Genomic DNA, 144,179 nt, shown 5'->3' on the forward strand with positions numbered 1-144,179 from the left:
ACTGAAAACCCTCGATGTCACAAGTGGTCCTAGACCACGTCTCCTGTAAACACAGGATTCCATGAGCTTCCACAAAGACCAGCCATGCCTCATCTTCCAGTCTACTCGCTAATCCGGAAATGTTCCAGGATAATAAGGATAATAATAATGATGGTGATGCTGGCCCTTGTATTCCATGGATGCTTCCCAAAGCATCTCTTGTGGCGGGGGTGCCTTGTTCAAGCAATAATGATGACCTGTTCCTCTCATGGCCCATGGAGATGGAGATGTTTCCCACAGGCGTGACAGGAGTCCCTGACTGAGGAGGTCCAGTATTCGCATTGTCACATTCAAGAGTCACCAACACTGAATCATCATTGATGCGTGTCCCTAAGTCTTCGTCCTTTCCCCCATTCAAGATACTTGGTGCAATGCCTTCAGCCCCGGATGGTAGTCAATCTACCCCATCCATACCCATTAAAGGGTCAAAGCGATTCCTCAGTGGGATATTATTGTTATTATTTGGGAACCAACCAGGGTAATCAGCGCCCTGAAACCTTGGTCTTCGTGGGTTATAAGGGACTTGTGTGAAGGGGCCCATACTTGGTGGCCCCATAAAGCGAGCTGTCTCATGCCAAGGGGTATAATAATTTTGCGGGCCTTGATTCATATTCATGTTGTGTGCCCAGCCCATGTGATGTTTGCCATTTGTACTATAACCACCATGATTTCGGTTTGGGGTAGTCTGGTAGAGGTTGGGATAAAAATATTCAAGACCCACACACTGAATATCCCCCACCCTACCAAACCTCGCCTTACTGCAAATTATATCCTTGACCCAGTTGTCTCTGAAATTAATCAGGATGCAATCACCCTCCAGGTCTTTTTTACTTGGCCCAACCCAGGGAACCCTCCGTACACTTAAGATTTTCGTAGCAGTGTCCTCGGTTAAAGGCCTATTGGTATTTAACCAGAATTTTGTTTTGTTTAAGAGGTCCTCGCTTTTCTCATATTTATTCTCTGGGATTAATGGAACACCTGTCAGGATTGCCATATATGGGGCAGACTCCGGGGGTATGTTTACATAAATCTGTTTACCTTGTAAGGGGGTTTTACTAGGGACCAGAGATTTACTAGCTGGGGTTTCTTTCCCTTCAGTGTTAGGCAAGGTCGGGGCAGCTGTGTTAACCGGTGTAGTCACCGCCAAAGAGTTGCTAAACTTAGGGCCTGCTGTAGTCACCTGCTTAATTTTAATTAAAGGAGCTGGTCCTATACAAGGGGTAATACCATTAGGATCTGTAGATTTTGCCGGTTTAGGTTGCTGTGAATGTATCTGGTTGTTTTGGGGGCCCTTTTTCCCTAAACTGCTGTTATTACTATTAGTATTAGTGTGGCCACCAGTAATAACGGATTGTTTGTTATTACCTTCCAAACTCTCCAGTAAGGCGGTGTTCTTGGATGTTAAAAACTCCAATTGATCTAATTTTAGATTTATGATTTGGGTTTTATTCCATCAGGGGGTTCAGCAGACTTTTTGTAAGCTTCTCAAGACTTGCCATGAGATCCTTATCTTCCTTATGGGATGGTTTTTTTCCCCAAATTTGAGAGGCTTTTTTCCATGTTCGAAAGCTGGGATCCTATCTGAGATAATCTATCTTCAAAGGGATTTAAAAGTTTTTTAAGTGTTTCCCATACCACGGTCAGAAATTCAACATCTTTCCCATTTATAACGCAGAGTGGTACCCCACTAGTTTCATTCTCTATGACGAGGTTATTATTATCGTGAGTTATCGTCAGCGAGTCTACATCAACTTCTGGTGGTAAATCAGAAGGCTGCGTATTAATCATTGGGGGCGGAGATGGTGGCTTAGTAGATAACTGAGCCTTCGCAATCTTGGCTTTTTTCCTAGCGTATGCTGTTTGGTTGTTACGCTTCCTTTTCGTATGTGGCCCTTGCTGTTTAGTGTCAGAGATTCCTTCAATCTGCTCTATAGATGTCGATTTTAGCGACATTTCCGGGGAGCCTCCGTTACACTCCTTCATTTCCCCTATTGACCCAACCATGGTCGTTTTTAAAAAGTTAGAGGATACTGATGGTGAATCCTCCTTCGGTATGGATATAGTGGGTGCTGATGGCTGGTGAATATCTGCCATTGTTTCAATCAGGGTAAGTGGTGGGCCAATTAAACGGTCAGGGGTTTTAGCAAGAGCTATGGACCCTAGTGATGATTTTTTAGCCGCTGCTAACTCCTGTGAGAGTCTCCTTGCAGCATCCAGTTCAATGGAAACTCAACGTTGCATTTTAGCAATCTCTGTATCTATGGCTGAGTGAGTCCTAGTAATAAAATCATCTAAGGTGCCATTTTTCAGTTTGGATTTAGCAACCCTTTCTTTGTACTCACGTGATGACATCGAGAATAGTCACGAGAGAGTCCGAGGGTTAGGGTCAAGAGGGATGGCCCAGTCCAGTCCTCTCAGTCCTCGAACGGCCTCAAACGGCCCGCTCTTTGCCCGGTCTTCGCCCCGAGCTGCGTCCCGCACTGCGGGAGTTAGAGGTTTTTATATAGGGGCGTGATGTGCAGGGGGCGGGCCAGCAGGGAGAGCGGACCGGATGCTGGTATCCCTGGTCTCGCAGGGACTCCTGGTTGCTGGAGTCCCCGCACGCTCGCAGCCCCGCCGAGCCTGTCGCCCTGTCCGCCTTGCTGGTTCTCCTCCTTCAGGTGAGATGCACACACTCCTGTCCGAAGCGGCACCCGCGGAGCGGGTGCGGCGAGAAGTTGATTACTTTGCCGGAACTCCTGTGAGTACTGCCGGTCTGCTGTGCCTCCGTGGGTCTAGAAAATCAGTGTCCCAGCGAGTGGTGGTGGAGGGAGCTTTTACAAGCCTCAGCTGTGCAGGGGGCGGGCCAGCAGGTAGAGCGGACCGGATGCTGGTATCCCTGGTCTCGCAGGACTCCTGGTTGCTGGAGTCCCCGCACGCTCGCAGCCCCGCCGAGCCTGTCGCCCTGTCCACCTTGCTGGTTCTCCTCCTTCAGGTGAGATGCACACACTCCTGGCCGAAGCGGCAACCGCGGAGCGGGTGCGGCGAGAAGTTGATTACTTTGCAGGAACGCCTGTGAGTACTGCCGGTCTGCTGTGCCTCCGTGGGTCTAGAAAATCAGTGTCCCTTTAGAGAGTTCTTGGTTTCTAACCCGCACCTTTTCCTTGAGTAAGCCTCGGACAGCTCGACTTGAGTAAGCCTCGGACAGCTCGACTTCACTACTCTGAGAGTCAAGGGGTGAGGGGTTCACTTGGTGCTCAGTCTGGACCCCACAGTAAGGTGAAGCCCCAGGACACCAGTGGTAACAGGTTCTCCTTGTTATAGTTTGAGTCCAGTTACCCCAGATTGACACAGAGCTTCTGGAAGAAGTTCGACAATAGCAAGTATTGGATATTGATCTGTTTAGTATGTTTTTGTAAATGTTTTGCTGGTAATCTTAATTTATAACCAGTAAAAAAAATGTTAATCTGATATTGTTAATATTCGTACTGAAGTAAACCAAAACTACAACCCCAGAATTCATAATGATCTTAAATGAATGTCTAGGGCTGGGAGGACCATTTCTCAGTGACGTCAGCTGCAGTCATTGGTAACAGCAAGAAGGTTTATATAAATGCTACAGTACAGTGCAATCATTAGAAAGTAGGAGAAACCCCTGCCAGGAGTCTAACCTGTGACCTCTAGATCATGGGTCCGCAGATGTGCCTCGACCTACTGAGCTACCTTATAAAAGGACGTCATGACACTAACGCTGAAAGAGAACATACTCAGCCCACGTCTTACTCAAGTGACAAGAATTACATCCAATCTCCATGAAGCAAAGACGAGGATATTAAGAAGCAGAAACCCCTAAAAGGATGAAGAGGTGACGGGTATTACACATCATTCCTGCCGCCCAGGAAGCATTTAAAACTCATGGCACAATCATTTTGCTTTGCTTGACCTGGTGTCAAAATCTCACTCTAAGTGACCCCTCCAACCTCTGACATTTTGTATCAACAGCACTTTGCATTTTGGGACTTGTAGTTTGATGTTTTCTATTAAGATCCTCGTTATCTCAGTCCCAGCATGCACTGGCGTCAGCTTGAAAGGCAGATTTGCTTCTCAGTGTCACACATCAAACTGATATTCTTTAAGTTTCATGACAAAAATAGATTCTACTTTTAATACAGGATGGCCTGTAAATACACAATAACATCTGGAAAAACCCTTGCAAAGAAATATCAGCTTAATTCACAGGTGATGGAACACAAAAGTATTAACATTTGAGGTAAAAAGGAGAGACAAATAGATACCCATTTAGTAGGTAATTTGTCCGAAGGGAAACTAGAACACCTGGATTAATTGCGGCTTCACTGCGTAACCAAAATTTGTGATCCTAGAAAAATATTTGATTTCACCGATGGTCCATTATCTACCTTATCTTCTATCTATACTACTATTATAAAGAGAGAACTGTGTCCTTTGAGCCAGGTAAACTCGAAAAGTACACCACCTATCCAAACACCCAAGACATCTTTGAAAACCTCAGGGCAAGCAGAAGGACATAGGCTATATAAAAATAAAAAATATACGTTATTTAAAAAATTAGGAATAAAAATAAAGCAGTCCCTTGCAAGTAGCGCCGGCCGCGACGTCTGCGTGATGACATCGGGAAAGAACCTGGGCGTTTTAGTATTGTTTCAGCAAAGGGGACTACTTTTTCTTCGTTTTATATCTGCCCCGTTTTTATAAGGTAATGGCTGATGCCTGCAAGGAAACTATCGCTCTTACTAGCGAGAGTCTGTTTATTCGTATTTTATAGCTCACTGCCCTTGGAGCTGGCAACACTGACCATCGGTGAAAAAACGGCCCGCGGGACTACAAAATTACATCACAGCGGCCATTTTTGTAGTTCCGCCGGCTCGCGATGTCAGTCCTTTCCTTGTGCATAGATCTTTCATAGCCCTTTCAGTCCAATTGGTGCTGCGCGCCTGATTGGAGGTGAGGGTGGGGATGCAGCTAAAACTACTGAGGGGGCAGCGGGGGCTGCCCAGCCCCTTAGCCTCCTCTTCCTCTAGCATGAGAGGCTGGAAATCGTCCCTCAATTTGGTGATTTCCAGGATACGGGGAGGGGGAGGGGGAAGGCAGAAGAGGTGCGAACAGGGTGGCGAGAAATATGGGGTAAAGGTTAAGGGGCTGCAGGGTGCGGGGAAGATGAAAGAAAGGGAGAAAGTGATTTGGGAAAGGAGGAGGGGAAGAGTAGAAGAAGGAAGAAAAGATTGAAATGAAGTTAAGAGACGCAAAAAGGAAGGAGGGGCAAAAGGTGTTCGAAATAAGTGAAAGCAAAAATCAGGAGAGATAAAGAGGAACGGAAGAGTGCAAGGGGTAAAACGGCAGAGAGGTACAAAGGCTTGTGAGTGTTGAAAGAAGAATCAGATGAAGGGGGTGAGGGTGAAGGAGAAGAGATAAGGAGGAAAGGAGAACTTTGTAAGAGAAATAGTCGAGAGTTGGCGGTAAAGTAAACAGCGAAGAGAAAAAACAAAGATGAGGAGTGAAAGCACAATAGCAGCTGTGATGAGGGGTGTAAAAAAATGCACAAGAGGTGGGGTAAAGATTTCGAAAATGGTATCTACTAGAATATTTCAGTGCTTGCCTCCTCTAGAACGTTTTTTTTTTTTTAAAGAGTCGGTCGGGCTAATCCCTGCTACAGCCCATATAGTATGTAGTACTTGAAAACAGAAGAACCGCATCACGGCGGACATGCTTACATTTAAAGAATGATTTATTGGAACAGCAAGGATATGCTTTGTTTTAGCAACACAGCACCCTCGTCGTACCTGCTGAGCTTCACGAAAAGACCTGAGAAATGGCCCGAGGCATTTCCTACATAGCCCGAGCCTGGTGCTTAATTAAAGCGTCTGTTTCAAGACTCACAAGCAATATGCTGCTTAGGCCGCTTGTGGAGAGCAGGGCACGAGCACCCTCCCATACGGAAGAAGCACTCTACCATGAAAACTAACCCCAGAACTCCCAGCGCGTTTAGGTGACCTCAAGATGCCATAATGCACTGCAAGAAACAACCCGTGGGTGGAAAATAAAATGTCATCTTTTAAACAAACAAGCATTTGCAATGCAATAGGTCTCGCATTAGGAAAGTTTGAGCTATTGGTCTTGTAAATGACAATTTCTTTATGTATGTGTTGGTTTTGAAAATAGCGAAATTAATAGCTTTGTCATTTCCAATGCCAATACTTTTATCTTTTGCAAATGTGACACCTATAGCATTTGTAATGCAACATGTTTTGTATTTACGTGACTTAGATGTATTGATATTACAAATAACAATGGCTTTTAATTTTTTTAAATAATTAATCTATGCTACTATTATAAAGAGAGAACTTGCACCTTTTGGCCAGGTAAACTCAGGAACCACAGCGCCAATCTACACACCCGATACATCTATAAAAATGTCAGGGTGTGTAGATGGACATAGGCGACATTAAATTTAAAAAAATTGTAAATTAAAAAAATGAAATTTGTAAACAAAGTAGTCCCCTAAAACAAGCGCCGGCCGCGACGTAGCGCTGATCGCAACCGACACATAACGTAATGACGATATGCGGGGAGGAGCGGTGACTTGCGGCGAGGAGTGGACTTGCGGCGAGGAGTGGACTTGCGGCGAAGAGTGGACTTGCGGCGAGGAGTGGCGGTAAGGCAAATGCAGGCGGGAGGCGGGAGGCGGGAGGCGGGTGGTGGGAGGCGGGCGGGAGGCTCAAGGCGCAAGGCGCAAGGCGGTATGGCCAATGTCGGGGCGGGCGGCGGGCGGGGGGCTCAAGACTGAAGGCTCAAGGCGGGAGGCGGCATGGCCAATGTCGGGGCGGGAGGGATGCGGTCTGGGCAAAGTTCGGGGGGGGGAGTGGGGGGTTGCACAGAGGCTTCAAATGCTGCCCCCAGCCCCCTTCTGCCCAAGGCAAAGCCGGGGCGGGCTGCTAGTCCCATATAAAAGCACCCCCAAAACTGTGGGTTTAGAATAGCAGCACTACAAAAACCTATTGCGTTTGAATTAATGGATCTAAAAGATTCTGGGCAGAACCGGCTTTAGAGTTAGAGGCGCCAGGTGTGACAATATTTCTTTGTGCCCCTCCGCCCATGACACCATTATTAAATATTTCTACCCTCCCACCTTCCAACAGTGGCACGCATCTCTGTACAGTCCCTCTCTCATACGCATGTGTTCTGTTTTATAGCGCTACTCATGCCAACTCTTGGGTTTCAGAGCACTTTACACCAAACACACATTAACGGAGGCAATGAATCTCATATGTGTAAATCAGTCTATAGGAAATGTTACACAAACAAATGAGGATTACCGTTCTGTGATCTGCATGAACACGTTCTTTGCAGCCGGCATATTAACCCTCTGCGCTACTTAAGGATGAGTTGAAACTGTGACAAGACAAAACTTCGATCACTCTCCAGCAGAAACATTAATCACCTGTGTTATCTTGACATTTTTATTGTTGCCTGAAACCTGCTGGTCACACAAGGAAGCAGCAGGTGCTTTTAAAACCCAAAGTTATTTCTGCACACATCACCGCTCCCAGGTTAGCACAGGTGCAGCTGCACCGGTCGCACTGTCCTAAAGCCGCCCTGAATCTGGATCACGTGACAACTGTCTTGCGTCTGAGGTCATTAATAATATCCCTGTTGTTGGGCGGGGCAGGAATGGTTTCTAGGGTCATGTTTTAAAACAATCACTTTCAATAAGTACTTCTCAGCGCAGCGCTATAATGTGCATATTAATGTCAAAGCTCCACGTGTGAAAGAAATACACATTTCTGAATTTTACAGAGACTTTATCATATGTTACATGATGTCTGGTGCATGATTCACACAGCAAACATTTCCTGCCCTGGTCTTAAAAAATACAAGGAAAAGAGATATGAAGCAGTCAGTTTCACATGAGGCTTCTGGGTCTCTTGGCAACATGTGGGAGGGTCGTTGTGAAGAAGATTCTTTGGAATGTTGGGGTTTGAACTGTAGATGACAGTTGAGGGGGGGGGGGGGGGGGGGTCACTCTCACACCAGCCTCAGCTCCGCTCCTCCCCAGAGCCAGAAGTACGGGAAGAGCCTCTGTGTGAAGGGGGCCTGCGGGAAGGAGAAGAGAAGCTCCATGGAGTCAGCATTGTACAGGGACAGCTGCCCCCCCTCGTAGTCCAGATACACCCCCAGCTTCAGGGGCTTCTCACGAGGGGACAGAGGGGTCCGAGGGTGGGTGAGAGCATTGTACTGACCCTTCCACCCTGACACAGCCCAGACTCCCCCCTCAGGGGACCATGTGATCCGTCCCTTCCTGTTCACAGACTCTGCTGCGACCCCCACATGCCACCCTCCCCTCTCCTGGAGCAGCTGCACCTCCCAGTAATGTCTGCCGGAGGTGAACCCCCGGCTCCCTAGCACACAGTAGTAGGAGGTGAATCTCTTGGGGATGTCCGGCAGGGGCTGTGCTGTGCCTGTGTTTCTCACACGTCTCCCCCCCTCGGACAGGAGGAGCTGTGTCTGAGCCGTGTCAGGATCCAGAGTCACCATCACTGCAGAGAAGAGATTCAGAATTAGAGATTTAAAGACACAAAGAAAGGCTGGAATTACTGCTTCTGTTTTACATATGATTAATTTACACCACATCTGGAAGGAGCACGCTGTGCTAGAGAGTGCGGCACTAGACTGCTCACTACTCTAAAGAGAGCGGCACTAGACTGCTCACTACACTAAAGCGGGTGGCACTAGACTGCTCACTACACTAAAGCGCGCGGCACTAGACTGCTCACTACACTAAAGCGCGCGGCACTAGACTGCTCACTACACTAAAGTGTAGGGGGGGGGGATGCTGCTCCTGCTCGAAGAGCCAGGTCTTGAGGAGTCTTCTGAAGGCGAGTAGGTCTTGGGTCTGCCGTATGTGGGTAGGGAGGGTGTTCCAGGTCTTGGCGGCGAGGTGGGAGAAGAATCTGCCGCCGGTCATTCGTTGGATGCGGGGGATAGCGGCGAGGGCGAGGCTGGCGGAACGGAGCTGGCGGGTGGGGGTGTATTAGTGGAGTCTGCTGTTAAGGTAGGCTGGTCCGGCGTTGTGGAGTGCTTTGTGTGCGTGAAAGCAAATGGCAGTGATGAAATACTCAAGCTTTAAGTCCCTTACATGTGACAAAGAAGCTCCCATTAGGAGAATATACCATGCGCTATCGAGAAACGGAAAAGGGCCTTGTGTGACATCGTGTCACTGCCGTTATATTATTTATATGAAATACTGATAGAGATATCAAATAAAAAAGATTGCTGTTTGGGCCTTTAAATTCACGATGGGTAAACCCGCATTACAAGCCGTGCTGTCACTGAATTAGTAAATGTCTTTAGGGATCCATCCCAAACTGAATTTGTTTTTGCATCGACCACAAAGGGGTTAATTTTTGCACAAATATTATGAGCATTAATGATCTAATAAAAACAAAGCTGCTCTTGTTATGTAGCTGTATATTCATTCATTCATCTTACAGGGAAAATCAAATACAAGCATTGGAAATGCAATAGGTCTCACATTTGTTTGGGTTAAAGCTATTGGCATTGTAAATAGCAATGTGCTTTACCAGTGTAAAACACATTTTATGTGTGTGTATGCATGTGTTGTGTAGTGGAATAATGTGGGTTGGATTGTAATTTTTAGTTGCGGAATTGTGTCGAGTGGATTTGTGTAGTGGAATTATGTTGCACGGCGTGCAGTGGAATTATGCGGATAGTAATTATGTGGTATTGAGTCTACTGGAACTATGTGGAGTGAGATTGTGTATTATGAGTGTAATTATGTGGAATGGTATTTTGTGTTGAATGATGGGATATTTACTTTTATTTTAATATCTTTTCTTTCAAACACAAATACAGTGATGAACAGTAACAACTGTACCTCAACAGAAAATGTTCCCTTCAGTGTTGTTAAACATGGGGCAGTAGTGTGAAAACACGATCTGTAGCAAGTCTTAGGCTGACTAGAAAATGCCCTGTTTAATCCCTTATTCAAGATCAGTGTTTAAGGCAGCATGGAAAACAATCAAAACAATGTATTGCTGCTGTTAACAATAAAGCCTGAGCAAAGAAGTCTGTTTTGCACTCGTCAATAAAAGTCACTCATGACCAAAGTCTTGACTGATTAAAGAGAATGCTTGATGTCTTTGAAACTCCACCAATACACATAATCAGACATTAAAATGAGCGAGAAGGTTGCACTACCACAACATGTAGATGTCCCTGCAATGGTCACTCAATTAAACAGCAATATTCCCACTGTCAGCAAACATGATTTTAGTGAAATCATCAAAAATGTTGATAGTGATGTAATATCACCATTAAGATCATCTGTGACCATGTGCGAGGCCTTGAGCAGTGCTCTGGGCCCAGGGTCACCGCTCAGTAGATCTCTCTTTCAAGTGACCGACTCCACGCGTTTTCTTGTGCAAGAGATCCGGGTAACAAGTCTCCTGATGGGTGCTGTACATGATTCGGAAGGCGTCTCACTGATGTGTGTTAGGGATACACTCAAAACGACGACCCGCCCCATGAATCGGCCAAGACAACGACTAGTAGCAGCTGATCAAACCATGCAGAGAACGATTACCAGCTTTTCCTGTGTGAATCTCTGTCGTTTATCATGGCTAGCCTAACTAGTACCACATGTATGTGTGAGTAGATCTTAATTAAATGATGGGAGGAGCACACCCACGTTGGGAGGAGTCCTGTATTTATTTAGACCCTACAGTTATCAGCAGGGTTTACTAGTAGTCAGAACTGATATCCGTCCTTTTCCTACCTGTTTCCTCTACTGCTCTCCTATCTCTCATTCTCCCTCCCTCCAGAAACCAATGGAACGCCGAGTGTATGCATCTTGTGTGAAATCACCTATACTTCCATGGAGCAGGAAGGCTGGAGTACACCTCCGTTTGACTAAGCCACTTCCTGAAGAATGAAGAATTGTGGACATTGGCATGATCAGAGTTGCACACCCACACAAAGAGATGGGCTGCATGTCAATTTCCTGCATTATGTACGGCATGAACAAAGGAACCAAGTTCCTTGAAAGAGTACTCTGTGTTTTTTTGTCCTTTCACCATTTTCGTGTTCTCAATTATCACAGCTGGAGAGTGCCACATCACTGTTTCCCTTGACATGATGCTGAATTAGCATGGAGGACCATGTGTCGTGTCACTATTCACCATGCCTTGGAGTCAGTAGTAGTCATATGCGTCCCCATACGTGATGTCATTAAGGTCAAAGGATGTGTGATGTCACTTCCGGTAAACCTGCCATTTTGGTGTATTGATGTATATGATTCTGCCCATAGCCGAATCTGTGAACAGCAACAGGTCAGTAAGAGCTTGCATAACTTGCAAAAGGTGCCAATGCCTGGTAGTCAAATTGTTGCAATCAAAGCTATTGATCAACAGAATGGACTGCAGGGATTCAAACCTTTACCCCTTCTGAACCAGTCTTTCATTATGATCCCTAAACCAACATTCGCAGGCACTCAGGGGTGACGTGTGTGGTCAAATGAATCAGTCTATCTTGACAACTAATAAAGCTGTGGAAATTGCTGCAAAGTGACGTCTGCACTTAAGGGAGTACCACGTCATCTGTCCATTCAGAACAACCATCTTGTCAAGAAGCTCCCAACTTTGATGCTCAAGTGTCCCAGAAACGGAGACAAAAAACAAGCAGCTGTGCATCACCTAGAGTGACTCTTTTTCTGGTACATAGATGTAATACTGGTTTAATTCCTTGCGTCGTGACACAAGCAAAAAGAAAATCACATATATAAATATTGCCTGATGTCCACAGCACTACCGCTGCATATGCCAATCAGTCACAATTAGAGAATCCTAATCAAGTTAATGGACATCTCGTATCTTGGTCGGTGCGTCTGCGGGGTATGAGGAACGTGTTTATTGTATTCAACTTGAAAATGTCTCCCTGACCAAGCCCACACAGGGGCAGCAATAATGGAGCCAGCAACGGGAGGGGCTGCTTAGCAGATCCGCTAGGGCCACAGGAGAGGGCAAGGTACGCTAATGGCAGAAGGGATGAACAACATAAGAGGAGCTACGGGCAGTCTCATGGCGGAGCAAAAAGCGGGGCGGTAATTAGATGAAGGGACACGTAGCACAAGAGGAGGGAGGAAAGGTGCAGAGCGGCATGCACAAAAAGTGGGCGGGCGCACAGTAGTGGTTGTGAAAAGTGACTTTACGATAAACAGTTGCGCTTGTGAAAAGTGCTCGTAAATAAATTCCAAAATAGTCCCGAAGTCGGCCAAAGTAGTACAACGCCATTGTATACTTGGTCATGGTGCTGAGGGACAGCACCGCTACTCTTCGGATGCTCACACACAACAAAAACAAGGGTGCAAATGTTTCACCTGGGAGCGCAGGCGGTGTACTCGGTTGCCCAGCAACACGCTGTCAGAGGCTGGAGGTGATCCGGTATGCCGCCTCATGTTTCCACGCCGCTCTCCGCTTGCTCACGCTGCCTTGTGGCAAATCTATATACACACTTCTCTCTGCTTATAGAGAGAACAACTAACAGAACAAGCCCGGGAGTGGTGCGTGCATGCGTGCTCGCGAGGTCTTCACTTTTCAAGCACTGCACTTGTGCTTGTGGCATGCCGCTGCTCGATCCCGCAAGGTGGATGATGCCACAAGCACGAGTGCAGCGCTTGAAAAGTGAAGACGGATGGCTAAAGGCCCTCCTAGAGCAGCGCATGCGCGCTGCATAGGCGAGACCTAAAAAATAACTGCTAACAGAACAGAATCGGTTAACACGCTGGGAGAGGAGCTGGACCGAATTCAGACGGCAGATACTCACAGTGATCAAAACGGACTGCAGTCGAATAAATAGTGACATGATAAGCAAACCCTTATTACAATTAGATCCAACCTTACTACTGGCAGTTTCCCCACTACTGGAAAATAAGAGTCTTAAAGCAGCAAAGTTAGAGCAGAAGCAAGAACTAGGAGGAAAGAAAAGGCGGTGAAGCTGCTTCTCAAAAATAAACCAGGCTTCGACAGCTGTCCTTCAGGTAGAAAAGGATGAGAAATCTTGGGGCAAATGTTCTGCAACTGGGGTGCATCTCAGAGGTGCTAGAAGGTGATCTGTACTAGTCAGTACACTCTATTAGAAGTCACAGTGTGACAAAGCTACTTCAAATACTTCAAAGGTATACAGTAGTAATCAGGAACAACAGAGAAAGGGCTCCCTCTTGACCTATAATTACTTATACCATAGGAGTTACCTCTCAAACATAGGGCATACACCAACAATATCTAAATGTAATTTTTTCTCATTTTATTTCATTTATACAGTTAAAAAGTATTTTTTTCTTTTTTATATCATATTTTTCAGATTCATCAATTATAAAAATATATACATTTTGCACAGAGGCTACAAGAAAAACATTTTGCAATACATTAAAGTTGTGATTATATGTCCTTAATTCGTCAAATTCATGTAGAACACAAAATCAATTAAATGTGCACACCAGGTAAAGAGCCACACATACAACACATACATACTCCTAAACATCGATCCCATCACAGAAATAACAAAAGAAAAGGATTTCCTATAGCGTTGAAACTGTAGTCCAATTAATGACCAAAGTCATTTAGATTTTAGAGGAAGAAGAAGGGTCGACGCGTTTCGGTGGAAATGTCGCGTTGGGGACCACCTTCATCAGGACCGAACAGAGACAATACGGTATAGGATCTCTGAACCTGGGGTGTGGATCTGAAGATTTGTAGAGGTCCACGAGGCCAGATTTATATTTCTTTTTTAATGTTGGATAAGGCAGCTGTATGCTGAAGGGAATACAAGAGAGCAGAACGCAGCAGAAGGCGACTTATTGATATCTCTAAGTTTGGCTTATTCTTCAATATCGGTGTGGAGGGGACGCCACATTTTAAAATGTTTTTTATGGTTGCCTTCTAGATTTCACCTAGTCCTCTTAAAGCGGTGTATCTTAGTAATGTAGATGCGTTTTACATGGTACAAAGGTCCTAGTCCCCAACACAAGCCACCTCCGCCGTCGTCCGCAGTTCGCTCCGTGAAAAACAGTAGTAATTAGTACACCGCAATGGATGCTGCAGGGAAGGAAAGCTACTAGAGGTATACAGTACTAGTCAGTACACTGTGTTAGATGGTACAGAGTAAGAGAGTTATTAGAAGGTATACAGTACTAGTCACTACACTGCGTTACATGGTACAGCGCGAGAGAGTTATTAGAAAGTATACAGTACTAGTCAGTACACTGCATTAGATGGTACAGAGCTACTCCAAGCTATAATTTAATAGCCAGTACAGTGCATTAGATTGTACAGAAAACAGAATTGATCCAAGACATACTGTACTAGTTAGTAATCTATATTAGATAATACAGAGCAAGAGAGCTACTCGAAGGAATACAGTACTGGTCAGTATACTGCATTTGATGGTACAGAATGACAGATCTACTCCAAGGTATACAGTTCCAGTCATACACTACACTGCATTGTAGATGGATGCACTACATCAGAGTAGATATATGCGCTAGGTTAGTGTAGGTGCATGCGCTAGGCCAGCGTGGGTGCATGTGCTAGGTCAGTTTAGGTTCATACACTACGTCACTATAGGTGCATACGTTAGATTAGAAGTATGCGCTAGGTCAGTGTAGGTGCATGGGGTAGCTCAGGGTAAGTGCACGAACTACGACAGTTTAGGTATATGCGCTAGGTCCGTGTAGGTGCATGTGCTAGGTCAGTGTAGGTGCATGTCCTGGGTCAGTGTAGGTGCATGTGCTAGGTCAGTGTAGGTGAATGCCCTAGGTCAGTATGTGCTGGGTCATTGCAGAAGCATGTGTTAGGTCCCTGTTGGAGCTAGAACTCTGGAACACAGAATGTGTTATGCATTACATGCCAAATTCTGAGGTGCAATTCCATGCCATCCCATATTTTACTATGATCCCACCCCATATCACATCACACCATCCCATCATAACGTTCCATACCATACCGCCATAACATACCATTTCATAAAACTCCAATCCACACCATCCAATCGCATCTAATCCCTTCCTACCCCATACCATACCACCATAACATTCCATGCCGTACCGTTCCATAGCACACCACACCAATCCACACCACACCATCCCACCATACCATATTACACCATGATACCAACCCATAGCACACCACACCACCCCATCCAATCATAATTTTCCAAACCATACAATATCATACCATACACAATCTCATCCCTTCCTATCCCATACCATACGAACATAACATTCCATACCATACCACATCATTTTCATGAACCATAACATACAGAGCTAATCGTCACAATGATATTTACCTTTATAACTCCTCACCACCATCTCTGGGCACTGAATCTTCACATTATTACACCTGTAATAAATAACACACACATCATCTTTGTATTAAAGAGCAATGACAGCTACAGGAACAAAGGATGAACATCACATAAGACCTGTATTTGAAATAAGATTCAGTATTAAGAGCAGCGCCTGCGGACTAGAGCTCAGGGTGAGTTACTGTTCATACACAACAGTCAAAGCTCTAACGATATCCAAAAGTACCTTTAACATCTTATGCCAGGATGTGGGTGTTCTATGGCTGATAGCTCAGTGAGACCAGTGTGCTTCATGCGAGTCCAGGGAGTGCTTCAGATTGGGTTGTCTATGAGCGGTGGTCAGCTCAGTGAGAGGGGGGCTGACTAACAGGTTACATCTGCTTCTGGTGGAGTCTTGTGTATATAAAGTACACACAGCCGGAGATTGGCCCCATTAATGCACATGGCTGGAGGGGTTACGTGTGCTCCTAAAACACTACAAATTCAGATGCCGCATTAGTTAGGAATATATAGCCAATCAGGTGATGAACAAGTGGTCCGTGACTGCTTTAGAGAAGAGTAATTTATGATTTATCATGTGTGTGTTGCTTAATTAAGTCAAACACTGGTAAGACATACCAACAATGAACACAACAACATACCCTGCTATCCAAGATAGCATTTTTCAAAACGTACAGTCAATGTAAAACACGAAAGCGTCAAAGAATTGTTTAAGTCCAGTATATTTAGGATTAGGTCAGGACTATACCGTCACTCAGTTCTCTCCCGGATTGGGTAATAGGCGCCAATTAACCGACAGTTGATCTTTCACCCCTAGGTTGCCCCCAGCCCCTCTTTCGTCCTGAAGAAGACTCACAGCGGAGGTATAAGTCACCCTCTATGCACAAGCCGAGTCGAAACGTCGACGCACTCGACCCATCAACAGCCTGTATCTCATCCCACCCCCTTCGCTTGATGTTGCATTTGTGCATTTGCAAAAAACCTGTAAAAATTCGTATAAATAATCTGTTTGGGACAGGCCTTTCTGTACTGGTCTCTTTACCAGTCCATTGCCTAAGCATTAAAAATGTATAAACTCTGAATATTAGTGACTATTCAATTTTCCCGACCCTTCACTAGCACACCCATTCTTCTCCCGTCCCTTGAGCAATCTTTGTACCTTCCTTTTGTCTAATTTACCTTTTGATCTGTTTCAAGTATATGAAATTAAATATACTAGACTTAAACAATTCTTTGACGCTTTCGTGTTTTACATTGACTGTACGTTTTGAAAAATGCTATCCTAGATAGCAGGGCATGTTGTTGTGTTCATTGTTGGTATGTCTTACCAGTGTTTGACTTAATTAAGCAACACACACATGATGAATTATAAATTACTCTTCTCTAAAGCAGTCAAGGCCCACTTGTTCATTACCTCATTGTACCCAGATCTTCTAGCAATTATTGGGTTACCCCATTATTTTGCAATGGGCATATAGCCAATCAGAACACAGCAATCAGGAGCTCCCCATGCCAGACATCTGGACACGTTACCCACCGGCCGCATTGTGTCCATGCAAGGTCGAGGCCCACCTGGATTATCCATTTAAAATAATTTATGACTTCAGAGGCAGCAATTTATAATCCTCACCATACAAGGATCGCCAGAATAATTTTCCTGCCAATAATGAACTTTATATGAGACTGCTACAGAGTGATTGAAATGTGACCGTGTCCCTGTAACTCTTATACTGGCTGCTACGTTTAATCGAACTAACTGTTCCTGTTTTGCCAAACGCCTCTTGTCTCTTGTTTTTCAAAGATCTTTCACGTTCAAACAACACCGTGATATAGATGCTCTCCTTCAAAGGTGGGAAAACCTGCCCCTCGGTATCTGTGGGAGGGTGAACATCATTAAGATGCTGGTTCTTCCTAAGGTGATGGACTTGTTTAACACTAAACCACTTCCTTTCTCCAAAACGCTTTTGCAGAAATCGCAAGGGAGGGTCGGAAGCTGTATCCAGGGGAGCCGGGATCTCATGAAAAAAGCTCTGGATGAGACTGTTATGCTTTCCAGTTCAAAAATTCCAGGCTCTTGCCTGGAGAGCTAGATAATTCTTACATGAGTCAATTGGCGGAGCTGAATAGATTTACTGGCAAAACTTTGTGATCCTTACCTGCCGTGACGGGGGTGTTCTGCTTCATTGTTCACCTTCTTTGTTGGTCCCGCTGCCTGTGTTGCTGTGCCCGCCCACCTCCCGCCGCTGCACAACTATTACACCTGAGTGCAGCCGCCGTGTGGAGGGGGGCCGTGGCACATTGAACAACATCTCCCAGCAGCCTATGCTCCCGGAAGCCGCCCACGGGGGAAGCGCTCCAGGAGGCGCATAAATAACAGCGTCATCCCCGGTGGAGCGGGGAGCTGAATAGATTTACTGGCAAACCTTCGTGATCCTTACCTGCCGTGACGGGGGTATTCTGCTTCATTGTTCACCTTCTTTGTTGGTCCCGCTGCCTGTGTTGCTGTGTCCGCCCACCTCCCGCCGCCGCACAACTATTACACCTGAGTGCGGCCGCCGTGTGGAGGGGGGACCGTGGCGCATTGAACTACATCTCCCAGCAGCCTATGCGGCCGGAAGCCACCCACGGGGGAAGCGCGCCAGGAGGCGCATAAATAACAGCGTCATCCCCCGTGTCGCGGGAGCGTCCCGGGAGAAGCCCGGGACAAGGGCGGGACCGTCTGGGGCCGTCCGGGGCCGGAGGAGGCAGGGCTGGGCCACCCCCCCCCTTGGTTGAGCATTAGGTCTGTTGCATTATCATAGTCATTGATTATAAAAGACTTGTAAAGTCTATCCTTTGTGCTTATAGGTGATAATATAAATATGGGTAAAAGTACTCCAATGCACACTCGTTCTACCTCGAGACAGAAAACACATACTACTACACCACTCCCAAGTCTGACAGCAATAGACAGGATGTTGCAAAAGACCATAGGGGTAGTTGTGACTGCAATTGAGAGCACCGAGAGACGTCTCTCACTACCCCAAGATATGTGTCTATCCACCCAACATATTAATACATCTACAACAACAGCATATTCCCATGACTCCATCCTAATGGACTCATATGCAGATTTTCCAGGGATAGAAAGAGACTGTAGTACCGAGCAACAACATAATCCCCCCATTTAATCCTTACTTCCGGCTAGTAGACTCTCATTACCGCCGACGTGGCGGCCTTCACAGATAAGCGAGGAACCCCCTCTTTTAATTAATGATTTGAATGATGTGGAGGGGTGGATCCCTATCCTATTATTGACCCTGACTCAACAGACATGGGAAACAAGGAGAGTCCCCCACAAAGAACTAGAGGGCAAAAAACAAAGCAAGCATCTAGTAGGAAAGAACAGCCCATAATTAAAACTAGGGGGAAAGGTAAAAAAAATCGTAAAAAAAAATACCCATCCCACCTAGACAAAAAGGGGACAAGAGTGAAGATCAGCTTATCGCTGTTGAGGTACAACATAATGAAGAGAGGTGTAGAGCTCAACCAGAAACAATACTATCAAATCCTGTAGGTTTTATGAATCATCTGGAGCAGCTAATGAAATCTCTAACTTTACCCCTGTTGGAAAGAATAACGCTCCTAACAGATAAAATAGGGACTTTGGGAAAGCTGGTTACAGCTAACTCAGATTTATTGAAACATCTTGAAATTTATAGTAGAAGTGCTGTTATACCCAGCCCAAGTCCTGCCCTAAGTACAGCTAGTGGTGCTTTAAAGCCATCTGACAAACCAGCCACACTAGCGGTAAAGGGCGATAACTGCCCGGTTCTGCATACTCTCTAGGAAAAAGAGCACAGGCGCATAAAAGCAGTGAAAGAAAGGGGACCGAGAGGGAGACTGGGAAGGAACTAACAGTAAGGGAGCGGTCCAGGGGCCCCATTGATAGAGATACAGAAAAGAACAGTAGTGTTAGGGAGAAGATCATTTATCCACGCATTGACCTCCCACCAGTCCATGCCGTACACTGTGGTGTTTACGGGAGTGCCAGAGTTGAAAAAGGAAAGAGGGGAATCCTATTTAGAACTTAAGAACAAGGTAGTTTTTTGGCTCAATACCAACAGACCACCCCCAGGGCGCGTACAAGCAGAAATTATACATGTTCGCAGAGTAAGCTGGATTGGACACAGTCAAAAAGATCTTCCTGGGGATTGTATAATTGTAAATTTTAGAGATAGACGTGCAATAAGATTAATTTGTGGTTGGAATAATCATCGAAGGAATGGCAGGATCCAGACTATGGATCTGACCTACTTCTATCCATCAATGAACTCTACAACGACTACGTTTAACTTATGGCAGCAATGGGAACCTAGGGCTAGAAACAGAGTTGATTATAATATAACAACATCTAGCCAATACCATATATTGCAGGGATTAGAGGATATCGATTGACTTGCTACGGATACATGGGTTACTAATTTATCAGTGTTCACGAAACCTTGCAGATAAATGTGAGTCCGTGATAAACATGGCATGGTTATGACCAATGCCAAGGATGATACTGGCACAGTGGGTTATGAAATTAAAGAACGGGTTCTAATAAATGAAAGTACCCCACATGATAAGCCACTTCTAGGGGCTATCGTGGAGCCTAGCCGCAACACGGATGTGCTGGTTAGATAAACAAATAAGGAAACATGGTCTTTTGTGAGCTGGAATATCGCAGGGCTAAGGACAAAATTGGATAACGAGAACTGGGTACACCTTGTGAATAAATATGATGTTGTCAGTTTCCAAGAAACTTGGACTACGGTCCCTGATCATCTTAATGGTTTTAGAACTTATTTCTCCCCAGCCACCAGCTCAGCTCATGGTAGGGCCAAAGGAGGCTTATGTACCTATGTCTCCAACATGTTATTATGTACTAAAGTAGAAATGGTTTTTAATAACATGTATTATCATGTTATCAGGATTACAATTGGAAACGTGTTTCTTTAGTTCTGGTGAACTTTTATAATAATGTCCCGGGTGAGGACATAGACAATATTTTTAAATCTTTAAGAGATAATATTAAATCTATGACGGAAGGAAGATTAAGAGAGGTCTGTGTCATATGGGCAGGGGACTTTAATTGTTATTTATGTGCGAGAGGTGAGAGAGGAATATGTGGAGTAATGCTGGATAAAAGATACCAGTTTTAGCCACTTTGAGCATACTAAATGTGGGGATTATTTAAACGAAGTTATTTTTGGGTGCGATATGGGCTTTGCGAATAGATTGATTAGCCCAGAGATCCCACTTTTAATGGTAGGGGGGCAAATACGATTGATTACATGATTATGACTGCTAGACATGGGGGTACGATACAGGAATTTACCACACTTGATAATTCATTTAGCGACCACTTTCCCCTCAGTTTAGTATTACAAGGCAGACTGAAGGCACTACGTGGAAAAGATATGGCTAGAATACAAGTAGATAATATCTCCATGGTTAGGAAAAATGGTTACTCTTTAAAGTGGACAAAAATTGTCCCGGAAGACTTTTTTACAAAAACTAGTACAAAGTACTGTTCCCCAATTCTATGCCTGCACAGAGATGAATACTGCTGACCTTGATATCATCAATAATTTCTTAATGATTATTGCACAAATTAAGAAATTGCTATGGGTCGAACCAAAAGGTGGTAAGAGGGTTCGAAAGGGGTGGTTTGATACGGCCTGCACTAAGGCCTATTCAAAACTGAAACGTGCCCTAAATGCCCCAGTTAAGGATAGTTCCCTAATTAAAGATTGCAGAAATGCCTATAAGCAGACCTTAAAAAGGAGAAAAGAGATCTTAAAAAAGGAAGCTTGGGAAACTCTGTGTGAAGCATCTTTAAGCAGAGACCCTGCAGCTTTCTGGAAGGTTGTTAATGCCCCCTTTCTGAATTATAACACCACCGCTACAATCGAAGTAGCAATACCTGAGAAAGAGTGGGTGAGACACTTTTCAGAACTGTACTCTGCTGAGATCTATGAGGAGGATTGCTCAATAGAGAAAGATCAAGCTGGAAATTATTCACACTTAATGAGTAAACTAGTTCCTGATATCTCTGTAACAGAAGTAAATGCTAGCATTAATGCAAGTTTGAGGGGTAAGGCACCGGGCCCGGATGGGGTTCCGGTGGACCTATATAAAAACAAGCACTGGCGTTGCCAATAGGTCTCGCAGTAGGAAAGTTGGAGCTATTGGTTTTGTAAATGACAAAGCCCTTAATGTTTTTAAAATGGAAAAAAAAATAAAAGGCATTGTTATTTGCAATTGTAATAGCTCAAACTCTCGTGAATGCGAGACCTATTGCATTGCAAATGCTTGTTTGTTTTTTGTTTTAATGCCTGCCGAGATGTCACATTGTGCAATTTTTCTATGTTGTTAATTATCCCCGAGCTGTCAGCTGGGCGCTTGTACAATGGATGAAAAGTATCTACTTTGACTTTCCATGCATTTTGCAAATTCTGCTGCCATTACAGGTAGAAACACTTTGGGCTTTAGAATAGTCCTAATTTTCATTTATCTCTCGCACTGTGAAATCCTATCACACTGAGAGACACTCCGATGCCAAATTAATTATTTTCCTGGTATGTGCAGTTGACTGTTGTACCAAACATATTTGAAATATGCTTTATTTTGTAAACTGGTGGCAGATCTCTCGCTGATGAAGGAACTTCACAGCGCGATTAATGCATTCTTAAATAATAAACTGAAGGGAGAGATTTGCGTACCTGTGAAAGTCTGTATGTAGTTGAATTTGCACAAACTCTCACAGCTTCCATAGGCGAAAAGAGCCTACTCTTCTGATGTGCTCTTTCTTGGCAAGCGTCATCCCTCATTAAAGTGAACATATTGTATTTGCAACAAAGCCCCCATTGATATTATTTTACCAGGGAACTAATTTGTGCATCAGAATATTCTGTTCCTTGATAAGCCACACATTTTCGAACATTAGATAACTATTTCCATAGTGGTAGCAATGCATTTCTACCGGGTTCTGGCGCACATGAAGCCTTGCATTCTACGTCCATCCTCCGCAGAGTGTGCTGGGGGAGGGGGCCCAAACAGAGACCATTGTTTCACAAGTGTTTCTCATTTCATAATGTTAATATTAACACGTGGTTTTTCCACAGGCTCTGGGTTGTTTATTGCGCATGTGCGGTGGTGCTATGCCACATGACCAGCAGGGAACTCTGACTATCAAGATTTTTAAAGTCCTCACACATATGCACTCGTGATAAACGGGTGATATTTAAAATAAATATCGTAACTATTCAGCTGAGCACAGCGGGTGACAGATTACCACAATTCTGTGGTTTTAGGACAAAGGAGAGTCGCGCCATTTTTTGTAAATAATCCCCCATGAGTTTTAGGCTAAAAAATCCTGAATTTAAACAAAATTCATGAGTACTACATCACCTGGCTTTCCCAAATAGAGGCGTGGGCATGGTTATGTTAAGTAAACAATCACTCAAACATGGTGTCAAAAAAGCAAATGCCGGTAGGATTGAAAACGGCCGAGTATCCAATACTCTGAATTGGGATAAAGGTTGCACACATAGGTGTGCATTCTAGTCTGAAGGTGGGTAGTTCTCATTGCTTATCCAGTGCGTCTAATCTAGAGCCTGACAGGGCATGCCACTGGCAGAGCGGTGGGATGAGAAACATCATCAGACTGTATCAGAAGGCAGGCATGAAGCAGTCTGCTGACAGTGGAGTAAGTTCACCATCGTAAGACTGCTTCCTCGAGTATTCTTTCGCAGCACTGGGCCTTTACACGGAAGAGATTTTCCATTTAAGCAAAAGCCTCTCTGGGTGGTCACAAAGAGCCGAAATGGAAATATTTCTCTTAATGCCATAGGTCGGAGGCTCTCCAGGCTGATGTGACTGGCAGCTGTATCTTGTTATGAATAGTTTCTCAGAAATTACTCATGCTACAAGTGGAATGTTTGACTCATCACGCAAACTGGAATGTGAGGATTCTCACATCTGTCTCGAAGTGTTTTCAAGAAATGTAATTTAAGCTCAAGAAACTGAAAGCCTTTGGGGTGTGGGTACGGGGTGAGGGCTGGTGTGGGAGAGCCTTTGAAAACCAGCGCCAAACACGACAGGCAGCACACGCTCGCCCCTTCCTACAGTCCATCGATTTTTCCGGGATCCATTCTCGCCTCCGTTCCTAAACACATCCTCTTGTCAGCGGGGTGCAGTAAAACTCTTATTTTTTGAAGGGGGAAAACATGGAGTGTCCAGAAGCCCCCAAAGTGAGGCATATCGCCATGCAATGCCGATATTTAAAAAATAATCTTCCAATCGCATGCAATTGTGCAAAATATCAAGAGGAATATTGATGCTCCCCCTCAACTTTACAGAAAGGTTAATGCTCGTAAAATGCATGAAACGAACCCACCACCAAGCAGAAAAAGAACCGAGGGCGCCTTTTCCCATTAAAACAGATATGCTTGCAAGGAGAAACCCCGGTTATTATGCATAAAAACTGCAAGGACGCGGGTTGGCGAGATTGTCTCAAGAACGGGGAAAAAATATACATTACTGCAAAGCACACGCTAATTAGGCAGGAATTCGTGTATCTGCCGTGCGCCTCTTACCTCCGACCCTGTACATGTTGGCAGCCATGTCTGCTGTGCTGGGACATTTGTGGCACTGCCCCCCGGGCCTCCTTCCTCCTGCTCCAGGCTCCCTGTTTCTCTACTGCCCTCTCTGTTTCCCCTTTTCGTAGTTTTTTTCGCCTCCAGGTTACACAAAACAAGGTGGTGGGGGAGGGGGGTGAGCACTCCGGGTCTTTTGCTTTTGGGTCGGTCGATAGCGAGGAGGAGGAGAAATGCATTTAAAGGGGCCGTTCCGAATGCAGGGTGCTTGTTTTTGGAGGAAGATGAAGACGAGCAGGAAGAAACAGCAGGGAAAATGTGGACAGAGGTGGGAGACTAGAGGTGAAAACAAGAGTGGAAGGGTTGAGGAGAGCGAAAGTGAGCAAAGCAGAAGCCATGTGACGGAGCTGGGTTGTGTTGTTGGGACAGGCTCGGCAGTGCGGCAAGGCTGGTGTGGGAGGGGGGAGGTGCTGGTGTGGGAGGGGGAGGCTGTGATTGCGTGGAGAGAGAGGGGAGGTGCTGGTGTGGGAGGGGGGAGTTGCTGGTGTGGGAGGAGTGCTGCTAGGGGAGGAGAAGTCTGATGCCGGATGGGGGCGGGAGAGGCTGGGCTTGCATGCGATGCGCGTGCATGTACACAGGAACTGCATGAAAACCGCGGGGCTGAAAGCCCTTTGGTTTCAGGATGTTTTCGCCACTTGAATTCTCGCTCCGCTCGATGCGCTTGCGCACATCGATAGGTCGCGAGACCTAATAATATAGACCTTTGGGCCCCGATTCTTACACCACTCTTCCATGCTACACTTCATACTGGTCTTCTTCCTTCCTGGTGCGAATCATTGGTAGTCCCCAGATTTAAAAAGGGAGACAGAGCTAGCTGTCAATGTTATCGCCCAATATTACTCTTTGATTCTAGTATTAAGGTCTTTGGACGGGTGATTTTAAACAGAACGCAAATTTGGGCGGACGAGAACAAGATAATCAGCGATTTACAGTATGGTTTTAGAAAAGGGCTTGGAACAATTGATCAATGTTTGAATTTGCACATTTTAATAGCAAAATACACAAAAGCCAAGGAGGGTCGAATGTTTTTAACTTTTGTAGATTTAACCTCTGCATTCGACTGTGTGTCGCATAGTAAACTTTGGCTGGTGATGGATAAACTGGGGGTAGACTGTTTAATCATTAATTTCCTCCGGGAACTCTATTTAGGTGCATCTGCCAGAGTTAGATATGGGAAAAATGGTGAATGTACAGAATCCTTTGGAATCGCTAGGGGAGTACGACAAGGCTGCGTCTTGGTCCCATTCCTTTTTTCACTCTATATCAATGATGTGGAGAACACCTTATTGAAGGAGTGTAGGGACATGCCGATGGTGGGGGAAAGACCAGTCCTAGCATTGTTGTATGCCGATGACGCTGTCCTGATGGCCAGAACCCCGCTGGCCATGCAAAGTCTTGTAACCTCCTTTGCAGTTTTTATGTCAGGGTTGGACCCGAGGATAAACTGTTCAAAGACCTTCACCATGAGCTGTGGCTTGGGTGCACACAAAAAGAGGAAGGCGGTTTTTATTGGTTCTTCCCCAGTTGATTTTACTTTAACATTCTCTTATTTAGGAGTTTTATTTCATCATATGGGCCTATGGAACACCACAATTAACACTAGAAAATTATTGTATTGCAAATCCATCATGGCCTTAAAACATTTTAGCCAAAAAATTGGCAAAAAACCAATTGGGGAAATGTTGACTGTATATAAAGCTACTTGTGTAGCAATCGTGACATATGGCGCAGGCCTATGGGGCTATGCAAATGTAACATCTTTACAGGTGGTAGAAAATCTCTTTATGAAGGATCTTCTAGCTGTACCTAAAAGTGTCTCCACATACGTCTGCCATGCAGAATTTGGGGAACCTTATCTGGAGGATATCATAAAGACAGCCCCAGTATTACTATGGCATAGAGTCTGGACGACCGATGAATGTGGGTTAAATCGTTTGATCATGAACAACGTGGTCGGATTAGAAAAGAGTAGTAAAATAAAATGGTTGTGTTACGTGAGGAAATTCCTCACGGATTTGGGCATGGGGAATTATTTTTCCAAACCATCTTCTTTATGTAATATCTCAAGGAAGTCCTTGAAGGAAAAATGCATGGCCCACTTACATGACCACAGAACAATAATAGAAATGAAGAAAATGACGGTAGTCGCCCATGAACAGATTGTGATTTCAAGAAAAATGCAGCCATATGTTAAACTACAAATGAGTAACCTATGAGAGGTTTTTATTAACCTGTTTTAGATTTAATTTGCTGTTTCGGTTGCTTAGTTTCCCCGCTATGAATGATTGGTCGAAAACTTTGATTAAGTGCCCATGTGATGATTTGTGTGAACAATCGGATATACATATTCTTTTCTTTTGTAAATTTTATACTATACCGCGACGAAGGTAACATTTTAACTATTGTATTTATTTCCTCGTTTTTAAAATATGTTGAAAAATCACGTAAATCGATTGTATCCTGAACTATGAAGAATTGACCTTGGTACATTGGATGAATTTTGTATACTTATTAATTTTGTTTTTATCTGTACTTTTATGGGTATTGTACTTTAATAACCGAATAAAGAATTTTTGATTTGATTTGAGTCAATTGTATGAAGTTATGTTGAAGCATTTAGGCCTGAATACGTTATTTGTTTAAGTTTGGGGACCCAAAGTTTTTAAACAAGTTAAGTTGAAGGTACTCTTAACAGCCCTGAGGGTGTGGGTCTTCTTTAGGAAAATACTCGGGATAGACTACAAAGCAGAACCAGCACCAATTTGGGGCTCTCCTGGAACCCCCGAGTAGCTTAAAGATAAACTTAGTTATCCTCTCCAGCATGGCAACCTTTCCAACTGGGGAGACTTCAGGGAGGGTGGTGCCCTCATCACATAAAAAGAGATATCCGACCTCTTGAAGGGGGGGCTTTCTAAACTTAATTACCTGCAGCTATGTTTTTGTCGGTCATCCAACAAAGTTGTCAGAGGTGAGCTGTTCAGTGCAGGATATTGTCGAGCGGGTGAGAGCTAAGCAACAACCTAAGAAAGAGGTTTCCCTGTGGTTTTAGATATTTATTTCTACAGCAGATGAGAAAATGGGAGTTCCATCCCTGCCCTGGGAAAAGGATCTTCCAGAGCTGGCTACAGAGCAATTATGGCGAGTATCTTTAAATCGGTTATACACTCTGGTCAAACCAGCACCATTTAAAAAGATTCATTTGTTGACTCTCCATAGAGCTTATTGGTCATCATCGAAGTTAGTTAGGAAAGACCATGTTGGAACCATCAAAATCTAAGAAGTACAGTGACACAGAAGCGGACAGTATATGAATGGCATGTTTGTGGATTGCCGTTATTGGCCTTCTTCCGGGGGAATGTACCTCAGATGTTTCAAGAACTTATTGGCTGAAAAACATAGGTACGCCCCTGCCTTATCCTATTTGAAATGGACCTGTAGCCTTACTGGGATGAGTTAAACTTGGATATTTATATATATACACATGTATATTTTGTCTGATATTTTTAGCAGGAAAGGAAATCTGTAAGAAATGGATTACTCCCGACCAGCCAAAGGTATCAGAAAGGCTAAGATCTGCAAGTTGGCCTCAGAAGAGAAAAGATGGCGCCCCTTTGTGATATGGAAAAGTAAATCGTAACATCCTATGATTACACCTCTATCTTGCTGAGAAATTGGCAGTTCTCCTTCCTACAAAAGGGCAAAACTATAAGAAATATTCAGCTTGCACGATCGCTGGACGCTCTGGGTGGAGGCGTCTTGGCTAACAGCTCACTTAGCTGGATGGTGATTTAAGTACAAGAATATGTAAGCCATTCCTCTACTACCTTGGAAGGATTATCACACAACCTCTGTTACTGCAAACTCCATCATCACTGATCTAGAACTTTAGAGGACAAACCCCTCTAAAAATATATCCTCAAGTTTACAAGAGGGCTCAGTGAGGTAAGTGCTCACTGCCAACATCTGTCTGACCTGTAAGACATATCTGTGAAATCCAGCAAGGCAAACTCACCCTTTCATCCTTCTCAGGTTGTTACGCTGCACACAGTGGGTAATGGACATTTTGTTATCAGCAATGATGAATGCTTAAAAGCTCCAGTACTTTGGGAGATCTCTGTCCAGAGATCTCTGCCGACAGTTCTCTGCCCACATACCCTCACTACAGAGGGAGAGAGGCACATAATCCCTGCAAGTGTAATCACCATCATCTCTGCTCTAGAACCTTGGGGGGGGGGGGGGTAGCAGGCAATACCTACATCTTTAAACCTCTTCATCGTTGCTCTAGAACCTTGGATCAATAAACACACAATCCCTGCAACTGTAAACCCCGTCTTCCCTGTTCAGGAACTTTTAATGGGATTAGCGCAGCATACTACCTCTGGAGAGAGGAGAGTTCACGTCACTATACGCTGTGACCTCGAGGCACTGTTACTTCATCTCCTTGTGTTTGCTTTGTTTGCCCTAAGTTGGAAAGGTATGCCCAGACGTGGGTCCCTAGCTCACTTACCATGGATTCAAGCTAGCCTGGCTGATGAAAGTGTTATCCAGAAACCGGTCCCAGGATGCTTGTTTCCGGTTCAGGGAAAACCTGGCTTGGCAATTCGGGCTGGACTGTTCCCATGAGGCACAGGGTGAAGACAGCTTTGCATATAGCTGGGTCTGAACCGAGGTGGCGAAGTGAGCTAAAGAATGATGATGGATTCAGCCCAGATCTGGGACTGGGGGTGAGTGTCTGAAATGTTTCAGCGATCCGTCCATCATCTCCTTGTGTTTGCTCCATTTAGCAATGCCATATATATAGCCCAAATGGGGGAGCGGTCAGATATCCCCCTAACCAAATGGTGCATCTCTCGGAATCACGAGACGTGGTGGGCCAAAGTGAGTAGGATGGAAATACAGGAGAGACGCCCATGAGCCCCCGAGGGAAATGTACAATTCTGAGTGATGGGATTGTATGTTTTCCATACATCTACCAACCCCATTGCTGTAAAGAAGTCCATCAAATGTGTGTGGGAAGTGCTCACGTGGCGTGGGGGTCGACAGTCAAGTGAATCACGCATGGTCATATTAAAGTCACCCCCTAATAGGAGTTCACCCAGGTCCAAAAGAGTGCTGCTGTGTGAGGCCAGATGGTTATACACTGATAGGATATTTATTGGTTCCCCCTCCCATATCCCAGAGAGGGCTGTGCATCTATGTAGGGGGTTGTAGGGGATTGATTCATTGTCAACTGCAATTATTTTTTAATAGAATGCCTACTGCTCTAGAGCTTGTTGTCAAACCTGCATGTATCTCCAACTTGTGACCCCTGCCGCTTAGGGCTTTGCAAGTGTTTCCCATCAGATGCATCTCCTGTAGGAGGACCACCATCAGGTGAATGCCGTTTAACATATTGTTTTACAAAAGGGGGTGGTGATGAACAGAGTGTCTGAATTGAGCAGACCACTCTTACCCAGTCCAAAGATCAGGGCTTGATCCATCACCGTTATTTATCTCACTGCCCCATCCCAGCTCAGAACCTGGCTATATGCAAATCAGTCTGTCCCTGGCCCAGTGCATCATGGGAACAGGGCAGACTAAACTACCAAGCCAATTCTTTACCAGAAAGGAGACAAGCTACCGGGGACCGGTTTCTGGCATTTCAGCCTCTTCGGCCCGGCTTGCTTGAATCCTGATGGAGCAGTGAGAAAGGGACTCATGTCTGAGTATACCCTGCCACACCTATAGTGGCCAAAATCGATTTACAAAAGGGGGTGGTGATGAACAGAGTGTCTGAATTGAGCAGACCACTCTTACCCAGTCCAAAGATCAGGGCTTGATCCATCACCGTTATTTATCTCACTGCCCCATCCCAGCTCAGAACCTGGCTATATGCAAATCAGTCTGTCCCTGGCCCAGTGCATCATGGGAACAGGGCAGACTAAACTACCAAGCCAATTCTTTACCAGAAAGGAGACAAGCTACCGGGGACCGGTTTCTGGCATTTCAGCCTCTTCGGCCCGGCTTGCTTGAATCCTGATGGAGCAGTGAGAAAGGGACTCATGTCTGAGTATACCCTGCCACACCTATAGTGGCCAAAATCGATTTACAAAAGGGGGTGGTGATGAACAGAGTGTCTGAATTGAGCAGACCACTCTTACCCAGTCCAAAGATCAGGGCTTGATCCATCACCGTTATTTATCTCACTGCCCCATCCCAGCTCAGAACCTGGCTATATGCAAATCAGTCTGTCCCTGGCCCAGTGCATCATGGGAACAGGGCAGACTAAACTACCAAGCCAATTCTTTACCAGAAAGGAGACAAGCTACCGGGGACCGGTTTCTGGCCTTTCAGCCTCTTCGGCCCGGCTTGCTTGAATCCTGATGGAGCAGTGAGAAAGGGACTCATGTCTGAGTATACCCTGCCACACCTATAGTGGCCAAAATCGATTTACAAAAGGGGGTGGTGATGAACAGAGTGTCTGAATTGAGCAGACCACTCTTACCCAGTCCAAAGATCAGGGCTTGATCCATCACCGTTATTTATCTCACTGCCCCATCCCAGCTCAGAACCTGGCTATATGCAAATCAGTCTGTCCCTGGCCCAGTGCATCATGGGAACAGGGCAGACTAAACTACCAAGCCAATTCTTTACCAGAAAGGAGACAAGCTACCGGGGACCGGTTTCTGGCATTTCAGCCTCTTCGGCCCGGCTTGCTTGAATCCTGATGGAGCAGTGAGAAAGGGACTCATGTCTGAGTATACCCTGCCACACCTATAGTGGCCAAAATCGATTTACAAAAGGGGGTGGTGATGAACAGAGTGTCTGAATTGAGCAGACCACTCTTACCCAGTCCAAAGATCAGGGCTTGATCCATCACCGTTATTTATCTCACTGCCCCATCCCAGCTCAGAACCTGGCTATATGCAAATCAGTCTGTCCCTGGCCCAGTGCATCATGGGAACAGGGCAGACTAAACTACCAAGCCAATTCTTTACCAGAAAGGAGACAAGCTACCGGGGACCGGTTTCTGGCATTTCAGCCTCTTCGGCCCGGCTTGCTTGAATCCTGATGGAGCAGTGAGAAAGGGACTCATGTCTGAGTATACCCTGCCACACCTATAGTGGCCAAAATCGATTTACAAAAGGGGGTGGTGATGAACAGAGTGTCTGAATTGAGCAGACCACTCTTACCCAGTCCAAAGATCAGGGCTTGATCCATCACCGTTATTTATCTCACTGCCCCATCCCAGCTCAGAACCTGGCTATATGCAAATCAGTCTGTCCCTGGCCCAGTGCATCATGGGAACAGGGCAGACTAAACTACCAAGCCAATTCTTTACCAGAAAGGAGACAAGCTACCGGGGACCGGTTTCTGGCATTTCAGCCTCTTCGGCCCGGCTTGCTTGAATCCTGATGGAGCAGTGAGAAAGGGACTCATGTCTGAGTATACCCTGCCACACCTATAGTGGCCAAAATCGATTTACAAAAGGGGGTGGTGATGAACAGAGTGTCTGAATTGAGCAGACCACTCTTACCCAGTCCAAAGATCAGGGCTTGATCCATCACCGTTATTTATCTCACTGCCCCATCCCAGCTCAGAACCTGGCTATATGCAAATCAGTCTGTCCCTGGCCCAGTGCATCATGGGAACAGGGCAGACTAAACTACCAAGCCAATTCTTTACCAGAAAGGAGACAAGCTACCGGGGACCGGTTTCTGGCATTTCAGCCTCTTCGGCCCGGCTTGCTTGAATCCTGATGGAGCAGTGAGAAAGGGACTCATGTCTGAGTATACCCTGCCACACCTATAGTGGCCAAAATCGATTTACAAAAGGGGGTGGTGATGAACAGAGTGTCTGAATTGAGCAGACCACTCTTACCCAGTCCAAAGATCAGGGCTTGATCCATCACCGTTATTTATCTCACTGCCCCATCCCAGCTCAGAACCTGGCTATATGCAAATCAGTCTGTCCCTGGCCCAGTGCATCATGGGAACAGGGCAGACTAAACTACCAAGCCAATTCTTTACCAGAAAGGAGACAAGCTACCGGGGACCGGTTTCTGGCATTTCAGCCTCTTCGGCCCGGCTTGCTTGAATCCTGATGGAGCAGTGAGAAAGGGACTCATGTCTGAGTATACCCTGCCACACCTATAGTGGCCAAAATCGATTTACAAAAGGGGGTGGTGATGAACAGAGTGTCTGAATTGAGCAGACCACTCTTACCCAGTCCAAAGATCAGGGCTTGATCCATCACCGTTATTTATCTCACTGCCCCATCCCAGCTCAGAACCTGGCTATATGCAAATCAGTCTGTCCCTGGCCCAGTGCATCATGGGAACAGGGCAGACTAAACTACCAAGCCAATTCTTTACCAGAAAGGAGACAAGCTACCGGGGACCGGTTTCTGGCATTTCAGCCTCTTCGGCCCGGCTTGCTTGAATCCTGATGGAGCAGTGAGACCCTTGCTCATTGCACCATCAGGATTCAAGCAAACCGGGCCGAAGACGGCTGTAATGCCAGAAACCGGTCCCCGGGAGCTTGTTTCCTTCCCAGTGTAAGAATTGGCTTTTGTAGTTTGGTTTGCCCTGTTCCCATCATGCACTGGGACAGGAACAGACTAATTTGCATACAGCCAGGTTCTGAAACTGGGATGGTGCAGTGAGCTAAAAAACGGTGTTGGATCTAGCCCTGATCTCTTGACTGGGTGAGAGCTTTCTGCTTAATTCAGAGACTCTGTCCCTCACCACCCCTTGTTGTAAATGTTTAACATATTGTAGCACTACCCCGCTTGATACTGTCTCCCAATCCTTTCACATTCCAGGATAGGATGCAGATATCAGAGACTGCTCGCATCGTCATTCCAGGGGCCTAGTGTTGTCGGTAGCCATGCGGGCCGGGCCTGTCTGTATATAGATAAAGTGTAGTCTCTATGTTACAATATGTGTGGAGCACATCGTCAAGAGAAAGAACATTAAATTCAACACAACCCATTCCCTTCCCTACCTTCAGCCCCAAATGTTGAAACCCTCCATCCCGGCTCCCTGCACAGCAAACTCAAAACTGCCTGCCACCAAACTCTGCAGAGTGCCCATCACCCCACCACAACATGAAACAAGTACAGGAACCGTGGACTACCCAACGAACTGCACCCCCGGCCTCTCCTATAACTGTTACCAAAGAGCACAACTAAACCCCACAGTAGTGCAACACTTTTAAATAGAATTTTCGTCTATCATCCCATTGCATCTATATATTTCAGCCAACTACATAGGTTCGCTGCCACCCATATCTCAGTAGTCTGTGCTTCAATCCTGGCCTGTGCCATACACAGTTCCATGTCGCCGTGTGAGATGTCTCTTAGTGCGAAAATAGCCCAAAACAGCTCTTTGCGTTCTGTTCATGGATCGTGTTCAGGAGGCTCCCTTGTTTCCGCCTGATGTGTTTACCCGGGTCTGTTGTCCTGATGAATCTCCTGAACGGCATCATCGTCATCCAAGCCGCTTCGTAGCCCCCTGCTTGCTGACAGTTCTCCAACCATCCAACCACTCCCAGGCCTCTTCAGGGGATGTGAAAAACCATGGTTTTCCCTCTGCTTCCACTCGTAATTTAGCAGGGAAGAGCAGTGCACACTTAATTGCCTTGTCCCTCACCGCTTTTTGGACTTCGAGAAAGTTGCGGTGTTGTCTCTGAACTTTGAGTGTAGAGTCCTGAAAACATTTTATCTGTACATTATCACAAGTCTCTGGGGGTGCTCTGCGGGTAGTTTGTAATATCATGTTCCGGTCTCTGAAGTAAAAAATTCAGGCTATGATAGGTCATGGGGCTGCCCCCCCCCCCCCCCGGAATGGGTGGGACCATTGCACCAAAAAGTATTTAGACAGGCCTCGAGACTGTAGCTCCTTGGTCACCAGATCCTAAACAAAGAGGTCTACTGCAGGCCCCCCTGCGTGCGCCGGAACCCCCAGTATGAGTATGTTGTTGTGTAGCAATCTACGTTCAAAGTCCTTCAGTCAGGCCTCCATTGGGGCATTAGCCTTTCATAGATCGTGAACTTGGCTTTTAAGGGTCTTAGTGTCTAGGTCGAGAGAGGTGGAGGGGTCTTCTATTTCCTTCACTCGTGAGATCATGTTCCGCAGATCCGCCCTCATTACGGATATCTCATTCGTGACCAAGTCCATAAGTGTTTCCAGTGAGGACTTTATCCCCTGGATCACCACCCTGATACCTTGCAGCATCATGCAGTCCTCCCATTACGGAGGTGGCCCCACAAGCGGCGTTTGGTCTTTGGCCTCTTGGCAAAATGGTTTCGAGCTGCCCTCTGAGGCACTGGGCCTAGCCTGTACCCACTGGTCGGTCGTAGATATGAGGTTTTTTCGTCCGCTGTTCCCCCAGCAGACAGCAGAAAGCCCATTAGACCACTCGGGATTATATTTGGAGGGGGGAGCGCTCCCCTCTGGCAATGGGTAATGCACCCCCCTACCCATAGGCCCAAAAGTCTTTCTACTCCCGTGGGGGCATATTGGTGGTTTTTACCCACTATACACCCAGTGGGGCTGGCACGGAGCAGGGTAGTATCTACCTTCTTTCCACCACGTCTCTTCTAGTCGTCCCTCCTCGTAATGACGTCCCTCCTCGGCCAGAAGTCAGGAAGCAACCAGGCTCCCCTGAGCCAATCACAATGCTGCAGTGAAGAGTTGTGATTGGTCTGGCTGCCGTGGTTCGGCGCTCAGCCAGGGACTGGGTGCGTGGGCATGTTCTTGACCTAGGCTGTAATGCAGCCTGCGTGGAGAACATGCAAAGTGCGCTTGATGGTTTGGCATGACTGAGTCGGCCGATCAAACTCTCATGCGCACTGATAACAGGTCATACCACTCGCTGCGGGTGCCTGTTATCCCCCTGGCCCCACCTCCCAGCCGCCCGGACACAAAATAAAATAATAATAAACCACGGTTTATTCTCATTTTTTTCTTCTTTCATTTACCTGCTGGAAGGGGGGGTCACCGGTGTAGATACCAGGGATGATTGTTTGGGGGAGAAATGGGTGGGATCTGCCGACCTTGGCATTGGGCCTAACCCAACCTCGCAAATGAACTGTAATAGTCTTTCTGTCCAACCCAGGGAGCAGATGAGAAGTCTTTAACCCAATCAGCTCTAGTGGGAGGGGCAGAAAGCCCACTAGACACCTGGGAGCTTTTGTATTGCTACAATGTGTGGGAGTGGCCTGCCCAACCCCCCACACATCATGCCTAGCCTCCCCTTGAAAAGTGACCCCAACATTCTTTCTGCCCCTTGGGGACTAAAGCATCCCCATCTATTTGGCAACAAGGGACATTTTGATTGTGGATGCTTTTTAAAAAAAATGACATGCAGGCACCCGTCATACTCAATCTCCACCATCACAGGTATTATTAAATGCCCTTCAGGAGGCGTGCAAGTTATCACAGGGTATGAACCCTAACTAACTGCCTTGTGGAGAAGCGTGGCTCAATGGTTAGAGCGGCAGACCCTGATGCAGAGGTCTGGCCCGGGACCAGGGTTCAATTCCCGCCTCGGCGGCTCTTGGACTCAATCTCCCCGGACCTGATAATTCTCGCCTCGGTGCCTATTCTAATCATGGGTCCCGGTCTGTGACTCTGGGCAATAGCTTGCTTAATCTCCACAACAGCCCCAGCAGCGCTTGGATGCCTGGCTTCACCATGGGGGTGCCCAGGAGTGGACATCTCACAGGACAGCCAGGAAGGGTTCCACAGCGGTATGAATACAGCGCTACAAGACCTCTGGGTAGAAGGCGCTATATAAATACAAACACATTTACATCACTGCAGCACAGGTCATCACACCTGGCTGCGGCAGACGTGTCCTCTCTGCAGTATCGCCACCTTAGGCACCAGCCTCGAGGTGTGACTCTGACTACCCGCCTGCTCCACTCTGCGTGCACACATCCAGACCACCCAAGATGCCTTCCATCTGTCCATTCATGATCTCTTGGGCATTCTCTTCACAGCACCTAAATGGAAGGTGTGGCTGGACAGAATAGAAATGTATTTCACAGGCACCAGTGTTTTGGAGGAGAGGAAGAAAGAGACAACACTAAAACCAATGGAGATATAAATGTATTCCAAATGACATCCAAACCCACTACCCTTAACAGGAGTCTTCAAAGTGGAACTCACTCATGAGATCAAGCAGTCAGGACAAAGGTGCTCATTACCAAAGAGTGCAGGAATGCTCCTAAGCTGCCAGGCAGCCACAAGTCTTCAGCTGATCCACTTTGCCTCCACTGCTGAGCTGGACAATCTTCTCCTGGAAAGCAACAGCCTGTTTCATGGCCTTGGGTGTTTGAAAGGAAAGACTGTACATCTGCAGATCGATCAATCTATTGACATCACTGAGGGGCGATTCGTCTTCAGGCAAAAGTGGAAGAGGAGGTATGAAGGCTGGAAGAGGCTGACATCATCGAGTGAGATTATGGGTCCACTCCCTGGGTTTCCACAACTGTTGTCACCCGGACGCCCAAACAGCCAGGAGACGTGTGGCTGTGTGTGGCCATGCACCTCCTAAATCAGGCATGCCAAAGACAACAACATATCACGCCAACAAAGGATGGACTAATAAATGAGATCAAAGGAGCTAGCTTGTTCTCCAAAACAGATCTTAAGTCAGGGTATCACCTGCTGATGCTCGACCCCACTTTTTTGATATATCACGACTTTCCAAAGTCTCCGAGCTATAATGTGTCACTTTACCGGTCCCTTCAATTCTTACCTCCCAGCGCTTGGACGCCCCCGGGCAGCAATCGCGCTCTATAAATCTATTTCCATTCCATTCCATTCCATTCCACACACCTGGGTCTGAGACTATACACAAGATTAAACTTCGAAATCTCCAGTGTCGCTGATGTTTTTGAGAACACCATCCAAGAAGTTCTATACGGATTGACTAGAATAATTAACCTCTGTGATGACAACTTGGTGTAGGCACACAATGTGACAGTCATTATTGCCCCCGAAAAGTCCTATAGTGCCTTCAACGGCCTCAGGCTAAACCCTGCAAGTGTGACTTTCTAAAGAAACACATCAGTTTCCTGGAACAGAGATTTTCAGCGGAAATGGTGACTCCGAATCCCAGCAAAGTCAAAGACAAGAAATCTGCACTCACACCAACTTTCATGACAGGAGTAAGACGTTTCCTAGGCATGATGACATACCGTGGTAAGTTCACAAAGAACTTGACAGCCTTTATGGATCTAACTCGGGCACTTACAAAGACTGATGTCAAGCAATGGTCATAGAGGGTAGATAGTGTTTCAACAGACCAAGGATGGGGCACTGCAGTCTCTGCCGCTCCCTCACCCGCTTCTCCAGGCCCCGGGCTCCTGCCTCACGACTCTCCCAGCTCCATTCGGGAACCAGAGCCAGCGCCGCCATAACCCTCAGGGAACTAAAGTTCCCAGCAGCCTCCGGGAGTTGGGCCTGGCACATTTTCACACCTCCAGCAGCATATTAATTCCTTCTGCGGCTCCCGCCTCGCGGGAGTTGTGAAGGTGGTGCCCAGGCAAAACCCAGGCAAAGGGTGAGCCCGTCCATGCCCATCAGAAACAGAAGGAGGCTGGGCCACCCCTTTTACGCCCACAGTTTCAGTTACAGTGCTCCGTGGCCTTGTCCCCCATGACACCGTGCCCGACACTCTCCCCTCAGCCCAACCTGCACTGGACTCCCAGTATTTACTGCCCAGCTGCACCCCTCTTGACCCTGGTAGCCTGGACCAGCTGTACTTGACCTTGCAGTTTAGCTTCTTCGTCTTCCCTCTGTCCCTGCCTGCCCCCACCAATCCCTTGCCCGGCTCTGCTGGGACTTCCCTTCCGCTGCCTGGAGGCCTACCGCTCCCTACGCCTTGCCTCCCGCCTCGCTCCCCGTTGTGCCTGCGGTCTCCCCTTATGGGCACCATTGGCACCCTCTTTCCAGTAACCCAGTCCTCTGGCATGCAGACCACAGCACACCAATGCAGAAGAAGCGCAAAGTGGGTATGCCGTGCATGGACCTCACTCTGCACTAGGTCTCCACCCACCATGGACAGCTTGAGCTTCACAGCAGACGAACTTTGGGGCAGATGTATGAAGCATTTTTGCATTCACTAAGGGACAGATTCTGCGGATCTGCCCGTTTGCGAACACAAAAACTGCTTTTCAGATGCAGCAAACCAAATTTTGCGATTCGGTAACCTGTTACTGAATCGCAAAATGGGTTTGCGATTCGGTATGAGGAAGGGGTGTGTTTAGGTTGTCCCTTCCTAAAACTGAATCGCATAGGTATGTATGAATGTTATGTGACCGCATTTGCGGTGGCAAAACATTCGCATGTTACCACCTACTTCAAGCAGGTGGTAACCCATTCGCAAATGGGAAGGGGTCCCCAAGGGATCCCTTCCCCTTTGTGAATGTTTGTAAAACCATTTTTAAGAACCTACTCTTTAAAAAGCAAAAGAAATCTTATCATTTTTCCTTTTGTAAAGCATCTTGTTTTCCTTTAAGGAAAACGCGATGCTTTACAAAAAAAAAGATTGCTTTATTTAAAAGCAAACATGGACATGGTGGTCTGCTGATCTCAGCAGGCTAACATCCCCATGATTTTTGCGATTCCTAGGGGGTCGCAAATTGCGACCTACCTCATTAATATTCATGAGGTAGGCCATTTGCGACCCCCTAGGAATCGCAAAAGGTGTACTATACACCTTCATACATTGCATTTTCTGGTTCCCTAATTGCGAATCCTTGTGATACACAATTAGGGAATCGCAAATAACTATATTGATACATCTGGCCCTCAGAGCCCTGGACCCCGGATGCCAAAACAACTGCTGCGCCCAGGCCTCCCCCGGACCATCAACATCCCTTTCTCCTACCGGAATTGGCGATTTATCTGCATCACAAGAGAAACAACAGACACCACGTTCATCAGCCACAACAAGTCACTCACACTCAACATGCAGCACTGGTACAGGTTGTGATCTCCTTGGTGCTATCCCGCCTCGACTTCTCGAACTCTTTGTACCATGGACTTCCACAATCACTGCTTCGTCGTCTTCAAATTGTACAAAATCAGGCTGCTAGACTCATTCTTAAAACCCCAAAGTGGCAATCTGCTAAACCTCTGCTGCGTAAACTACATTGGATGCAGATTGAACAGGGCAGCCTTCAAGATCGGCTGTCTGGCGTTCAAAGCTCTCTATTGCCCCAGCCCTGCTTTCCTTAAAAACCTGATTGTGGAGCACCGCCCAGTGCGCAATCTCCGGTCAGCTCACCTTCACCTACTGGTCCCCCCGACCATAAAACTCAAAAAGTGTGGTGGCCGACGGTTCGCCCATCTGGTCCCCAAACTGTGGAACCCCCTTCCCTTGTCATTCAAAACCAGCTGCTCCCTTCTGAATTTTAGGAAACTCCTAAAAACTAGACTCTTCACTCTGACCAGCTAGCCTACCTCTTTACAATCTCTACACCCTTCAGCGCCAGGAAACTTATGGTGTCAGCGCGCTCTACAAATTTCATTTCACCTAACATAACATAACAGCAGGGCCGTGGCCAACCCATTCAGAGAGATCAACTGCCTGCTGAACAACGGCCGCTCTCTTGGAAAAGACGCCATAGAAATATGGAAAATCATCACCACCCCAGACACAGTCTTCATCACAGAGACCTGGCTGAACTCCGCATCAGCACCCAGTATTGCCACAGCCATACCAGACGGATGCAAGATCACGCACACAGACCGGACCAATAGAAACGGCAGCGGCACAGCCATAATGCACAAAGAGACTCTGAAATGTGCAACCACCACAGACAACTCCACCCCCTTCATGGAGCACCTCAACTTCCAACTCCAAACGAACAGCAAAACCACATTCGGAGACACCCTCTCCTACAGACCTCCGGGACACCGCCCTCCCTTCTGCAACCCAATCTCCGACTTCATCGCTCATATCACCATTGAGGTGAAACCATCTTCCTAAGGGACCTCAACTTTCACCTTGAAAACACTGATGATACCAGCACGGCTGACATCCTAGAAAGTATGGCCAACCTCAAACTCGAGCAATTAGTCACCGACATCACTCACATCGCAGGAGACACGCTTGACCCTATCTTTACAGCCAGCAACGGAGTGAACTACGCCCACACTGAAGAGCTCACCTGGACTAACCACCACTGCGCCCACTTCCTCGTCTCAGAGCCCCTCAACACCTTCACCTCCACGACCAACAAAACATTTCGCAGCTAGTCCAAAGCATCAGAACAACGCTGGATCAACCTCCTCAACTTCCACCTACCCACCTCCACCTGGACGCAGAATAAGCAGTGGACAACTTCACAAACTGGATCACAGCAAGCGCTGATGGAAGTCGCCCTGACGAATCCTACCAACCCCAAGAAACAAACACAACACCCCCCAGGAGCTGAACTAGTACACGTTATGGAGCTGCCCCCGAATAGGAGTGTACTGGAACACAATAACCAGGATATTACACACATTTACAGGTGGAGCACAACCTTTTGAATGGTCCGTATACCTCCTGTATCAATTCAGGAGAAGGCCTAACACCAAAGTAGTGTCTTGGTTCCTAGACTTGGGGATAATAGTAGCTAAAAGGCTCCTAACTAGACGGTGGAAAGCGGCGGACCCACCACATCTTCAGGCATGACGTCACTCATTGTTCGCATGGGCCAAGGCAGAAAGCATCTCCATCAAGCATGAAGAAACTTTAGGACTGCGTCGAAAACCCATAGCACATGTTGGGAAAACCTCTTAAATGAGCTGCAACAGATAGAGGGCGGTGACCCGGAGGATTCGCCTGGTCGAGACATGGGCGAATAGATGTAGCGAACCATACATACCGCTAAGGGGCATGATATTCCATGGGTGTATGCAGACTACTTAAGAATGTGAATAAGCGTGGACACTACGCAAAGGGGACATTGAGTAACACAGCAGCAAGGAAACATTACGCAAACATGCCCGAAGATGGAGAGATAAGCTACTACGGGCAGGTCAATGTTTTGGTTGTTCTTGTTTATTCTGGATTCATCTGTTCATAAGCCCAATGTGTCAGAACTGGAAGGACTCTTACAGAGCACTGCATTTGTTTAATTTATAACTCACTATACGTTATTGTAGCTCTAAATAACAGTCCAACTCATGAGGAAACTCCAGACGATCCAGAACACAGCGGCCAGGCTCATCCTCAACCTCCCCAGACGGACGCACATAACCCCTCACCTCAGGAAACTCCACTGGCCCCCAGTCATGAAGAGATCCCAGTACAATACAAGTCATACAAGGCATCACACAATGAAGGGCCTGAGTTCCTCAACCAACGCATGACCTTTCACCAGCCCATCAGGACACTCAGATCTGGATCCCTCGCTGCCGCCTGTCGCATCCGTCAGACTAACAGGGGCGGCCGCTCGTTCTCCCACTTGGCAGCCAAGACCTGAAACGACCTCCCCCTGCACCTACGAGCCAGTTTATTTGTCACACGCCGCTTGAACTTCCTTACCTTGCACCTTTTTGGGCCAAAACAGACAAACTGCCAAGGCCGCACATCCCTCGTGAAACTGACCAGAACCTCAGTATTGGAAACATGAGCAAATATTTTATGTGGTCCACCACCATCTTTATTTATTTAGTTAAGTGATCCAGAAGGCGTGTATAAGTACAGGCTTTGAGGAGACTGCATTGTTAGCTACACAACAGAATACATCATTGAGAAGTACAATGTCTTGTTAAGCTCTGTGAATGATGAATTAACAAGACCAGCCAGTAAACAAGCAGCACACGTGAGTGTCACCTCTTGGTGAAGGCTTGGAAACTAATTTACAGGTTTAAGGATTGACATGAGGCCCGTGGAAGGATCCCTCAGGAATGGAGACACTCCACAGGAAATTAAGATGTGGGAGCAGTCTCTGCAGGTGAGGGAAGGTGGCTGAGAGGGCTGGAGTCAGCCCCTTCCCCCATTGCCCACAGGAGCAGAGACGTGTGCTGACTGACACCCTCGCCAATAGTGTGACCGCAGTGCAATAGTTGTAAACAAATGTCTCTTTATCTTTTTTTCAGAAATGAAAAATTACAATGATCTGATGCCCCCGAACCACACCCCATGTTTTCAATGATATACGACAGGACGCTGAGCCGCTGATGTTTATTGTTTAAATCTGTTTTGCTACAAAAAATGATAAATAAAGATCTTAAAAGAAAAGGATGATTGAAATGAGGCTTCAGAAGACACACAAGGAAGTCTCTGAGGACTTGGAGAAGGATGTGGTGCCTGGAATGAGTGGTCAGTGACCTGGCCAGAGGTTTGAGGGTTGAAATGAGGCTTCTGAAGAGTCAAGAGGATGCTACGGACTAGAGGGAGGTCACTGCAGACTGGAGAGAGGTTTCTTAGGACGAGGAGGAGATCCGAGGCTTCCAGTGAAGTTTATGAGAAATGGACGAGACCTCTTCTAATTGGAGGGAATTTACTAAAGAATGAGGCCTGAACATGGCTTTAACTACATTTCAATGACGTTTGGAAACACAGAAGGGAATGCTTTGAAGATTGGCATCATAGTTAGGAAACTTTTATTTATTTATTTTTATTATTATATTTATTGAGAGTTTTCTGGTACAAAAAATATATATATAACTACAATTCATTGTAAACAATCACACCATCATTATTGATCAACTTCACAGATGTTCATGGATTATAAAAGTCTAAATGCCATTGTTAAAGGATAACACAGGTGTTACATCATTTCTTTAGTTTAAATCTGATTAATACATTGTAAATATCAATAGAATACCCACAAACATTAATTAAAAGGGAATAAAAAACCATATTGAATAGACAACAATATCACTTTCCTACGATTTTTGGATTCTTAAATCTCTCCACCTTTTAATTGGTGCCCAAATATTCCTCCCCAATTCTTGTTTTTTTTGCCCTTATATTCATACAAGCATGCTTCTATATTATGTATTCCCAACAATCGGGCCAGCCACATTTGAAAAGATGGAGCTGCAGTATCCTTCCATCCAGCCGAGATAAGAATCCTAAGTACCGCAACTGAAATAAAAACCAGAGCTTCTACATCTTTTGCCAGTCCCAACTTGTTATCCGTACCTAATACCATCAGGGTTAGGGTTAAATTGATTTTTACGGCTAATACTCCCTCCTAAAATTTCATGATTTCCCTACGTATTGGGACTAACTTATCACACAGATGGAACAAATGCGCCAAATCCGCCGGGCCCTGATTGCATCTGGGGCACTTATCGTCCCCCCTTGCCCCCCAAGCAAACAGCTTTGCTGGGCTATAATATAGACTAAACAAAGTCTTGTAATGCTGTTTTTCCATATCATCCTGTATCCCAGATACCAGAAAGCTATATACGTTTTTAATCCCTTTCCCCCCTTTGACAGGTACTCAATCAGTGTATTACTCTTTCACAAAGAAATCCGAGGTCTTACTGTCGCCAACGTTCTAACTATCTGGGCATACAAAAACCATTGGTTAGAGGGGATACCGTACTTCTGCTGAATACTTTCAAACCCCAAAAGAGATTCCCCTGTCATAATGTCGCCTAAGGTTATTACTCCCTTCTCCCTCCAAATCAGGCTATTCCTATCTAAGTGCAGTTGAGGAAGAAGACTAGAGTTCCACAGATGGAGGTAAGAATTTATCTTAAGAATATTCAACATCTATTGAGCCGCATTCCAGACCTGCCAGGCCCCTTCGACCACCTTATACTGTGTTCTTTTATAATAACGGCAATCTACTTCAGACATTAATAAGCCTAAAGCTTTTCTCCCCAATAACAGCTCAAAAATAGAGGGTGGAAACATATTGTCTTCATCAATATTATCAGAGATCGCCTCCGGTTGAAAAAGAAGGGTCTTTTGGGTCAACAGGCATGTCCAATGGTAAAGCCTAAGATTCGGCATAGCTAATCCTCCTTTTTCTGGGGGCAATGACATATATTTAGTGGAGCGCCTGATCTTTCCATACTGCCATATAAACCTAATAAATATTTATTCCAATTTTTTCATCAGTTTCTCTTCTACAAAGAGAGGAATAGCTCTGGAGAGGTATAATACCTTTGGAAACATGGACATTTTTAAAACATTTACCCTACCTATCAGGGTTAAATGCAATACATCAATTATTTTCAGGTCGGCCTCTATATTCCTCATAAGGGGCACATAGTTGTCTCCAATAATCTTATCAACAGAGGCATTCACTTTCACCCCCAGGTATACCGCTGAATCAACAAATCTGGCATCTGTCTTGCTCATATCTTTGGTACAAATTATTTGCGTCTTTCCTTCGTTCAATAAGTACCCAGACAGAGTGCCAAATTCCTTTGCTAATTGCACCAATACCGGTAGCGCTTGATCGGGATCAGGGGTAATGACTGTCAAATCATCGGCATACGCCAATAATTTATTTTCATAGCCGTTAAGCATTACTGGGCTGATCTGCGCGCAACCAAGAATCTTCTGAATCAGGGGATCAATACATAATGAAAAAAGAATCGGGGAGCAGGGACACCCTTGGCGAGTCCCCCTCCTAATTATGATTTCATCCGAGCACTCCCCCATTACTTGTACTCGAGCTGTTGGGTCTTGATACATTATACATTGCCTTAAGGGCTCTCAAAGCCTGTGAGCCAAAACCTCTGCCAGCCAATATGCCCCATAGATGTTTCCATACCATGCGTTCAAAGGCTTCTTCAGCATCGAGGAGGATCATGGCCATAGCTCCCCCCCACCCCCCGAGACAGCATGGGTGTCAAACAGCGCTATAGCTCACCTGGTGTGATCGGTGGTACCTCGCCCAGGAACAAGCCCATGCTGCCACGGAGAGACGAGACCCCCAATAATCCTCCCCAATCTCCTGGCCCAAACCTTTGAATATAACTTTGTATCGGCATTTATGAGCGAGATTGGGCGGTATGACCCCGGGTCTTCCTTTGGTTTCCCCTTCTTGTGAAACACGATTATATTTGTTCCTTCCATGAATCTGGTGAATTGCCTGAATATAAAATCCCATTAAAAAGATCCATTAACATAGGGGCAATCTACATTTCGATACTCTTATAGACCTCCAAAGGAATACCATCGGGGCCAGCAGCTTTTCCTACCGCTAGGTCCTGAAGCGCCGCTCTTATCTCGCTCATCGACAGTTCTTTATCCAATTCTATTCTCTCCTGTTCAGCTAGAGCGGGGCCCCTATCCCGGGGCCCCTCACAGCTACTGCTAATTTCCCTTTCTTCGTTATACAGTAATTGATAAACGTTTTTGAACACTCCTAGAATATCCTTCGGATCCGTATAGCCCGTCCCCCCTCCTTTATACTAGAGATCACATTCTTAGTCTTCTCCTGTATAACTTTTAGTGCCAGTGCTCTCCCCGCTTGTTCCCCAGTTTCATAAAGTTTTGCCCTAGAGGTTTGGTAATCGCTAATTGCTTTTTGTGTTACTAATTTCTGAAGCTCTGCTTTTATAATTGCCAAATTCTGTTGGCTCTCAACACAATCCCCTCCACCTACATTATCTCGCACATGCTGTTCTTCTGCTTCTGTTAGTAAACTCATGAGTCTATCACCCTCCCTCCTAAATCTTGCAGAGCAGCTTATGGTCTCCGCTCTTAGGGCGGTTGTAAATGCATCCCACACTCCGTTCCTTGATGTGCTGTAGCGGTTAGCATTAAAGAACTCCACAGTTCACTTCTTAAGATGATCTACAAATCTAACATCCGTCCAACTAGATTTAACCCTTTCTATAGTTCCCACCTCAAAGAACAATATCAACGGATTATGATCCGATATTACTTTCGGTAGTTTCTTAATCTTAACCTTCCCTAATTCTGAAGCAGAAATAAAGAAATAGTCCAATTTTGTATATTTTTTAAAGGGATTTGAAAAATATGTAAAACCAGGATTGGCTGGCTCCTTGTACCCCCAAACATCTTTCAAGCCATGTGAGCATATAAGAGCAGTGAGTGCCCGAAATACTCTGGGTTTACGTCCTGTGTATGACGCCTGATTAATCCAGTCAGCAGAAATATTAAAATCCCCACAGACTATAATTGGGGTAGGCCAGCCTGCTAAGTCCACTTCTAAAGCATCAAAAATGTCAGGGTCATCCTGATTGGAGCCGTATATCACACATAGTGTGTATCCCGTGCTTAATTCAACTATTGCCCATCTTCCTTGGCAGTCAGCTTTACACCGTTTAGCCCCTCCCCAAGAATGATCTAGCCAGAATTGCAACTCCCCTTACTGAAGAGGTTTGTGATGAGCAAGCTACTATATCAAAGCCTCTTATTTCCATCAAATTCCTTTTTGCCCAAGGCAGATGTGTCTCCTGGAGACATAATGCATCAATTCCATTTAGTTTAACAAAATGAGCAAGCTTTTGACGTTTCCTCCAGTCGTTCAACCCCCCGATGTTAATCGTGCAGATTCTAATATTCATCATTTTGGCGCTTACATTTTCCACCTAGGTCCCTTGTTGCTTTTGTAACATTTGTATCTGAGTCTCCACTACACCTTTAACAAACCCAAACATATAGCAAATCAAAACTGTATAGTAACAGAATCTCTATTATTTAGAATTTTCTCCCTTGCACCCCCTCACCCTCTGCCCTGCCCCCCATCCCTCCCGGACGCCCCCTCCTCCCCCCTAAACCCCCCACCCCCCATCGTGAAGCGCTAAGAACACGTCTGAGCATGTGATGAATTTGCAGTGAAAACAGCAAGGGCTAACTTATAAGACAGAAAAAAATATACATATAGCAGCAGCCGTGACACCTATTAAGCCTATTGCACCAAGCCTTCCCTCTGCAACCCGTCTATAACCCGTTGTACCTTACTTCTCTAGCCTGATTCTCAGAACACAGAGTAAATAGAGAAAACTCAATCATTGCGTGCCCAGCGAGTCCAGATACTCTTGTGCCTTTATTTCCGAGGAGAAATATTGTGTCCGGCCTTCGTTGATTATTTTCAACTGCGCTGGGTTTATCAAATATGCTTGCAACTTTTTCTCTTGAAAGAGCCTTATCAATTGTCTTAGTCTCCAGCGCCTTTCGACCGTCGAATGGCAAAAGTCTGGGCGTACGAAAAACGAAGTCCCTTCGCTTGCCCTCTTCGCATCAGGTCTCGCTTTATCAGCTATGGCTTGCCTCAGAATAAAATTGCCCAAAAAAATCAAAATCGCCTTTGGTTTATACCCCTCCTTTGCAGTGCGTCTTATTTTCAAGGGTGTGCGATGCGCCCTCTGTATCTCCCCAGACCAATTCCAACTTGACAGTTCGGAAAATGCAGACTGAAATAATTTGATGACATAGCCTCTTACGTCAGCCCCTTCCACACCCTCAGGAATTCCCAGGATCCTGAGATTGTTCAGTCGGAGCCGGTTCTCCATATCCTCTAATTTCCACTGTATATCAATAACTTGAGCGCCTTGGGACTCGACTTTACTGGTGGCTGTGGCTACTTCCGTTTCGGTCGAGACTACCCTCTCCTCAAGGTTAGAGACTCTATCCCCCACGTTAGCACAGGCTTTAGGGAGTTCTCTCACCACAGTCTGCCTTTTTGTCATTGCCGCTTGGGCTTTACGGCTATCCTGGCGAGCTTCCTCTCTGTGTGCTAAAATTGCCTGGTGAATCACCTCCAGGATTGGGGGATGAGAAGCTTCCAAAATAGGGCTACCCTGTAACAGCATTGCGGAGGAATGATCCCAACTCAGATCACGGTGTGGCAGCTCCTGAACTTTTAGCCCTACATTAGATTCAACTGCGGTTGCTACAAGCTCTTGTTCCGGGTCACTTTCTGACTCTAAATTGCTGTCCTCCAGGTAAGAGCTATGCTCCTCATCCTCTACAGACCACTCCGCACCTTCAGATACGGAGAAGAAGCACTCACTGGGGTCCTTCTCTTTCTCAGAGTCCTGGATACTCTTAACACTTCCTGTGTCTGGAAGGTCTAAATTATCCATTATTAACAAGTCACTAGCTTCATTGCCATTGTTTGTGTCTATCAAAGGCCCCCCGGGGAACCGTTGGACCTGTGGGACCTTTATTGTTACCTGGGTGGTCTGGATACTGGTATGCGCTGTCTCACCCACACCAGCCAGATTCCCTTGTGTAGCCTGATCTAATTGTTTCCGATTTTTCTTGGGAACCTCCAATGTTGGGTGAGATTCATGGCCCCCTTTGATAGCCTTCCTTGCGGGGGGTTTGTGGGGCGCCTGCACCAGCAATCTCTACCTGCTTTATGCCTGCAGTCCCACGCGCAGTGTCTGGGCCCCACACATCCGGCTCCAGCGCAGTTTTCGTGCCCTTCTCCTTACCGCTTTTTGCGAATAATTCTGCAATGGAGGCAGTGTTCTGGCGGGTCTTGGCCGTACTCGGTTTGCTCTTTTTCGCGAGCTCCTCCATGGACATCTGTGACCCCCGGGACATCTCCTCCTCGTCGGGTGTCACCTCCTCCATCTCGGGTTTCTTCCGCGCTGCCACTGCAGCTTTTGCTCCCGCTTTTGGAGGCATCTCTCCTGTCTTGTTTCACGAACTCCACGAATTCCGCGAGCTCCGCAGACTCTGCCGGCTTCTCTTCGGTAGTCTCTCTTCCAGGCCACTCACTGTGCTCCTCCTCCTCAAATGGATCCTCCAGCAAGAGGTGAATGGCGTTCCAACCACTATCGCCGATCTCGATATCTTCACCCAGAGCACACGCCAGGTACAGGCATTAATCATTTGGCATTTGGCTTTCCCGGTCACTGGTTTATAAAATTACTAATATTTACAGGTATTCCAGTTTTACACGGTTTTACTCATGCCCTCGCCCTCTCACTGCAAACGGCCACCACTACGCGGCCGCCATCTTGCTTCTTACAAGCTGCTTCTGTCGTAGTTAGGAAACTTTGAATGAGTTTTTGCACAACTCAGAATTGAGGAAAACCGGAGGGAAAGTTTCCTGAATGTGCCTTCGTTTTCTGTCTGTTCAGGGAACTCTTCTGAGGACTTTAGTTAAGTTTTATAGATACAAATATGTTTTGTGAGGACAGCAGCTCATTCTGTAGCAATTATTTCAAGACTGAAAGGAGTTTTCTGATGACTCACAGGGATTTAGGAACATTTAAGAGCATGTCCTAATGATACAAGGGAGTTTTCAGAGGAATCAAAGGTATTTACCTCAAAGATTCCTAGCACTTTGTGTGAGCTTAGTAGTGGCATTTACACACTGCAGTAGCGAGACTTGCTCCTTACACACTGAGAGGAGGATAAACCAACCTTACCTGCTTAGGGTGCTTCTGACATCCTGCAAAACAGAGAAACAATCAAAGTGAAATCAGTTTCCAGAGAAGATGTTAAAGTTATGGCAGTATTTTTAGAAGTGAAACACTTTGATCTATCTACAATTAGAAAACAGTGGCTGGGGTCACATGACACGGCACATTCTGTGACATCGCATGCCAAAGCAGAGAATGTGACATTCTGAATGAAGTCAAATGACACAGCAGAAACTGATATTCTGAATGGTAATGACACAGCACAGTGTCATTCTGAATGGAGTCACAAAACACAGCACATTCTGATATTCTGAATGGAGTCACTTGACACATTGTATCATGTTCTCAACAGGGTCACATGCATGGGCATCATTTAGGGCTTGCCAGGGTTTGCAGCTGCGACTCCTGGATTGCCCCTTGTGACCCCTGGCACTGCTTCTGCAACCCCTAGCTTCAGAATGAGTAAAATCAGTGCCAAGGAGACAGAGGCAGCTCACCCTCTATGAGAGTTGTGCTCCACTTTCGTTTTCTGCCACTTTTTTATCACATTAACAGTGAACAACCTGCCAGAAGTCCTTGTTGTAGATCCTGGTGCAGGAGGAAGTACGAACAGCAGGGATACTAGAAGAGTGTTCTTCAGAAGAGTAAGGAACGAACAGAAGCATTACTAAAAGAGTGCCATGAAGGAGAAGTTAAGAGCAGAAGGGGTAGAAGAGTGCCCCGCAGGAGGAGGTACAGCCAGAAGGGGGGGGCTAGAAGAGTGCCCTGAAGGAGGAGGTACAAGGAAGGGGTACTAGAAGAGTGCCCTGCAGGAGGAGGCACAAGAAGAAGGGGTACTAGAAGAATGCCCCGCAGGAGGAGGAGGTACGGGCAGAAGGGGTACTAGAGGAGTGCATGTAGGTGAAGTCATCTAGGAAATGAGATCACAGCTGCCCAGGAAGAACAAAGACCTGTCACACCCCTCTTGTGCTGTTATGGACTTTTGAAGGATCTGCTTGTGTGAAGCTCCCACCAGTTACTGGATTCATTCATCCCAGAATGGGGTGAGCTGGTGGATTGAAGGGGCTGAGATGGGAGACCCTCTATTAACGTTTAAAGAAGAACCAGGTATGAGCAAAGGATTTGGAATATTGGACTTTTTATGACAAGTTGTCTATGACCCACATGCGACGTGGCTAAATTCATGTCAGTATAAGGACTCAAACGCACTGTTTAGAGGGTGACGCCAGGTTCACAGCTGGCGAATGGAAAGTGTCCTCATCAGAAATACAAAATAACTCTGAGAGAGAATATAAACTATTAAAGAAATAACTGTGAAGCACTTTCAGATCAATATTCAACAACTGTGAAACCTGTGTGCTCTCTGTCACCCTCAGAGGGATGACAGAGAGCATTAGTGGTTTATTGATTCACAGCAATTGACTACACCTTGATGACCACTCTCAGAGGACCAGCATTTGTGATGAAATACTCTGTGACATCAGAGCTTTTAGGGAGAGCTGAACATAGGACTACTATAGTAATTCATGACCATCAATAATGTAAATGGTGTTTTACGTTCAATAGGATTCAGAATGTGTCAAGGAAAAACATCTTTCTAGTAAACATTGAATTTTTGATATATAAAAAGAATATATTGTTTCTATTTACATGTTTCTCTGAAATTCTACCATCTTTGAAGGCACTGCTCCCCACATCTGTGTATTGTCTATTGCTGGGGTCTTCAACCTTTTCTGTAATAAGACCCACTTTTGATCAAAGAAAAGCTCCCGAGATACTATTATTTGTGTTGTAAAAGGGACCACGTCAGACAAGATCACAGTAGTGGTCGTCCCGTGCACGATTACCAGCAATTTGGAATGCCTCTGAATGAGTAATACATGACGGCCACAGGTGCAATGCCCCCGACCCAGTGTAATAATATCAATAATACGTCTCTCCAAAGCTGCATGAGTAATACATGACGGCCACAGGTGCAATACCCCCGGCAATCATATTAATACATCTCTCCGAAGCATCATGATTTATCACTCAAATAACTGCTTTAAATATATTTTGGAAATCAATTTTTCCTCAAAAGATCAGTTCTGAGTTCTGTAACTAAATACATATTCATCTCAAATACAGGCTTCAGAATTCTAGTGCACATATATTATTTCAACCAAGCAAAAACGTCTAATTTTGAAGCCTGGTCTACACACAAGAGCTACTTGCAGGAAGCTGGAGAGATACCAGTATCTCACAAGCTCCTCATTGGAGAAGCCTGGTCTATTCCAATCAGAAGTCAGTAGAGTTACTGCCTTAGTGGGTGGTAGCAAGCAGAGGGCCACTATTATCAGATAAACCAAACGCATAGGACCCTTTGAAGGTCATCAACAGATCGTCCTTGATGACAAAAAAGGTTCATCAACATGTCAGGAGTCACTTTCCTGTAATTACAAGAAAGGTTAAATCAAAAGGCCATGGGAGAGCATCCTATAATGAGTCGGGAGGTCATATCAACGGGTCAGGGTCCACCCTCCTAGCAGGAGGTAAGAGGGGTCCTCTCTTGTAAGAAGGATGAGCCTCCCCTGGACTGTGGGTCTAACTGGTCCCATTTCATATCTCTCCACTGACGCAAAACTATGGGCCAAACTTTATCTACATTGGTGGTGGTGGGCTTGATTCCCAAATTGGTCACCAAGGGAAGCATAGGTTTATTATCTATCATTTTCCTAGAAGCAGAAATGGCATTTGAGCATGTGTTTAGACTAACTGGTGAATTACATGTGTGTACGAACCAGAGAGGGATGCTCTCTTTCACTCTAGGAGGGATCCTCTCTCTCACCCTCCGAGGGATGCTTTCTGTCCCCCTCCGAGGGATGCTCTCTGTCCCCCTCCGAGGGATGCTCTCTGTCCCCCTCCGAGGGATGCTCTCTGTCGCCCTCCGAGGGATGCTCTCTGTCGCCCTCCGAGGGATGCTCTCTGTCGCCCTCTGAGGGATGCTCTCTGTCACCCTGGGAGGGATGCTCTCTGTCACCCTCCGAGGGATGCTCTCTGTCCCCCTCCGAGGGATGCTCTCTGTCCCCCTTCGAGGTATGCTCTCTGTCACCCTCCGAGGGATGCTCTCTGTCGCCCTCCGAGGGATGCTCTCTGTCGCCCTCCGAGGGATGCTCTCTGTCAACCTTGGATGGATGTCCTGGATAATCTCTGTCACCATCATCTAGTGCCCTTTACATGTAGCTACCACTCGGGAAGCTTCTTGGCTGTAAACTAATCAAACTATTTGAGCAGAGCATCACTGTTAAAGTGACAGCGTATGACCACAATAAGGAGATTTATACCTCTAATCCCACCCTAAGCCATATTGTTGAGGAATTTGGTTGCTATTCAGGGTGTCAAGATAATACAGTCATAAATCAAATTTATTTTGCTGGCGGGCAGCAAGTTGCGGACATTAATTTTGCACACTCTGTAATATAACCAAGGGTTACCCGTCATATTAAATTGTCCCTATTCTTCAAACTAAAGAGTTTTCTGTGGCAATCTCTATCTTTATCTGGGGTGACAAAAAACAAAGTGAGCTGCCATTACCTATTCCAGATTCCTAGTTATATAGCTGTTCACCCTACCAATCGGTTTGGTGACCACCTACATCAGGAGAAAAGTAACCGCATTAGAACAGAAATGTTTTCAAATTTCTTAGAAAAGGAGACATTTGGTTTCTTTCCAATTCTCTCTGGTGTTGTCTCTCATTAAACTTTCCATTTCTATGTAACTTTTAACACATTTTGCTCCTTGGTCTTCATATATTATTTACTGTGACTGGAATTGCTTGGTGTGTTGCATTCTCCCAATAGATAAAATACATAAATAATTTGTAAATAGATGGGTTATTAACTTGTATATCACACTGTAAACGGTCACTGTACATTTCACAGTTTGTATATGGAGTTGGGCTCACAGCATCAAGTGGGACAATGTAAATTATCCATGTCTGTACATTGTGTGCGGCTCAGAGTGTGTGGGGTCACTGTGCATTGACCCCGCCAGGAGATCATGTGTGTTCCACTCATACATTTAATAATGCACAGTCGCATGAACGGTCGCTCCCCTGACTCTCCTGCCAGAATCATTATTATTGCCATCACCTGCACCGCAGCTGAAGCCCTGACTGCGCCTGGTATCGTTACCATTACAAGCGCTATCGCGCTCAGAAGCTTTCACTCACGCAGCGCTTTAAAATTCTTTTTTGCCATTTATAGAACTGTGCCTGTTGCTATTGTATTTTCCGCATCCCGCTCTGTGACACACAGCCTTTAAAGCTTACCGCGTGTATCAGCGCTCTGTAACTGATTGGCGCTTCAGAACCCTCATTGTAAAATCACATTTGGCGCTCTGTGTTAATTACGTGCACCTCATTGCTGCGCTGTGTTTAAACTTTAAGTAATCTCTAAGTGGCGCTTTGGCAGAGGTATTGTGGTGAAATTGTGTGCCTTTAGCTGCCTGTTGACGATCTTTGTGCTGTGCCCTCGCTGCAGCTTTTGCTTTCACTTTTGCCCTCCATTTTGTGTTTTCTTCTCCCCTGACCCGCCTCTCTGATCCCGCCTCCCAGCTGACCCTCCCATGCTCCGCCCCCTCCACTCTCCATTTATGGCCAATGCCCCCACGCGCAGCGTCCACGCGCTACGGCCTCGCCAAAGGTGCGCCAAAGGTAAGCCCGTCTACGCCCGTCCGTGCCTGGACCGCGCCCAGCGCCAGACCCCTTGCCCCTCGCGCTGCCCAGCCCCCCCGCACTACCTACGATGCCGCCACCCTCCTAGCCCTTAACCCCAGTCGCGCCCCCAACTGCGTCCAAGCCGCTCCTGGACGCACCCATGGACCGTTCTCCTGCCTTTCCTGCACATTCATCGGCACCGACAACATCTCCGCCACGACCACAACACAGATTCCCGACCCCAACCACCTAGAATGCATCCTTCTCAACACCCGCTCGGTCCACAGGCACGCCATTGAGCTTTGGAACCTACTAGACACCATCTCTCCTGACGTCGCCTTCCTAACGGAAACATGGATGAACGCTTCCTCCGCCCCTGACATCGCCATTGCCATCCCCGATGACTATAAGATCACACGCAAGGACCGCACTGACCATACAGGAGGTGGAATCGCTATCGTCCATAAGAAATCAATCCGCATCTCAACCAGCTCTGACGCCAACCACGCTAACTCCGAACACCTTCACTTCCAGATCCACATCGACCCCAAGACCACACTCAGAGGCACCCTCCTCTACAGACCACCAGGACCCCGCGCAAAATTCAGTGAAGACATCACGGACTTCATCACCCCACACGCGCTCCCCTCCAAAGACTACATCCTTCTGGGAGACCTCAACTTCCACCTTGAAAAGATCAACGACCGCAACACCGCCACCCTCTTGGACAACCTAGCCAACCTCGGACTTAAACAACTGGTCACTTCCCCCACCCACATCGCAGGTCACACACTCGACCCCATCTTCACCTCCAGCAACCATGTCTCCTTCAGCCACACTACGGATCTCCTCTGGACTGACCACAGCTGCGTTCACTTCACCTACAACAAACCGAAACCCATCATCCACCTCCAACCAACTCTACAAAGAAACTGGAACAAAATCACCACGGAGCAGATCTCCACATCGCTCCTTCAAACCTCCCCAGCCCTCTCCTCTAACGCCAACGAAGCCGCCTCTAACCTCACCCTTTGGCTATCCAACACCGCCGACACCTTAGCACCACTGAAAAAACGTCAACACAAACTTGGCATCAAGAAGGCCTCATGGTTCAACGATGACCTCAAGAAGTCCAAGAAACTGTGCCGCTCCCTTGAAAAGGCCTGGAAAAAAGACCCATCCACCAGCAACAAGGACGCCTTCAAAAGCGCCATCCGTACTCACCACCAACTGATCCGAAAAGCCAAGAAAACAGCATTCAAGGATCGACTTGACAACAACGCCCACAACAGCAAGGAACTTTTCAACATCGTCAAGGAATTTTCCAACCCCTCAGCCAACTCCAACGACATCACCCCCTCTCAAACCCTCTGCGATTCCCTAGCCTCTTTTTTCCACAACAAGATTGCTGACATCCACAACAGCTTTGACAACCAACCCGGAAGCCAACCCACCCTACCATCAGCTGACCATCTTCCCCCCGTTAACACCCTTAACGCCTGGAACCCAATCTCCACTGAGGACACCATCCGCCTGATGAATTCCATCCACTCTGGATCCCCCACAGACCCATGCCCTCACCACATCTTCAACAAAGCAGACTCATCATAGCTCCGCACCTCCGAGACGTCATCAACTGCTCCTTCAACTCCGCTACCTTCCCAGAAGATTGGAAACACGCTGAACTCACCGCCCTTCTGAAAAAACCAACAGCAGACCCCACCGAACTCAAAAACTACCGCCCCATCTCGCTTCTTCCATTCCCGGCCAAAGTCATCGAGAAAGCTGTCAACAACCAGCTCGCCGCCTTCCTCGAAGCCAACAATTCACTCGACCCCTCACAATCTGGCTTCCGAGCCAAACACAGCACTGAGACCGCTCTCATCGCAGCAACAGACGACATTCGAACTCTACTGGACAATGGAGACACAGTCGCCCTCATCCTCCTCGACCTCTCTGCAGCCTTCGACACAGTCTGCCACAGCACCCTTTTACAACGCCTCAGACACATCGGAATCCAAGGAAAGGCACTGGAATGGATCACCTCGTTCCTCACCGGAAGAACCCAGAGAGTCCGCCTCCCACCATTCAAGTCCGAGGCCTCTGAAATCATCTGCGGCGTACCACAAGGATCCTCACTCAGTCCCACCCTCTTCAACGTATACATGAGCCCCCTCGCGGCCATCGCCCGCCAACACAACCTCAACATCATCTCTTACGCGGATGACACTCAACTGATCCTATCTCTCACCAAGGACCCCAGCACCGCCAAAACTAACCTTCACGAAGGAATGAAAGAAGTCGCCGAATGGATGAAACAAAGCCGACTGAAACTGAACTCAGACAAAACAGAAGTCCTCATCTTAGGTAAATCCCCCTCTGCATGGGACAACTCCTGGTGGCCGGAAGCCCTCGGAAATGCACCCATCCCGACAGACCACGCACGGAACCTTGGCGTCATCCTGGATTCTTCACTCTCTATGAACAGACAAGTCAGCGCGGTATCCTCTTCCTGCTTTAACATTCTTCGCATATTCAGAAAAACATTTCGCTGGATCCCCACCGAAACAAGGAAAACAGTCACCCATGCTCTGGTCACGAGCCGACTGGACTACGGAAACACCCTCTACGCAGGTACCACCGCTAAACTCCAGAAGAAACTACAACGAATCCAAAACGCCTCAGCCAGGCTCATATTAGACATCCCACGCAACGAACACATCTCTGGTCACCTTAAAGATCTCCACTGGCTACCCGTCAATAAGAGGATTACTTTCCGACTGCTCACCCACGCACACAAATCACTCTACGACATCGGACCAGATTGCCTCAACTCCCGACTGTCCTTCTACACCCCCTCCCGCCAACTTCGCTCTTCCAGCCAAGCCTTCGCCACTGTACCTCGCATCAACAAGCCCACCATGGGAGGCAGATCCTTCTCTTACCTGGCTGCCAAAACATGGAACTCACTCCCCGCTTACCTTCGCCTCACCCAGAATCACCTAGCGTTCAGAAAGCAGCTTAAAACGTGGATATTTGACAAATAATCCTTCTCCCCTTCCTAAGCGCCTTGAAACCCTCTGGGTATGTAGTGCGCTATATAAATTTTATGACTTGACTTGACTTGACTTGACTTGACTTGAAAATATGAATATTTCACTTCCTTCTTCTGTTTTATTTCCCAAACAGTATCTCACCTTCAGGAGTTCCCACGCCGGTGCCTCACACTTCTTTTCTATCTCTGTTATCAGGGCCTTGAGAGAGGCGATTTGATTGGACAGTTTGGTGATATTTGCATTTTCTACCATGGTGATTTTCTTCTCCATCTCCTCCAGACTTCTGTGCAGTGCTTGCTCATTTTCTTTCAGAAGCTGCCGCAGCTTTTCAAACTCAGATTCAATTTTATTCTTCTCAGTTCTTAGCTTGTTCTGTCAGAAGCAAAGAAAAGTTGTTTAGATATTAAAAAGCTTTCTACAAGCCATCATTAGAGTCTAAATTCAGGAGGAGGATGGTAGGGCTGAGAGTTCCTTCAAAAATCAGACCACTAATGTACTTTTCCTAATTTCGGAACTGCAATCTCTTACTACCTTCCCTTCTATCGTCTTCCATCCTTCTTACATTCCTGCCCTCCCCCGTCCCTCAGACATCTCATGAATTATAGAGAGGTCAGAATATGTGAAGCTGCAGAGAAGCCTGATTCATAGAGAGAGTGCAAGGAAGAAAACCCACTGCAGGCAGAGACACTCGATCCATGGAGCAAGTGCAAGGATGAGAACCCACTGCAGGCAGAGACGCTCGATCCATGGAGCGAGTGCAAGGAAGAGAACCCACTGCAGGCTGGGATGCTTGATCCATGGAGCGAGCGCAAGGAAGAGAACCCACTGCAGGCAGAGACGCTCGATCCATGGAGCGAGTGCAAGGAAGAGACCCACAGCAGGCAGAGATGCTCGATCCATGGAGCGAGTGCAAGGAAGAGAACCCACTGCAGGCTGGGATGCTCGATTCAAGGAGCAAGTGCAAGTAAGAGAACCCACTGCAGGCAGAGACGCTCGATCCATGGAGCGAGTGCAAGGAAGAGAACCCACTGCAGGTAGAGACGCTCGATCCATGGAGTGAGTGCAAGAAAGAGAACCCACTGCAGGCAGAGACGCTCGATCCATGGAGAGAGTGCAAGGAAGAGAATCTACTGGAGGCAGGGACGCTTGATCCATGGAACGAGTGCAAGGAAGAGAATCCACTGCAGGCAGAGACGCTCGATCCATGGAGAGAGTGCAAGGAAGAGAACCCACTGCAGGCAGAGACGCTCGATCCATGGAGCGAGTGCAAGAAAGAGAACCCACTGCAGGCAGAGACGCTCGATCCATGGAGCGAGTGCAAGGAAGAGAACCCACTGCAGGCAGAGACGCTCGACCCATGGAGCGAGTGCAAGGAAGAGAACCCACTGCAGGCTGGGATGCTCGGTCCTTGGAGCGAGTGCAAGGAAGAGAACCCACTGCAGGCAGAGACGCTCGATCCATGGAGCGAGTGCAAGGAAGAGAACCCACTGCAGGCTGGGATGCTCGGTCCATGGAGCGAGTGCAAGGAAGAGAGCCCACTGCAGGCAGAGACGCTCGATCCATGGAGCGAGTGCAAGGAAGAGAACCCAATGCAGGGAGGGACGCTTGATCCAAGGAGCGAGTGCAAGGAAGAGAACCCACTGCAGGCTGGGATGCTCGGTCCATGGAGCGAGTGCAAGGAAAAGAACCCACTGCAGGCAGAGACGCTCGATCCATGGAGCGAGTGCAAGGAAGAGAACCCACTGCAGGCAGAGACGCTCGATCCATGGAGCGAGTGGAAGGAAGAGAACACACTGCAGGCAGGGACGCTTGATCCAAGGAGCGAGTGCAAGGAAGAGAACCCACTGCAGGCAGAGACCCTCGATCCAAGGAGCGAGTGCAAGGAAGAGAACCCACTGCAGGCAGGGACGCTCGATTAATGGAACGAGTGCAAGGAAGAGAATCCACTGCAGGCAGAGATGCTTGATCCATGGAGCGAGTGCAAGGAAGAGAACCTACTGGGGGCAGGGCGCTCGATCCATGGAGCGAGTGCAAGGAAGAGAACGCCCTTAGGCAGATACAGTCAAACATCCAGATACAGGCTGAAGTCAAAAGATTATGTAAAAGAAGTGGTGCCATGAAGTTTCAGCCCTTTGGGATGGAAGACACAAGATTTGGGGAGTGTGGACTGCCCCTGTCCTGCCAGCACAATGAATGTGTTTGCCCGTTCAAAATCATAAATAATGTATGTGCATTCTGTTACAAAATGCAGAATTACCAGATAAATCAATGTTTCTGAAGGTAATTCAGCGATTTCTGTAGAAGATGAGTGAGGAAATTGGTTAGACATCTTGTCCTATTCTAAGATAAGAGGCTGTGAGTTATCAGGTGAGGTATGTCACACTGCAGCTTAGATCAGGAGCCTGTGTGTTCAATTCAATTCAATTTTCTTTATTCGGATACAAATATCCATAAAAGCACAGTTCAAACACCATCAACAGTAATACAATTCTTTGTTAAAAAGCACGGGACATAGAAGCTTTGGTTAAAAGGAACTTCGATATAAAAAGACTACAATTGTGTACAACATTAAAAAGGTCATAATATAAGACAAAACTATCATAATTTAAATTTTCAAGTTGATAAGCAGATAACAGCGTTAAAATGTTAGCACATTAAAAGGGAGATGGACAGACATGTAGCAGCAACATCATTTTGAAATGAAGTGCAATTGGTTATTAATAATATTAGCAGCATAGCTTAAGTGCAATTACATTTTTAGGCTTTTAAGATTATCCGGCCTACAAGTAGCGCTTTAATTGGTATTCAACTAAGATGATAGAAGTAACTGAATACAAAAGAACAATGCTATGTGTTCGAGTGCCCTTGATACATTCAAGATTGCTCACAGAAATACGTGAGCGGACTGCCGCTCTCAAAAACGAGTAGACACGAAAATCAGATCGTCACTTTCAAGTCTAAGTATCTCAAGGTGCGCTGTTCTGTAATCAATATTAGCAAATGCCTTAAAATACGGAATCAAGTATTGTTTTGTGTACTCTCCGTAAAAGTTACAGAAAAAAAAAAATGACTACCGTTTGATTGCTGCCGGTGCCACACGGGCAGGGCATTTGCTCAAGATTGATGTTAAATCCCAAAGGGAAGCAAAGTGAGTATTTTAAAGTGCCATCCCTAAGGCGAAAAATCAGGTTCCTCCCCCAACGTCCAATACTCTTCAGAAGGTATTTAGATGGCATATGCGTTTGAAGGCTATTTAACTCCAGTAGGGACATATACCTAGCGACTGAAGATTTCAGGCGCTCTGTGGCATGTCTTTCGATGTTATAAGATTCATACAATGCTCCCATGAGGACTCTTTTATTCATATCCTCTAGTGCTAATGGGTTTAAGAAGATATGTTCAAGGTTCACGCTGGTTAGGCTTTTTCTAACAGCGAAAAGCCAGGGTATGGATCCTCCCTTGTCGCAATTAAGGCAGTCTACAATGATCTCCCTTGTTAAAGTTGCTGATGGGTTAGCCAGATTTTTAGCCAAAATAAAGCTGGGCGTGACCTGATAAAATCGTCTATATAATACAATTTGAGTTCCTTATGACCTACATAATTCGGGGAGGAAAGTTGCGCCCCTAGAAATTTCCTGCAAAATCTATTTTCCTCTCTTTAGATCCCACTGCAATTTATAAAACCAAAGACTTCAGTGCCATATGTGGCGGTGGGGATACACTGCGGTTTGTAGATCTTCAATAAGGGTAAAACTACCTCTGCCGGTTTTGGTTGAGGGAGACTTAGAATAGAGTTAGTTGCTTTTAAAAACTTACTTCTACTATGGGCAGCATGGGGTGCCCAAGATCCAGTGTCAGAAAATACTAAACTCAAATAGGGAAAAGTGCAGGTGCGTAGTAGGCGTTCATGACCTGAGGTTACTGAATTGATGCAGTGTTTTTTTGTGCCACAAGTCAGTCAATCAATCAATAATCCTTTATTCGGTATTTTAAAAAACACCATAAAAGTTCATATTTACACAATTAAAAAGGCACCATAACAAATACAATTCATAAACATCACATGCCCACTGCAGAATAAAGTAAGAAAGCACGAAATTCAGTCAGCACAACCTTCTTGTGTTCCTCAGCCTTAAAGCAACCTTGATAAAATTCATAACAAAGTCAGCGAGAGGGGGTGATAAGCCCTTTGCAAGAATAGTAGAGCAACCTTAGCTTGTCGAAACTTGGCCTGTTTCAAAATACCTACTAAAAATCTACGCCTAGGTAATACATAAAATGGACATAATAATACAAAATGAAGGGAGTCCTGCCGATTGTCGCAGCCGCAGGCACCCTTCTGCTCAACAGTTAGAGTAAAACCTGGTGGGTCAGCCAGTAGGTGGAGTAAAAGGTTGAGCCTAAAACTGGTGATTAGAAATCTGTCCTGTGCGTTAGGCATAAGAGCGAGATAAGGTTCCATGCCCTCCCCTGTTTGGACCAGGCTATGCGCGCAGACTGTGGGTTTGCCTCCTTCCAATGCTGCCCTACGTGAGGCTACCTCCTCCAGGAATATTCGCTTAACTCTGGATTTGTCTTGGGGGACGATTTCCACTCGGTTTGTAAAGAGATCCTCACAGCCAATTCTTTCAAAGGAATTTTTTACGTACATTAGCCATGGGATTCTCATTCCCTTGTCCCTACCCAGACAGTCTCTAATAATTTGCCTACTCAGTTCAGCCTCAACATTTGTCCTGATCTTTAGCGAGGCCATTAGGTGTCTAACCTTAACCAGGTCCTCAATATAGGGCCTGCCCAGTTCCTCATGTGTGAACGACCAGGCCCAAAGTACTTTTTGGGGTTTGGAGTACCTTCCTCAAATATTTGTTCTCCTCCACCTGTAGTTGATGTATGTTGACAAAACCCAAAACTTCGGACCCATAGGTCGCTTTAGAGCCACATACTGAGCTATACAAATTCATAATTTGTTCTGGTGACCACCTCCCCAGCCTCCGCCCATAGTTCATTATGGCCCCAGTCGAGGCCACTAATGTGGAACATCGCTCACCAATTAATGTTTTAAATTTAACAAACCATCAAATAACAGGCCAAGATAAGTAAAGGTTTGTACCTGTCCTATTTTGTCTGCACCTATCTTATAGGTGAACTTCTTACATGGTTTAGTACCAGCCAACATAACAAAGGACTTAGAAAGATTGGCTGATAAATCTAGGGTGTCCATAAACCTAACAAACCCGTCTATCAGACACTGAAGTCCCTTGGGGGTGCGGGCTAGCAGTACCGCGTCATCCGCGTACAACAGCACCGGAACGGGTCGAGTACCTACTCTTGGGGAATCCACCTTTAGTTTACTTAATGCCTGGTCTAAGTTATTTATATATAGCGTGAACAAAAAGGGGGCCAGGATGCATCCCTGTCTAACCCCACTATTGCAGGGAAAATATTCTGTAGTGCCCTCTTCCAGATTAAACCGCACATTGGCAGAGGTATTCCCATGCAATGCTCTCAGGATGTTTACCAGACCCTGATCTACTCCTAGCCTAATCATCAGGGTCCATAACTTTTCTCTGTTTACGTGGTCAAAAGCTGCGGTAAGGTCCATGAACCCTAAGTATACCGCTTCGTTACTGGCTATAGTGTACTTGGCCACCAACAGATAGAGGTTCAAACACTGGTCTGTCGTTGATCTCCCTGATCTAAATCCGTACTGGACGTCAGTAATAATTCGATTGTCTTCCGCCCAGTCTGTAAGGCGCATTAAGATCACTCTGCCCAGAATTTTGGCCGTCACATCTATCAATGAGATAGGTCGGTAGCACTGGGGTTTGTCCCTGTTCCCCTTCTTGAAAATAGGGATTATTGTAGCAGACGACCATGATCGCGGTAGGCCAGTTGCAACAGGCACGTTTATCACCCTTGTAAGAATAGGAGCCCATAACTCCACATTACTAAGGAAAAGGTCCGGTGGTATGCCGTCTGGGCCCGGAGATTTGTTTCGTGATAGGCCCTGGATGGCCACTGTAATTTCTCCCAGAGAAAATTCTACAGAGGAAACCCACTGACCACCCCCCCCCTGTATTAGAATTGTTCTCCTCTGAGTGATTGTACAAGCCTTTAAAGTGGTTGTACCATTGTTCGGGCAAGATCGTAGTGCCAATTTCTGGGGTGTTATTGTCTTGGAAACACGGTTTATTTATTGTTTTCCAGAAAGCAGTCATGTCTCTTCTCTCTGCTGCATCCCTTAAGTCTTCTCAGGCTTGGAGTTGAAGGGAGGTCTTCCTGATTTTACTCGCCTTTTTATAGGCGCTCCTACACTGTGCAGTTCTGATCTTGTCCCGGGGATGGCTTTTGAGGCTGATTTTCAAATCCCTCTGTGCTTGGGAACAGTCTTTATCGAACCATCTCGGGAGAGTGTGTACCCTCCCAGGAGTGGTGGACTTTAACAGGCCGTCTATCAGGTGGGCCACTTCCTCGAATGCCCTCACAAGAGACGGCCCCTCCACCGACAGGTCTAGACACTCCCCGATAGGTTCTTTCCTAGTTTCCATTAGGGTTTTATAGAAGGCCTCCCCATTAACTTTAGACCATCTCAGACGTCTTCCCTGGTCCGTTACCTTCTCGATACTGCTTTCCATCTCTCCCCTCCTAACTTTCCTAAGGGGCAAATTCCTTATCTCGAGTACTAGGGGGTTATGGTCACTAAATGTGTTCCACCCGATCTCAACCCTTATTAACCAGTCCTTGAATAAACTTGATACCATGATGAAGTCTATGTACGAGCTACATCCCCTACCTTTAAAGGTTGGAGTGACAGCGCCATCCCTACCAATAGTGACCAAATCGATAGTATGTTCTAGGGTATGGCTTTTTAATGTATCGCCTATTTCCAAGTCTTCATTTGTGTGCTCGAGATGCGGACCTTCCTCAATCGGGCAGCTAGACCATTCTTCATTAGGGGGAAATAAAGTCGGGCATAAGTGGCAGTTAAAATCGCCGGCTAATACTACAAATGGGGCCACTGCCCCCTTCCTCCTAACTAACTCAATACTAAGGTTGTTGTCTACTTCTTGGATTATTGATTCTTTTCCCTTAGTTACGGCAGCATTATACAGATTGATCAGTATCATGTTCAGCCCGTTTCTAGCGAACCCAAGCGCCTGCATATTGTTAGAGATCCAATTTAAGTTAGTCCACACTCCCTCCATGTGTAAATCAACAAATATGGAAAGTCCACCCATGGCTCTCCATGACCCTGATTTCTGAGCGGGCACAGAGAAACGTTTATACCCAGCTAGATAGAAGGGACTACAATCTACTGACCAAGTCTCCTGCAAACTAATTATCTGGAACCTTGTGATGTATTGCCTCCGTTCTTGGTTATCAAACTTGGCTGACAAACCGGCTATGTTCCAGGATACTAATTTGAGCCCACCTTGCATGTAACTTTCTGTGGGCTGCGGTGTAACAGAGATATTAACAGTTGGTCTCTCACCATTTAGATCAACAGTGGGTCTTCCAAACCCTGGTACGGTATTTGTTCTGTGAGATGACGAAGAGGATTATCTACTTCCAATACGTCCTCACTCCCTAGTGTCACAGGCAAAGACCCAAGCGGGGGTCCTAGGACGCTAGTGTGGACAGGGGGGCTCAGTTATTGGGGGCACTTCTACCATTGTTCGTAAATCCCGGGAATCATTCTTGTGCGTAGACTGTAAGCCCCAACCCAAATCATCTTCAACCCTGGAGGACTCAGTCAGTGCTAGGTAGGGGCGATAGGGGTGGGGTCTGATGGTTGATGGTAGGACCTCCCTCTTCCCCTAGAACCTTCTTGGAGTGACCTCTGATGGGCATTAGTCAATCCAGTCCCTCTAAAAACATCAAGGGTTCAAAACTGTTTCTTAAACTCAATGCACCCGGGTTATCTAAGGGGGCACTGGGCATTAAAGGGCGTGGTCCCATCCCATCGTCAGGGGTATCCCTTCTTCCTGTGTACGCGGGGCCTTGATTATAACTCGGGGTTCCCCTCCAGTAAAAGTAACCCAAGGGCAGGGGTATTATATTGCTTGGGTGGGTTACCAGTTCACCTCCTAAGATGTGGTTGACTAATCTACAGTCTCTAAAATTGACCACCACACAATTACCAATAATATCCTTTTTCCTGCGCCCCAGCCAACTCACTCTCCGCACATGCAAGATTTCCCCCGGTTCGTTCCCTGGCAGCGGCCTATGCTTATTTAGCCAGAACATAGTCTTGTTCCTTAGTACTTCATGAGATTCAGTATGTTCTGGCTTCAGTTCTGGCACTCCCGCAGGTATAACCACATATGGGGCTGCCTCAGGGGGGTAAGTTTATACTAGGTGGTTGGTTAATAGTCGCCTTAGGGGATAACCCTTTTGGGTGACCCAGAGGTGGAGCTTCAGGGGTAGTTTGCTTGTGGGTTGGGGCTTGTATATTAGTAGTTAGCGGGGCAGTGGGCGCCTTACCTATACTGGGAGTGCTTCTAGATGGGGCACCGCTATTGAGCACTTGTGCAGTGGTGATAGACGGGACAGTGATTATTTTCCCTATACACGGGGTACTTCTGTTGGGAAAACCGCCGGTACTTGGTTGTTGGATAGATGTGGATAATGGTAAATCCATGGCAGTGGTGGTTTGCACGATGGGGGGTCTGCTGTGCTCATTCCCTACAGTAGTCTTGGGCCTTTGTAATTGGCTACAGTAGTAGGAGGTAGAGTGCCACCCTGAGCCCACCCCCTGGTTTTCACTAGGGTTACTATTTTGTCCAACCTACTCACTATTAGTTTCATTTGGATGTTAACCACTTGCTTGAAGTGGGACTGTAAGTCTACAATAAGTTGGGACACCCAGATAGGGGGTACTTGCAATTGCATAACATGCCCAACTTCCTCCCCTACCACATTTGTTACTACATTCGGCGCAGGGATCGTTTTGCACTTCTTGGACCTAGGTTTTCTAAGACTAACCCCCTTTTTCTTTCTGGTAGATGCCTTTTTCCCAGCTTTGGTGTTCACAGAATCAGCATTGCTCACCCTCTGGGCACATGGAATTGCCACAGATGGCGAGACTAATAAACTGTGTGGAGAATTAACCGTATTATCAACTGACACAGAGTAACAATGGGAGAGATAGGGAAGTACAAGAACACTCTCTTAATCCCCAGTTATATAACCAATAAACAAAAGAAGAGAGGCTGAGGTCTCTTATAAGCAACTTAGATGGAGCCAAACGACTCGTGGAGTTCGCACCCTATTTGGGTTTGAAAAGAAAGCCCTCACAAACCGACCTGGTCAGTGTCATGCTTCATCATCGGGCCCCACCGAAGAGACCTAATGCCTCTTCGGTGTGCTGCGACGCCAGGAGACTGCGGAGCTGGTTCTGTGAAATGGGTGTGTTGTAAGGTTAGTCTAAAATTAAAAGTGTCTAAAGGGTATCTAAAAAAAGTTTATTAATGATCCCTAGGACACAAGTAAAAAGTTCTATGTGTCTGAATTTAAGTGCCAAAGGTAATGGATGGTTTAATTCAGATTTAACTTAGTCAACATGTTTCAGCCTTAGGGGTGGTTTTAATGTACCTAGGCATTCGTCAGGACAAAGATAAACCCCGGCGGTATGGACTCTCTAATCGTCCACCCTAACCTGGGGACGTGAAAGTGAAAAATTATTAAAAAAGGTTATAAAGTGCATAAAAATGGAAGAGCGAAATGCTCATTCCGAAAAATCACTCCTAGTTATGGAGTATATCAGCACCTGTGGAACAAAAATACAGACAGACACATAAGACAAACAAACAATTAGTTGTAGAGCTGTGCCATAACGTTTTTCTGTTCATGGTGCTCCAAATAAGTGGCAGCAAATGTGTTCCCATGCTAGCTACTAGAATTTATCACCATCCACAAACCCTCTGGGGATGATAACTCTAGTTCTGGGAAGTGAAGTGACAAGAAGTGATTAAAAAAGCCATGAGTGGCTTAATAGGGGTTAAAATCACACAGTGTAGGTGCTTCAGGGGATCAATGGACAAAGAGTCAGTGACCCCCAACAGTAAATTTCATATAAAATTACATATCTCACTTTAAAGTATGGCACTATCTGCACCATGGGTCTCAGGAGGGGGGTTGGAGTGTCCCTGGCACATCCTAAAGACAAAGAAAGTAGGCTAGAAATACTCAAAAATCGGTTTCGACTTAGCTCAATTGCGTGGTTTCTGTCCGATCGCCATTGCAGTATTACTCACGCCCTCAGCACTCGCAGCCCTCTTTTACACCTAGTACTTCCTCACCGGACCCCGACGATGGAGAGCGGGGCCGGTGAGTCCGTTTAAAAGCCTGTGTAACGGTGTCCGCGCTCTTCCGGGTGGGCGTGGCTACACCGGTGCGAGGCCAGGGTGCTCTTCCCCGTGGGCGGGGTTGGGCGGAAGCGAGGCTTGAATGCGCTGCTTTCTATTGAGAGCTGCACAAAGTGTCTCCAGATGGAGGCTTGAATCTGTTGGCCAATCAGTAAGTTAAATTCGCAAATGTAAACACTGGTCGGAAACATGATCGATTACTTCTTAGCTGATTGAAAAACAATGAATTAACATCATGAGTGTAAGTAAGTTTTACTATGCCTCCCTATTTGTTGAAATTTGCATATAAAAACACAAAAATGGAGCGCAATGTGTATTTTTAGGAAGGCTTTAGATATTATGACTAGATTCCCACAAATTGCCGTAAGTTAAAACAACAGCATATACTTCGTTTGTTAGTTAAAAGCTGATGTTGTGACAGCATAGATGTATTTCCCATGTTGAGGAAATACTATTCTGATAGCATCAGTGACTATGATAGCATTAGAGTAAGTGGGTTCATACATGGTGAAATGACATCGTTGTTATGCCTGTCCATTAGTTAAATATGCATATTGAGATGCTAATGGGGGTGTTATATTCCATTAACTATATGGAACACAAGAATGATAGTTCCTTGTGTAGAAAATAGATTGTGCGCTACATTATCAGACGAATCTCACAAGTGATAGCTTATTACTGGATTTCTCATTTAGCTTTACGGGGGACTGTCGTGAACTAGTGGTAGGGTGTCAGTTTAGGACTGTATTCCACGGAATATCATCATTGAGCCCAATGATGTTGGTACCTAAACGGTACACCCACCGCTGTTCTTTCTCAAAAAGTCTGCTGGAGATGTTCGTGGTACCAGTAATTTTCTCAATTATTGTCCAATTCATGTCATTGGGGGTATGATTGTGTTCCAAATAATGTCGGCTAAGTTTTGTCGTTGCTTTCTTGCATCGTATATTACTCCGGTGCTCACCAATGCGCTGTTTCACTTTTCTTGTGGTCATGCCGATGTAGCGTAAGGAGCAGGGACACGTTATTAAGTACACCACATTGTTCGAATTGCAGTTTGTATGTGCAGTTTGTGTCCAGATTTTCCCTTGTTCCAGTGAGAGTGATTTTGAAGCCTCTGTTAAGTGGCTTACGCTACAGTCTGAGCACGGATAGTGTCCTGTGATCGGAGGAAGGCCCCATGCTGTTGTGACTGAGGATGTCTGGGGATCAGTCTTCTGTTTCGGACGAGTGTGAACTAGAGCATCTCTTAGACTCCGACCTTTTTTAAAAGAAAACAGAGGTTTCTCCCAATCTTTTTTTGCTGATGTAATGATACTCCAATGTTTGTTTATAGTTTTTTTCATATAGTTTGACAGCCCATTGAATGTTGTTACACAGGTGAGTGGTACCAGTTCTTGGTTGTTGGTTTTTTCTTCCAGCAGAACTTCTCTCGGCTGATTTCTAGCTCTCTTGAAACCTTTGCTAAGGATAGAGGAAGGATATCCCCTGTCTTTTAGTTTTTCAGTTAGGCTAGAGGCTTGTTCCTTAAAGTCAGTTATAGTACTGCAATTACGCCTTAACCTTAGGTATTGCCCATAAGGAAGGTTCTCTTTTAAGGGACGGGGATGAAAGCTGCTGAATTCCAATAGATTGTTCCTTGCTGTTGGCTTGTGATGAGTTTTTGTGGTTAGACATGTGCCGGTTACCGAAATTATTACGTCAAGAAAGACAATGTCTGTTTTACTTGTGGTGTTAGTAAATCTCAGGTTGTGGTCTAGGGTGTTGATCCACGTCAGAAAGGACTCCAGGTTACTATCACTGCCTGTCCATAACAGCAGGATGTCGTCAATGTAACGCTTCCATAAAAGCATTGATGAACTGAATTCCGCAGTTGGGGGCAGAATGTGCTGGGCTTCAAAGTCCGCCACGTATAGCCCAGCCACACTAGGGGCAAAAGTACTGCCCATAGAGGTCCCTGAGCATTGGAGGAACAACTTATCCTTGAAGGAGAAGAAATTCTCTTTGAGTGCTATTGTTGCACAATCAATAATGAATTTCTTTGGTGTTTGATATTCCCATTCGATTGAGTCCAGCGCCTTACCCAGGACTTTGATGGTATCGTCCTGGGGGATGCTTGTGTATAAACTTTCAACATCCAAGGTCACTAGCGTGACTGAATTTACCTCAAATGTAATATCTGCAAGGAGACGTAATAGGCTCTTTGTATCTTTTAGATAAGATGGAGTTGCCTGTACAAGTGGCTTTAAGAATTGGTCACAAAACCTTGAAAGGGGCTCTAGGAGTGATCCAATACCGGATACTATTGGACGACCTGGTGGTGGTAACCGGCTTTTGTGTAACTTGGGTAGTGTATAAAAATATGGAATGATGTTATCATTGGTGTTCAGAAATTCCGCTTCATTTTTGGAGAGGTGTCCATTTTCTTCAGCCTGTTTGACTAAGGCGGTGATCCTTTTAGTCAAATCGGTAGAGGGATCAGTCATCAATGGAGTATAGTTCCTATTGTCGCTTAGAAGATCTTCACAAGTTTTTTCGTAGTCACTTGTGTTTTGTATGACAATTCCTCCGCCTTTATCGGCCGGTTTGATGGTTATTGTAGTGTCATTTTGTAGAACTTCTAGTGCCTTGTATTCCGCAGTCGTGAAATTGCCAAATATTTTGGGGTTCTGGCTAGCCTCCAGATCCTTGAACACTGCCTGTTCAAAGGCAGTGATGGCTGCTGGTACCGTATAAGGAGGAGGGGTGAATGTTGAGTTGGGTCTCAGCCCGGTGTCACCTTTCCTGATTGATTCATTAGGGTCTGTCTTTCCTTCAAAGAATGCCTTTAATTTCAATTTATTTTCTTTCTATGCTGTCACAACATCAGCTTTTAACTAACAAACGAAGTATATGTAATTTTATATGAAATTTACTGTTGGGGGTCACTGACTCTTTGTCCATTGATCCCCTGAAGCACCTACACTGTGTGATTTTAACCCCTATTAAGCCACTCATGGCTTTTTTAATCACTTCTTGTCACTTCACTTCCCAGAACTAGAGTTATCATCCCCAGAGGGTTTGTGGATGGTGATAAATTCTAGTAGCTAGCATGGGAACACATTTGCTGCCACTTATTTGGAGCACCATGAACAGAAAAACGTTATGGCACAGCTCTACAACTAATTGTTTGTTTGTCTTATGTGTCTGTCTGTATTTTTGTTCCACAGGTGCTGATATACTCCATAACTAGGAGTGATTTTTCGGAATGAGCATTTCGCTCTTCCATTTTTATGCACTTTATCACCTTTTTTAATAATTTTTCACTTTCACGTCCCCAGGTTAGGGTGGACGATTAGAGAGTCCATACCGCCGGGGTTTATCTTTGTCCTGACGAATGCCTAGGTAAATTAAAACCACCCCTAAGGCTGAAACATGTTGACTAAGTTAAATCTGAATTAAACCATCCATTACCTTTGGCACTAAAATTCAGACACATAGAACTTTTTACTTGTGTCCTAGGGATCATTAATAAACTTTTTTTAGATACCCTTTAGACACTTTTAATTTTAGACTAACCTTACAACACACCCATTTCACACAACCAGCTCCGCAGTCTCCTGGCGTCGCAGCACACCGAAGAGGCATTAGGTCTCTTCGGTGGGGCCCGATGATAAAGCATGACACTGACCAGGTCGGTGTGTGAGGGCTTTCTTTTCAAACCCAAATAGGGAGCGAACTCCACGAGTCATTTGGCTCCATCTAAGTGGCTTATAAGAGACCGCAACAACTGACACCCCAGGTGAGCCCGTCCCGCGTTGCGTGGGGCGGGAGCGCTTTAGTGCTGCAGGGCGTCGCTGCTATCGCGTCAGTAGGCCTGCGCCGAGCAGGGGATCCTGGGGGCTGTAGTTTTCAAAAGCCGTTCCCCTCACGGCGTCGGAATGCCTCGCTCTCCGGTCTGCTCCCTCTGCTTCTGTGAGCAAAAGGAAAGCCGTTCCCCTCACGGCTGGCAAAACGACTGACACCCCAGGTGAACGCGTCCACAAGTCATTATAAAGGATTTCTAAAAATGTGTGCAGAGGTCTAGGTCTGCCATAAAGGACACGAAACCCCCAACTAAAGTGCATAATGCATTCGGAGTGCGGCCCTTAAGGACCACATCATCCGCATATAAGAGCATTATGTAATTTGTTTATGTGAAGCATGAATCGGAGAGGGGCCAGTACACATCCCTGTCTGACCCCTCTAACAATAATGATGTCCCCTGAGACCTCCCCATCATTACTGATCCTTACCCGCGCCTTCAAGTCCCTGTGCAAATGCGCCAAAAAGTAAACCAGAGTCTCGTCCAACTCGTAGTTTAAAAGGACCGACCACACGCGTGACCGGTTGACAAAAATCGAACGCGGAGGTAAGCTCCATGAAGACCAAATAAATAGGTGACTTCTGTGCTATCGTATACTTGCCAATAATAAGATTTAAATTAAGACACTGTTCGATTGTTCCCAGTTTGCTTCTAAAACCCAGCTGGCACCGATTTCGAATTTGTTCCTTTTCGGACCATGTCCTAATTTTGTTAAACACGACCCTCCCTAGGATTTTTAAGGTGTTGTCAATCAGAGAGATCGGTCTATAGCAGCTAGGATTAGATCAATCTCCTTTTTTAAAAATAGGCACGATAATGCTCGTAGACAAGGTGCTTGGAATAAAGGTGTTTGTTAAGTTGTTAAAAACATTACATAAAAGGGTTGCCCAGAAGTCCGGTTCATGTTTAATAAGATCAAAAGAAAGCCCGTCCGGCCCTGGGGATTTATTGCCTACGCTTTGGTGTGTGGCATCCTCAACTTCTGACACAGATATAAAAACCCTAGTGACAGAAGGACTAATTGACGTGTTCATAGTCTTGGGCAGGGCTGTGTAAATCCTAGCAAAATGTGCTTCCCTTGCTTCACTGGTTATGTTGCAGCTTAGGGGAGTAAGGGTGAGGCCCAAGGATCTCATAGTTTTAACTGCTTCCCAGAAACGGTTTCCGTCATTAAGTGTAGCGGCACAGGCTAGGTTGACCCAACGTTCTTTTAAAAGCTCGTCTTTTCTTAGCCTGGCTGCTTCTTTGTAACGAGATCGTAATAATCTAACGAGAGTTACATCCCTGGATGTAGCCACTGATGCTACACGCAGTTCTCTATTTGCTCGCGAGCAGGTACTATTGAACCATCTAGGTTTCTCACTGGTGTTTAACGCTGGTCAAGAGATCATTTGTTTGATACCAGCGCATAGGCTACTTAATGCCTCAATAATCTCTAGGTTAGGATCACTAATTGTGAAAACAAGTTTCAATGAGCAGTGGGTGTCATTTTATCATATTGGCAAATAGAGCTTTATTATCAATGCCCTTCCAAATTACTCTTATTTTGTCAGTTGAGGCCACTAAATTATTTGCCCCGTGCTCTTTAACGAGACTGGGTCTGGGAGAGAATCTGATTGTTGTTAAAATTGGATTATGGTCGCCCTGCGTGGTACACAAGACCTCTGCCTTTACTAAAAGGTCCTCCAATGAGGCTGATATGAAAAGGTAATCGATTGTAGAGAAACAGCCACAACCCCTATAAGTGGGTATTAGGCAATTTTTGTTTTGATGTACGTCAGCTATTTGCATCACGTTAATTAAATTGCAAATTGATAGGTGATATATAAGTTCCATCGCTCTTTTACATGGAGGATCAGAGGCCAAGGAAATAGGAGTTGACCCGTTGTACTTAGGAAGTCTAGCGTTAAAATCACCACCCAGACAAAATCCAGCCAATTTGTCATACACCTTCTGATTTTGGAAATTAACAATAAATTCAAACAAATTAATAAATTCATATTAGGTAATGTTACAAAATAGTTATTATAAAAGATGATAAAACAAATTGACGCCCCTCGTGTGTAAATCATTGCTTGGAAGTTATCGTTCTTTGTCACAAGAGACTTTATGCTCCCGCCTGCGAGGATATTGATCCAGGTTGAGAGTCCACCTGACGGACGGCCTGCTTTAGGGCTAGGTACAGTAGTGGTAAGGCTTACAAAGCCTTTTATGAATAGTTCCTTCGTACAACATGTTTCTTGGAACATTAGGATGTCGTATTTTTGGACTATATTGACCTCGTCTTTAGAGTGTAGCTTAGAGGCTAGCCCTGCAACGATCCCAACTAAGCACATGTAGATTTGAATCGTCTGGTTCAGGGGTAGCATCGACGAGAGGGTCTGGGGAGAGTCCATTGATAACCGATGCAGCAGGTGGTCAACGGGAAGACAGTCAATCCAGCGTTTCTAAGCTAGACAGAGCAGAGAACCTGTTATGCATGGTGTGAGGGGGATAACAAAAGTATTTCGGTCCAGGGTTGGTTTATAGAAACAAGCATTTACAATGCAACGGTCTCGCCTTTTGAAAAGTTAGAGCTATTGGCATTGTAAATGACAACATTTTTATTTATGTTTTGTTTTTGAAAACAGATAAATAAATGGCATTGTCATTTACAATGCCAATAGCTTAATCTCTCGCAAATGCGAGAGCTATTGCATTGAAGTAGAGAGAAAAGAGGTGCAGATGAGGTAAAGAGATGAGGCTCATACATAGGAAGAGCGAGGGAGAAGTAGAGAATGGTGAAATAGGGAGAGAGAGACAGAGGTAAGACAGGTGTATTAAACGAGCGAGACATTGGAAGCAGAGAGAGTGAACGGAAACAGTGAAGGGGATAGAAAGAGAGATGAAAGCAAAGGGAGTGATAGATGGAGCAGAAGAGGCAGAGAAAGCATTGTAGAGAGAAAGAAATAAAATAATGGGAAAACGTGAGGGAAAGAGGACATCAATAAATAGAGAGACATAGAAGGCCAGTAGGTGAGGTAAGAGAGAGGCTAATGCAAGCAAGCACTCAGGATGTGGTAAACCAATGCGTGCTTCCCAAATTATAACACGAGTAGAAAACTCATGGCTGTGCAAACATCATGCTTGACTCAGACAGACTGCCTGTAGCAAGGGTAAGAAACAATGCAGCCACCCTGCATAGGCAATAATGCAGGTGAGCACCAAGCAAGATCAGCAGATATGCCACACCATGAAGGGTTTAAAAACACACTAACCATCCACTGCAAATGAATATATCCATTTTTTGTACAACTAAACAATCTGTTGCAGCAGGGCTCATAGATCAGAAGAGTGGACAGGACATCCCTTGCAGGTGAGCACAAGCATTCCCTGGCAGCGAACACATGCACTAGGAGCATGGACAAACCATTTCTAGCAGGCAAGCACCATAACAGTTCAAACTGAATGACATCACAGAAGATGTGCATTTAAGGCGAGGGGAAGACTGCAGTGAGGGGCCAGAGAACATCTTCCAGGGCTGTGAACATTCTCAGCTTAAAAACGGAACTGCTGTGCACGGAGACTTTATTTGGGCTAGGTGTATAGGGCACACAGAACTCTTCGACCCTGCATCTCCAGCATGAGCACCGTACAAAGAGGGTGAGTGTATGAATGATAGAAGTGGCAGAGACATATCAATCCATCAGGAGTTGGTAAAGCACAACTACGCACCGGTCAGGGTCTCAAGGCACTGGGTCACCCCCTCACATGAGCTAAATGACGGGTACAGACAGGCCATGCCAATGTTAATTGCGAGTTTGTGCATCATGTCTGGGGCTTGTGTGGATATGCACATACAGCATGTAACCGATGGATCAAAGTAAGATCGCCCACAAGGATGGGGATGAGAGCAAGCACAATGTAGGTAAAAAATCTTTATCTGAGCAGTTAAGTATAACCATTGGAATTCAGAAAATAGGTTAAGGAGGACGACAAATGTAAGTCAATTCATCAAGGCATTTGTCACAATTATAAAACCAGAAAAGAGCTAGGATTATAAAGTCCATGGCATCGAGGAAATAAATTCTTACACAGCTAAAAACTAAAAACACATACAACAACAATTGGTGCTTACCTCCTCTGAATCCCGCTTGGATCTTCCTTCCCTGATTTTCAATGTAATATTCCAGATGAAAGATTTTCTTCTCGAATGTATGCGACTGTGCAGAGTTTGGGGGACAGACAAGGCACATACACACAGTCCCCAAGCGCAATTTTTGACAGAGGGAGACAGAGACAGAAACAGGCAAAAAAGGTTATGGTTACCCTCTCACTATGAAAACCGATGAGAGAAAAGAATCCGCGTTCACCGCACTATCCCCTGTTGAAGATCAGTCCAGGAAGATAGAGACGAAAAGAAGCAAGGGAAACACGGCACAACTCCCTAGCTCCTAATAAGCAGCCCAGATACACACGGCAAGCAGACAGACAGACAGACACGAAAAGAGCCCTGAAAGCAGCGAATCTTAATCCAAAACCACCCTAAAAGTAACACAGTGACATACTGCACAGTGCATTCTGTAGACCCGGAATCTGATTTGGGAGTGAGGAAGCATGCTCAGTGATATTTTTGTTCGCAGCCCTCAGAGCCGGCTCATTACCAAGATGCTGTTTATATGTGCATGCTCAGACGAGACATGAGACTGCCTGGGAAAGGTGGATGTAGTGAATACGGTGCAGCGTGTCCCACGTGCGAGGCACAATAAATTTAGCAGAGTGACAGAAACAGGCCTCAAGCCCAAAGGCAATTTGTAGTGGGTCCCCAAAAATTGACCCTGCCACCAAACACAGCACCTCCCCCGCTACCGGCCCACGCTCGCCACAACAGAAATGCAGTCTCCTACAGGCGCGGTGCGTCCATTGGGGCGTGGGGGCGTAGCCCCCCCGCCCGCAGCTCCCTCGGCGTCTTTGAACTTAAGTAAACTCTCAGTTTACTTAAGTTTAAAGAAGCCGAGGTTGAACTGACAATCATGTCAGTCAACATGACGCCGGACCGCCCGGTCCACGTCATGTTGACTAACATGATTGTCAGACCAGTGGGGGGCAACAGGTATCAGCACAACAAAAGTGCGCATGAGTAGGGACGGAGGGCACCGTGCCCACGCATGCGCACTTGTGTTTTGACCTGTTTTGACCTGTTTGCGCATGCCCATTAGGAGCCCTTTGGGCTCCTAATGGGCGTGCTACGGGCGAAGAATAGCCATGCCCTGGCGCTGCCAGGATCAAAAATTTGCTAGCATTCGCGACAAGAATTTTCAATTCTATTAAGGACACGGAGGCGAGGATTATGCTTCTCAAACTTTACTGCATCAACACAGCAGCCAATGAAAATATATTATTTTCTCAAGTAAACAATAAAATACTACATTTCCCATGAACACCATGGTATAGGCACGCCCCCACAGTCCATAAGAACCCCTTGCGTGCACATCACTTCCTCTTTCTTTGAGGCGATAAGTCCATAACGAACCAAACAATCAGTCCATAACGCGAACCAAACAAATCCTCCAACGTGGAAGAAGAACTTCAGATTGTCATCTCGACGTCAGGCGTCTGTCAGTCCGACTTTTTCTCAGCTCCTGAAATAAAGGAAATAACACCACCGTAATCACTGAAAAATTGGGTGGGTAAGCGTTTGATATACAATACATTACGCCGGGTGGGATAATCCTCGCCTCCGTGTCCTTAATAGAATTGAAAATTCTTGTCGCGAATGCTAGCAAATTTTTGATTCTATTACAGGACCGGAGGCTTCAGATTATGCTTGGTTTAACGCTGAGTAAACACAACAGAAGTAATGTCACCCACCGGCTTATAATAAAAGGTTTTAAATGTCGATTCAGACGACCAATCTGCACAACGCATGATATCTTGAATACTGGAACCTAAACCATATGATTTGGACGCCATAGCGCCTCTCACAGAATGAGCACCAAAAAGTTGCGTATCTACACCAGCTTCTTTCATCACATCACGAAGCCATCTCGCTATTGTGGCTGCCACCCCCGGCTTAAAGGGTTTTTTAACAGCAATTAACAATTGATTACAACCCTGCAGCCGCAAGGCCTTAGTACAGTCCTCGTAACATTTTAAGCATTGAACCACACATAATTTTTCATTTGCAGGAAAAGCATTGTATGAAATATGTCTCGATAAAGTTTTTGTGCGACCTGTAATATGAAAAGAAACCCCTTCTGGGGAAAACACTCTACCTGTAACGTCGAGCGCTCTCACATCCGAAGTCCGCCTGCAAGTTGATAAGCACAGCAACATAGCTAGCTTTGCCGACAATTGCTTTCTAGAAAGAAGATTATTGACCGGCCATTTGTTGAATAAATCCAGAACCAATGATACATCCCATAACCCAGTATACTTGGGTTTGGGCGGGTTGGCGACCCTGACGCCCTTTAGGAGTTTGCATACCATTGGGTGCATACCTACCGGTTTCCCGTCAATCTGCTTATGACCTGCCGAAATTGCTGAACGGAAGTTGTTCACCGACCTGTACGCCAGGCCGACCCCCGCCTTTTCGGTTAGAAAGTTCACAACGTGGGACAACTCTGCCCCCACGGGATCCAGGTGTCGTCCCAAGCACCAATCCACCCAGCCTTTCCAGGCCGAGGAATAACGCTTCCTGGTGGAAGGTGCCCATGCCTGCTTGATGAGCTCGGCAGCCTGTCCCGAAATGCCTGGCAACTGCCACTGTTGCCTGAAAGCCTCCATGCCATCAGCGACATCCAGCCCTCCACTAGTAACGGGTGTTGTTCCTGTTGAGGGCCCTGCAATAACCAACTCGAGTCCGGGAGCATCCTCGGACTGTCGCAGCTCCACTGAAGGAGCTTGGGAAACCACGCTTGTGACGTCCACCACGGCGTCACCATGACAATTTCCACTCTCTGTTTGATCACTTGCGTCATCACCCTGGGGATCAATAAGAACGGGGGAAAGGCATATTGGGTCCCCCGAGACCAATCCTGAAGAAAGGCATCCGTCGCCGCTGCCAATGGATCCGGTCTCCAGCTGAAGAACCGGGGAATCTGAAAAGTCAGCCTGGAGGCAAACAGGTCCGTCTGAAACGGTCCCCACGTCTCCTGCAGCCAATGGAAGACACGAGGGAACAGCTTCCAATCGCTGTAATCCCTCAAGTGCCTGGAATTCCAGTCCGCTACCTGATTGGCCTGGCCCGGAATATATTCCGCTATCACCGATATTTGATTCTGTAGACAATAGTGCCAAAATCCTTGGCTATCTGAACAAGCATGGATGACCTCGTGCCGCCCAACTTGTTGATATACCTCACCGCCGACACATTGTCCAGGCGGAGGAGGATGCAACAGGATGTCTGCTTCGGGGATAACGTGCGAATCGCGAACGACCCCGCCAGCAGTTCCAAACAGTTGATGTGCATCTCGAGCTCTTGAGCCGACCATCTGCCGCCTGTAGAAACCTCTCCACAGCGCGCGCCCCAGCCCCACTGGCTGGCGTCGGACTCGATTACTACCTCTGGCTGGGATCCAAAGATCGCCCTGTCGTTCCATGCGTCTACGTGACTGAGCCACCACTGTAGTTCTGTCCGTACCTCTTCCGACAGAGGGACCGAATCGGTATAAGAAAGGCCTCTTTGTAGGTGTTGGATCTTGAGTCGTTGGAGTGCTCTGTAGTGCAACGGCCCCGGACATATGGCCTGAATGGACGATGCCAGTATACCCACAACTCTGGCCAACGTCCTGAGGGTCACCACTTGTCTGTCTAGCAACTTCCTTATTTCCTGTTTCAAGTCCCGCAATTTGGCCTGAGGCAGACGTAGTTGCGAGGTCTGGGAATCGATCATGAATCCCAAGAAATCTATCATTTGTGTCGGAGACATCACCGATTTCTTCAGATTGATCACAAACCCTAAACTTTGCAGCAAGGCTGTAGTCATGGTCAGATGTCGTGAAAGACTGACTTGGTCCTGCGCCATGATCAAGATGTCGTCTAGGTATATAATTAGTCTTATTCCCCGTTCCCTGAGGAATGCTACCACCGGCTTCATCACCTTGGTAAAGCACCATGGAGCCGAGGAAAGACCGAAGGGAAGAGCCGAGTATTCGTAACACTGGTTCTCCCACATGAATTGTAGAAACCTGCGATGAGGTGGAAAAATCGGTATAGATAGATATGCATCCTTGAGGTCTAGGCGTACGAACCAATCCCCTTCTTGCAGCAAGTCTGCCAGGAGGTGAATACCCTCCATCTTGAAATGGTTGTACGTCAAGTATTGGTTGAACTCCCTGAGGTTTAGCACCAACCTGTTGCCGCCCCCTTTTTTCTGGACAAGGAAGACGTTGCTGAGGAAAGTACGGGGACCCTGTCTGCAACGAGAGATCGCCCCTTTCTTCAGCAAATCTTCCACCTCCTCGCTTATAAAACTGCGCTCTTGTAGGGAAAAAAGGAGAGGTGGAGGGGGAAACGCCTGCGCTGGGCTGGAGTAGAACTCTAGGCGAAACCCCTGAACCGTCTGCAACACCCACGCATCCTGCGTCAAAGTCCGCCACTGCGCCATGCAATGCTGCGTGCGCCCCCCCCAATGGAAGAAGGGAAACATCTGTGGCACTCACCGGTATTCTGGTGTGATTTGAAGCTGGCTCTATTGTTTCCCGACTGGAAACGTCCTCGGTTGAATTTCCTCTTGGACGGGTAGAAGGTGCCACCACGGGTGGAGTCCCACTCCCCACGTCCGCGGCCAGAATCACCACGCTGGGGGCCTTGCTGGTATCCTCGGCCTGACGAGCGACCCCCGCCTCGTCCGGCCCTGGTGAAAACCCCTTGTGTAAGGGCTCTCTTTATTCCACTTTGGGCTTTGTCCAGGGCAGTAAAAGTACCAACGTACTTTGTGACGTCCTTTACAAACCTATCTCCAAAAAGGAAACCTCCGGCCAGAGGTCCCGGCTCCGCGTCTGCCAGCTCCGTCAAATTGCTGTCCATCCGGAGCAATAGAGATTTGCGCCTCTCCGAGGAGATTGCGCAGTTGGCGTTGCCAATCAGGCAAATGGCGCGCTGAGCCCAGCCCGCCAGGATATCCGGGTTCACTGTCCCTTGACCTTCTTTGGCCTTCAAGGCCATTTCCAAGATTTTTGCCAGGGGCCCCATAACGTCTAACATTTTGTCTTGGCAGCCCCGCCAAGCCCTGTCTAATCCCCTTTTGGGGTCCTTGGAGAATTTCCTCATGAAGGTAACCATACTTGCGTCAATCTCGGGAGTGTCTGCCACTCCGTCCGGGAGCTCAGGGCGTGGACATTCTGACCGCAAGCGGTTTCGAACTTCTCTACCAAAGCCCTTTCGTAGATTCTCGTGCAAATACTCAGAGACCGCCGGTGGCGGGATCCAATCCGAAGATCGGGGGTGGACTATCTCTGAAGGGTCAAAATTAAATGTCCTGATCCTGTCCTCAGCCGGCTTAGGATCAACTCTGGCTTTCTTCGGGGGAGGAGGGAGTTCCTCCGATGTATCCGTATCGGTCCCCGTGTCCGTGTTAGTAGTGGTAGTGTCAGTGTCCACAGGGATAGGGCGTTTAGCCTTGGCCTTGCCACCCATATACTGGGAACTATATGACTCTTTCGGCGGCAGAGAAGCCAATGATTGAGCGTGCAGCCATTGAATTGCGTCTGCTGAGTCCGCCGCAGAAGAAGTGGCTGCCTGCTTCTTCTTCTTCTTATCCCCATAACCGTGACGTTTAGCAAAACCTTCCAGTTGCTTTCGAATGGGTCGTAGTGCCTCCGCAAGTGCCTGCTGCACAGTCTGTGGGACTTTCGTCTCCATAGCTTTATTTACTGAAGCCTGGACCGAGGCATCCAATGCTTCGACAATATTGTCTTCAAGGACAGCCTCCTGCTGTCCATCCATAATTTCCTCCCCATCATTGTATTCCTCATCAGGATATTTCACCCAACCTTCCATGGTGAAGGCACACAATCTGCAAAGCAGTCCAAGAAATAACACTGGGTGTATTGGGGGTAGTGGGGGGGTCAGCCCAAGCACACAGAATAATTAGGCAACGTTTCCCAAACCCCCTCAGCAATGCTGTAATCAGAAAGGATCAAAGATCCTGGCCCTGAAATACCTAGAGCGTGTGCGCACTCTGGGCCGAATATTTTACAACCAGTCGATCTATTGAGGCTGGCGGTCACACAGGGTTTCCTACCGGAATGAGGAGAGCGCGAAAATGCGTTCTCTGAATGCCGAGGAGTCGGAGCGAGGCGCGCCGCCCAAACGCTACCAAAAACCTACTAAAAGATAGCCCAAATTGGCAGCGTTTGGGCGCGCGCGTCGACCGAGAGCCACCCGGCCTGAGCGTCAGGGCCGACTAGGGAAGCCTCTGCGCGCCTCTAAGGCTGCCGGTACCGGGCTCCGTGAACAACGCGGTGGACCCCTGCCGGTCAAAGGACCGTATCAATCGGCGCTCCTTAGGCGCGATGTCAAGCGGGCAGAGCCCGATCGGCGGCAAGGAAAAGTGGTTCTAATCAGCAAAACGAGCTAAGTGCTGTAGCGCTCGCAAGAGCCAACATGCAAACACTAGAAACAACAGCAATAACACAGCATAAAACACATGAAACGGAGCGTTTGGCTCCAAGTAAACAAACGCCCTGAACGGGACAATCAGCAATATTTAAACCCACAGGGAAGAACCCAAACACAAACAGAGTGAGGGGACCCCAGGGGAGGTGCACTTAACTCTGGCTTGAGCAGCAAAGAAAGAGGAAGTGATGTGCACGCAAGGGGTTCTTATGGACTGTGGGGGCGTGCCTATACCATGGTGTTCATGGGAAATGTAGTATTTTATTGTTTACTTGAGAAAATAATATATTTTCATTGGCTGCTGTTTTGATGCAGTAAAGTTTGAGAAGCATAATCTGAAGCCTCCGGTCCTGTAATAGAATTGGCTTAGAGGGGCTGTACCTTTGGTGGTGATCCTGCCTCCCGTCTGTGTGTGGAGGCGCTGCGCTCCCTCATCACACAAAATGTCCCACTGCGAGGAGGAGGGTTAAGGGTAAAGAAGGTTCATGTATAACCATAATTGTTTATTGCCTGAACATCAGAGCGCGGAAGGCTGTGTTTCTGTACTGGCAAGAACTATCTGCACCTGGGGTTTCACAGCTGGCGAGCTGTTCTCTGTGCGGTTTGATTGGCTGGTACCAGGGCTATTGTTTCAGTAACAAATCCACGAACTGAAGTGTCCACCTATACAATAAGTATCTTTTAGGCATTTGCAGGACATAACCTGGCCTGATGTGCGGCGAATCGCTTTACATAATGAAAGCAGAGATATGCAAAGCGAGTAGTCTCAAATATAATGATACATTGGGGCAAGTAGGAAGGTGGGGGCACGGAATGTTAGGGCCACTGTTTGGTTTTAAAGTGACCATAGCTTATTTTTATGACATGAAAAATAAATTGATTCAGGATGGATAGATGGATGGATGAATCATGGATGCAGGATGGATGGATAAATGTCATTGATGCAGGATGGATGGATGGATGGATGAATGTGATTGATTCAGGATGGATAGATTGATGGATGAATCATTGATGCAGGATGGATGGATGAATGTCATTGATGCAGGATGGATGGATGGATGGATGAATTTCATTGATTCAGGATGGATAGATGGATGGATGAATCATGGATGCAGGATGGATGGATGAATGAATGTCATGGATGCAGGATGGATGGATGAATTTCATTGATTCAGGATGGATAGATGGATGGATGAATCATGGATGCAGGATGGATGGATGAATGAATGTCATGGATTCAGGATGGATGGATGAATGTCATTGATGCAGGATGGATGGATGAATCATGGATGCAGGATGGATGGACGAATGTCATTGATGCAGGATGGATGGATGGATGAATGAATGTCATTGATGCAGGATGGATGGATGAATGTCATTGATGCAGGATGGATGGATGGATGGATGAATTTCATTGATTCAGGATGGATAGATGGATGGATGAATCATGGATGCAGGATGGATGGATGGATGAATGAATGTCATGGATGCAGGATGGATGGATGAATTTCATTGATTCAGGATGGATAGATGGATGGATGAATCATGGATGCAGGATGGATGGATGAATGAATGTCATGGATTCAGGATGGATGGATGAATGTCATTGATGCAGGATGGATGGATGAATCATGGATGCAGGATGGATGAATGTCATTGATGCAGGATGGATGGATGGATGGATGGATGAATGTCATGGATTCAGGATGGATTGATGTGGTGGAAGTGTAATTAGAAGGTATGCTCCGCTCACTCGCTACATGCCGCTCATCCTGAACTTTTACGCCCCACCACTTTCAAATGTCACCAGCCGCCCCTAGTCTCCTATACCCCTGCCCCGGCCCCTATCCCCAATCCCACACATAAAATAATGCCTTTACCCCCGTATCCATGGGATCCCTTTTCTCTGACTCCCAAGTCGCAGGGATTTCTAAACTCTTTCTTCAGTGGTATGGTGCATCTTGCACATTATCAAGGGCTTTCTTCTTTCCCAATCCAGCGTCAATAGGTAATCCTGTTGTGTCTGTGTACTGACGAACAGATTTTATACTGGGGTACACAGGACTGCAAGTCCCAGATAGCATCAGGCTTGCCTGGTTGAGGTTCTGAAACATGCGCATGGGAAACAGAAGAACTCTTCTACGAACTCAGACTACCCGTCCCCAAGCTCCCACCAGAAAGCAGGACTTTCTCTCTCACTCACCTTTCCTTTTGTTGGCTTGAACGTCATTTGTACTGTCAGAAAGGGCCGGGAACAGAGATATCGCTAGCCCTCAGTTTCAGCTACCGTAAACAGCACTCCACGTCGCGCAGAATGTATGTCAACTTGCCAGCCACGGAGCGTGAAGGGATAAGTAGTTCTAGCGGTCTCCTTCTGTCAATGTCCGAGAAGGCAAGTAAAAAGCGGGAGTGTAATAAATAACAAGCGTCCTGCAGTATTTCGGGGATCGGGACCTAATTACGCGGCTATTCTAGTCACAAAAATAGTAGAACACAATGCATGCATTTAATTATAATAAACAAAGGGGGGGCGCTAGAGGGCGCGCTTGCGGAATGGCTGCCTGAACCTGCAGCTCCCGCTCCTTGGTCATTGATCCTGCCTTGATCCTTCGCCACGGGGTGCCACATCGGCCCCAGAAGACCGGATTCCGCATTGGGGGGTTGCCCTCTGCACTCGACCCAAGTTTGGAGTGCCTGCGAGCCCCGGAGCCGAAGTTACGGGCTGCTGAGAAATGCCCGGCTCTCGCTCTGAAGCTGCTTGAGGCGGAAATGCGGACACTGACACTACGCGATCCCGAGGCCTGCCACGAGGCTTCCAGGCCGCACCGAGACCTCGCCTTCCTGATCCTTACTGGGACGGCATGCGGAGGGGGTTATGCAGGTAGGCGGCCGCTACTGAGACTCGCCCTGGGTCTCCCCCTCCTCCCTCCCCCAGCCGTCACCTTGCTGGCTCCGAGAGGAAGGTGCTCCTGTTGCGACGCCTGCCGCCACGGCTCCTCTAGACCACCATACCCGTCGCCCATAGCGCTGCTGACCCGGGCTTGCGCGGCGCTGTCCGCCAGAACCGTCGACCGGGGGCTGGGGCTGCCCCCTGATGTGCAGAGTCCCGCTGTCGTTACCCGCAACACCCGTCTGGAGAGTGCGGTGCAAACTAGAGAACCGGGTGCGCCGGGGACTATACACGCGCAACGCAGCCACCATTCCGAGAGGCACCGACCGGTGAGTCGTGGCGCCCCGCCGCTGTGTTGGTAACCTGCTCCCTTGGATCTGACCCTGCAGCCAGCCTTGGATGCAGGTACTCTGGCCCATATATTACCTGGCATCCACGCAGCGAGTGCACGATATTGCGGCCGAGTGCCCAGGCCTGGACATACAGCCACTACTACTGAGCGGTTGGAAACCACGCAGCGCTTCTGTTGATCACGACCGTATTGTGGTGTCTCGAAGCATACCGAGCCCGACACCTACCTGCCTGCTGCAGGCTGGTTCCTACCTGCAGTGCTCTACCATCCCTCAGTTTTGACGTCTCACCTAACTCCGGTCACTGCCATGGGACGACCTGAGACTCGCCAGCCCAAGCTGAGCTTCGACAATGCCCGCAAAAGCGCCACATCGTCACAGATGAACCCGGGGCCAGCGTACCGCCTCCGCAATCTGCGCCACCTTCTGCTCCTGCTGCAGACCTTACCAACCTGATACAGGAGATGCGTCAAGGCTTCGCCACCGTTGTGGAGAAGGTGGATGGCGTCACGGCTCGACTGGACGCCCTGGTCCACAAGGTGGATCGCCATGAAGAGTGCCTCACAACTGCGGAACATAGAATCTCCGACAACACCGATGCCGCCACGACCCACACGACGCAGCTGGCAAGAATGGACAATCTCCTCCGCAACATAGCGGCAAAGAACGAAGACTTGGAAGCACGCAGCCGCCGGAATAACATTCGCATTACAAATGTGCCGGAGTCCACTGCCACGGGCAGGATGGAGCTATATGTGGAGAAATTGCTCGAGGGCTCAATCGGAGAGGAAGCTTTCTCGTCCCAGTTCATCGTGGAGAGGGCCCACCGCTCCCTGGCACCTATGCCCCAACCTGGCGTGCCACCGAGACCTATAATTGCTCGACTTCTGAATTATCGCGATCGCGATACGGCCCTCAGAGCTGCCCGGACTCAGAAATCGCTGCGGTATGAAGGCATCACATTCTCCATCTATCCCGACTTCACGCCGATGGTTCAGGATGAGCGGCGTAAGTTCCTTCCAGTGAAAAAAAAACTGCGGGAAGCCCAAATAGACTATGCCCTCTTATACCCTGCGAAGCTCAGAGTTACCCACCAGGGCAAACAGCGCTTTTTCACCAACCCGCAAAAAGCTGAGGACTTCCTAAAGACGATCCGTAGAGCGCGCAGGGACGACCATGTACCTGCGGACGAACAGGAGAATGCTGACCTACCTCCAGCGCACCATGAGGACTGATGGACCTTCCGTACTCTGAGCTGTATAAGCATCATACCGACCTACAAGCTGGCACCGACTTACCACCTGTGGGCTGGGGAGATACGTGAGCGGCGAAATGTCTGGACCTTGCACCCCAGTGGTAACGTATACCAAGGACCACTTTTTCGGCCCTAGACTCCACAGAGGGCGGTATAGTTCTGGAGCTATGGGCCGGATAGTGGCAGTGCGTACTTTCTGATGTACCCCTGTCGGGTGTTCCCCATTGACTTGTTGTTTGTTTGGCTGTTTGCCTCCCTACAGTTGGGGAGGAGGGGATGGGGGGGGTCAAGTTTGGGGGATCCATGGCTACTGGCATGTTTGGGATGCTGGGGTGGGTGGGGGGGGGGTATTTCGTGAGGTTGAAACTGCATAGACTGTGTGTATATTTGCTAATTTGGTGTGTGATTTGGTCCTGCGGAGGCGGATGTGGATTCCTGATTTGGCCCCTTTGGGCACTTACGCCTCTACTGTCACTATGTCCATGGCTGCTATGAACACAACTGCGCGACTGACATGTCTGTCATGGAACGTCCGGGGGTTGAACGATGCTAAAAAATGCAGGAATGTTATTGCCTACTTAAACAGACACCATGTACAGGTTGCCATGCTACAAGAGACGCATATGCCCATGGGAAGGGACACATATTTTGCATTGAAATGGGCTGGTACCCGCGTCTTTTCCTCCTATTCGTCTTATGCGAGGGGTGTGGCGATTCTCATTGCCCGTGGCGTACCTTTCCACCGCTTTGGGGAGGAGGTGGACGGGGAGGGGCGGTATGTTTTGCTATGGGGTAGGGTGGGGCATGACACCTATTTGTTTGTCTCGATGTATGCACCGAATATTGACTCACCTGCCTTTTTTTCCACACTGTGGGGTAAAATTGTTTCCGTTGGGGCGCGGCACATCGTCTGGGGTGGTGATTTTAATCTGGCGCTAGCGCCCCCCCTTGACAGAGCAGATGGTGTAAGTTCCTACAAGCCTCGTGCCAGGGAAGCTTTGGAGGGAGTGGTGGAGGAGGGTGGACTGTTCGATGCCTGGAGACACCTACATCCCATAGGACGAGAGGGCACACACTTCACATCTCACACTGGGACATGGGCGCGCTTAGATTACTTTCTGGTCACCCGAGACATTACCAAGGGACTGTTAGGAGTTGACCACTTGCCCAGAACCTATTCAGATCACAGCCCTGTGAGGTTGCAGTTCGAGACTCCTGGGTGGGACAGTCCGAGACCACAGTGGAGGCTAGGCCCCGATGTGCTTCTTGACGATCTCTTCCGCACTGAGTTGGGAGAGGAGATTAGGGACTTCTTCCCTAGGAACAAGGGCTCGGTCGAGTCAGTTGAGCACATATGGGAGGCTTTCAAGGTCACTATCAGGGGGTTCTGCATTTCCAAAAGCCACGGGGTACTACGAGATATCCTGCGTACCATCACCACACTGGAGGGGGAGCTGCGGGATCTAGAGCTCCAAATGGCGGCGGACACTGACCCACGCCTACAGGTAACCTTTAGGGAGACACTGTCCAAATACGAGGAGGAGGCTGCCAGGGAAGCGAAATATCGGGGCAAGCATTGGGTGGCCCGGAGATATTGTGAGGGGGATAGGCCTGGAAAAGTACTAGCTGCACTCACACGTCTACCACGAGAACACAACACTATATTAGAACTTACCGATGCGACTGGTGCCACCATAAGAGATTCAGATGCGATACTCACTGCTTTCACAGCACACTACTCGACACTATACACATCCACAGCAGAGGCGGACGCACCATACGCCGAATATCTAAACGAAGTAGCACTCTGCTGGCTTAGCGATGGGGATATGGAGTTTCTAGCAGCGCCTTTCGAGCTGGACGAGGTTCGTGAGGCCATCATGTCCCTCAAAAACGGTAAGGCTCCGGGGCATGATGGCATTCCAGCCGAATTCTACAAAGCCTATATCGATATTATGGCGCCCGTGCTTAGCGAAGTCTTTACCGAATCCCTAACTGACGGGATACTACCCTGCACTATGCGCGAGGTAGTTATCACCTCCCTCCTGAAACCAGATAAGGACCCCACCTCCTGTGACTCTTACCGTCCACTTTCCCTTCTAAACTGTGACGTCAAGATCCTTGCCAAGATTCTAGCTACACGACTCTCGCTGCTCATGACCAGAATTGTCCTACCCGACCAATCTGGCTTTGAGGCGGGCAGATCCACATGCCATAATCTCCGCACCCTTTTCTCCCTACTCCCTACAGTCCACCCTGACGTCCCAGTGGCGGCGGTGTTCCTTGACGCCACCAAGGCGTTCGACTCCGTCGAATGGCCCTACCTCTTCTCGGTCTTGGCCAGTATGGGTTTCCCTAAACTGTTCTTGGCCTGGGTGCGCCTCCTATACACGGACCATACGGCAAAAGTACTAATAAATGGAAAACTGTCACAGCCCATCAACCTTACGAGAGGCACCCGTCAAGGATGCCCGCTCTCGCCTCTATTATTTGCTATCGCGGTTGAACCTCTGGCCTGTCGCCTGCGTCAATTACACCGAGCGGGAGCGGTACAATGCCTTCAGCGGCAAATTGATGTGTCCCTTTATGCGGATGACATCACGCTGTACGTTAAATACCCGACCCTACACCTCAATCCCCTGCTTCGTGAATTCGTCCTTTTCGGAGGGCTGTCTGGTGTTCACATCAATTGGTCTAAATCGCAATTTTTTCCTCTTACGGACGCGGTGCACGACTTCCCCCTTGATTATCCGCTGGTATGGTGCCGAGACGATCTTCGCTATTTGGGGATCCGTATCGCTCGGGACAAGGACGAGACACTCCGATCCAACTATGGAGTAGCCATAACCAAATTGACTGCCTCCGTCGATAGGTGGATCACGTTGCCACTCTCCATGGCTGGGAGGGCCTCCCTCATAAAAATGGTGGTACTGCCCCGCTTCCTGTACCTTTTCCTCAATATCCCCTACTACCCTGGTGCCTTCTTCTTCAAGACACTCCGCACAGAGCTGCGCAGACTCTTTTGGGGTGGCAAATCTCCCCGATTAAGGTGGTCAACGCTGACCCTTCCCTATGACCAGGGAGGGTTCGATGTCCCCGATTTTGAAACATACTATTTGAGCGCACAGGCGCATTTTGCCTATCACTGGATGGCTCCTACTCCCTTCATGCCACATATAGCGGTGGAGGACTGGATAGTACACCCACTCTCCGTTGAACGGCCTGCTACACTGTCCCGAGGCTTCCATCACCACTTCAGATACCTCGGTGTCCTGCACATTGGATGCATGGCGCCGCATCGCTCGGCGATTGCTATGCACGCTGCCCTACTCCCCCAGACTACCGCTTACCTATCACCCGCGGCTTTCCTTGTTGTCAGAGCTGGGGTTCCAGCGGCTTTGTGGCAAGCTTCTTATCATCTGCTGGGGAGATCTGTTTCACGACGGTCATTTTAAATCGGCTGACCTTTTTTTCAGAACGCACGAACATACACCCCTTGAACTCTTTTACTATGTTCGGCTACGCGCCGGGATGCGAGACATCCTACCCGACTACCCTGATGAGCCAGCGATCCTGCCACCACTACACTTCCTGTTAGAGTCACAGGATGGGACCCATTTGGTCTCTGGGCTCTACCGCCAATTCCGCGGTGCTGCCCCATTGCAGGCCTCTGCTGCCCGACTGCACTGGTCTGCGGAGCTTGGAATGGATCTCTCGGACGACCAATGGAAGCACTGCTGTTCATTGACCTCCCGCATTTCTGCCAGTTGCAGATTAAAAATTATACATTACAAATTCCTAGAGAATATATTACACGCCGGTCCGGAAGCATAGATTTGGGCTGGCCGATAACGATCGCTGTGAACGTTGTCGTGCTGAACATGCTGATTTTCTCCACCTGGCGTGGTCCTGCCCCCAGATTGCCGACTACTGGCGACAGGTCATCGAGGCCGTTGCGGAGATGGTAGACGAGGAGATTCCTGCAGACCCTCTGGTAGCCGTCCTCGGATACACCAAGCAGTTGCCTAGAGAATACAGAAAATTCATTGACATGGCATTGCTCTTGGCCAAGCGGCGTGTTGCTTGCCGTTGGAGCAGGGGCAGAGCGCCCAAGTTCAAGGACTGGCTAACTGCTTAACATACTGCCAGGACCAGCATACCACCTTTGCTGAACTGCTGCCTCTTTCATGCCGACCCAGGGACATTTGGGATCCACTGGTACACTACTTGCTTAAACGCTCAAACGACGATGTGCAGTCGGGTGACGGGCCTGCCACTCCCCAGCGCCACTAACTATCTCCCGATACATGTCCTGTAGCCTCGGGGTGGGCTCGCGGCCTTCCCTCTTTGGACATGGCTATCTGCCCCCGTAGACTCCCCGTAGAGTGAGCCGCCCTGCCTGGGCGGTACTGCCCTCTCTCCCCTCTCCGTGCCTATACGTCCCCATTGCCATCGCGACGTGAGGTCGCCTCCTCTGGCGAGTTGTATCCTTCATACCCCATGGACTCTAGGACCGACACCCCACGGACTCCAACGACCCTGGAGAAATAGCACTGGACACATTACTACCCGCACCGCACCTCCTGCTGAGACCGCCACAATACACCATTGACACACATTTCCACCACGCAGTCATGCACTACCTCTTAGTTGTAACCTAGTTGGGGAGTTTCTTGGTTCCTGTTATGCAATCTACAAAACAGTAGTGAGTCTCTTCTCTCGCTCAAAAAAACCTGTTCGACTGCTGCTCATCCTAGCTTGGCCTACGTCACCGAACACGGATGCTACGCTGTGTCAATCTGTAATGTGCCGCCGGGCCCCCGGGATGCCGGCTAACAGGCTGTGTATTGCAAATCCTCTCTCGCTGCCGGCCTCCGGGTTGTAGGCGATCCAAGCTGTGTATTTTACTATGTCTTTTTTCTCAATAAAGCAGATTTGAACCCCCAAAAAAAAAACAAAAAAAAAAAATTATAATAAACAAATCCGGTACAGTCAAAGTTTCTTGTTTTCTGAAACACATTGCGGCGCATAAATAAAACAATTATAGATGTTTTCTCTACTGAACAAGACAAAGCAGTTTGGGGAGCTTCTTATGCGCTGTGAGTTAAACCCCTGAAGAGGCATCGAAGCGCATTAGTGCTTGCAATTATAGGGGAATTCATGCGGTCCGATGTTTTGGAATAGATTAGAGAGAGTTTCAGGAAAAAATGCAGGGGAAATTCATTTCCTGATTGCCTCGGATTGAAGAAAAACATTGATTCAGCCTGCTCTTTCCTGCAAAATCGGTTAAAAAAATATACTTTCCTGAAGGAGCCTCCTCGGTCACCTGATGCAACAAAGAAGAACTCGGTGGGATTTAAAGGAACATTGGGCAAAAAGTCAAAACAGATAAGTTCGAAAACAATGTGACTCCTCGTTGTAAAACGTCAATTATTATTTAACAGTTTTTATTTTATTTTATTTTACCTTAACAGTGGAGCACAGTGCCCAAGCATCAATCAGTAACAGGGTACTCGACGTAAAGGAGGAGAGCCAAAGATATGCAAGAGAGTTGTACAAACTAGTGGAGGCGTGTCTGAGAAGCGGGCAAGGTCTGGCTGTCAGCAACACAGAAAAGGGACAAACAGGCAACTTCCAGGCACGCATGAGAATGAAGGCGGTCTTTTCGTGTAACGATCGTCATGAAAGTGGTGCATCTTGTCTTGTGCTCGACGGTTTAGTTCTACGTCAAAACTGAAATGAAGCACTTATATACCCAGGTATTGTAAATGTCCGTGTGATTTTCTAATTATTGATTCTGTTGTTCAATGTAAATTTCAAGCAAACTTACAACATGTAGCAAATGCAACATGTTTTTGTTCTTGCTCATAAATTCACATTAATTGCATTAAACAGATAAACGTCGCAACGTTTGCTTTCTTACCGGTAGATCTGTATTGACTGGGCTTGGTATCTAGTTCTTCCAAGATGGTGGCTTTTGTAGCGTCCTTTCAGTTCCGATGTAAGCCAATCGGAAGGAGCACAAACGAAAGGGGTGTGTGAAAGGGGGTAGACGCACTCTCCAATGAGTGTGCAAACCTTATTTGCATATAGCCAAGGAGCATTTTGGGAATGTAGGAATTCGCTTAAAACGCGATATCTTAATACTAATTATGTGCATATACTTTTATAGGACAATTTCTTTGTCCATAATTTCAACTCTGCCCAGAAATCATTTATATATCTGATAAGTACTCACTCTAACATTACTAGTTTCCTAAACATGAACGATATATACAAAATTGGACTTCTCTACGTTCGACACCGAAGAGATAGAGGAGCACCGCGGCCCACAGACAGAGAGCGGAGCATGGAGAGGCAGGTAGGGAAAGGACCTGGAGAGAGCCTTAGCGAGAGGGAGGACAGTAAACTTCAGATGGGGAGGTGAGAGAGGCGGAGGGAAGGGGATAGTCACTAGGCATGGCTGCGAGATATGAGGTTCATTCATTGAAGGACGTGCACATTCTCTTTGAAGAGAGAGGATGTGTGCGCGCCCACGAGGTCCAATCTCGGCAGGAAAAGCGCGCCCACGAGGTCCAATCTCGGCAGGAAAAGCGCGCACGAGGTCCAATCTCGGCAGGAAAAGCGCGTGGCACTTTGCTGTCCACATTCCCCCAAAAGTAACAACATTAGTTGTCTCCCTAGACAGCAAAGCTTCGCTTTGCTTTCGTCTAGGCGAGACCTAAAAACCTAAGGGCAAAGACCAAATGAGGGTTGGGAAATTGTTATTGAATTCCTGTACTAACAGTAACAGTTTTACCAGTGGGGGTCGTCTAAAGTTATTAACGATGCAGTCGCCTTTAATATTCTTCTGTGAGGGTCCTACCCAGCCCACCCTGCGCCCATTAATATCTCACTGACATTTGCCAACCTTAGGCCTTTATGTTTAACTAGCCAGTCGGCGCTTTTATTCCGGAGTTGGTCCCAAGTCTCGGTTTGCTTTTTCCTTAAAGAGGGAACGCCTGCTGAGACTAGGACATAGGGGCATGCTGCAGGTGGTAAGTTGAGAACATCAATCCTTCTCTCCAAGGACGGCCCCAAGTCATGGTTGTCGGAGATGAAGGTGGCTCTCGGGGAGTTGGATTGCAAGGGGCCAGAGTTGTGGGGTTGTGGGTAACAAAAGGGTTAGCTGAAGAGGTGTTGTAATATAAACAATTGCTGTTATTAGTGCACATGGTGCGTGTTAAAGGATTCTCACAGGGGATAGATTTGATGAGTAAACTATCTTTTTGTTTGCCGCACATTACACTAGCATTATTGGAAAGAGAGGGTATGGGATTTGCAGTTTGCTGTTGCGTATTTGTGTTCGCTACGCTAGAGGACTCTGTATTCTGAACCCCCCTGGTTTTGCTTGCGACTTTGGGTATACTTATATGTGTATTTGATTTATTTATCAAAGCCTCCAAGTGATTTAAGCATTTCAAAAGGGCATAAAAAATGTTATCCACCAAGTTTGTCATACGTTCATAAACTGAGTTCACTATGGTGTCAATTGAGATGTCACGGGGTCTAATGCGAGTCATCGGGGCTATTGTATGCTCAGTTTGTGTATGAATAGAGTGGGTTACGGAAGGGAGACCCACGCCAATGGTGCCAGGTCTAACAGGTGTCAATTGAGATGTCACGGGGTCTAATGCGAGTCATCGGGGCTATTGTATGCTCAGTTTGTGTATGAATAGAGTGGGTTACGGAAGGGAGACCCACGCCAATGGTGCCAGGTCTAACAGGTGTCAATTGAGATGTCACGGGGTCTAATGCGAGTCATCGGGGCTATTGTATGCTCAGTTTGTGTATGAATAGAGTGGGTTACGGAAGGGAGACCCACGCCAATGGTGCCAGGTCTAACAGGTGTCAATTGAGATGTCACGGGGTCTAATGCGAGTCATCGGGGCTATTGTATGCTCAGTTTGTGTATGAATAGAGTGGGTTACGGCTTCTGATGAGGTCAGATTGATGGTGGTATCAATTGTAGTGTTGGTGGGCTCCGTGTTTACTATGATCGCCGGGGCAGCCATGCCTTGTATCCATGAGCTCAGGGTTGTGCGTTGTGGTTTTAAGCAAGGTGGTCGTTTCCTCTTAGGACTGATATGTTTCGCCAAAGTTCTTTTTCTTTTAGCCCCTGTGGTTTTGGGGTCTGGGGAGACGTCTTTATTTGGGACAATGTCTTTTGCGTGGGTCGAAGCTGGACTATCCATAAGGCCTACATTGACCTGGTTATCCTCATTGTTTGCCAGCTCGTAACCGCCTTTCTGAGTTGGTGACTGTCTGATGGTGTTAACAATTACGTTTGGTGTCAGAGGAGGGTCAGTGCGAACCTCCTGCTCCTCTTCTTCCATCAAGGCAGATTGGTGTGTCAACAGTCCCAAAGATAATCACCTTTCTGTTAGCTCGATCTCTGTTGAGACAATGCTGACTGCTCTTTCTAACATACTGTCCATGGTGGTGGTAGTGGTGAGACGGGAGCCTGGTGTGGTGGTGCGTTTCCCCATATCACAGTATCTGATTAGCACTCACCTAATTCCCGCAACACTGCAACTTCGGCAGCATCACTCTGGGGGATGGCCCGGCCTGGCCTCTGACGGGCGTTGACCGGCCCGCCCTTGATCCGGGATTTGCCCGGGCACGCCCGCGCGCATCCCGCGATGTGCGAGGCCGCCGGTGTTCTTATTGCGCCTCCGGGCGCGGGAAGTGGTCGCAGGGGTGCCTGGAACTTGCAGTCTCCTTTCGTCCTGTTTCGGCTGTTCCCCTAATGGCGCAGCGAACGGCTAAGGCGGTGCTGGTGACTCTTGAGCCGTTTCCCTCACAGCCTCTGGATTCCTCTGGTTTCTCGCGCTGCGGGAGGCCGCCAGTGTTCTTATCGCGCCTCCGAGCACGGGAAGTGGTCGCAGGGGTGCCTGGGACTTGCAGTCCCCTTTCGCGCTGTTTCGGCCGTTCCCCTCACGGCGCCGCGATCGGCTATGGCCGAGCTGGGGAATCTCAAGCCGTTTCCCTCACGGTGCCTAGATTCCTCGGGCTTCCCAGGCTGCAGGAGGCCGCCGGTGTTCTTATCGCGCCTCCGGGGGCGGGAAGTGGTTGCTGGGGTGCCTGGGACTTGAAGTCCCCTTTCGCGCTATTTCGGCCGTTCCCCTCATGGCGCCGCGATCGGCTAAGGCGGTGCTGGTGACTCTCGAGCCGTTTCCCTCACAGCATCTGGATTCCTCGGGTTCACTGTGTGTTATCAAGTGAGGTATGTCACACTGTGGCTTAGAACAGGAGCCTGTGTGTTATCAAGTGAGGCACGCCTCGTCCCAGTAGGAATAGGAGATTTTCAGCAGTGGAGAGCGGTGTTTTTCTCTTGAATCATCAAAAATGACTGGAGTCAGACTTTTTGTGGAGTCGGGTATGTCTCCACTGCTGGTAGGGGGTTGTGCTCCTGTGATGCGACACCAGTCCTGGTAGTGTTGTGCTCTTGTATTGTGTCACTAGTCCTGGCAGGGGTTGCACCTCTTAGCTCTCTCCTTGGTAGAGGCTTGTGTCCTTGTATCACCAGTGTTAATAAGGAATGCGTTCCTGTGTTGTGCAAAACTGTAATGTTATAGCTCCCTGAAGCCCAGAACAGTACCTGTTTGGTGACCTGGAAAGGCGTGCCCTCATAACCGAGATGACACTACTTCTCTTGTCCTGGGTTAGCCAGCTTAAGTGGTGGTGGCAGCGTATTAAATAGTACAAAATAGTAAAAAGCCTCACCACCCTCCCCACACCCCCTCCTATAACTGAGAATCCTCAGCTACGTTGCGAAGATCTGGCCAACTTCTTTTCCCAGAAAATCAATCTTATTTACTCCTCCTTTCCATCCACAGAACAGACCGCTCCGACTAAAGCAGCGCCATGTCCCCCTCTAGAACATACATCCAACCACCCTCCGGTGCTGGCGGAATTCCCCGAGTTACAGGTGGATCTCCTCACCTCCCTCATGCACCAAGTGAAGTCGGGTTCCCCCAGAGACCCAGCACCCCCACATGTCCTGGTCTCCGCCACTCAAACCATTCTTCCCACACTGCTTAGAGTACTCAATACCTCGATCTCTACCAGCACAGTACCAGGAATGTGGAAGCAGGCCATGGTAAGGGCTCTGGTTAAAAAACCCAACCTTGATACCAAGAACCTTAACAACTTCCGCCCGATCTCCTTGTTGCCTTGGGCAGCCAAAATCTTGGAGAAACACATAAACAGCATATTAACAACTTTTCTCGAGCAACACCATCTGCTCGATCCCTCCCAGACTGGCTTCCGTCCCAAGCATGGGACCGAGACGGCTTTGCTGGCAGTCACAGAGGAGTCCAGGAGAATCTTAGATCGGGGAGGATCGGTGGCAATCATCCTCCTCGATCTGAGCGCGGCATTTGATACCGTGAACCACGGCATCCTCCTGCAGCGCCTCCTGGACACCGGAATATCTGACAAAGCCCTGGAGTGGTTCAGGTCTTACCTGAGTGAAAGATCCTTCCAGGTGTATGAAGGGAATGTCACCTCCTCCAGCAAGTCTCTGAGGTGTGGAGTCCCGCAGGGATCATCGTTAAGCCCGACGTTATTTAACGTCTACATGAGGCCACTGGCTGAGATCGTCCGCCCATTTGGTATTAAGATCGTTACCTATGCGGACGATACCCAGCTGGTGGTCTCCCTGGCACAGGCAGGCGGACCCTCAGCCAATGTAGATCTCGCTGGCTGCATGGAGATGGTCAAGAGCTGGATGACCAAGTCTTGTCTCAAACTTAATGGAGACAAGACTGAGCTCATGCTCTTGGGTCATACCGTACCATCTACCATAGACACTCTCTGGCCTCCCAGCTTGGGACCCGCCCCTGTTCCCAAAAACGCCATCAAGAGCTTGGGTGTTTGGCTTGACAGATCCCTGTCGTTCGATCAACAGGCAACAAAACTTTCAGCCACCTGCTTCGGCATCCTGAGAGTTATCAGGAAGATCTTGCCTCTTCTCCCCTTTGAAGCAAGAAAAACCGTGGTTCTGGGCCTGATTCAATCGCGACTGGACTACGGAAATGCTTTGTATCTTGGAGCCCCTGACTTCACCCTGCGCAAATTGCAATTAATACAGAATTGCGCAGCCAGAACGCTTTTACAACTCCCCCGCAGATCATCAGCAAAACCTGGATTGAAGACACTGCACTGGCTCCCTATAAAGGAAAGAGTAAACTTTAAATCACTCTGTATTGCCCACCAGACCTTCTGGTCTACAGGCCCGGCAATTAATCTCCCTCTCATTACACCTTACCTCCCCACAAGACAGTTGCGCTCCACCTCTGCAAATCTAGCCATTGTGCCGCCAATAAAGAAATCAAGGTCAGGAGGCCGCTCTTTCTCCTACAATGTAGCTAAGAGATGGAACGCTCTGCCCCAGCATCTTAGATCTAATCCTAATATTCTCTCCTTTCGCAAACAGCTGAAAACGCTCCTATTCACTACTCAATGATGAAGCTGAACCTGCCTCTTTGAACCCAAACCTCAGATGGTATGCTTAGCGCTTGGACGCCTCAGGGCAGCTATGTGCGCTCTATAAATCGGAGTTCATTCATTCATTCATTAAGTTTATTGGCTCATTACTTATGACCAGACCTCTTTCCTGTGTCCGATGAGAGTGCAGCCTACTGTGCTGCTTTGTGTGAGCACCAGACCCTTACATTAACCTTCCGTGTGCATGCCCAGTACATGTAGGTACGGTGGATGTGCAGCACATGTGTGGTAATAGGAATCTCCAGGCCCAACTCATGAGGTCGCACACTGTCTCTCACACACTGCAGACTTAACCTAAACCTTGTTGCTAGGTACGCATACACACGCGATCATGATCAGACCTACGCACAAGATAGATAATCGTCACATATGAATGGTAAATTACAGACAGTTGTTTTTGTTAATGTTAACAATGCTCATGGTGACATATTTGCACAATTAATATGATCTTGAGTTCCCGTTGGGACATTGACATCGAACCACAATTCTATAGTATGTATAATGCTGTTATTATATCCTTGTACCCCATCAATGTTCTATGTATACCTGTATGAAAGATATTATGTACACTCACTATTGTCAAGGATCTATGTACAAACCTCTGAAAAATCAATAAATAATATATTTTTTTAAATGAGCACTAGTCATCCTGGGACATTTCAGTCAGTTATGGCCTATCCCTGTGAGAGATCTAATGAAGGCATAAAAATGACACGTCAACCTATTGACGATTAGTAAGACTGTTACAGGAAATCCTTGCAGTGAGGATTAAGCAGACAGAGAATGCCCAAGGTCAGTGGCTGATGCTCAGCTGTGCCCATGTAATCTCTAGAATTAGAAATGCATATGTCCTGAAGAAGGGAATGTATATGTCCCGAAACGTGTTAAGATTAGAGGGCATTTGGCTTAATGAACTATTCGTGGCTTAAAACTCATCTACACAATGTGGAGCTTCCATGCTCGCTTTATCACTTAGATGAACTCTGTTGGATGTTCTGTAGTTTGATGATGTATATACAATACTGTAGCAGGATTACATCGCTAAATCCTTGGTTTAGGAAGGGTCTTACACCAGGCTTGCTCAGTCTGATGGATGGAGAGATAACTCCAGATCCATACGTACACACATCCACAGAGGTACACACTCATACAGATGCACACATTAATTTGCAGACTCACACACAAACCTTGTACAAACTCACAGATGGATATCTTCAGTTCATGCTTGCACAGTCATAGACACACATTCATACATATATACTCGCACACAGATGCATATAAAATCTCACGGATTTATAACTCCAGACTTATGCAAACACATCACAAACTCACAGATGCACACATGTATTTGCACACTCACAAATGCCACCAGACCTTGTGATATACAAACACATAGGCAGGCATTCACTTACGTAGGTACAAACTCACAGCCAATAATTCCAGACTGAAGCATACACAACCCTCAAACACGCATGCATAAAGATTAGGACATGTATTTGTATACTCTGTGGATCAAACTCTATATATGAATATGCAGACACACACAAGCAGTAATCCATGGCCACAAAAACAGAGAGATATAGGGATGCGCAGACATGCATGTACTCCCAAAGATAACTCCAGGGCCATCAATACATGAACACATACTTAGACACGTACACTTAAGCGTGAACATGCACACACAGATATGCACACACACATGCTGGTACGTACTCCCAGCCAGATGATGCCACACCACTGCACACATACTCTAACACACACCTTGTGAGTGTGCAAGAACTGGGGAACATCACTGACAACGAATTTTTTACAACGCACTACCATTACATCGCAACCATTACAACGCAAACCATTACAACCCAATGCGCTCGGGGGCGCTCTAGGATAGGGAATGTATTTAATATACTATCCAACACCTTCCCTGCTATCCACGGGGACTGGAGTTGGAATAGTAAATTAAATAATTCACTATCCAGCGCCTAAAAGCATTATGCGTTGTAATGGTATGCGATGTAAAAACCGTGTTGTAAAGGCATGCGATGTAAAAGTATGCGTTGTAATGACACCAATCCGCAAGTACTGCCTTAAGGTCAGAAGAGTAATACTTGATTTCATGTTTTTTTAGGACGCGCCCTTGTCCGATTTCAGCCCCAATATCCAGGTGCAGTGACTCTGGTCAGTGTATGTATATGGTGGGAACCATGACCCAGTCTGTAGGGTCACTCATCCGCCTCTGTGTGTCTTGAACTTTAAGAGGCCACATAAAGACATGGGCTCAGACTTATACAGAGACACCGCACTCACTGCAGCCACTCACCCTCATGGTTTTATATTGATCCTCTTCCTTGAGTTTGGACTCCAGAAAATATCCCTCCTGTTTATTCAGGACAAGCAGCCACTCTTGAAGTTTCACCTGTAGGGATGAGAGTGCAAGAAATCAGTGTAGATCTGTCGAGTGTGGTCTTAATTACAAAAGAGTCACTGCAGTACCTGCCACACGTGCCCAGACTGTACGTACCAGTCATACATGAGTATTGCATGTACCAGCCACGTATATCAGGATTGGGAGCACCAGCCCTAAGTATCACAGACAATGATGTCCCTTCTTTGTACCGGTTCTTGCCAAGAAGGATCAGAATCCCTGGACCATGGGAACATGCTTCATCGCTAGCACTTACTGCGACTTGACATTGTGCACACTTTATGCCTAAAGCATGGAAACACTTAGACTTGACACTAAAGAAGAAACGATGTCCTAGAGACATTATCAAACATTCCAAAACAACACACAACCAAGTGAAAATATCTAAGCAAACACGTCTTATAAGTGCAATAACTGTGTATGGAGCCCTGACACAGCCACAGCCACACTACAAGTAGTTAACAACACCCTCCTACTCAACAACAAGAACGACCCCTGACCCCCTGGACCTCTCTGCAGCCTACGACACAGGCGACCAGCTGGCCCTCATCAACACACAAAAAACATGATGGGATTCTGAGACACTGTCTTGAAATGGTTCACATCCAACCCCACTAACCGGCTCCAGTTCACGCAAATAAGTTCCACAAGATCACAGGAATGCCCCGTCTCCTGCGGAGTACCTCAGGGCTCCTTCCTTTCTTTCATCATCTTTAACCTCTACAAGGGATCTCTCTGATCCATCCTTACAGACAGCAGCATCAAGATCCATCCATATGCAGATGATGCCCAACTCTACCTTAAATATTCTCACCCAATGACATCCTCAAACCCTGCCCTGATCTCTCCCAGTCTTGGATGTCAACTAATGTATTAATGATAAACCCCACAAAGACTCAACTCTTCCAGTTTGCCGCCAGCTCAGAACAGCCACAGACTTAAGCCTGGATCTCCAACGTAAACCCGTCGGTCTTTACCGCCCCCCCCCCTCCCCCCTCGACACCGACCTCTCATTCAAGCAACACACTGAATGATTCGTGAACACCCACATACACTCCTTGCACAGACTTCTCTTTGGGCACCGCGGGTGCATTATGATCCATAAACATCCACACACGTACCCTGTTCTCTTCTGCAGCCTCCTCTATGGACTCTCGGGTGCCCTTTGATTCCCTGAACACCCGCAGACACACCGTGTTCTCTTCAGCAGCCTCCCAAAGGCATACACAGGGAGGGCGAGCAGATGACTCCATGCCATCGGGACAAACATGCCAATTTCTGTACTTTTGATTTAACATATCAGTGCATTCTGGGAGTTGTAGTCTTGGTTCATTTTACTGGACCCTATTGCTTCAACTCACCAGATGAAAATGATATGTAAAAGCAAAATCCAGGAATGGAAATGTGTTGTCCCAGTGGCATGGAGCCATCTGGCCACCTTATAGAAATGGTGACTTGTGATCTCTGGACACTCTCACACACAGACACATCTTATAATCTTCGACTGCCCCTTGGTGTGGCTCTCCAAGCGACTTTGGGATCCCTGAACACCAGGCGCGCAACACCCATTGGACTGAAAGGGCTGCAGCCCCCCCCCCCCCCCCTCGCCCCCCCCGTGTTGTGTGGCAGCCCGGGCTGAGACACTTCCCGGGCACACACACAGCCGCACCCGAGCACTTCACAGGTCTTTTAAAGACCATTTGCAAGTTAATGAGGCCTTGCTGTTGTTTCACCCTTTTAAGAGCCCTTGCAGCTCCACTCTGCATGTTGCTCAAAGATTCAGCCCCCCCCCTGAAATGTGGTTCTAGTTGCGCCTCTGCTGAACACCCACAGACGTACCTTGTGCTCCTCTGCAGCCTCCTCTATAGGACTTGCTGAGTGAGTTTTATGTTCCTTGGACTCCCGGCAGACCCAGCATATCATCCTCTGATCCTCTGCACAGAACAGCCTCAGCTTCTCATCATGTTTCTCACACAGATTCTCCTTTGGGGGCTTCACGGGGGGCAGATGAAGCTGTTTTGCAATTTCCACCATGTTCCCCACTAGTCTGTTTGGTCGGAGGTTTTGCCCTGAAGATATCTCCCTGCACTGTGGACAGGGGGAGTTTCCATCTCTCCCCTCCCAGCTCTGGGTGATGCAGGAGCGGCAGAAGTTGTGTCCGCAATCAATAATCATCACCGGATCCTTAAAATATTCCAAACAGATGGAACAAGTGGCCTCTTCCTTGAGGCTCCCGAGCTGAGCTGCTGCCGCCATGATGCAGAAATGCAGGAAGTGAAGGTCAGTTTCAGTTTCTCTCTCTGTGTGCAGTGGGAGTGTCTGTGCGTCTGTCCTTCTCGGTGTGCAGTGGGTGTGTCTGTGCGTCTGTCCCTCTCTGTGTGCAGTGGGTGTGTCTGTGCGTCTGTCCCTGTCTGTGTGCAGTGGGTGTGTCTGTGCGTCTGCCCCTCTCTGTGTGCAGTGGGTGTGTCTGTGCGTCTGTCCCTCTCTGTGTGCAGTGGGTGTGTCTGTGCGTCTGTCCCTCTCAGTGTGCAGTGGGTGTGTCTGTGCGTCTGTCCCCCTCTGGCTGCGCTGGGACTTCCGGAATCCTGTTACAGTCACAGAGCAGTGAACTGCCCCCTCTGCTGCCTGTGCTCTCACTCGAGGTTTTCCTCCTTTCACAACTAAAATACCTGCATTTTTGTTTTATTCCCAGATTCTGTTAGTGCCAGGAGCGGTCACCTAAATATGGATTTGTATAAAATCCTCTGTGTGGTTCTGAACGTGGCAATAATTTCTGCGCCGGTTTATAATATTTGTTTTAGAACTGTACTGACATCTGGAAAATAATTCTGAAACAATTTCTTCCTGCATTTGCTGTTTCACTTAATGTTCCAAAGGGTGAAATATAACTGCTTTCTCGATCCTTCCCCTGTAATAATTCATAATCAGGTCACTGGCATCACGCGCTATCGGAGGAGCGATTTCTGCCGCAGGGCTGAGTAAATTATACATCGAGATGAGGCAAATTATGCGGCGGAACAACAATCTCTGACCGCATTATTTCAATATCGTGCACTTTTATCAAACACAATCATTGTCTGAGCAGAGGTTTCATCTCATTAGTGCAGTTAAACACCTCACTACAACTTTCATCAGACAAGCATTTGCAATGCAATAGGTCTTGAATTTGCGCGATTTTAAGCTATTGGCGTGGTAATTGAGAACACTTTTTATTTATGTTTTAAAAAACAAAAATAATAATGCCAATAGCTTAACCCCTTGCATGCAGGTTTATTTCTCGCGCTGGGCAGGAGAAATAAACAGACGGCGGGATTCGGACGGCTCCCGGCCATCGTGCGCACACGCCTACCGTGATGCATGACGGCCGGGAGCCGTCATGAGCATACAAGGGGTTAAACTTGTGTAAATGCGAGACCTACTGCATTGCAAATGCTTGTTTTTCTTTCTCTCTGGTCAGTGGTTGTTGCCATTTGTTGGTACTTTTCAATTTCAAATGTTTGTCACTCATCATCACTTGTTGCCGTCTCTTGTTGTTGTTCTTCATGGCTCGTTGTTGCTTGTTGTCGCTTTATGCTTCTTGTTATTGCGTGTCCTTGCTTGCATTCATTGTTGGTTCTTGTTGGCACTTCCTGGTGCTTATTGTATTGTAATTGCATTTATATACCGCTTAATACCTCTGACAAGGCGTTGAATCGCTTTTTCGGCAGGTAACACGCTACTCCAGAACCCATAAAGGATTAGTGTTGAATTAGTATAGTGAAATATTAAAGCCATTTGAGTGGTGGATAGGTTAGCCTGTTATTTGGATTCAGAGGGATAGAAGAGGGAAAAGGTTTGCATTTATGTAGCGCTTGTTAGACACCATCGGCGTGGGCCTCCCTTCCTCTTTTTTGCTGTACCCTCGTGTTTTTGCTGGTTATAGATGCTTTTGGGCACTGTGCCAATGCTATTCAGTTCCACAGTGCAAGTGCTCCCTATGGTAAATTGATTTATGGATTAGTGACTCTATGATTGGCTGCTTTGGTTTACATGTCAGACCATAGTACAGTGCACTGCGTGTGCCCAGGGTTGGTAAATCAAATGCTGCTGGTTGGCTTGTAGCACTGATTGTGCCACCCACAGAAGCAGCCTGTAAGGTGTGTCTCAGGCCTGCCATTGCAGAGCCTGTGTGCAGTCTGGTACTGCCATGTTGACCGGGCATGTGCACCCACTTGCCAGTCCCTAAACCTTCCCTTTTCTGCATATTAGTCACCCCTATGGAAGGCCCAAGGGCAGGGTGCATTGTATGTAAAAGGTAGGACATGCCCTGATGTGTGTGGCATGTACTGATAGTGAATTACAGCCATCTTCGTTTTTCACTATTGCAAGGCTACCTGTTCCCCATAGGCCGGAATGGGCAGTTTGATTATAACATCTTAAAATCCTGTCTGACTCAGGGAACTAGGTAGAAATTTGAGTTTAGTATGCCTGAACTCAGGATGATAAAATACATCTTTTAGTGAAGTTTGGTTTTAACATTCTGTGTTTGAAAATACCACTTTTAGAAAGTAGGTATTTTCTTGCCTAACTATCCAAGCCTGCCTCTGCTAGGTTGTGTATTCCTAGTTTGGTTTTTGAGTGACAGGGGCTGGGGGATTCCAGTAGACAGGGTGAGTGAATCGAGCTATCTGCATGGGGAGTGAGGGGAGGGGTGCCACCTGGATCTGAATAGGTCTGTGCCTGCCTTCCACAATGGTCCTTCTAGCGTGTTTAGGGAAGATTTATTGAATAGAGTCATGCTACACGCAAGCAGTGCAGCGAACTTTACCATCTTAGGCGACCTAAATCTTCATCTCGAGAATAGTGGGAAAGTAGAGATTGCCAGTTTTTTGGCTGACCTAGAGGCTTATCAGTTGGCTCAGTGTGTCTTTGAGTGTACGCATGTGGCAGGGCACCTACTGGACACCATATTCTCTAATTTAAGTTCGCTAAAGGTTCGGCCGCCGGTTCCGCAGCCCTGGACAGATCACTTTTTGGTCTCTTTCTCGCTGCGGTGCCGGGGAAAGTCGGCCTTGAACCTTCCTGCCCCTGTTTTAAAACGTCCCTGGCATAAGCTGGACATCGATCTTTTTTCAGCTTGTTTGTCCAGCCACAGGCCTCGGTTGCCATTGGACGTGGAGTTGGCAAATTCGCATTTCCAGGACTGGTTGACGCTAGGCCTGGATAGTTGCATCCCGGCTGAACTGGGTGGGAATAATCGAGGGCCGTCCAACCCTTGGTTTAATGAATCATGAACTAAAGCCAACAAATATTCTAAACAGCTTGAGCGCGCCTGGAGACGCTATTACGACGTGGCAGCAAAAAGTCAATTCCGAGCGGCTATTAAGCATTATCACAAAGTAATTCGGAGACCTCGAGCGGAGTTTGTTGCTGAGAAAATTTCGGTTAGCACCAACCCCTCTAAGACTATCTTCTCTCTGCTTAAGGGCACGAAGAGCGCTGGCGTAACTGGGGTTTCCCCCATTTCTTCGAACCTTCAGTGTAATGATCTGGCCAGGTATTTTGTGAACAAGGTAGAGAAGATATATATTGGCCTGCCTACCATGGCCTCGTCTGCTGCGGTGGTTGCGCCAGGGGATATCGGACCCATGGTGGGCAACAACTTGTCATCTTTTCCTCCTCTGTCCTCCACTGAGTTTGAGTCCCTCTGTTTGAAAATCAAATCGGGCTCGCCAGCCGACCCTCTGACTCCCGCCCACTTTTGTCAGTTTCATGCTCTGATTTCACCTGTGAGTATTGATCTGGTCAACCTTTCTCTGTCCTCAGCATCTGTACCAGTGGCATGGAAACACGCCAAAGTCATTCCGCTGCTAAAGAAACGTCTCTGGATCCTTCTGAGTTGGGCAATTATCGCCCCATTTCCCAGCTGCCTTTTTTGGCTAAGTTGGTTGAATCTCATGTGAACTCCACGCTCTCTGAGTTTATTGAGCATAATGCCATCTTGGACCCTTCGCAGAACAGTTTCAGAGCGCGCCACAGCACATAGTCTGCCCTGCTGGCGGTGACGGAAGCAATCCGGGGGAGTCTGGATGTCGGTGATTCGGCGGCCTTAGTCCTTTTGGACTTAAGTGCCGCGTTCGACACTGTCTCTCACGCGATACTTTTAAAGCGCCTACAGGAAATTGGTATCAGGGGTGTGGCTTTGGACTGGTTTCGGTCCTTTTTAGGGCTCGCCTGCTGATGCGCTTCTGCGCATCGCTGGCGAAGCTCTATTATGGCTTATCCAGTGTTGAACCACCACTGGTGATTCCACTGGCGATTCCTTCAAGTGCATGTGCTTTTTAGGTCATTGCGCAAGCGCAAGCCCTAAAAAGCGCGTGCACAATGCCACCAGCCGCCTGCCTGCCTGCCTCGCATTACAAGATCAAAGGCAGCCCAGCCCCCCTCCCACAAGCTTCTCAGCGTGTGCTCTGCCTCAGGCCGGCATTTCTCCTCCCTCGGGCAAACAGATAGCCGCAATAACACCCTCCCTGCTCAGCTTTTTTTCTCAATTTCTCCCCGTCTACACTTCCCATTAGGAGCCCTTCCTCCCCCCAGATAATCTATCTCCATAAGAGATAAGCAGCTCTTCCACCATCTCAAACCCGTATTAGTGCACGATTAATGAACCAACAGCGCCACAAAGACACCATTTGTTAAAGCAATGGACCTAGCGGCTCCTCACTATGCATGTTTTTACTTAGAAAATCAGCACAATGCAGCAGTGTGACATCAAGCCAGGTTCATCGACATCACTGCAAAAGTAAAGTTTTTATTCCCCATTATCTCTTCAAGAAAGTGACTGCGCATCAGCCTCTACGGATCAGAAAGCGGAGCCCCCCCACTGACCGGGCTGCGAGTCAAATGGCCATGTTTCACAAATTATGGTTTTCGTGGTCTTATTCTGGAGTAGCCCTGTTGGCAAGAGAGGAAAGAGCAAGGCTCTGACAGTCAGTTCTCCTCTGCTTCATAGTATGCCGCGCCACTATAGTAAGTTGAACAAGGGATATTATTTGACAGAAAGAGGCAACCTGCAAATACATTGAGCAGTCTACATTTTTATTTTTTAAAGCTACATACAATGCACCATAACTATTCTAGGTCTACAAATGGAAATACATAACAAGCAACATTTTTATTTATTTTTTAAGAGGTGCATACTTAAAAAAATGATTACAAAAATTAAACATCAACTAGTAATTAAAAAACCTAGCAATTAAGATATGCCACGTCAAATAATAACTTTTGTCGCCAATTAATTATCAGTGTCTGGAATGGATATGGTCACACCCTCACTCACCCTCAACCCCTCACCCTCACTCACCCTCAACCCCTCACCCTCACCCTCACTCACCCTCAACACCTCACCCTCAACCCCTCACTCACCCTCACGCTCACCCACCCTCACCCTCACTCACCCTCAACACCTCACCATCACTCACCCTCAACCCCTCACCCTCAACCCCTCACCCTCACTCACCCTCAACCCCTCACCCTCACTCATCCTCAACCCCTCACCCTCACTCACCCTCAACCCCTAACCCTCAACACCTCACTCACCCTCATGCTCACCCACCCTCACCCTCACTCACCCTCAACACCTCATCCTCACTCACCCTCAACCCCTCACCCTCACTCACCCTCAACCCCTCACCCTCAACCCCTCACTCACCCTCACTCTCACTCATCCTCTATCACCCTCAACCCCTCACCCTCACTCACCCTCAACCCCTCACCCTCACTCACCCTCAACCCCTCACTCACCCTCAACCCCTCACCCTCACTCACCCTCACTCGCCCTCAGCCCCTCACCCTCAACCCCTCACCCTCACTCACCCTCACCCTCACCCTCACTCACCCTCAACCCCTCACCCTCACTCACCCTCACTCACCCTCACTCACCCTCACTCACCCTCACTCACCCTCAACACCTCACCCTCACCCTCACTCACCCTCACTCACCCTCAACACCTCACCCTCACTCACCCTCACCCTCACTCACCCTCACTCACCCTCAACCCCTCACCCTCACTCACCCTCACCCTCACTCACCCTCACTCACCCTCAACCCCTCACCCTCACTCACCCTCAACCCCTCACCCTCACTCACCCTCAACCCCTCACCCTCACTCACCCTCAACCCCTCACCCTCACTCACCCTCAACACCTCACCCTCACTCACCCTCACTCACCCTCAAACTCAACATACATACATACATACATACATACATACCCTCACTCACCCTCAACCACTCACCCTCACTCACCCTCACTCACCCTCACTCACCCTCACCCTCAACACCTCACCCTCACCCTCACTCACCCTCACCCTCACCCTCACTCACCCGCACTCACCCTCACCCTCCCTCACTCACCCTCACTCACCCTCACTCACCCTCAACCACTCACCCTCACTCACCCTCACTCACCCTCACCCTCACCATCACTCACCCTCAACCCCTCTCCCTCACTCACCCTCAACCCCTCAGCCTCAACCCCTCACTCACCCTCACTCTCACTCATCCTCACTCACCCTCAACCCCTCACCCTCACCCTCACTCACCCTCACCCACCCTCATCCACTCACCCTAACTCACCCTCACCCCCTCACCCTCACTCACCCTCACTCACCCTCAACCCCTCACCCTCACTCACCCTCAACCCCTCACCCTCAACACCTCACTCACCCTCACGCTCACCCACCCTCACCCTCACTCACCCTCAACACCTCACCCTCAACCCCTCACCCTCACTCACCCTCAACCCCTCACTCACCCTCACTCTCACTCATCCTCTATCACCCTCAACCCCTCACCCTCACTCACCCTCAACCCCTCACCCTCACTCACCCTCAACCCCTCACCCTCACTCACCCTCAACCCCTCACCCTCACTCACCCTCAGCCCCTCACCCTCACTCACCCTCACTCACCCTCAACCCCTCACCCACCCTCACTCACCCTCACTCACCCTCACTCACCCTCAACACCTCACCCTCACTCACCCTCAACCCCTCACCCTCACTCACCCTCACTCACCCTCAACCCCTCACCCTCACTCACCCTCAACCCCTCACCCTCACTCACCCTCAGCCCCTCACCCTCAACCCCTCACCCTCACTCACCCTCACCCTCACTCACCCTCAACCCCTCACCCTCACTCACCCTCACTCACCCTCACTCACCCTCAACACCTCACCCTCACCCTCACTCACCCTCACTCACCCTCAACACCTCACCCTCACTCACCCTCAACCCCTCACCCTCACTCACCCTCACCCTCACTCACCCTCACTCACCCTCACCCCCTCACCCTCACTCACCCTCACTCACCCTCAACCCCAAACCCTCACTCACCCTCAACCCCTCACCCTCACTCACCCTCAACCCCTCACCCTCACTCACCCTCAACACCTCACCCTCACTCACCCTCAAACTCAACATACATACATACATACATACATACATACATACATACATACATACATACCCTCACTCACCCTCACTCACCCTCAACCACTCACCCTCACTCACCCTCAACCCCTCACCCTCACTCACCCTCACTCACCCGCACTCACCCTCACCCTCACTCACCCTCACTCACCCTCACTCACCCTCACCCTCACTCACCCTCAACCACTCACCCTCACTCACCCTCACCCTCACTCACCCTCAACCCCTCACCCTCACTCACCCTCAACCCCTCACCCTCACTCACCCTCAACCCCTCAGCCTCAACCCCTCACTCACCCTCACTCTCACTCAACCCCTCACCCTCACCCTCACTCACCCTCACCCACCCTCAACCCCTCACCCTAACTCACCCTCACCCTCACTCACCCTCAACCCCTCACCCTCACTCACCCTCACTCACCCTCAACCCCTCACCCTCACTCACCCTCAACCCCTCACCCTCACCCTCACTCACCCTCACTCACACTCACCCTCACTCACCCTCACCCTCACTCACCCTCACCCACCCTCACCCACCCTCACCCACCCTCACTCACCCTCACCCACCCTCAACCCCTCATCCTCACCCTCACTCACCCTCAACCCCTCACCCTCACTCACCCTCACCCTCACTCACCCTCACCCTCACTCAACCTCACCCTCACTCAACCTCACCCTCACTCACCCTCAGCCCCTCACCCTCAACCCCTCACCCTCACTCACCCTCACCCTCACTCACCCTCAACCCCTCACCCTCACTCACCCTCACTCACCCTCACCACCCACACACCCTCACACCTCACCCTCACCCTCACTCACCCTCACTCACCCTCAACACCTCACCCTCACTCACCCTCAACCCCTCACCCTCACTCACCCTCACCCTCACTCACCCTCACTCACCCTCACTCACCCTCAACCCCTCACCCTCACTCACCAACTCACTCACCCTCAACCCCTCACCCTCACTCACCCTCAACCCCTCACCCTCACTCACCCTCAACCCCTCACCCTCACTCACCCTCAACACCTCACCCTCACTCACCCTCAAACTCAACATACATACATACATACATACATACATACATACATACATACATACCCTCACTCACCCTCACTCACCCTCAACCACTCACCCTCACTCACCCTCAACCCCTCACCCTCACTCACCCTCACTCACCCGCACTCACCCTCACCCTCACTCACCCTCACTCACCCTCACCCTCACTCACCCTCACTCACCCTCACCCTCACTCACCCTCACTCACCCTCAACCCCTCACCCTCACTCACCCTCACTCACCCTCACCCTCACTCACCCTCAACCCCTCACCCTCACTCACCCTCAACCCCTCACCCTCACTCACCCTCAACCCCTCAGCCTCAACCCCTCACTCACCCTCACTCTCACTCAACCCCTCACCCTCACCCTCACTCACCCTCACCCACCCTCAACCCCTCACCCTAACTCACCCTCACCCTCACTCACCCTCAACCCCTCACCCTCACTCACCCTCACTCACCCTCAACCCCTCACCCTCACTCACCCTCACTCACACTCACCCTCACCCTCACTCACCCTCACCCTCACTCACCCTCACCCACCCTCACCCACCCTCACTCACCCTCACCCACCCTCAACCCCTCATCCTCACCCTCACTCACCCTCAACCCCTCACCCTCACTCACCCTCACCCTCACTCACCCTCACCCTCACTCAACCTCACCCTCACTCAACCTCACCCTCACTCAACCTCAACCCCTCACCCTCAATACCTCACCCTCACTCACCCTCACCCTCACCCTCACTCACCCTCAACCCCTCAGCCTCACTCACCCTCAACCCTTCACCCTCACTCACCCTCAACCCCTCACCCACACCATCACTCACCCTCACTCACCTTCACATGCCCTCACTCACCCTCACTCACCCTCACCCTCACTCACCCTCACCCTCACTCACCCTCACCCTCACTCACCCTCAACCTCACTCACCCTCAACCTCACTCACCCTCACCCACCCTCAACCCCTCATCCTCACTCACCCTCACCCTCACTCACCCTCAACCCCTCACCCTCACTCACCCTCAACCCCTCACCCTCACCCTCACTCACCCTCAATCCCTCACCTTCACCCTCACTCACCCTCAACCCCTCACCCTCAATCCCTCACCCTCAGTCACCCTCACCCTCACTCACCCTCAACCCCTCACCCTCACTCACCCTCAACCCCCTCACCCTCACTCACCCTCAACCCCTCACCCACACCCTCACTCACCCTCACTCACCCTCACTCACCCTCACTCGCCCTCACTCACCCTCACTCACCCTCACTCACCCTCACTCACCCTCACCCTCACTCACCCTCACTCACCCTCACTCACCCTCACTCGCCCTCACTCACCCTCACTCACCCTCACCCTCACTCACCCTCAACACCTCACCCTCACTCACCCTCAATGCCTCACCCTCACTCACCCTCAACACCTCACCCTCAACCCCTCACTCACCCTCACTCACCCTCACTCGCCCTCACTCACCCTCACTCACCCTCACTCACCCTCACCCTCACTCACCCTCAACACCTCACCCTCACTCACCCTCAATGCCTCACCCTCACTCACCCTCAACACCTCACCCTCAACCCCTCACTCACCCTCACTCTAACTCACCCTCACTCACCCTCAACACCTCACCCTCACTCACCCTCACCCACCCTCAACCCCTCACCCTAACTCACCCTCACCCTCACTCACCCTCAACCCCTCACCCTCACTCACCCTCAACCCCTCACCCTCACTCACCCTCAACCCCTCATCCTCACCCTCACTCACACTCACCCTCACCCTCACTCACCCTCACTCACCCTCACCCTCACTCACCCTCACTCACCCTCACCCTCACTCACCCTCAACCTCAACCTCACTCACCCTCACCCACCCTCAACCCCTCATCCTCACTCACCCTCATCCTCACTCACCCTCAACCCCTCACCCTCACTCACCTTCAACCCCTCACCCTCACCCTCACTCACCCTCACTCACCCTCAACCCCTCACCCTCACTCACCCTCAACCCCTCACCCTCACTCACCCTCAACCCCTCATCCTCACCCTCACTCACCCTCACTCACACTCACCCTCACCCTCACCCTCACTCACCCTCACTCACCCTCAACCCCTCATCCTCACTCACCCTCAACCCCTCACCCTCACTCACCCTCAACCCCTCATCCTCACCCTCACTCACCCTCACTCACCCTCACCCTCACTCACCCTCACCCTCACTCACCCTCACTCACCCTCAACCTCACTCACCCTCACCCACCCTCAACCCCTCATCCTCACTCACCCTCATCCTCACTCACCCTCAACCCCTCACCCTCACTCACCCTCAACACCCCACCCTCACCTTCACTCACCCTCACCCTCACTCACCCTCAACTCCTCACCCTCAATACCTCACCCTCAGTCACCCTCAACCACCCTCAACCCCTCACCCTCACTCACCCTCACCCTCACTCACCCTCAACCACCCTCAACCCCTCACCCTCACTCACCCTCAACCCCTCACCCTCACCCTCACTCACCCTCACTCACCCTCACTCGCCCTCACTCACCCTCACTCACCCTCACCCTCAACACCTCACTCTCACTCACCCTCAACTCCTCACCCTCAATACCTCACCCTCACTCACCCTCAACCACCCTCAACCCCTCACCCTCACTCACCCTCACCCTCACTCACCCTCAACCACCCTCAACCCCTCACCCTCACTCACCCTCAACCCCTCACCCTCACCCTCACTCACCCTCACTCACCCTCACTCGCCCTCACTCACCCTCACTCACCCTCACCCTCACTCACCCTCAACACCTCACCCTCACTCACCCTCAACTCCTCACCCTCACTCATCCTCAACCCCTCACCCTCAACCCCTCACTCACCCTCACTCTCACTCACCCTCACTCACCCTCAACCCCTCAGCCTCACCCTCACCTTCACCCTCACTCACCCTCAACACCTCACCCTCACTCACCCTCACTCACCCTCAACACCTCACCCTCACTCACCCTCAACACCTCACCCTCACTCACCCTCAATCCCTCACCCTCCCTCACCCTCAACCTCTCACCCTCCCTCACCCTCAACCCCTCACCCTCGACCCCTCCCCCTCAACCCCTCACTCACCCTCACTCAGCCTCACTCACCCTCACTCACCCTCAACACCTCACCCTCACTCACCCTCAACCCCTCACCCTCACCCTCACTCACCCTCACAACGCATATTGTGTTACAATAGGTGTCACATTTGCAAAAGATAAAACTATTGGCATTGTAAATAACAAAGCTATTAATTCGCTATTTTCAAAACAAGCACATAAATAAAAAATGTGTCCTTTACAATACCAATAGCTCAAACTTTCCTAATGCAAGACCTATTGCATTGCTGTGCTTCTCTCCCCTGCTGCACTCTCCTGCTCTCTAGAGATGTGGCCTAAAGACAAGAGCTGCCATCTAAGTCACGTAAATACAAAATATGTTGCATTCCAAATGCTATAGGTGTCACATTCGCAAAAGCTATAACTTTTGGCATTGTAAATGACAAAGCCATCAATTTAGCAATTTTAAAAACCAACAAATAAATAACATATGTCATTTACAATACCAATAACTCCAACTTTTCTAATGCGAGACCTATTGCATTTCCAATGCTTGTTGAAGAGGAGATCTTTCCAGGTCTCTGTGCCACCTTTTCATTCGCAGGAGTTTGCCTTGCAACAGGGGGTACCGCAGGGCTCAGTACTGAGCCCCTTACTGTTCAACATTTATGTCCGACTCCTGGCGTCGGTAGCCAAAGGTAGGGGGCTGTCACTGGGGGAAACGGCCTCTACAACGAAGCCGTTTCCACGAAATCCTTTACCACGCATGCTTTACAACGCATGCGTGGTTACAATGAGAGGCTTTACCACGCATACCTTTACTACAAAATACGTAGTAAAGGCATGTGTGGTAAATGAAAAAAAAAAGGGGGGGTTTGGGGGGTCTCCCCCATAAAAAAAATAAAGCGTTGGGATGAAAAGGGGGGCTGGGGGGGTCTCCCCCCCCCAAAAAAAAAAACTTACCTGAAAAGCCGAAGTGAAGACGAAGCTGAAGCAATCGACGTCGTTAGAGAGGAAACGGAAAGTAACTTCCGCTTCCTCTCAACGACGTACGACCGACGTATGTTATTAAAAAAAATATATATATATTAAGGGTTAAGGGCAGGGGTAAATATAAGGAGTGGAGGCAGGGGGCATTTAAGGGGAGAGTTATAACCTTTATCAAGAGTATGCCCTCACCATGCATACATTTACAACGAAAAACGTTGTAAATGTATGCGTGGTAAAGGTATATTCGAGGTAAAGGTTAAGCGTGGAAAACGAATTCCGTTGTAACGCATGCGTGGTAAAGGCATGCGTTGCAACGGAATTCGTTGTAACGTCATACATTCGTCACTGGTGTCGTATGCCAACGACACCCAACTGGTGATCGCCTTCTCTAAGAAATGTGGCGTTAATCTGGACAAATTTAAAGAGGACCTGCTAGTGGTTGCGGACTGGATGGCGGCAAACTGCTTGCAGTTGAACGCCAGTAAGTCAAAGGTTTTATTGTTCGGGAAGGATCAGGAGTTGTGGTCCAAGCAGTGCTGGCCGGATCGTCTTAAACCAGCTTCATCGCCCAAGGAGGCTGTGAAGAACCTGGGCGTGTGGTTCGACAGTGGTCTTACTTTTGACATTCAATCAAAAGCTGTTGCAGGGGTTTGTTTTGGGCTTCTGCGAAGCTTGAAACCTCTGCTGGGCTTTTTTTCTCCTAAAGTGCGTCAAACCATTGTCCAGGCGACAATCTTATCTAGACTGGACTATGGTAATTCTCTCTATCTTGGCGCTAAGGACTCCAGTATCAGGCATCTGCAGAGAGTACAGAACGCAGCGGCACGTATTCTGGTGGCACTTCCGAAATCTTGCTCTGCTTCCCATGTACTTCCTAAATTACACTGGTTGCCTGTTGAAAAGCGCATCCATTTGAAAACACTTTGTATGTCACACAGGATTTCGACCCAACAGGCACCTTTAGGGCTACTCATAAAACAAAAATGTGTGTGGGGGGTCTATGGGAAGTTTACCGACCTGTCTGCTCGCTCCCCTGCTCTTGAAGTACAAAACACACAACAGAGCAGACCAAGTCATGGAATGGTGTATGACTATGCTGAAAACTGTGAAGCAGTTGAATGCATTTGTGAGCGAATGTCATTGAGGTACATAGGCTAAAGATAAACCCCATCAGACTAGCCATTTGCTGGAGTTAACGTCATATGTTTTTTTTTTTGTAAAGCATTCAACACCACATCCGACTATATTATGACAGTGTAGGAATGAATGTCAGTACTGTAGCCATGAAACTCAACTCATTGATACCGTGCAGTGCTCCAGTGATAGTGATACTTAAAATTGACTACTCAGACTCAGACATAAGTTCAGATAAAGGTCTATGTGTCAAGACATTAAAAACACGCCGGGTAGTAAGACTACCTTATGGCGCTATGCAGAACGGTCGACATGTTTCAGCCAAATAGGGAATTACCCTGGCTTTCTTCAGGACCTTTTAAACAAATCATAGCTACTGCAATTACAAATAATCGTTTAAAGTGAAAAATAACAGAATGTACTGAGAAAAAGTTACAAAACTACCAGGAACTAGAGAGAATATGAGTCCACTGGAGGGAAAGAGATATGTTTTCTTCCTGACAAAAAACAGAAAACACAAAAATGTTTTTCTTTTTCAACAACATATAGTTTCACACATACTATCGCATGAATACACAGAGACCGCATAGGGAAACACCTGCATGAATAATTTACATTCTGCATAATAAAGGAAGCATATTAGCTTTATCACAAAGAGGCATTTCCTCATAGTGATACTCACCCAGCTTTATGTGGGTGAGGACCTCACCTCACCCGGAAACCGCTCGGGAGTATGAGGCCCCGCTCTATAGTGTAAAAAAAGGGCACAGTTAGTACAAAGATCTGCTGTGTCCAGACCAATTGTTTTACACATCTAACCCAACAAACGTGTGTTTGAAACCCATCCTCCTAAAAATCTGAGTTACCCACCACAGGATTCACATAGAACACTATAATATACTACAAGGAACTACAAAATTCGTTAAGTCCCTTGGATGCCTTAGCACAGCAGGGTCTAAGAAGGGCTGCATAGTGTATAAGGTTAAGGGGCACTCTAGACTCTTTCTAGTCATATCCCCGCAGTGTCAAATCCGTTAGTAGCAGAGAGCCTGACACATCGCTCACCTGTCCGTCGGTACCCCGAATTAAACACCAAGCGGAAGGGGAGGAACTCATTGTACCGTCCTTCGCCTTATTTATAAAAAACACCCGAAGTTTAATTAGTGAGTCGTAACGGGTGTTTACTGCGTAAAGTGATTTTAAAGATATGCGTGCGCTGGGAGCCGGTATTCTTTCGCGCATGCGCAGGATGGCTCAAGAGTCGAGGCAACTTGCCCGAGCCCGTATCGTTTCTGTTACCGCAAAGAGACCTTAAACAGCTACCACGCCGAAACTGGAGAATTCTACCAGAAGGCGAGGTAACCTACCCGATAGGGCGCACGCAATAAATAATACGTGATTTTGAATAGAGCACCCACAGTGGAGTCGCACGCATGAACAAAGGGTAGAACACTGATCCCTACGCATGCGCACGACCGGGGGCTACAGCCGGGCTCCGTATCTAACAATGAAACTTATAATGGTGAGCCTCTCTTGCATGTAGAACCCGGAGGTGCCATAACATTATTTATATGGAGACGACCAGGAGACGTATCCATGGCTATGCCCTGAAATCTAAGCCTGGATTTACGAAAAAATCAGTGTGAGTCACTGGATGGAGGAACTCATTCCAACCTCTTTGAGGCTTATTTCCTGTAGGCAGAGATCCTTTGATCATAGTGAATTGGTATGAAGTTGACCAGAACTGCCTACAAGGTTAACACAGTGTTTACTACAATCTCTTTAAGGTCTCTTTGCGGTAACAGAAACGATACGGGCTCGGGCAAGTTGCCTCGACTCTTGAGCCATCCTGCGCATGCGCGAAGGAATACCGGCTCCCAGCGCACGCATATCTTTAAAATCACTTTACGCAGTAAACACCCGTTACGACTCACCAATTAAACTTCGGGTGTTTTTTATAAATAAGGCGAAGGACGGTACAATGAGTTCCTCCCCTTCCGCTTGGTGTTTAATTCGGGGTACCGACGGACAGGTGAGCGATGTGTCAGGCTCTCTGCTACTAACGGATTTGACACTGCGGGGATATGACTAGAAAGAGTCTAGAGTGCCCCTTAACCTTATACACTATGCAGCCCTTCTTAGACCCTGCTGTGCTAAGGCATCCAAGGGACTTAACAAATTTTGTAGTTCCTTGTAGTATATTATAGTGTTCTATGTGAATCCTGTGGTGGGTAACTCAGATTTTTAGGCGGATGGGTTTCTAACACACGTTTGTTGGGTTAGATGTGTAAAACAATTGGTCTGGACACAGCAGATCTTTGTACTAACTGTGCCTTTTTTTACACTATAGAGTGGGGCCTCATACTCCCGAGCGGTTGCCGGGTGAGGTGAGGTCCTCACCCACATAAAGCTGGGTGAGTATCACTATGAGGAAATGCCTCTTTGTGATAAAGCTAATATGCTTCCTTTATTATGTAGAATGCAAATTATTCATGCAGGTGTTTCCCTATGCGGTCTCTGTGTATTCATGCGATAGTATGTGTGAAACTATATGTTGTTGAAAAAGAAAAACATTTTTGTGTTTTCTGTTTTTTGTCAGGAAGAAGACATATCTCTTTCCCTCCAGTGGACTCATATTCTCTCAAGTTCCTGGTAGTTTTGTAACTTTTTCTCAGTACATTCTGTTATTTTTCACTTTAAACGATTATTTGTAATTGCAGTAGCTATGATTTGTTTAAAAGGTCCTGAAGAAAGCCAGGGTAATTCCCTATTTGGCTGAAACATGTCGACCGTTCTGCATAGCGCCATAAGGTAGTCTTACTACCCGGCGTGTTTTTAATGTCTTGACACATAGACCTTTATCTGAACTTATGTCTGAGTCTGAGTAGTCAATTTTAAGTATCACTATCACTGGAGCACTGCACGGTATCAATGAGTTGAGTTTCATGGCTACAGTACTGACATTCATTCCTACACCGTCATAATATAGTCGGATGTGGTGTTGAATGCTTTACAAAAAAAAAAACATATGACGTTAACTCCAGCAAATGGCTGGTCTGATGGGGTTTATCTTTAGCCTATGTACCTCAATGACATTCGCTCACACATGCATTCAACTGCTTCACAGTTTTCAGCATAGTCATACACTATTCCATGACTTGGTCTGCTCTGTTGTGTGTTTTGTACCTTTAGGGCTGGCCAATTTGTTAGAGTTCTATGTGCCGCAACGCACCTTAAGATCTGCTGACCAAGCGCTGGTCAGTATTCCTCGAGTCTTGCTGCAAAACTTTGGAATTCGCTCCCTGTTTCTATCAGAGCGATCCAGAACCATTTTGAATTTTGCAAAGCCTTAAAGACCTGGCTTTTCCCGGCCTAGCTCCTTAATCTTCTTCCCTCTAGGCTCACGCGCATGGTCTTTGGTGGCGCTGGGACGCCCCGTCGCTGGGGCAGCCATGCGCAATACAAATCAGACTATTATTAATGCTGGCTCCACCTCCTGTGGTGCGTCTGATGTCCCTGGCCCACACTGTCAAAGGAAGGAAGGAGTCCTGTAAACAAAGTGCTCCAGGACTGACCAGAACTGGTTTGGACTAGGTACAGACACTCTCTGCCTTCAGAGAACAAAGAGAATAGGTGTATGAGAGGGGGGACCTAGACCCCAGAACTTTAGATCACTTCTGGGAAGCAAGAAGAACCTTTGCTGAGCAGAGGAACCAGAGAGAAACTGAAGGAGGAGACGATCCCTAAGCTGAGTTCTGTTTGGGGGATTGGCCTGCAGTGGTTGCCTGACTGCCAAAGAAAGGAGAAAGGAACTTTGTGCTACTTTCATCATCTTGTAAAGGATCTCCATGGGCTTGAAGATTGAGCTTGCCTCCTGCTGAAGTCTAAAGAATAACAGATTTCACCAACCAGCTCCCTTGAATTCACTTGCTAGGAATTTGAAGTGCCTGTTGTTGTGCTGGGCCTTCTGAAAGACTGCGTGTCGCTGGGAGCTGGAAGCGTGACTCACGGAGAAGAAGCATGACGCCGCCACAGCCGGCGTTGTCGCATCACTGAGTAAGGGTGCTGCCGCTGTCGCATCACATCACGGAAGTGCCTCGCATCACTGGAGAAGAGTGTTGCGGTCGCAGCAGACGCCATCTCATCACCAGAGAAGCGTGGCGCAGAGCCTGTCGCGGCTCAGAAGATTCACAGAGTCGCCACACAGCTGTCGGACATGCAGGCATCGCCTTTTCGTTGTCGCATCAAGAAGGAGATGCCATTTTGTTTCATTCCACCGCTCGTCATCGCGGCAGTGCTGGTCACATCGTCACAGAAGCGCAGTAAAAAATTGACACATCACCTCCCCACGCGGAGAGAACCGTCGCATCAACGTCCCGTACGCAGCAGTAGGGAACAGACGCATCACCGTTCTTGCGTGTAAGGAACCGATGCATCACCTTCCCGGCAACTCTTTCGTTTGTATAGCTTTTCGCATCCAAAGGTACATTGAACGTAAAGTGTTGCATTTATGATCTAAAGAAAACTAAGCTATTTGTGCCATTCTAAAGTACAGTATTGTGGATTTTTGTCGTTTGCGGTCTTGTGTTAAGTCTATATAAAAAAACCTATTTTTGATATGCAACATGTGTGGTGTCCATCTGTAGTGTTGTCACTGTATTACGGTATGTGTTCACAAATGCATTACACACTGCCTCTAAGATAAGCCTGTCTGCTCGTGCCGAGCTACCAAGGGGTTGAGCAGGGGTTATTTTAGGAGTGTAGCCCCTTACCCTGTCTAGACGCAAGGGTCCCTATTTGGTCAAAGGTACCTACCTCTGCCAACTAGAGACCCCCAAATCTAACAGCACTTGTTACTCCTGATGGGGTGTTGTAGCACTTTTTTGGGCGAGTAGCATGCTACTCCGGAACCCATAAAGGATTGGTGGTGAATTAGTATAGTGAAATATGAAAGTAATTTGAGTGGTGGATAGTAGTCATTTATTTGGATTCAGAAGGATAGAAGAGGGATAGAGGAGAGAAAAAGGTCTGCATTTATATAGCGCTTGTTACCATCGACGGGGTGTTGAAGCGCTTTTTTGGCGAGTAGCGCGCTACTGCGGAACCCATAAGGATTAGTGGTGAATTAGTATAGTGGAATATGAAAGTAAGTTGAGTGGGGGATATGTTAGTCAGTTCTTTGGATAGAGCAGGGTAGCGGAGGGATAGAAGAGGAAATAACATTTTTCACACAAAATGGATTCAACGCACAAATCTGACACACGTTATAGATGATGGGGACAAAAGTAAACACAGAATCCAATATGAGCTGAGACAGACACAAATGTGGAAAAACGCAAGATATAGCGGTTTATATATTAAAAAGGAATTCTAGATTCTTTCCAGCCAAGAATGTCAGATTCTCACACAAACCTGCCAGCGTTGATGTCGATTACCACCTTCTTTCGTAGAGTTTTAGCAGCATTGCATTGCACTCCTCCTCCTGCTCATTTTCACCCCATAGCAATTATTTTTGTTTTATGCGGACAGATCCCTTTATCGGTAAATAGTGGTCTGACCCACGCCCTTATACCCCTTAAATGCAAACCTACATTTTTTAACGGGTGAACTATATTTGCTCAGGGAAGGTAAAAAAATGCACTGCAAAGGTTTTTGATGTGGAAGAATATGATGCAAAAATACATGCTCTCTCTCTCTCTTGTCGCTCTTGGGTCTGGCTAATGAGAGCTTTGGCTCTCGACTGCTCCATACATTTTGTTCATATAAGATTCAGATCAATCCAACGTATTTTCATCTCCAAGATGGATATATGGCGGGACTGTGCGCTGTCTGAATTCATCAGAACAGATTGCAAGGGGGCACGCATCATAAATTGTTACTTTATAGCTTAGGGAAAAGTTACCAAGATCCCATTTCAAGAAAGCAGTGATCGATAATGCAAAACAAGACTTCAGAGAGATGAAGCCCAACAGAGAGACACAGCGATCTGTTTAAATAATTAATACAACACGACATGCATTTCTGGGACAGTAAATAAAATGAACAAGAACAAGAGGTTGTGGCATGCGTCTATGTGCACTCACCTCCAGGTCGAAGGCGCGCTCTCTGTTGCGTGCCTGAGGCTCATGTTCTGCCACTTACCTGCACTTTTGACACTCACCCCTGTCACCTCTGCACGTCAGTGACTTACCCCGGGCTGTAATTGGGCCGGATCTCACTGAGCACCAGCAGTTTTTAGGGCTCGCCTGCGTTGCAGCACGAAGCGCACTGCCGCTGGCGAGCCTTATTGTCGTTGTGAAGGCCTCCCAAGTGGTACAGACCGGTGCACGAGTAGACACCTTTCTGTGAACGCGCGAGCCGCAGGGAACGCCAATGTGCACGCTCACGGCGTCACGCTCCTGTCCTCCCGCGTCTCTTCCAAGGCGCGCTCCAGGCCGACTTGCGGTGTGGTGCTCCAGCAATTCTGTGGCCCATTTACCGCAGCATGGTACCAACGGGCTTGGGGGCTGCAGACGGCATGTGGTAAGTGAGGGCCGGGGGGATTTGTTTGCTTGTTTTCATTTACTTGACTTACCAGGAGCAACAAAAACAATGGTATCTTAACCTAAATAAACACCACAGATAGATTAAAAATAGAAATACCCTGCTTACACTTAACATCGCAGCTGCGCGCACGTGCCCTCACACGTTTAAACTTGAAGAGGTCTGCAAAAAAATTAAAAGCCCAGGTCTATGAGCAAAATTAAAGACATTCGCCTTCCACGTCAATACCATGTCAGCAGATTACTGCATAATACCATCAACAAATGTAATGGCAAGACCCACTGCGATAGCAGCAGATGTCCGAACAAGCTATTGCATAATCTCTTCATTCTGCTGAGCTTTGTTGTGGTTTGTACTTTGTTTTAACCTCTACACACTATGTTGATTGGAGCCTGCGCGGTTTACAGGATGGCCGTAGCATACAGTCAAAGTCCGAGTTTATCATTTACCAATGCTGTTGCGCGCTTAATATCCAGGCCCTGCAGAACTACTAACTTTACCTCAGATGGCGCATGCACGTGCACATCGCAGGGAACCCGCTCACTTAACAGTAACTCCAAAGGCGCGTGGGATTGGAAGGAGAGCACTGTACCTGCCTTCGCCCACAGTCGGTCGGCGCTTTTACGTTCACTTACAGACACCAAAACCGCAGTAACAAATAACTTTTTTTAAACGAAAAAAACATGTCAGCTTGAAAGGGCAATTCCCTTTGATGAATGTCGCTTAATAAGTTGTTAAGCAATGAATCTACTTGCAAGATCGAGTACTGTTGCCAGCAAATGAAGCCACCACCCCCGAGTCAAGTCAAGTCAAGTCATAAGATTTGTATAGCGCACTACATACCCAGAGGGTTTCAAGGCGCTTAGGAAGGGGAGGAGGATCATTTGTCAAATATCCACGTTTTAAGCTGCTTTCTAAACGCTAGGTGATTCTGGGTGAGGCGAAGGTAAGCGGGGAGTGAGTTCCATGTTTTGGCAGCCAGGTATGAAAAGGATCTGCCTCCCATGGTGGTCTTGTTGATGCGAGGTACAGTGGCGAGGGCTTGGCTGGAAGAGCGAAGTTGGCGGGAGGGGATGTAGAAGGACAGTCGGGAGTTGAGGCTATCTGGTCCGATGTCGTAGAGTGATTTGTGTGCGTGGGTGAGCAGTCGGAAAGTGATCCTCTTATTGACGGGTAGCCAGTGGAGGTCTTTAAGGTGACCAGAGATGTGTTCGTTGCGTGGGATGTCTAATATGAGCCTGGCTGAGGCGTTTTGGATTCGTTGTAGTTTCTTCTGGAGTTTGGCGGTGGTACCTGCGTAGAGGGTGTTTCCGTAGTCCAGTCGGCTCGTGACTAGAGCGTGGGTGACTGTTTTCCTTGTTTCGGAGGGGATCCAGCGAAATGTTTTTCTGAGCATGCGAAGAATGTTAAAGCAGGAAGAGGATACGGCGCTGACTTGTCTGTTCATTGAGAGTGAAGAATCAAGGATGACGCCAAGGTTCCGTGCGTGGTCTGTCGGGATGGGTGCCTTTCCGAGGGCTTCCGGCCACCAGGAGTCGTCCCATGCAGAGGGGGATTTGCCTAAGATGAGGACTTCTGTTTTGTCTGAGTTCAGTTTCAGACGGCTTTGTTTCATCCATTCGGCGACTTCTTTCATTCCTTCGTGTAGGTTAGTTTTAGCGGTGCTGGGGTCCTTGGTGAGAGATAGGATCAGTTGGGTGTCATCCGCGTAAGAGATGATGTTGAGGTTGTGTTGGCGGGCGATGGCCGCGAGGGGGCTCATGTATACGTTGAAGAGGGTGGGACTGAGTGAGGATCCTTGAGGTACACCGCAGATGACTTCAGTGGCCTCTGACTTGAATGGTGGGAGGCGGACTCTCTGGGTTCTTCCGGTGAGGAACGAGGTGATCCATTCCAGTGCTTTTCCTTGGATTCCGATGTTTCTGAGGCGTTGTAAAAGGGTGCTGTGGCAGACTGTGTCGAAGGCTGCAGAGAGGTCGAGGAGGATGAGGGCGACTGTGTCTCCATTGTCCAGTAGAGTTCGAATGTCGTCTGTTGCTGCGATGAGGGCGGTCTCAGTGCTGTGTTTGGCTCGGAAGCCAGATTGTGAGGGGTCGAGTGATTTGTTGGCTTCGAGGAAGGCTGCGAGCTGGTTGTTGACGGCTTTCTCGATGACTTTGGCCGGGAATGGAAGAAGCGAGATGGGACGGTAGTTTTTGAGTTCGGTGGGGTCTGCTGTTGGTTTTTTCAGAAGGGCGGTGAGTTCAGCGTGTTTCCAGTCTTCTGGGAAGGTAGCGGAGTTGACGCCTACATCCAGACGCCAAAATGCAATTAACCCAGGAATGACCGAAGGAAGTCTTTCCTGCACCAGCACTAAACTTTCACCTAGAGAAAGAGACTCTGTTTCACGACCGTTCTTAGACAATAAACAAAGAAAAGTGTTAAGACTGGAGACAACTGCAACAGGCCCTGCGCCACCGCTAGGGAGATAGTTTATTTTCTACTCAGTGACAAGGGGAGCCTTGGAGGGTTCAACAGCGTCGCTGACAGAACAGTATGCAAGTGGAATCAGGGGGATTAGTTATTTGTTACTTAATCGCAGGTTGATAGCCATGTTTGAACATCACCTGGAAGGCAAAGGTGCAAGGACTAGGAACCGGATCTCACGTATACCAAGACTGAGTGGATCCAACAAGGCCTTCTCCAAAAATTCGGGTACGCAGCACTTTCAAAATAAGCATTAGAAATGCAATAGGTCTCGCATTAGAAAAGTTGGAGCTATTGGTTTTGTAAATGACAATTTTTTTTATGTGTTGGTCTTGAAAATAGCAAAATTAATAGCTTTGTCATTTACAATGCCAATAGTTTTAACTTTTCGCAAACGTGACACCTAGCATTTGTAATGTAATATGTGTTGTATTTACATGACTATAAAAAGAAACAGGCTTGTAAATACAAACGTTTCGTTTTGTGAAAATGCAATGCCATGCGACATGTGAACACATTTCATGCTGGATAATTATTCTAATTTGTTTAAATATTTACAACACTTAATTGCTAGTAACCAGGCGGGTGTCGACTCCACCAGAGCCCTCTTATGCAAGAAACACACCCGGAAAGTGCCCTCTTGCAGCCCTGTTCGCGCATGCGGCCTTGTTATTTAGTAAATAAAGACTGAACGAGAGGCTGCTGGGACCAGAACAAGTGGAGCCGGGGGTGAGGGGGCGGGGGCAGTTAGTGCGCAATACATAACCAGCAGACAACAAACAGAAGAAATTCCTAAATATGCAGTTATAGGAGGACCACAATTTAAACCTATGCGTACTTGGTTTTCATGGGTCTATAATCCAAACCTGAGAGTGACGCACATGTAACATGCAATTTTCTGTGTGTTGCCCGAGTGTCAAAGAAATTACGTGCCTTAAATTAAACGCCCCTAAAAAAACATTTACCTCTAAACATCCTGATGTGGAATATAAAAAATGCAGAGGCAGTTTCAACACTTCCCTTTATTCTAAATGCATGCTACTAGAGTCGATATCTGTCTGCTTGGATCAGCCCTGCCTATCAAACCCTAAGTCATTACAAAAAACTAAATATGTGAAAGCCAACGCACTGTGCCATACCGGAGCATTACAACGTTGAACGGGATTCTAAAATATTGCAACTCAGCCCTTTAAATGACGAAATTAAGCCTCTTGTGCATACAGCACATGAGAAGGTTTGCTGTTCACTGGTCGCTGTAGAATAGGCAATAACACGAGCCAAGGTATAAATAAAGAAATGCGCTGGATAAAAGGAGACACGGCCTGGCGGCCGTGAAACTGAAAGTACGGCCGGCCGGCCGTGAATAATTAGGGGAGGAGCAGCCAGGAGAGAGCAGGAGCGGAGGCGCCAAGCTGGGGAACAGATGGTGGAATATAAAAAATGCAGAGGCAGTTTCAACACTTCCCTTTATTCTAAATGCATGCTACTAGAGTCGATATCTGTCTGCCTGGATCATCCCTGCCTATCAAACCCTAAGTCATTACAAAAAACAAAATATGTGAAAGCCAACGCACTGTGCAATACCGGAGCATTACAACATTGAACGGGATTCTAAAATATTGCAACTCAGCCCTTTAAATGACGAAATTTCTAAATGCATGCTACCAGAGTCGATATCTGTCTGCCTGGATCAGCCCTGCCTATCAAACCCTAAGTCATAACAAAAAACAAAATATGTGAAAGCTAACGCACTGTGCAATACCGGAGCATTACAACATTGAACGGGATTCTAAAATATTGCAACTCAGCCCTTTAAATGACGAAATTAAGCCTCATGTGCATACAGCACATGAGAAGGTTTGCTGTTCTCTGGTCGCGGTAGAATAGGCAATAACACGAGCCACGGTATAATTAAAGAAATGCGCTGGATAAAAGGAGACACGACCTGGCGGCCGTGAAACTGAAAGTACGGCCGGCTGGCCGTGAATAATTAGGGGAGGAGCAGCCAGGAGAGAGCAGGAGCGGAGGCGCCAAGCTGGGGCTGCGAGGCCTCCGGGTAGTTACGCGCTATACAAATATAATTTTTCATTTCATTTCTGGGGAACAGATGGTGGAATATAAAAAATGCAGATGCAGTTTCAACACTTCCCTTTATTCTAAATGCATGCTACCAGAGTCGATATCTGTCTGCCTGGATCAGCCCTGCCTATCAAACCCTAAGTCATTACAAAAAGACAAAATATGTGAAAGCCAACGCACTGTGCAATACCGGAGCATTACAACATTGAACGGGATTCTAAAATATTGCAACTCAGCCCTTTAGATGACGAAATTAAGCCTCATGTGCATACAGAACATGAGAAGGTTTGCTGTCCTCTGGTCGCGGTAGAATAGGCAAGAACACGAGCCAAGGTATAAATAAAGAAATGCGCTGGATAAAAGGAGACACGGCCTGGCGGCCGTGAAACTGAAAGTACGGCCGGCCGGCCGTGAATAATTAGGGGAGGAGTAGCCAGGAGAGAGCAGGAGCGGAGGCGCCAAGCTGAAGAACAGATGGCTGGCGATTTGATGATGTGCACGCGCATTTTAGCTCAATGCGCTTGCGCATTGACCTAAAAGCGCACGGGCACAGCATCAAATCGCCAGTCTAGTTAAACTCCGTTTAAGCCCCTATAGTCTCGCAAGCTCAATGTGCATGCGCATTGACAGGCGAGACCTAATGAGAGACCATGAGTGTGGATTGTCCTAGATGTGGTGGAGAGAGAGCTTCCTTTCTGCATATGGCCTGGGCATGCTCGAGCGTGCATGCCTATTAGACAACTGTGATAACACAGTTACAGGCAGTGACTGCACAGCCGATCAAGGAAAAGCCTCAGGTGTGTCTGCTCTGTATTGTTAAACAACCTAAAGGGGATAAAATGCACTGAAGGTTCCTACAGTTGGGATTTGTACTGGTTGAGGGAAGAGTGGCCATAGGGTGGTTGAGCATGAGGGCCCCTTCCATTCCTTTATGGACGTACTTGAGTAGGTGCTGGCAGAGGAGGCACACATGAAACTTAATCGATGGGATTAAAAATTGCAGGAGGATTTAGACTCCTGAACCACGCAGTTGGAGCCCATGTAAATGGGGATGGGTAGGAGTAATGACCAGGGCACACAATCACAAGGGACTGAAAATACTATCACACAGGAGCAGTGGTCGATGGATGCAAGGGGAGATGTAGTTCCATCGGGTCGGGTTGAGCTATGGGCAGTCGGGGGTTGCACACTCTGCCATGTGTATTTAGGGCTTCGATGTAACCATGTTTGTGGAATACCACTGTGTTATTTGAAGCAATCTCTTTGGGAGGGAATTGGGGGCAAGACTGAGGGGTGGGGAATGAGGTTTGGTTACTTGAAACTTGTACTTAGAGATGGTGTGTACACTGAACAAATGTTCCATTGGCTGTCATTTTCCTGTTATACTCTTGATTGGTTGTGCTGAAACTGTGTTGTAAGGATTTGATATTATATGTTGACCCAGGAAGGACTTGTTCTCAACAACTAACCAGTAAAAAGAGTTTTTTTTAAATGGAGTGCAGGCGTGAATTTGCTACTGCACTATAAACAGTGCATTAGTGAAAAGGGACAATCTGTTTGAACTCATTAGCCTAGCTTTGACTGCAGTTGGCATCCTGGCCCGCATTTCAAGGGTGTGGTGGGAGGCAGAGTTCCATTGCAGGCGGTGAAGTGACTGCATCCATTTGTAGGGGAAGCCTCAGGAAATGCATGGAACATCTGTGCCTCAACTGCGGGTGCACTTACTGTAAATCTGCCCCAGGTTTTGGCCACCAGATCTCAGGGCCACTTCCATGCTTTAACAAATTAACAGTTCCTTACCAAAAGATTAGATAAACAACATTTGGAAAATTATCTTGGTACCCTTATTATCCTTTCACAATCACACAGAGCCATCTGCCCGTGATGAAATCCTGAAACCCTCACTAAGAACCACATAGGTGCAAAAAATGATGGCGATGATACAGTAATGAGGCCTTTCTTCGGGCAGGGAGCTGGTGGTGTATCGAATAATGGGAGATTAGCCATCTGTAGCGTAGAGCAGTCATTCCACGGTGGTGGGAGGCTAATCAACATTGGATTAAAACAGAGGAAGGGTTGTGGCCACACTTATTCCCACAATATGGCTCTAGCTTTACTTGTTACTAGGAAATAGGCATGGCCGCTGCAATTATGTGGTATGGAAGGCCATACCTCACTTAATTATGCGGCATAATGCAGCACATTCTAAAGCAGTTTTAGTTTGCCATTTTGTCACTTTAACACATGCTAAAGCCTGTTTGCACAAGTTTATCTCATAAGTAAGCATGGGCGGAAAATCCGTTTCGCTCGCGGATTTTGCGGATTTTCGGTAAATTCGCAATCCGCGAGATTCGCGAATCTCCCGCAAAATCCGCAAATCCGCGAGCAGCGGATTTTATGGCTTGCTCGCACTGTTCGCGTGAGTTCGCGGCTTCCCAGTACAACTTCGCGCCCCGCGAATAAGCGCAAAATTGCAGAAATACGATCTTAGCAAAACTGAAACTACTTACCAGGTTCAAAAGTTCAGGCTCATCATTAGTAGCCATTTCCTGTAGTGCTTCCTGAGGGGCCCCTCCAGAGTTCAGTTGTCAGTTGCAACTATTATGTGACCCTGCTCTGAACCTCAGAATAGTTACACATATGCCACAAAGGTCCTGAATTACAGCTAAGGGAGACAAGCAGGAGCCAGGCTGGAAGTTCAAATCCATTAATCAGCCCCTAATTCATTATTGTCAGTTGGGGCAGGGCAGGTGTTGTAACTAATTTTGCAACAATGAAAGCACTTAGCAAGTGCAAAAGATCACTAATCAGGAAGCACTAAGGAAGCAGGTGCCAGCTAAAAAAATATTCTGTGACACATTAATCAGCCCCAAATTAATTCAGGTCACTTGAGGCAGGGAAGGTGTGCTTGCGTTGCCACAATAATGTACACTGACTGGACAACCAGAGGGTGCTGTGATGAAACAGAGGGTGGCATGGGTGGGCCAGAGGGTGGCATGAGTAGTCAGAGAGTGGCAGTGGTGACAGAGAGTGGCAGTGATGAAGAAGAGTGTCCCAAACAGGCTGGACACGTAGAAACAACAAGTTCGCGAAACTTGCGACCCGACAGGTAAGTTCGCGTTTTGCGAAATTGTACAAAACCCTCGCGAACTGGCAGAAACCCGCGCGAACACAAAAAAAAAAAATTCGCGAGAATTCGCGGATTTTGTGGATAGCGAGTTCGCAAATCCGCAAAATTCGCAAACGCGAGATTCGCAAAATTCGCCCTTGCTTACTCATAAGTACCAGTTCAACACATCAATACAGCAACCGAAAGGGGACCTGTCAACCCTTTCATTGAGCCTGCGACTGTGCGGACCCACATGTGGGCTTTTTTCAGGTTGAGCATTAGAAACCGTCTTGTATATACTTTAATATATACTCATATGTGTATGTACTTTGTGGGCTCTGGAGATCAGCCCTAGGACTTGTAGGTACTTTTTTTTCTGTCCAACTGCCTCTGTTTTACTGTCTTGATAGAAAACGACCAGTAGAGGTCAGTAAAATACCAGAATCACTTTAGCATTCTCTAGATTCCAGGCCATAAAAATTGTCTTCCATGAGCACCCATAGACAATAATATTTGTTTTTAATCTTGTATTTTCAGTGATATGACCACCGAAGGCCCTGATTTTATATTAAAAACAGAGCTTTGGACTATACCATTTCCCGCTGAAAGGCAATATTTCTCTCCAAGTGTTCCCATACCTGGCGTGTCACGTAGATTGGTGCTTACTTTCCCTCCATGTTAAAGAACAGTAGATGTTTCAGCACCCAGGCTAATCTGCTGCATAGCTAAATACATATAAGGTCCCAAAGGCGAGACCGATTGCATTGAAAATGCTTGTAAGGTTTTGCAACCTGCGTTGCACTGCGCAGCAGTGCACCCGCAGGTCGCAAGACCTCTAGTAGGTTAAAAACGGGGTTTTCAAGCTGACCTGGACTCGCACACGCTTGTGCGTGTGTGTTTCCTTTTCAGCTACCCCATTTGCCTTAGCATGCGTCTTTTAATGAAAGACTGCACGCTATTAGCCAAAGGCGGGTGCATTGCTCCGCTCACGGCCTATTGGTGTCTATTACGCGATTGATGCGCGTAATAGACATCAATAGGCCGTCATGTGGTTTCAATTATCGTGCTCACACATGGGCGCGATAATTGAAAGAACATCTCCTGTGGCGCACGCGCACCACTCAGCGGGATTGTTCATTTTCGGATCCATTTCTCAACGAAGCAACGGTGCATTTCTTGGAGCCGGGGAAGCAGAATCTAGCTACCAGTGTGTGTCTTGCAATGTTTGCAGATTATCAGTGGCTCCTCTCCACAGGTCATCATGATTGGTTTGTTCATACCTACAAGCTTACCGTCTGAAACTGCTCAGTCAGACATCTGCATTGAAACTTCATGGCAGTGCAGTACTGCATGCATCAACTATTCGAGACTTGCTGAATCCGAAGTAATCCAAGGTGTTGTCTTCAAACGCGCCTGCCTGCTTGTCCTATTTGCCTCTCCCCAAGCAGTTGCTGCCGGCTGGCAATAGTGCGCATGTACGGCTGTGAATTGTGGCAGCGCTGCGTGCTCTGGAGGTATATAAAAAGCCATGGTATATGTTGCTCTTGAACTAGTTTTAGTCCCCGTCTCCATGGTTACTGCTCCATGTGGGAAAGGGCAGTGTTACAGCGCGTGCATTCCGCAGCCGGCATCATTGCTGCGCATCTCGTGACATGGTCAGCACCCTTTGTTCTACAGCGTGAAAGCTTCGCTTGAACCATTGTTGTGCTGTAATTCAAGGGTGTTTACAGTGTGTGCTACGCCTGTCCTTTTGTGGTCCTGCCTCGTGGTGGCATCACAGAAGCCCTCATTTGCAATCTGTTTGCCGTTTCGCTTTTCCTCCCTTTTCCATTTACCTCACCGTAAATTGGTGTACATAAATGTGGTGAGTTCGAAGCTTGTGTGGCCTAATGCAGCGATACAAGCTTCTCTTCACGGTCTACTTTACAAGTAGGGCTCCCGGTTTTATGGTATTTATTTTGTTGCCATTTCCGTCTGTATTTATCCATATTTATTTTTTGGGCATTTTTTCTGTATTTATCCACATTTATTTTTGCCACACGCAAAAGACGCCGCTACAGCTAGTATTTTTCCACATTTATTTAAATTGACAATGCACACCAGCGCCCGGTTGTAATTGGTCAACACAATACATTTACCCTATGAAAAACAAAACCTGGCTTGATGCAGTCTTTATTCATAAATGTTTAGTGGTGAAATGCTGTAGAAAGTAGTGTTCAACTATATACTGTTCTGTCTCAAGGCGTACTAGAGTGTCATTAGGCCACAGTTTCAGCAAGGAGAGCGAATTGGGTCAAGGAATGGCAGTGTAAAATAATGGCTGGTCACAAATAATGGGAATTCTTGACAACATTAGGCTGCACTCAAATGCAGCAGTAACATCAAGATCACAGTAATGTGAGAAAAATAGATGCATAACTAATGCTAACATTTAAAATGTGATCCTGCGCATGCTGGAGCAGAAGTCTTTTGATATTCATCATTGAGTATGGCTTATGGTATTAATACAAAGACAAAGTGGGATCCAGTTCGAAAACCTTTGCACAGGGTGTAGGGAAAGGTTCCCCATACAGTGGAAGTGCTTGCCTGCATTCCAATAGCTGGAGGGCCTAGATCCACAAACTGGGTTGAAAGGAATAGTAACAGGCCTTCCTGGCTATCGAGTTGGTCCAACACCTATCCTGCTCACCCCCGACCCCCAGTTCGTTAAACTCATGCTAAGTAGGCAATCAATCCTGGAATGGCGCGACAGCAGGCACTTTCTCTCCACCCCCGCTGCTATAAACTATTAAGCTTTTAGTTCTTGAGACACTGCAGGCTCCGAGCCTCAATGATACTATGGGACACATTTGAGGTTTCAAAAACATACATTCAAACAAGCCTTCAGCAGAAGTTTCACACGTTATACACACTACTGTAGTGTCCTGAAGATGGCCTGGGAATACAAGACACAGGACACGTGCAGTTTGGTTGGTGGCGGCAAACTACCTGACCACGCCCAGCGCTCCGGGCTTTTTATTACATAACTTACGTACTCACGTACGCACTAGGACTGAACCACAAACACTTTACGCTCAAGGGGTGAGGCCTGTGGAGACAGTGGGAGGGGGCGTGTGCGGCAGTGGTATGCTCTCACTGCCCGCAACACTACATTCCTCCTTTACCTAGGGATGAAATAAACAAAAAAAACAGCAGAACTAGATACGTCACAAGTGTCTCTGGATGAGGGAGCAGGGGCTGCTGCTGGCTTCATCACCGACAGTTCGACAGTCTCACATGCAAGTTCAAAGAATCATGGACCCTCATAAACGCTACATTGACAAATAAACTTGAACAGTCTTACTTGGGTCTCGGCGGGGTCAGTCGCGTGGATCGGTTCAACGCCAGCAGCGTGCGACAAAGTCTCTGTACCTCTGAGATGGCTAGGGGCAGGGGCGTAGGTTGTACCTGGATTGGCCATGGCGTTCCTCTGTGGCTGGGGGCCCGTCGCTGGTCTTGCTGGGGTCCAAACTGCTGGGAGGCTCTGTGACGCCCAGCGGACTCTCTTGTTTCGGGGCCGCTTCCCCGGGGTGCGGCACTGGGTGGCTCCCCTCGAGATGATCCGCAGGTCGGCGTAGGGGGCTTTCAGGCCCAGTCGCTGGTGTTGGGCCACCTGTGTGCCAGTCGTCGGTTTCGGGGTCCTCTTCCCGCTCACACACTCGTTTGAAGAAAGAGACGTTCCTCGTGACCACTTCCCCGTTTCTGGCGGCGGTGACCATTGTCCCATGCACTTTGGTGACTCTCCAGGGGTCCAGCTCAAAAGGTAATCTGAACTTCCCGCCGGGATGGCGATCCTTCACTAGTACCGCGTCACCTGCTCGAATGGGGCTCTCTTTGGATCTCCGTCTTCGTGATGCTTCCAGGTTGTTCTTCAGACGCTGCTCCATGGACCGGTTCAGGGGTGTTGGAGCAGTCGCCCATTTAGGATGGTGCGGGAGGGTGTCCACTACTGCTCGGTTGAAAGACAGGCGGTTTGGGGCGACTCCGGTGGTGCAGTGGGGAGTCTGGCGGTACTCTCGCAGGAACTGGTATATGGCTAGTTCTATGCATTGGCCATCAGCCACTGCGATTTGGATGACCTTGTTCAAAGTCCTCATCAGCCTCTCTACTTCTCCGTTTGCCTGAGGCCATCTCGGTGTTACCCGTCTGTGCTTGATGTTGTGACTTCGCAGGTATTCCGCGAACTCGCTGCCGTTAAACGGGGGCCCATTATCAGTGTGGACTTCTTGCATGATTCCGTGCGTTGCGATGATCTTCTCGAGTTTCGGGATCACTTCGGCCGCCGCAGTGGAGGTCACGATTTCCACTTCTGGGTAGCGGGAGAAATCGTCCACTACGACAAACATGTGTTTGCCCCCTGGGAGACTCCCGAAGTCTGCGCTTACTCTGGCCCATGGGGTGGTAGGCCCGTCTTCGGTGACAATCGAGGCTGGAGGATTGGGTAAGCTGGTGGCCAGGCACACAGGACAGCTGTGGACGACTTCTTCTACAGCCTTGTCAAGCCCGGGGAACCATAGCTTGCTGCGGAGTCTGTTCTTTGATTTGACAATTCCCTGATGTGATCCGTGTGCTAGCTGGGCGGCTTGCTGGGTGAGGCTGCTGGGGAGCACGAGGCGTGGGCCTCTCAGGAGACACCCTTCGGTAGACACTGACAGTTCATCTTTGACCTGAAATAGGTCCTTCAGGATTGCTTGGGCGGCGGGGGTCCGGAAGGATGCAGGGCTTTGCAGAGCTTTCCAGTCTCCGGACTTCAGGGCTTGGGCTGCGATCAGGAGGCAGTCGTCATCCTTGGTGGCCCTCGCAACCTCTTCCAGAGACATTGGGCGTGGCTTAGACCTCTCGACAACGAGCCGGACATATTCTTCAGTGGCGGCGGCCTCCGCCGCTTCGGCGTCTGTGACTGGACGAGCGTGTCTCGAGAGATAGTCTGCTGGGTTTCGGGTTCCTGGCTGGTACGCCACTGTGAACCGGAATTCTTGCAGCTGAAGAACCCATTTTTCTATCCTCGGCGGTGGTCGTGAGGAGGTCCCCTGGAAGAGGGGCACCAGCGGCTTGTGATCGGTGATCACAGCAAAAGGGTGTCCATACAGATAGATGTGGAAGTGGCGGCACCCCCATAATATGGCGATTGCTTCGCGCTCGATCTGCGAGTAGCGCTGTTCGGTGGGGGTCAGCGTGCGGCTGGCGTACGCTATTGGGGCCCACTCCCCGCATGGCTGTCGCTGCGACAAGACTGCTCCCAGGCCGGTGGGACTGGCGTCTACTATCAGCTGGGACTCGTTCCGGGGATCGAAGTAGGCCAATGTCGTGTCTGCTGACAGGGCCGCCTTGGTGTTGAGGAATGACTCTTGCTGCTCGGGGCCCCAGTTCCAGGTGGCATTTGCCTTGGTGAGATCGCGGAGAGGTCCCGTGAGGTCTGAGAGGTTCTTGATGAAACGCCCGCAGTAGGTTACCATGCCTAGGAAGCTGCGAACGGCTGTTACTGATGACGGTGCAGGGGCATTGTGTATATCCTGGACTTTCGCTGGGTCGGGGCCTATTCCTTGGTCGGAGAATTTGTACCCAAAAAAGCTAATGTCTCTTCTCAGGAATTCGCACTTGTCCTTGTGAAGTGTTAGCCCCTTCTCTTGTAGTCGGCGGAACACCGCTTGCACACGCTGAATATGCTCTTCTAGGGTCGGGGCGTGGACAAGGATGTTGTCGCTCACGTTGAGCACGCCGTCCAGGCCTTGGAGGACGTTGTGCACGATGTTTTGGAAGACTTCGGCGGCGCTTGAGATGCCGAAATTTAGTCTGGTGTACCTCCACAGACCCGCGTGCGTGGAGAAGGTTGTGATGGCACGGGAGTCGGGGTGGAGGGGAATCTGGTGGTACCCAGACCGTAAGTCCATCTTGGAGAACCACTTGGAGCCCGCGAGCTCCCCGATGATGTCATCGATCGTTGGTGTTAAATGTCGTTCTCTTTTGATAGCTAGGTTCTAGAGGCACATATCTACGCAGATTCTCACTGCGTCGGGCTCCTTTGGCTTCTTGGCCACCACAATGGGTGACACCCATGGTGTAGGCCCCGTGACCCGCTCGATGATGCCTGCTCGTTCTAGCATTTGCAGTTCAGCTTCGACCTTGGGCCGCAGATGGAAGGCAATTCGTCTGTGGTGGAGGGCCACTGGGGTGACAGACTGGTCGATGTGGAGCCGGACTGGGGGTCCGCGGAGGCATCCGATGCCATCGAACAAAGAGGAGTGTTCTGCCACTAGATGGTCGAGTCCTTGGGCCTGCACTGTGAGGGCAAAATGTATGAGCCCTAGCTCTTTGGCGGTCTTGCAGCCGAGGAGGAATCCTGATCCTTCCTGGGACACGTAGACTTTCGTTTCTAGACAGGCCGAGTCATGGGCAACGGTGGTTCGGAAGACTCCACATAGGCGTAGGGGCCGCGAAGTCCCGTAGGCAAATACTTGTACCCTGGTTGGGTGGAGGGCGGGGGCTTCTTCGAGACTCTGGTATACGCTGGCGGCCATGAGGTTGATGGTGGCACCCGTGTCGATGAGGGCCTGGATCGTTTGGCCATGGACCAGGACGGAGCACATGGGTTCGTTCACCGAGGCAGCTGCCAGGGTGTTGAGCATGTGTACCACGTGGACGGATGCTGCGTCATCACCGTCGTCGTCCATGTCGCTGCTGGCCGACGTGTCTTGCTGCGGCGCCACCTGTCGCACTCTCCTGGGCGTGCCGCTCTGTTTTTTCCTTTGGGACGTTAGACAGACGCTGGCAAAATGGTTGGCCTTCCCACATGCGCTGCAGATTTTGCCTTGAGCCGGGCAGGCACCTTTGTGGGGGGTGGGGCCACCGCACCAAATGCAGGATCGGTCTTGGGCGGGCTGCCCTTGCCTTGCGCGCCCTTTCTTGGATGTTCCCGCCTTTTTGTCCGCCGGGTGGGGCCTAACGGCCCAGACAGGCTCCGTCTTGATGGTGACGGGCGATTTCGGCTCCATATGGGCGGCACGTGCTTTCGAAAGTTCTTTGGTACGCCCCAGGGCTAAGATGTCGCGCATGGACATGGCATCAGTTTCGAGAACTCTCTCCCGTAGTTTCAGCGAAGCGCACCCTTGGATGAACTGGGCGCGGATCTCATCCTCCGCATCGGGAAGGGTGCACGTGCTAGCTAGTTTTTTGAGGCGCGCGTAGAAGACGTCGACGGATTCCTCCGGAAGTTGGCGCGCTTGGCGCAGCAGGAAACGTTCATAGTCAGCGCTGGCAAATGGCTCAAAGTACCTGCTGATGGCGTCGCGGAGGGTAGCGTAGGTGTGTGGGGGGTCGCCTTCCGTGATGTCCTTGGAGATGTCGTGGATGGCTTCACCACCGAGATGCAACAGCATGGCGCGTCGGCGGCCAACGGCGATGTCTGCCGCGATGAAATAGTTCTCTAGCCGCTCCACCCATTTCTTCCACCGGGTGGCTTGCGACGGGGGAGGGCCTGAGACCTCAAATGGTTCGAGGTGTGGAACGGTGGCCATGACAGATGAGGTCCTGCCGACTCCTCGTCGCCAGTGTAGTGTCCTGAAGATGGCCTGGGAATACAAGACACAGGACACGTGCAGTTTGGTTGGTGGCGGCAAACTACCTGACCACGCCCGGCGCTCCGGGCTTTTTATTACATAACTTACGTACTCACGTACGCACTAGGACTGAACCACAAACACTTTACGCTCAAGGGGTGAGGCCTGTGGAGACAGTGGGAGGGGGCGTGTGCGGCAGTGGTATGCTCTCACTGCCCGCAACACTACAACTACAAATGTCTGAAAGTTTATATGAGTTTTCCTTATTTGTTTTTACTAGGGCTTTAATTATGTGGTTTTGCAAAATTTTACGGTGCGAGATTCAGAGCTGCTGATTAGTTTTGCAGTTGTCTGAAAATGTCCATCCAGCTCGGCAACATTTGTTAACTTATCAAGCTTCAATAAATCATTGCAAAACACGTGGCATAAAAGCATCAAAGTCACTAGTCTGGCTTCCGTGGCGCTAGGTTAGCCAATACCTGATACTATCGGACACAAGGCACCCTGTGGCATTCACACACAGTAAATTAAGAAAATTAACGACCCTAACCCCCACCTCCCCCTCATCCACTTGACGACGGAGAATATGATCCTCTGCTGCTGCCGGGGCATATGGGGGAGGGGGGCAGGGGAAATCTTGCCAGTAGAAACGGCGGCAGGCTGGTGCAGGGCTTGAGTGGCGGAGCTCTGGAGATGCGAACATCAAGAGAAGGGTGTTGTGTCGGGTGATCTACGCTCAAGGGGCATCTAACCCTGACTAGGCCTAGCACGTGGCCCTAGAATAAACTCAGCCAGACACTGGGAATAAAGTTGCTTGGTCGGTCGGCGCGTGTCTCTGAACGCCCTCTCACGTGCTCGACCTCTTTTTATTATAGGGCGGTCACATGACCAACTTGTCCGTCCCTCCGGACCTCGGGGGCGGACCCTCGGGAACACAACATTCCTCCTAAAACAAGAAAAACAACAAAACCAACAAATATACTGCAACATCGCAAACATGGTCTGATAGAGCCCATTGTCTCACTAGCATCGGGACCGATACCTTCAGCGTCTTTCAAAATGCTCGCGCATTCAGTTCAAACATTACGGGCACATATGTAAATGAGAACAGTCTTACGTAAAGTAGTCTCTCAGCCAACTGGAGGGGGTGGGGTTGGCACGTAGCTGGCGTTGGGACCCTCGCTGAGTCATCGGCTCTGTTCCAGCCTCCACCTGGTGACTTGGCGCCTCGTTGTCGGCCCCCTCCGGATCTGGGGCCTCATCCAGGGCCTCCGTGTCTCCGCCCACATCCTCACTAGAAACTTGCTGCTCGGCACGTGGCCTGACCTCGGGCTGAGATGTTGATTCACCAGGCGGCAACGTAGTTGCAGTTTCAGTTTCTCTGTCGCCTTGCTGGCGCCTTGGCTCGCTGCTCGACGGGTGGTAGAGCTTGAAGTGAGACACGTTGCGAGTCACCTTGTCTCGTCCTCGAGTGGCTGTGATGCGGGTGCCCTTCACACCACTGACTCGCCAGGGTCGTCTTTCATAACTGAGTTTGAATTTGCCACCAGTGGCCCGATTTTTTATGAGCACTAAGTCACCTCTTTTGAAGTGGGGAGCCACAGCCCTACGTTTCTTGCTGATCTGGTCATAGGCAGCCCGTCTCCTCATTTCTACAGTCTGTTCATTTATCAGTTCAGGTGCCCACTGGGGGTGATGAGGGATGGAGTCCGTTATTACCCGCCCTAGGAGAAGGTGTGCAGGAGCTACCCCCGTTGTGGAGTGAGGGGTCTGGCGGTAGCTACGGAGAAAAGTGAAAATGGCCATTTCCACGGATTGTCCTTTATCATGTGCAATGCGGATTACCTTGTTTAAAGTCCTCATGAACCGCTCGGCCTCCCCATTGGCCTGAGGCCACCTTGGGGTGATGCGCCTGTGACGGGTTCCTAGGGACGAGAGATAGTCTGCAAAGTCTTGACCCTGGAAGGGCGGTCCATTGTCCGTTCTGAGTTCTCTCATGGCTCCATGGGTGGCAATGATTTTCTCTATCTTGGGAATCACACAGTCGGCACTGGTGCTGGTGATGATTTCGACTTCCGGGTACTTGGAGTGATCGTCGATCATCACTAGCGTGTGCCGTCCATCCGGAAGGCTGCCAAAGTCCATGCTGACCCTTTCCCAAGGGCCTCGGGGCCTGGGTTCCACGATGATGGGGGCTTCGCGGGGGCTGTCGCCTGTCGTTTGGCAGGCCGTGCATGTGCGCACAACAGTTTCCACCATATCGTCCATGAGCGGGAACCACACCTTTGTCCGCAGCCGGGCCTTTGTTTTAACCATTCCTTGGTGCCCTACATGCGCCAGCTGAACTACGCGGCTCGTCAAAGCCGTCGGGATCACCAGACGATGCCCTCGCAGGAGGCACCCCGCCGCGTCCTCATTCAGTTCCGCCCTCACGTGGTACAGACCGTCCATTATTTTCTGGGCCTCGGGTGTTAGTACCTTCCAGCTCTCCCTGGCTTTCTGCCAGTTGGCCGTCCGGATCAGATCTTTGGCCCGCTGTATGCAGGCGTCCTGAGCCGTGGCGCTCACCACCTCTTCCAGGGATATGGGGCGCGGGCATGATCTGGCCACGACCCATCGCACATAGGCCTCCGTCTCTTCAGCTTCCTCCATCTCCTCTGGGGTGGCCGCCCGGGGGTGTCGTGACAGATAATCCGCCGGATTCTTTGCCCCTGGCTGGTACTCAATGGCACAGTTGTACTCCTGTAATTGCAAAATCCACTTTTCAATTCTGGGGGGTGGTTTGGATGAGGTACCTGAGAACAGCGACAGCAGCGGCTTGTGGTCCGTTACTACTGTGAAAGGTTTGCCATATACATATAAGTGGAAGTGCCGGCATCCCCAATGAATCGCGATGGCTTCTTTTTCAATTTGGGAGTACCTTTGTTCTGTGTCCGTGAGGGACCGGCTGGCAAAGGCGACGGGGGCCCAGTCTATCTCGTCTCGGGCTCTCTGCATCAGGACAGCCCCCAATCCCGCCGGTCCGGCATCTACTGCAATAAGAGTGAAATGTCTGGGGTCAAAAAACGCCAGCGTGGTGTTGCTGGACAGCGCACTCTTGATGTTTTGGAATGCCCTTTCCTGCTCCGGTCCCCAGTTCCATGGCGTGGAGTCTTTGGTTAGCTCACGTAGAGGGAGGGTCAGGTTGGCTAGGTCTCTTATGAAGCGACCACAGTAATTCACCATCCCGAGGAAGCTTCGGACTTCCGTGACAGTCGTGGGCGGAGGTGCATCTTTGATGTCCTTGACCTTGTCCGGATCAGGATTGACGCCATCGGCCGAGAACACGTAGCCGAAGAACCCCAGCTTGGTCTGAAGAAACTCGCATTTGTCTCGGTGCAGAGTGAGTCCAGCGCTGCGGAGCCTGCGGAATACCTGTGCCAAGCGTTGGTTGTGCTCGGGAATTGTCCTTGCGTGCACCATGATATCGTCACTGACATTGATCACCCCCGGTATGCCAGTAATGAGCTCTTGGATGACATTCTGGAACACCTCGGCAGCACTGGATATCCCGAAGCTCAGTCTGGTGTACCTGCGCAGTCCGATGTGAGTGGAGAACGTCGTAATGTTCCGGGACTCTTTATCCAGCACGAGCTGATGGTACCCCGCTCTGAGGTCCAACTTGGAAAACCACCGTGCCCCGGCCATCTCTCCGATCAGGTCATCGATCGTGGGGGTGATGTGTCGTTCCCTTTTGATGGCCGCATTGGGGAGGCGCATGTCCACACATATCCGGACCGCTCCCGGCTGCTTGGGTTTCCGGGTGACCACGATGGGCGATACCCAGGGGGTTGGTCCGGACACCTTTTCAATGATGCCCGCGGCTTCCAGCTTCTGTAGTTCTTCCTCAACCAGTGGCCTCAGGTGAAACGCGACCCGCCGGTGTCGCAGGGCCACCGGTTGTACAGTGGGGTCCACATGCAGGTGTATTTCCCGACCCCTGAAGCGGCCAATCCCTTCGAACAGGTCCGAAAAGTCTGCAATCAGTTGCTGCACTGATTCCTCGTGCACCCCAAACGCAAAAGAGACCACTCCCAGGTCTTCTGCCGTCCGGCAACTCAGGAGCATGCCTTGGCCTTCCTCCGACACGAAGATGTTGGCACGCGTGATCTTGTCTCCGTGCCGGACTGCTGCTTTAAACTTTCCTCGGATGCGGAGGGGCACGTCCTGGCCATAGGCAAAAACGGTGATCGGAGTGGAGCGGAGGCTGGGTGGAGTGGCCATGTCTCCATAGAGGGACGCACTCATCAGATTTATTGAGGCGCCCGTGTCCACCGTTGCCATGATGTCCTGGTCAGCTACTTGTATTGCGCACTGTGGTAGTGTCCTTGTGCGTCGGGTGGCCGTGCCGATCATGTGCACCTTGTGTACGGACCGCTCCTCCTCGTCGTCGTCCATATCACTGTTGCTGGGTCCTCCTTCCGCGCCTTCAGGCTCCGCCACCACGTGCACTGTCTGGCGGGGCTTGCTGAACTTTCTGGACCGACACACCTTTTCAAAATGGTTCATTTTTCCGCACCCGGAGCATATCTTGCCCCGTGCTGGACATTCTGGCGCCGGGTGCCTCGGGCCTCCACAGTAACCACATGATTGCGTCGAAGCTCCGCCCTGCGGAGTTGTTGTTCGCTTCACCCATTTGGGCTGTGGGCGGACCTGCAGTTTGTTCACCGGTTCCACTTTCATATTGGCCTGCAGAGCTGCTTCCATGTGGGCTGCCCTGGCCTTGGACAGCTCCTTCGTGCGGCCCAGCGTGAGAATGTCTGGGAGGGGTTTCCCCGACTCCTCCAGAATTCTCTCGCGCAGTTTAGCAGAAGCGCAACCCTGAATGATCTGGCCTCTGATTTCCTCCGTGACATCCTGAAATCCACACGTTAGTGCCAGTTTCTTCAACCGAGAGTGATAGGCGTCCAGCGATTCCTCTGGCAGTTGCCGCGCTTGTCTGAAAATGAACCGTTCATAGTCTTGGTTGGCCATGGGTTCAAAGTGCGCATTGATTGCGTTTATGAGTGTGTGGTGGGTTTTGGGAGTTGCTTCCGTAAGGGTGCGGGCGATGGAATGAATGTCCTTGCCACCAAGATGGAGGATCATGGCACGCTTCTGCTCCTTATGGACCTTGGTGGCCTCAAAGAATATGAAGAGCCTGTCCACCCATTCTTTCCACTTCGGTGCGAGAGTGGACGGCGCACCTTCCACCACAAACGGCTCAATGGGCGGAATGTTAGCCATCGCTTTGGACGCCCGGGAGGATGTCCGTGGGCAGCCGGGATATGATCCAGCGGCAGCCGGAGCGCCGGACGCACCTCGCGCGACCAATCAGACTCCTGCGCGCCGCAGAGAGATGCGGGCCAGCGCTGCTCACCTGAAGAGAGCCAGGGATCAGAGTATTTCCTCCAGGCAGGCAGAGCGGGGGGTGTGTGGTGGCAAGGCACGAGCACCGCGGACACGTGGTAGTGCCCGCAGCCGCCTCACCGCAACAGAGACACACACACGCACCCCGAGCGGGGAATCGATCACCACCCTCGTCGCCAATTGTTGTGTCGGGTGATCTACGCTCAAGGGGCATCTAACCCTGACTAGGCCTAGCACGTGGCCCTAGAATAAACTCAGCCAGACACTGGGAATAAAGTTGCTTGGTCGGTCGGCGCGTGTCTCTGAACGCCCTCTCACGTGCTCGACCTCTTTTTATTATAGGGCGGTCACATGACCAACTTGTCCGTCCCTCCGGACCTCGGGGGCGGACCCTCGGGAACACAACAAAGGGCCGGTGCAGGTAGTAAAGCTTATGGTGGCAGGAAGGCGTCGTCAAACCGGGCAGGGAAAGAAGAAATACAGTCAGGTGAGCCCCCAAATAAAGGGAAAAAGTTATGACGGTGAGGCCGGAGGTGTTGGCAAGTCCACACACATACTCTTGATTCCAACAAGGATTGGCTCAGGGTAAAGGCCGTCTCTGAAATACCCTGTGCCTATAGGTCCACATGAGGGCGCTAAAAGACCCCGATTGCAAGGGATTAAAATGAATTTCCAGGGGAGTGCAAAGGAAACAGCATGCAGTGGCAGCGCGGCAACATTTGCCAGTGTTTTTCCGTTTTAAAATATAAATACAGGCAAAGGAAATGTCAATTTCTGTCTGTATTTAT

The 144,179-nt window shown here is 48.2% G+C and overlaps 1 protein-coding gene across 1 annotated transcript; it reads right to left on the minus strand.

Annotated features, from left to right (window-relative positions):
* Positions 1–7,840: 7,840 nt before the first annotated feature.
* LOC147710168 (E3 ubiquitin-protein ligase TRIM11-like) lies at positions 7,841–102,942 on the minus strand. Its single transcript, XM_086920859.1, has 6 exons — positions 102,297–102,942; positions 100,353–100,448; positions 57,322–57,552; positions 49,435–49,457; positions 15,418–15,470; positions 7,841–8,591 (listed from the first exon to the last, which is right to left on the minus strand). Exons 1-6 carry the CDS (start codon positions 102,711–102,713, stop codon positions 8,080–8,082), a joined length of 1,332 nt encoding a protein of 443 aa, XP_086776985.1. The 5' UTR covers positions 102,714–102,942; the 3' UTR covers positions 7,841–8,079.
* Positions 102,943–144,179: the final 41,237 nt, after the last annotated feature.

This window comes from Lissotriton vulgaris, chromosome 5 (genome assembly GCF_964263255.1).
Source record: "Lissotriton vulgaris chromosome 5, aLisVul1.2, whole genome shotgun sequence".
Classification (NCBI taxonomy): domain Eukaryota; kingdom Metazoa; phylum Chordata; class Amphibia; order Caudata; family Salamandridae; genus Lissotriton; species Lissotriton vulgaris.

Excerpts from the sequence above, each read along its gene's own strand:
- LOC147710168 (XM_086920859.1), bottom strand. The coding sequence starts at position 102,713 with ATGGCGGCAGCAGCTCAGCTCGGGAGCCTCAAGGAAGAGGCCACTTGT. Across the intron at positions 100,449-102,296 it reads AGGCTGCAGAGGAGCACAAG|GTGAAACTTCAAGAGTGGCT; the intron begins GTACGTCTGTGG and ends TCATCCCTACAG. Across the intron at positions 57,553-100,352 it reads ATCAATATAAAACCATGAGG|AACAAGCTAAGAACTGAGAA; the intron begins GTGAGTGGCTGC and ends TGCTTCTGACAG.